The 134,549-nt window shown below is 58.1% G+C and overlaps 10 protein-coding genes across 24 annotated transcripts; 3 read left to right on the forward strand and 7 right to left on the reverse strand.

The window, feature by feature from the left end:
• Window positions 1–260: 260 nt before the first annotated feature.
• GJC1 (gap junction protein gamma 1) lies at window positions 261–25,787 on the reverse strand. Of its 4 annotated transcripts, none has more exons than XM_086766819.1 (4): window positions 25,711–25,787; window positions 6,380–6,493; window positions 4,539–4,614; window positions 261–4,405 (listed from the first exon to the last, which is right to left on the reverse strand). In XM_086766819.1, the coding sequence occupies exon 4, from the start codon at window positions 4,384–4,386 to the stop codon at window positions 3,205–3,207; it is 1,182 nt and encodes a 393-aa protein (XP_086622945.1). In that variant the 5' UTR covers window positions 4,387–4,405; window positions 4,539–4,614; window positions 6,380–6,493; window positions 25,711–25,787; the 3' UTR covers window positions 261–3,204. The 4 variants fall into 4 exon arrangements, with proteins under 4 accessions (XP_086622945.1, XP_086622944.1, XP_086622943.1 ...); XM_086766818.1 differs by lacking the exon at window positions 25,711–25,787 and adding an exon at window positions 23,765–23,899 and having other exon boundaries at window positions 4,539–4,611; XM_086766817.1 differs by lacking the exon at window positions 25,711–25,787 and adding an exon at window positions 23,765–23,899.
• Window positions 25,788–28,426: 2,639 nt separating this feature from the next.
• Window positions 28,427–50,010, reverse strand: EFTUD2 (elongation factor Tu GTP binding domain containing 2). Its single transcript, XM_086766735.1, has 28 exons — window positions 49,963–50,010; window positions 49,579–49,684; window positions 48,540–48,705; window positions 47,969–48,047; window positions 45,688–45,763; window positions 45,353–45,418; window positions 45,060–45,095; window positions 44,091–44,181; window positions 42,915–42,997; window positions 42,253–42,419; window positions 41,051–41,175; window positions 39,343–39,406; window positions 38,882–38,972; window positions 38,342–38,477; window positions 37,922–38,049; window positions 36,741–36,934; window positions 36,498–36,609; window positions 36,150–36,290; window positions 35,691–35,792; window positions 35,141–35,223; window positions 33,901–33,987; window positions 33,485–33,611; window positions 32,928–33,015; window positions 32,298–32,416; window positions 31,714–31,808; window positions 30,798–30,951; window positions 29,718–29,825; window positions 28,427–29,105 (listed from the first exon to the last, which is right to left on the reverse strand). Exons 2-28 carry the CDS (start codon window positions 49,681–49,683, stop codon window positions 29,010–29,012), a joined length of 2,919 nt encoding a protein of 972 aa, XP_086622861.1. The 5' UTR covers window position 49,684; window positions 49,963–50,010; the 3' UTR covers window positions 28,427–29,009.
• Window positions 50,011–50,380: 370 nt separating this feature from the next.
• Window positions 50,381–54,682, forward strand: DNAAF19 (dynein axonemal assembly factor 19). The gene is made up of 4 exons (XM_086766718.1): window positions 50,381–50,482; window positions 50,711–50,905; window positions 52,351–52,483; window positions 54,030–54,682. The coding sequence occupies exons 2-4, from the start codon at window positions 50,763–50,765 to the stop codon at window positions 54,498–54,500; spliced, it is 747 nt and encodes a 248-aa protein (XP_086622844.1). The 5' UTR covers window positions 50,381–50,482; window positions 50,711–50,762; the 3' UTR covers window positions 54,501–54,682.
• A 144-nt stretch (window positions 54,683–54,826) lies between these two features.
• On the forward strand, window positions 54,827–58,369 carry FAM187A (family with sequence similarity 187 member A). Its single transcript, XM_086766717.1, has one exon. The coding sequence runs from the start codon at window positions 56,357–56,359 to the stop codon at window positions 57,599–57,601; it is 1,245 nt and encodes a 414-aa protein (XP_086622843.1). The 5' UTR covers window positions 54,827–56,356; the 3' UTR covers window positions 57,602–58,369.
• A 353-nt stretch (window positions 58,370–58,722) lies between these two features.
• On the reverse strand, window positions 58,723–64,401 carry GFAP (glial fibrillary acidic protein). The gene is made up of 9 exons (XM_086766875.1): window positions 63,914–64,401; window positions 63,210–63,270; window positions 62,884–62,979; window positions 62,653–62,814; window positions 62,100–62,225; window positions 61,693–61,913; window positions 61,439–61,482; window positions 60,630–60,715; window positions 58,723–60,358 (listed from the first exon to the last, which is right to left on the reverse strand). Exons 1-9 carry the CDS (start codon window positions 64,384–64,386, stop codon window positions 60,317–60,319), a joined length of 1,311 nt encoding a protein of 436 aa, XP_086623001.1. The 5' UTR covers window positions 64,387–64,401; the 3' UTR covers window positions 58,723–60,316.
• Window positions 64,402–67,738: 3,337 nt separating this feature from the next.
• Window positions 67,739–76,562, reverse strand: KIF18B (kinesin family member 18B). The gene is made up of 14 exons (XM_086766739.1): window positions 76,440–76,562; window positions 75,867–75,971; window positions 75,482–75,592; window positions 73,981–74,178; window positions 73,601–73,777; window positions 73,140–73,214; window positions 72,908–73,020; window positions 72,463–72,586; window positions 72,083–72,198; window positions 71,117–71,331; window positions 69,822–70,356; window positions 68,968–69,063; window positions 68,717–68,808; window positions 67,739–68,418 (listed from the first exon to the last, which is right to left on the reverse strand). The coding sequence occupies exons 1-14, from the start codon at window positions 76,554–76,556 to the stop codon at window positions 68,303–68,305; spliced, it is 2,190 nt and encodes a 729-aa protein (XP_086622865.1). The 5' UTR covers window positions 76,557–76,562; the 3' UTR covers window positions 67,739–68,302.
• Window positions 76,563–81,040: 4,478 nt separating this feature from the next.
• Window positions 81,041–87,116, reverse strand: C1QL1 (complement C1q like 1). Its single transcript, XM_086766872.1, has 2 exons — window positions 86,410–87,116; window positions 81,041–81,800 (listed from the first exon to the last, which is right to left on the reverse strand). The coding sequence occupies exons 1-2, from the start codon at window positions 86,977–86,979 to the stop codon at window positions 81,621–81,623; spliced, it is 750 nt and encodes a 249-aa protein (XP_086622998.1). The 5' UTR covers window positions 86,980–87,116; the 3' UTR covers window positions 81,041–81,620.
• A 7,897-nt stretch (window positions 87,117–95,013) lies between these two features.
• DCAKD (dephospho-CoA kinase domain containing) lies at window positions 95,014–104,182 on the reverse strand. 11 transcript variants are annotated; one of them, XM_086766869.1, is made up of 6 exons: window positions 103,952–104,086; window positions 102,045–102,166; window positions 100,596–100,711; window positions 98,451–98,654; window positions 96,483–96,570; window positions 95,014–95,956 (listed from the first exon to the last, which is right to left on the reverse strand). In XM_086766869.1, the coding sequence occupies exons 3-6, from the start codon at window positions 100,705–100,707 to the stop codon at window positions 95,671–95,673; spliced, it is 690 nt and encodes a 229-aa protein (XP_086622995.1). In that variant the 5' UTR covers window positions 100,708–100,711; window positions 102,045–102,166; window positions 103,952–104,086; the 3' UTR covers window positions 95,014–95,670. The 11 variants fall into 11 exon arrangements, with proteins under 11 accessions (XP_086622995.1, XP_086622990.1, XP_086622991.1 ...); XM_086766864.1 differs by having other exon boundaries at window positions 102,041–102,166; XM_086766865.1 differs by lacking the exon at window positions 103,952–104,086 and adding an exon at window positions 103,763–103,886 and having other exon boundaries at window positions 102,041–102,166.
• Window positions 104,183–104,348: 166 nt separating this feature from the next.
• Window positions 104,349–121,331, forward strand: NMT1 (N-myristoyltransferase 1). The gene is made up of 12 exons (XM_086766860.1): window positions 104,349–104,507; window positions 110,941–111,052; window positions 112,366–112,510; window positions 114,822–114,940; window positions 115,508–115,599; window positions 116,252–116,368; window positions 116,850–117,020; window positions 117,392–117,500; window positions 118,569–118,739; window positions 119,025–119,192; window positions 119,622–119,759; window positions 121,005–121,331. Exons 1-12 carry the CDS (start codon window positions 104,380–104,382, stop codon window positions 121,023–121,025), a joined length of 1,491 nt encoding a protein of 496 aa, XP_086622986.1. The 5' UTR covers window positions 104,349–104,379; the 3' UTR covers window positions 121,026–121,331.
• A 1,249-nt stretch (window positions 121,332–122,580) lies between these two features.
• On the reverse strand, window positions 122,581–133,640 carry PLCD3 (phospholipase C delta 3). 2 transcript variants are annotated; one of them, XM_086766859.1, is made up of 16 exons: window positions 133,504–133,640; window positions 130,791–130,952; window positions 129,682–129,910; window positions 129,465–129,594; window positions 128,737–128,962; window positions 127,890–128,091; window positions 127,659–127,803; window positions 127,432–127,584; window positions 127,209–127,361; window positions 127,042–127,068; window positions 126,404–126,563; window positions 125,666–125,782; window positions 125,420–125,568; window positions 124,808–124,943; window positions 123,326–123,475; window positions 122,581–123,251 (listed from the first exon to the last, which is right to left on the reverse strand). In XM_086766859.1, exons 1-16 carry the CDS (start codon window positions 133,604–133,606, stop codon window positions 123,163–123,165), a joined length of 2,331 nt encoding a protein of 776 aa, XP_086622985.1. In that variant the 5' UTR covers window positions 133,607–133,640; the 3' UTR covers window positions 122,581–123,162. The 2 variants fall into 2 exon arrangements, with proteins under 2 accessions (XP_086622985.1, XP_086622983.1); XM_086766857.1 differs by having other exon boundaries at window positions 127,209–127,364.
• Between the last annotated feature and the right edge of the window lie 909 nt (window positions 133,641–134,549).

The following is a 134,549-nucleotide window of genomic DNA, read 5'->3' on the forward strand; positions in this document are numbered from 1 at the left end:
TTTCGTGTTTTCAGAAGCGGTACCCTTCTCAAGGTCTGACTCACAAAGTTTACAGATTTGTCTTTTTTTAACGCAATTGTTCTTGTCACTGAAGAGCAGTTCGCACACAGAAAGGCAGACTTTTATTGCACTAAACAAGGTCAAATGTATAAAAATGCCAAGCTTTGGCTCTAAGACAAATCATTTCAATATTTCTCTCCCTCACCCACGTATTCGGAGCATACTCTGTCCCCGGAAAAAAGAAGCCATCTCACTCAGACTGGAGTAATCCACTGGATTTAATATTTTTTTTTTTTCCAAACTGCATCCAAAACCAGCGAATGACAAGACAAACCCAAGTTACGTTCAATGTTTTTTGTCCCAAAGTCTCTTCCAAGCGTTCGTTTCGGAATGGCCTGCATTAAGCCAAAGCAAGAGAGCATTTTAAAGGAATGCACGTATCATTTCTTCAAAAGGAAAAACCAAGCCCGGTACTTTGAAACTGAACACAGTCACAGACAAGAACTTTTAGAGTTTGAACAGACATCCTCTACTAATAACAAACACCCAGTTTCAAAGAAAATGCGCACTTTATACACAAGCAAAATGAAAACAAAAAACCTCTGCAATAGAAACGGCTCCATTACTTTCCATTTTCAGAATGAATTCAGTGTGGGATCAGAATACTCTACACACGAATGGGAGCAGTCACTGGTGTGGACAAAAGCTCACAGGACCGACCCGAGACGGGTAACAGTTCAGATCATGAATTGGGAAAGGGCTAATCCAAACAAGGGGTGAAGCAGCTGTCAGGAACTGATTTTATTTTAAGCCATTAATGAGAAATCGCTGCAGTTTGCGTAGGGAGCGGCAAAGGGAAAGGATTTCCACTTCTTGCCATTCGGCTGGTGAAGGGCCGTTCCCAAACCACTGCAAAGGGGTAAGAACAACATAACCCTTTGGGGAGCTGAGAACAACCCAGGCAGGGTGGGGATAACATGGACTGCAGCCACGCATCCCTGCTTATCTCCAGGCTCCAAATGTCTCTCCCTTGTACTTTAAGACAACGTGTTTTTCACCCAGCTTCTCCATCACGCTCCCGGCTTTCTGCTGGCAAAGCCTCTCTGCCCATCTCCAGGCAGCATGCTTCTCTTCAGCCTCTGGTTAATTAGAGGAGCATGATTAATAAGCTCCCTCTCACCCCACACAGCAGGTCCCGTCTCACCAGCAAGCTCTCCCTGCCCGCAAGTCCACTCAAGCTTTTAAAAACTGCCATATGCTTACCGTGTTACTTAGAGACATCACCCTGAAACTTTTCTGCATAAAATTCCGAGGTTGCTCCTTTCCCGGAGCACCAGCCAGGAGTTACTGCTAAACAAAAAGCCAGAAAGCGAGACCGCTTCCAAACATCTCTGCTGGAGGTGAACGGGAGACGCTGCTGCTGACCCCACGCACAGGCTTGTGTTGGCTCTGGGCACACTTACATCGCTCTAAACCAGAGCTGAGAGGTAGCTGGGACCTACGCCTGGGCTGCCTGGGGTCCCAGAGTGAAAACAATTCAGCAAAATGCCTCTTTTCAGCAAGTGCTCGGCTAGAGGATAACAGCAAGCATGTGCTCTTATCTCCTCAGTTTAAATTCAACGTAAATCCTACGCCTAGGTGTTCTGCGGGACGGGAACGGAGTGCGGGTTTACCCGCGTCCTCCACGGAGCCTTGCTTCTTGATCCGGTTCCTGCCCGGGCTGCAACGAGGGCGCTAGGGACTGAGGTAGCCTCGAAACAGAACGGTCCTGCTTGAAACAGGCCCCAAAAACACACTGAACACACAAAAACCGAACAAAAAAATGAGCGCGGAGCAAGGTCCTGAATACATTATAAATAGTAGCAAAAAGCATACACATTTATCAGCATCTCTCAAACATTAGCGCGCGTCCTTGCCAAAAAGACTCCGCCAAAGGCAGTAAAACCGCATTCTCCTTTTTCTAATTATAAATTCAAGTTTAATGCCAAAACCACAGAATGCCAAATCTGACTGGTCTCTCGAGCAGAAACCTGAATAATACACATTGCTCTGTCTGAACTGAATTCCTCAGACATAATGGAAGGAAAATAGGTCAGGAATAAGGCAATATCGTTGATATTCGGAAAGGGCTTTGCGAAAACCTTTACAGACAGCTCGTGTGTCCTGGCCGGGGGGAGGAAGGTCCTTCCTCGAGCGTAACGCACGGAGAAACAGAATCACCATGACTCCATCTGACCAGATTACTTTGGAAAAGACAGAAATCTTACCCAGAAAGTATCGTAACGACTTCATGCCCTTGGGGAGTGGGGTGTTATGTAACCTCAGACTTCAAAACCACCCCTTTCCACAGCTATCACATAAATATGCGGAATGACTGAATCCAGTAATTTCTATTTACTTTTTTTTTGGATGTTTTACAAGAGTTGAGTTCCCTCCTGTTGCATAAAGCTTGCAGGGAGGTCTGAGCCCTCTCCGCGTTACAGCTGGCACTCTCACTTCGAAGGCAAGTCCTCTCACACGTGTGCATTCCTCCTGTAAGCAATTTTCCATAGGGCAAAAAAACTGTAGCGCATAACAGCGATAGTATGACACTTCCATTTTTAAGTAACACACCATTTTCGTAAAAGACAGAGTCAAGAGCACCATTAACAGATGTTTTCCGAATTTTTCACTGCTCTGCTGCTCAGCGGCTGGCACCCGTGGGCGGCCGGGATAACCGGAGACTCCTCTGTGCTGTTTGCATGTTCAAGGCACTTTGGAAACGCAGCATAGGAAGTTTTATGTTGAAAACAACGAAGAACCACGACGAAACCGCGACCACAGTAATAAAACTAGAAAAATGCTAACAGCTACATCTTGCTTTCTCCTCGTTAATATAAAAACGTGTAACGTCAGAGATCCAGTGTACAAATACAAAAAATTGTGCATAATAAATGTACTATAATACTGTACATACAGCATAAACCGTTCAATGAGAATGATTTAAATATACCTATTTGTCTCCTGACTCAGAAGACAGAAGAATAAAGTCCTATAATCCCAGAATATGCGTATAAACCCTTTCTGAGAGGTTGAATCACTAGCCAATGGTATCCCTGAAAATAAGCAGAGTCAAATATTTACTTAATGGAAGCCATTATTCAAGGGGCTGCTGGTTACGATGAACTAGGTGAAAAAAACCACAATACATAAACTCAGCCAACGTTAAATCCAGACAGAGTTCTTCCCATCTCCTGACTTGCTACTGGCACTGCTTTTGTTGGAGCCTGCTTTGGATTTCTTCTCTCTGGAACTGCCGGGATTGTTTTGGTTGTTGTAAGCCTGGATGGCGAGGTCCAGGTGCTCCTGAGCCACCTTAATTTCCCTCTGCAGATTTTCCAGGTCGGCAGGAATGTTTTCTTCGTTGCTTCCATACTGCTGTTCCTGAGCTATGTTGGCTTTGTTCTGTTTGTAGGCCATTTTGGCATTGGAGAGTTCAGTGTATTGCATTTGCTCCGGCTTGACGGCAATGTTATAGCCAGGAGGAGCCGACGGCGTGTTCCAAGTGAAAGGGTAGTTGTAGGTACCAGAGTCTTCCAGCTCTTTTCTCTTGTTGTTCAACGTGTCCCGGATTGTGCCAAATCCCAAATGGAGCATCTCCCAGACATTCAAAAGCAAACACATGCAGCTCACCCCGTACATTATTAGGAGGAATATGGTCTTTTCCGTCGGCCTCGAAATGAAACAATCTATTTTGTGCGGGCACGGCTTCCTGCTGCACACAAATATGGGGCTGACCTCGAACCCATACAGAAAATACTGACCCACGAGAAAGCCGATTTCAAACGTAGTCCTCGCCAGAAGCTGCAGCACATAAATCTTCATGAGCCCGTCTTCACGGATCCTCCGCCTGCCATCGTGCTTGGCTTTGGCAGGGGCCTGCTGCTCTTTATTCTCCCGTTCGCTTTCCAGCTCGATTTCGGGGTACATCATCGGGTCTTCCTCGTGGTCCTCCTCAGTTTCCTCTAAGCCACGGTGTTGTTTCCAGCGCATGGAAAAGCTTTTGCTTCTGATTCTCCTGTCGGCTTCGCTGTGTTCCACCATCCGGGCAATTTTATGAATTGCATAGCCTAAATACATCACAGACGGAGTGGCAACAAGAATGATCTGAAAGACCCAAAATCTCACATGTGAAAGGGGCGCAAAAGCATCATAACAAACATTCTCGCAGCCAGGCTGCTCCGTGTTGCAGACAAACTTGCTTTGTTCATCGTAATAAATGGATTCTCCTCCCACAGCCGTCAGGACAATTCGAAATACAATCAACACTGTCAGCCAGATTTTGCCAACAAAGGTTGAGTGATTGTGGATCTCCTCTAACAGACGGGTCAGAAAACTCCAACTCATGGTGGTCAAATAATTGTATCTAAAAAACAAACAAACCCCCCAAATATTGGTGAGTTTATCAGCTTGAGCCTAAACGGTGCAAACATGCAACCAAGAGAGTCAGGAAACTCTCACATTTTACAACCCACACACAACCGTTTGTGTACCATCACCTGCTACCGGGAAATTCCAGCTGCCAGAACTTGCTTGAAGATCCTACGTCTCCTCCGCAGGCTTTTGAGAAGTCTGCTATTAAAAAAAAGTAGCAGTTAACTGCCATTTCACAAACAGAACATGCTCCCAAAGCTACTCCGGAGCAAAAGATAAAACTGTGGCTGCTCCGTATTTCAGATGTCAATAAAAACACTTACACTTCAGGCTGGAACCCGCAAAACACAGCGGATTGAAAGCTAAGCTCCTGTGAAATTTTCTGGGCACTGCTGGCTACATCCCACCGCTGACGGTGAGATTTATTTTAACGAATTTATTTTAACTGGAGGTGGCCAGGCTCTGGTAAAGCCTGAGCTTGCCGTCTCGGCCCCAACCATAGCCCACGGAGAGAAAGAGCTCTCTCCAGAGGGCAAGGCCAGCTGTCTGGAGGCAGAAACGAATCACAGAGCCCAAACCTGAGAAACAGGCAGCCGCTGTATCGTTGACTTAATGCCAGGGCCAACTCAGTACAGGTCAGGACCTGAGCAGTGCCACCCCGCAGGCCCAGGCCAGAGACGGGGGGTGACCGAGGGAACATCAGATTTTTAACCCGATGCTCAAACTGTTCTATGAATTTGGGTTCAGTCCCTTGGGGAGGCTAAAAATCTCCCTCCTGAGGGCAGAAAATACTTTAGCATGTATCTTGCTGGGTAACTGGGAGAGTAGAGGAGAATCTACTTAAAAAAAAGTAATCTGCCAAAAATTTTAGAAGATATATTAGATAGAAATCAACATAAATTTGCAATCCTAACAGTAAAAAAAAAACAAAAAACATTTGTGGAAACTCACAGCTGGCAACGCTGTGAAGTATTAAAATGAACAAAACCTAGCAAGGTTACAAGCCCGCCTGGAGCTCTAAGTACTGAGAAGATATTGAGCACAGGAAGAACTGTTTGACGTTGGGATAGCATGGGAGATAGCACATCTTTCAGTCCTCTGACGATGTCAAATATGAGCTTGTTAAATTTCACAGACATTTTTGTATCAGAACAACATTTGGTGAAAGATCCTAAAACTAGAATTGGACAAATCTCTGGCATGCTGATCTTAGAAGTGATTTATTCTTAACCTGGAGAAATTCCAGGAGACTGGGAGAGAACTAGTATTTGCAACTAATCAACTTCTTCCACGCAACTACAGAGTTGTTCACAGGCAAAATAATTAAATTTGAGGGGATGCAATCAATATAGAATTAAAGGATACAAACGCAAACCCCCTTCTGGTGAAATTCAATGTTTCATTGAGAAGGCAAGCAGCACAGACATAATGCGGACGGCCTGTGGAGGACATTTGATTTATCACTTCATGACAGAGTGAGAAAAAAAATAGTGCAACAGAGTATTAAAAAAGCCCATATTAAGTGAATTAAAAGTAACAGAGATCTTAACAAATGTTCCCCACATCAGAACCAAGAGCAATTGCACGGAATTACAGCAAGTTCTGCGAAGGCCAGGAACAGGCCTGGCAAATCGGCTGCATTTTCCCCAGATGCGACCAGAAAATGGCTGCTGACAAAATCTGCAAACGGCACAGAAGTTTGCAGGCTGACACACAAAGATGAGAGTTAGCAGTGATGCAGAAAAAGACAGATTGCTCGAGAGGCTGAGTCCGCTGAAACAAAAGCAATGCTTTAAGCAAGCTTAATGCAAAGACACGCAGCTAAGAAAAAAAAAGAGCAGGCTTTTTTAAAGGAGAGAGCAGTGACTCTGGACATCAGTGAACACGAGCTGGTGACAGAGCAGAGATGAGGAACGCAACCCTTGGCTGTGCCACGCGCAAAAAGGAGCAAGGAGGGCGATCTTACCTCCTCGTTAGCAGGACAGCACTCAGTGCCTGTGTCTGCATCCTTCACAAGTTGCTTACACATCAGAAAGTGAATGTATCAGTCTCGAAAGCAGCTGAAGAACAGGGAAGACGCCTAAAAGTAAAAGATTTAGAGAGTTCAATTTGTTTAGCTGGGGAACCTGGGAAGAAAACGAAGGATTGCTGGTCAATCACTTAATCTAGTGCTGTCAGTTGAGCAGGCCATCAATCCAAGGCTGACCATCGAAGCTCCTCTTTCTACACAACCATGCTACCACTACGCCATAGAGAGAATTGGCTGGAAAACCAAATATTTAACAGGAAAAAACCCAGAAGGTTCCAATCCCAGTCCAGCGCCTTACTGCAGCGGGTGGCTTCACGCTCTGAACGCCCATTTCAGAGAGGCACCTGCGTACAGCTCTGCAACCCCGAGCTCCGCATCGGCGAGACGAGAGGGCGCTTCAGATACTCACACGTCTGGTATTTTCCAACAGCTCACTCAGATCAGGAGTCAAAACGGGTGTCAGATCCCGTCTGCAGGTACTCTGCGCACCTGAAGAGTCTCCAACGCGTGGAAGAGAAAAGGCACGGGAACCCCTCGTCCAGAACCGGGGATTACAGAGGTAAGAGCCACAACACCCACGCTCACGCCAAGGAGCACCCCAGCCTAGGCACCAAGCACGGACGTGTAACGGGGCACACAAGTTGGCAGCTGACTTGTGGTTATTCATCAATTAAAAATGAGGCAAAGCCCAAATGAGTTTAAGGAGGAGTTAATTTTCACTCACTGAAAATGTTAGGGCCAAACTCTTTTCTAAAACTAAACTACAGAGCAAATTTCAAATTAATTAAATATTGTTGTCAGTGTAAATTTAGAATAAAAGCAGGAATGAGCCTTTAAATTTTCAGATACTGTCAATGTTTATTCACGAGCAGTTAACAACAGAGACGTTTGGAATTGGCGCTGGTTTCAGAAAGAGAGGGAAATCTGAATCTGTACTTGTAGACAAGCAGCTAGCTCAACATCTAATGAATTCTGTCAAGGCTGAGTACTTGTCAGGCTTTTCACGGTGTGTTTTCTACCTGCAGACCGCATATCTGTGGTTGGCTTGCACCGAACCTCGCCAGCTGGGAAGAGGAGAGGTGGGGAGGCGGGGGGATCACACCTCGGCTCCTGGGGCGGTGGCGCGGAGCCCAGCGGCCGCCCAGAGCGGGAGACAGCCGGTGGGCACGGCACATCTGGCCCGCTGCAGAACTCGCTTGAGGAGAAAGACGGGGATGCACGTCCTGGATTCCACCAGTTACATAAATGAACAGTGCGACAAACCTACGTACAGACACTGACGGCGCAGACCTGTACATCCAGGTTAACTGCGGCCTTCAGATGCGGAAGACTGCGTTATGAGCCGCGCGTTCAACAACCAAGACTTCTGCGATTAGAGAGCTCTGGCCACGGAGATGCGAAGTTGCCGAAGAGCTCTGATTCTCTTCAACAAGAACGTGTCACTTATTCTAAATTTAGTTTTAGCCAGAGCAAAGCTACTGACACAAATACGGGAGAATCCACCAGCAGGCAAAGAACTGCTTTATCTTTAAGGAAACGTTTTGGTTCAAGTGAAATGACTATTTCAAAAGAGTTTCCGGCAGAATTACGGTGTTGGAAATGGTGGCATCCTTCCGTTTGGTAAGAGGAGCCGAGGTCAGAGGCCGCGTGTTTCTGCTTTCACCACACACATGGCAGTAACCTTCACCTAACCTACACTCAGCGTCTCCCGCGTTTGTTGTTCTGGCAACATTTAACTCAATAATTTTCCACCGTTTGAAACAAAAGCCTATGGACACTGACACGCATCTGAAAAAGGCAAAATGTCAGCAATTTCAGCTAATTTAAGTCATGCCAGGAAATGCATTTGAAAGAGACTTTCATTCCCTGTATTTGTCATAAGTGCATCCCAGCACTTCCAGCGGAGGCGGCTCCTAGAGCGGGCAGGGTACATGGCGCAGGTACCACAACGCTTATCTCTGACAGCACGCTGGCTCCTGCGAGGTGAAGTTTTGAAGACACTGACATCCAGAAAGAATAAAGAATTTGGAGCAGGTATATGGGGAAAAAAAAAAATCAGCTTAAGCTTAAGAGATTCATTGCAGGAAACCTCTTGAGTTACTTTAACACGGTTGTTTTTCACATGCAGACACGGACAGGGAATGGCCCCTCCTGTGTGGAGCCTCCCCTACATGTGCGTTCGAATATGAGTTAAACACGGGGTTAATTTCACCTCCTTTCAGCTTTCTCATCTAACCGTGATGGCCTCCCACCAGTCAGGGAGGGAAGAACTGCGCCTCCGAGGAGCATATTACTGTAGCAACCATAAAATCCTGCCTTCGGATGAGAAAGCTGAAGTGTGGCAGGGATGGACAGTGGGACAGGAAGGATGGAGGCAGATGGAACCGCGATTGCTCTGGTGAAATGCTCCCTGCAACGCCTCCGTGCCTCTGAGATGTACGGCAGCGCAGTGTGCAACAGGCAAGGTATAAGAACAGCCAGGTTTTAACAACAGCCTCACTCCAGGCTGTCGAATCCCAAACACATTCATGAAACATGACATCAGGATTCATTTCATTAACGACACAGAGGGATCAAGTGCAGCCTCAGCAAGTTCGCCGACGACACCAAGCTGTGTGGTGCCATGGACACGCTGGAGGGGAGGGATGCCATCCAGAGGGACCTGGACAGGCTGGAGAGGTGGGCCCGTGCCAACCTCATGGAGTTCAGCCAGGCCAAGTGCAAGGTCCTGCACATGGGTCATGGCAATCCCAGGCACAAATCCAGGCTGGGTGGGGAATGGATGGAGAGCAGCCCTGAGGAGAAGGACTTGGGGGTGCTGGTGGGAGAGAAGCTCAGCATGAGCCGGCAATGTGTGCTTGCAGCCCAGAAAGCCAATCCCATCCTGGGCTGCATCCCCAGCAGCGTGGGCAGCAGTCGAGGGAGGGGATCCTGCCCCTCTGCTCCGCTCTGGTGAGACCCCCCTGCAGCGCTGCGTCCAGCTCTGGAGCCCCCAACAGCAGAAGGACGTGGAGCTGTTGGAGAGGGTCCAGAGGAGGCCACGCAGATGCTGAGAGGGCTGGAGCAGCTCTGCTGTGAGGCCAGGCTGAGAGAGCTGGGGCTGCTCAGCCTGGAGAAGAGGAGGCTCCGGGGAGAGCTGAGAGCGGCTCCCAGTGCCCAAAGGGGGCTGCAGGGAAGGTGGGGAGAGACTCTTCAGCAGGGCCTGGTGTGACAGGACGAATGCTAAGGGTTTTAAAACTGACAAGAGGGTAGGGTTAGATTGGACATAAAGAAGAAATTTTTTACACTGAGCGTGGTAGAACACTGGCCCAGGCTGCCCAGAGAGGCGGTGGATGCCCCATCCCTGGAAACATTCCAGGCCAGGTTGGCCGGGGCTGTGAGCAACCTGATCCGGTTGGAGATGTCCCTGCTCCTGGCAGGGGGGTTGGGCTGGGTGGGCTTTGAAGGTCCCTTCCCACCCAAACCAGTCTGTGACCCTACAACTCTGGCTGGAAGGACTCCACAACCAACCTGTCCAGCACGGCCAACCGACAGCGCTGCGAAGGCAGATAGCCCAGCCCACCCCACCATCCCATCACAGCTGGAGACGCCCTCCCCTGGCAAAGCCCGCATCCGGGTACGGGCTTCAGCTCGCAGCTGAGTTTTCCCTGGATCAGAGGCAAAGTCCAGCGCGGGAGCACAATTCCCAGCCCCAAGACCCAGCTCCCAGATGGGAACAGGGAGCTGGAGCTCCTGGGTCCCACTGAATTCCAGTAGCTCACCAGCACCAACTCAGACCAGGTTTGCCTTAAACAGCACACACAGAAAAAAGATTTCATAGCTAAAAGGCAGCCAGTAAGGGGAAAGTATTTACAGGAAGAGTTTTTTCCCCTTAAAATGTTTCCTACCATGTCATGCTAATGAAATTTGATTAATTTATTAATGATATCTTTGTTTTGTTTTGTTCTAAAGCAGTTTAAAAAGACGTGTGCTGAGCAGAAAAATAATTCTGGAATAAATGCATGGCAATTCTGCTGATAATCAAAAGAGGTTTCATGCGGCATGAAAGTAAAATTGGGCCCAAGGGCTAATTAAAATAGGATTTGAATTAGGATGAATGAATAATTAGCATTATTCATTCAAATCTCATTTACATTGAAATGTAAGAAACTGCATGATTTACAGTTGTTTTTTAGGAAGCACAGAGGCTCTTTTTTTTTTTTTTTAACCTGAAAACGGAGTAAGACTTTGCTGTTCAAGAAAGAAGAAATCTGTGGGCAGACCCAGCACCGGCAAGGCACCAGCACAGCACAAATCCGCCCGAATACCGCGCTGACACCGCCCGCCCTCCCGACCCGAGCAGTGATTCCAGCGCCCATGCTCCCAACCGACGCGAGGGGAAGGATGTGGGGATCTTCCCGCGGTACGTGAATTCACTGCTACCACCTTCCATCAGCTGCGAGGGAAGCGGGTTCAATCACCACCACCTTCACCCCCGTGTTTTTAGGAAATGTTTACAACGCAGTGCAGATGGAAATGAGTAAGAAAATAAGTGTACTGAATTTTATTTTTTAATCTATATTATAGAAGATTTGGGACCGAAAAGGCTTGTGCCTTTTGGACAGCACACAGCGCTTTTTCAAGTAAACACTCTGTCATCTGGAAGTCTCGTGGCAAAAAGCAGAGGAGGGTTTTGAAAAAGCCACAGCGTCAACGTCAATTTGGAAACGATTTCTGAACGGTGCCTTCTAACCCCAGGCACGTTAATAAGGTTCTGCCGATCCCCAGACCAATACCCTCCAGTCTAAAAAACCCCTCGCTGAATTACGAGACCGCAGATCCCACGCGGGATATAAATAGAACGCTAAAATCGGGGTAAGAGGTAGAAATGTAATAAGACTCTCGTGTTGTCAAAAAAATAAAGATGTCACAAACTTATCTTTTTGAAAATCAACATACGCATACCCACCCAAGCATCCAGCTTGAAGAGAAACTGGAATTTGCAGATAGGACGCGACCCCCCGGCAGGCTTGGCGTACCCTCTAGGTAACGCACAGAAAGCCAGGCGACAATTTTAGCAACGCTCCCCCGCAGTGACACGATTCAAATGAAATCACAACACGTTTCGTGCTGGCCAGGACTCGCGGTTACTTCACCCGCAGCGAGCGCGCTCCTCCAGGCATGGGGTTTCCAGGGCAGGCACCCCAACGCAGGCACCATCCCGACTTTGGGGAGCAGCGTCCGGCGGGGCCGCCCGCGCGCTCTGGCTGGCAGCACGAGGACACGCCGAGCCGCAGGCCGGACTGGGGTTCATCCGTGAGCAGGAGCCTGCAGCGACAACCGGCCTCATCAACAACGCAGGCTGAGCTGCAGAGTCTCTCATACCTCAGGAAATTTTTGGAGAGCTGGTTTGGGGTCTGTGCCAGCCCAAGTCCCTTCGTACGTGCTCAGCACTCAGTGTCCCTTCCGAGGCGTACCAGTTTGGGACTGGTATAGCGAGCTCCCGAACTGGGCGCTCCTGCAGCGACTCAGGACAGTTGTCAGACGCCTAGCAAAGCTGAGCGAGCCGCTCACCAGACCTGTCCTACGGCTCAAGGTACCAGGGAACAGGGGCAAGCCCCAGGTGGTGCCCGGTGATGTGAAACGTAACGATGGGGAAACCAAACTGGTCGGCAGACTGCACGGCCAGGCGTGGTGTGCTGTCTGACAGCCCGCAGCAAAACGCTGACCCTTGCAGCAGCAAGCCACGGTCAGACCGACGCGGCATCGCGCCAGACTCGGGTCGTACCAGCGCCGGGACGGGAGCTGGCAGCACGAGCGAGCCCCCTCCTTCACACAGCTGGTGGGCTAGGGACAACCCAGCCAGCGCAGAGCTGCTGCAATGGAGCTAAAACCAACCTGGGAGTTAACTCTGCCCCTCTCCTCTCACCCATCTCTCTTTTCTAGTCTCACACACTTCAAAGCATCTCTCTACAATAGAGTTTAACCCTGCCAAGCCCAGGTGGTTCTGAGCAGCTCCTGTACAAACCGGCAGGTCCCTCACGACTTACCGACCCGGGCCCTGCCCTCACCCTCAGCATTGCTGCGCTTGTTCCTCCTACGAAGGACCCAGCAACGTACAGCAAAACTCTTTCCCTGGGTAATTGAGTTGGACATTGAAAACAAGGAGTTACAGGGTAGAAAAAAGGGTAATTTTTTTTTTCTTTCTGCAAAGAGGTTGAATCTGAAGCTCAAGGCATACTAGAGAAAACACCCAACACTGCTGTTTTGAGATCAAGGCCAAGCATTTAACCAAACCCTGAGCTCTGGGTCTGCCAGCCCAGGCTGTCTGCAGACAACATGGCCAGGGACTGGTATACGCACCCTTAAAACCCAAAGGTCAGGAGGGTATTCTCAAGAAAGACTGTTCCTACCAACAGGAATGACTATCAGACTGGGTGAGCATGGTCTCGGTACGGATTCAGGTCCACAAAACACTCCCAACTGTGAGCTTTCAGTTCCCTTCCTTCCACACCAGGTGCATCCCGCAGGCTTTTCCGCAAGATGATCGTACATACACAGCACTCCTCTCCCGAGCACCAAGAAGTTCTCTCTAGGAGCTGCTCCCAGACTAGATATCCACATGCTCCTCAGCTCAGGGCTACTAAACCCCGGTTCAGACACACGAAGCGTTACCACTTCCCAAAATACTTCAGAGATCAAACACAACAAATGCCGAAAAAGTCCAATGCTGCAACAGCTTCTTTGTAAGTGACAGAACCACCCGTTTCCTTCAGTCACGTATTTACATTTTGAAGATGCTTCCCCTCTAGGTCCCCTTGTACCCATACATGTTACTCTAAGAAATGTGGAATATTCTGCCAACCAGTAGGTTAAACTACTCATTCTGTCTCCCAAAGCAGGGTCAACTAGAGCAGGTTGGCGGGTCCACGTCCAGACAGGTTTTAAGTATCTCCGAGGACGGAGACCCCACCAGCTCTCTGGGCAAGCTGTTCCTACGCCTGACCACACTCACAGCAAAAGCAGTAAAAATTCTCACATTTAAGTGGAATTTCAACCGCTGTGGTTCAATCTGTGCCCATCACCTTTCCCTGGGTACCACTAAGAAGAGTCTGGGACAACAGCAGCAAAGCAATTTTTCCTGTAAGAAGGAATGTAACGGAGTGGGGACAAGTCACAGGGACTTGAAATACACTGCGCCCTAAGATTCTTCCCACTCACAGTGCGGGATCACTGCCCAAAAAAGCACGAGGTGCTGCGGCATAGTCACCCCAACACTCCCTGCGCAGTTCCACTACCATTGGCATGGCATAAACAAAATACAGCATTAAAATATTAAAAATACCATACTGTTGACTATTGCACCTGTGTTCTCAGCAGTTATTTTCATAAACACAGGCAACAGAAGGGTAAAGATGGAAAGAATGCAGTGAGGATGAGGACAAATGCCAGGTACTGTTACCAACACCACTCCAAAGTGACAGAGTGCGATGGAGATCCCGAACAGCGGAGGGAAGGAAACGGCAGGGCAGCGTCCCGCTTCGAACTCCGCAACGGCACCTGTGCGGGGCTGCAGCCGAGACAGGGAGGGGAAGAGCGGAGCCCTAGCAAAGCAAAACAACACCAGCGATTAAAGCAAACGGGAGCACAGTGCCCTACCTGACACTTCAGACGGGCGCTTCCACACCAAGACCCACAGCGCCGCAGCATGAGCGGAAGGGAAAATCGCGTTTTCCCAGGCAAGCCCGAAAGGTCTCAGGTCCAAACTGAAGAACACACAAGCACCGTTGTGTGTTACGTCCACAGCAAAGGCACCGAGGGACACGTGCTGCCGGAGAGCAGCAGCCGCTGTACGGGCTGGAGTGCTCGTGCACTTACCTGCGCCCCTCCGTCCCGCTCGCTGCGACGTCTCGGTAAGGCCATCTTCACCCACATACCGTTCCAGTCAGGCATCAGCGAGAGTTCCGTGCCTTGACGTGATCAGCGATTCCAATAACCACAACACCCCTTTAACTACTCCTGACTCCGCTGCAGCCAGCAGCACCACGGCCCCAGCGGGCTCCTCCTATCCGCTCAGAGGAACGAGTGTCACAAGAAAACGACACTCCTGAGGCAGCTGACCCAAATATCAGTCTCACAGACATTTTGGGAAAGAAGAGAGAAGCCAAAAGAGAGCAATTCTGTCAGCTCCTGTACGTCAAAGGCTCTCACTCGGCCGAGCCGGATACAACTGAACGGGGACGAACACCTAATTCACCCACCACCACATTATGACAGTCAAAAGAAGCTATGACAGCGTTTGCTTCAGAGATAAGCCTCGAAAACCAGCACGACTGGCTTGTAAATAAAAGAGATACCACATGCAGCCTGCCACAACGTCCCCAAACACCCATTCCACAACATTTAAGGACAGCAGTTGTTTCGCTGTGACCCAAATTAAGATAAAAAAGATTTTTCTTTCTCAGGGCTGTCATCTGGTCTAGCATGAAATGTTGCCTCACCCTACAACTGTCACAAATTCATCTAACGTTCTCTTCAACAGCGGCTTTCCGGCTAAGCCTTACAGAGAAGGGAGGACAGTCAGAAGGCGGACGAGGACATTGCAGCCAAGATCGCAAACCCTCACCGCCAACTGCTTTACAAGGCATCCAGCACACGGAATTGCTCTGCTGAACCCAGTCAGGACTTTCCACTTCCGGAGGGTGAGAAAGCTCTGCAGACCTCTGTGCCTGCACACAACTGCATGTCGCCGTAGGAGGAAAGCACTGGACTCGAGGTCGGTAGCCGTAACGCTCTCACCGTCGGTCACCTGTGTACAGCAATCTAGGAGGACGGTGTGGGGAACATCTACAGCCGAGGACAGAACGACAGCACCTCGCCAGAGCACCAAACCCACCCTCTGCAGCCACCCGGCCACGCGCCGTAGAGATGCTCCTTCCACAGTGCCGTGCAGAGAGCAAGGGTCCGCTGCACGAAAGCAGCAAACACCAAGTCCTAGCAGCTTTATTTTGCCAAAGATAAAATTTAAAACACAAACACGCATATAAATTCACTAAGTTAATTATTTGTTGGGAAAAAAAAAGATTCCTTCAGTGAAATAAGAAATCCAAAGTTGTCATTTTCTGAAAGACTTGAATACTTTTCTGGACCCCCTCGGAAACAGTCCTGAGGCGCTCGCTGATTGAACTCTCTCCGCTCCATCATGCCAACCAGGAGAACAGGCACACCAACTGTGTTTTTTCTTTTTGAGAACAGCCACAAATAACTTCTATTTTATGAGAGGAAGCCAGAAGCCCTCTTCCCACCAAACGTCGTGCCAGAGAAAGGCACACCTCACCAAGCACGCAGTAGCAGGGGGGTCATTTTTTGCCACCTGACTGCTTTACACAGCCATGTATTTTATCAGACTTATTTTCAACACAAATTAGCAGCAACTTTAAGGCAGATTAGCATGGAAACTGCTCAAGCCAGGCACGTGACTTGACAGGACAGCGCCAACTGGACGAGGCACAAACCGCTTTTTGGCCCTGCTAGAGATGAACACAGCACGCTGAGACTGGCACAACCGCGGGCAATGCGACAGCGCCAGGCTTCCCCCAGTTCCTTTTTTCCGAGCTTCGAAGATTTTAGGACCTCGTTTGTCACTGACTGGACTTCGTGCAGGTTCTGTACACGCTCTTGCCAGGCTCCGACCAGGAGACAGCCGGCCACCACCATTAGCAAGCCCACAGAAAAAAATCACAACTCAACACAAAGTGAGCACCGGTGTAAAGAGGATTATAAAGCACCGGCCAGGTCAGCGGTATGGCCTTAAAATACCATAGAAAAATACCTAGAACAGCAAATATTGTAAAAAACCTTACTTTTCTTAGAACTAAGAGAAAATAAGACAAGCACATCACAACAGAACCTGCACCAACAAGAGAATCTCCTTCCGCAGAGCAAGTGGCAGCCTCCGCAGTCTGGACATCCCAGTTCACTCCCACGTCTGGCCAAGCCACGCTGTAAGTTCAGATACAGGCAACTTCCCACCTGCATGACCAGAATAAAACATCCACAGGAAAATAGAAAGCGGAGACAAAAAAATATTAACAGACTAGATCACTTTAGTGCAAAAATATTCTTAACACAAGAGGCGCTTAAGCATCTGCTGTATCACATCTCGTTCACAAAAAAATGGGAGATGAGCTGCAAGCAAGGTAACTCCTAACAGGGAACCACGGATTATTTGGTGGATTCCCTCTCTACGGTAACTCACACCTACCCTGCCAAGTTCACAGAATGCTGCGGGTTGGAAGGGACCTTGGAAGATCATCCAGTTCATCCGTCCATGGGCAGGGACACCTCCAACCGGATCACGTAACCCAAAGCCCCGTCCAACCTGGCCTTGGACACTCCAAACATCTGGGCATCCACAGCTTCTCTGGGCAACCAGCACCCTCATTCTAAAACATTTCTTCCTCTTGTCCAATCTAACCCAGCCCTCTGTTAGTTTAAAACCCTTACCCCTCTCTCCCCACCTTTCCTGCAGCCCCCTTTGGGCACTGGGAGCCGCTCTCAGGTCTCCCCGGAGCCTCCTCTTCTCCAGGCTGAGCAGCCCCAGCGCTCTCAGCCTGGCCTCACAGCAGAGCTGCTCCAGCCCTCTCAGCATCTGCGTGGCCTCCTCTGCACCCTCTCCAACAGCTCCACGTCCTTCTGCTGTTGGGGGCTCCAGAGCTGGACGCAGCGCTGCAGGGGGGTCTCCCCAGAGCGGAGCAGAGGGGCAGGATCCCCTCCCTCGACCTGCTGGCCATGCTGCTGCCATCTGTCCCTACAACTACAACAGTTTCTCCCCCATCGCTCTGTTACTGTTTCAGATACCCACCTGCACCCTGAGGGACCATAGGTTCATTCCTTAACGCTACTAGAAGAGATGACAACGCCATGCAGGAAAAATTCTGTGACTCCTTCACACAGCTACTGACAGAACCAGAGATGGAGCCAGGCTCCTCGCCAGCCCCGCTCCTCCGGGACTCTCTGGGAAACTGGCTGACACTGAAGTGACCAGAGAGGAGGTTACAGAACAAGGAGCCAAAAGGAGGGGTAACGGCTGGGGGGGGACGGGGTGGCATCCACCAAAGAGGCTAACGAGCTCAGAGCCAGAACATCAGGCTGGTCACAGCCTTTCCTAAAATCACCGTGGTACACGCAGGCAAGCGTCAGGCCAGCTCTGTAAGACAAGGGTTATGAGGAAAATCCCGGCAAACGGCAGGCCTCCAAACCCAGCATCCGTACAGGACTAATCAGACAGCGTTACACAGACTGGAACCAGCGGACAATTGATATTTCAGTATAAATACATCACGGGAAAAGTCAGCGTGGCTTCTGTAAAGGGACTTCCAGCCTCACAGACCACCTCCAGACCACCTGGATTTTTAAGATCCGAGTCTCTCTCATCAAAGGTTCTTGCAGGGACACCAAAAGGCCACGGTGGAAAAGGAACTGTCCCTGCGGGGATGAACGACTGGGTGAAAGATAACAAAGAGTGGGAGTAAACGGTCATTTCCTGCAAGGAAGGGAGGTCCCAGCGGAGTTTCACAGGGAGAGAGGCTGGGACCTGCGCTGGACCAGGACATTGAGTAAAACCCAACAGTGGGGCGAGTGGGATGCGACCAAGGATCCTGGTGGCAATAGTCAAGGCAAGGCAGATAAGCAACCATGAGGAACGGCAGAAAGACGTTATGACTCTGAGTAACCTGGTAGGAAAATGGCGGATGAAATTCCACACAGATAAAGTTATGCATTACATCGGATTCAAAAAAAAAAAAAAAAATCTCGATTTCACACTGAAAAAAGACTCTGAGATGGCCTCAGCAAGCAGCAGAGATCTTGGGGCTGACAGGCCGCTCCATGAAACCTCTCGCGCAGCTCAGCACGGCCCAGAGAGCCAACAGCATTTTACCAGTGTCGGAGAAGGACGAGCGCACGAACAGCGCATGCTGCCGTGTCACTGCGAGCGCCCGCGGTCCACGCACATCCCGGCCACGGCGTACGGCTCTGGTTGTGCTCATCCACCAGCGGAAGAAGAGGCACTGGTGGCAGCCAAAAGGAAAAACAGGTTATTGAGCGGGGTAAGTCACAGCCGGGTGGTATTTGGTATTTACTCGCCGGACTAATCTCACGCCACTGGCACACTTGAAGAGCAGCAACGATTTATTTCTGTCGATAGCTCTCCAGCACAACCCTCCAGGGAACGGGATTCTGCAGACGCCTGGATCGATGAGGTTTTGCCACAGGTTGCGAAGAAAGCAAGAGCAGGCTGAGGAATACAGACGGAGCCGGGTGCTGCCACAGCGGTGGAGCCTTCAAGCCAGCTCCAGAAAGAGCGAAGACTTTACCTCAACCAGAGAATGAGGATCATTTCCACGGCTATATGGAAGCTGTGTACCTCCTCCCAAACACTTCACTTTTATTTTGGATTTTTAATATCACCAGAATCGCTGTTTCTACTAGGAAAATTCTCCTTTTAAACTACGTGTTTGCATGTCAGCTAAGTAACTCCTGCAAACTAATGTCTGCTGTAATTAAAATGTAATCATTTCTCAACTACTTAAATATCTTTACTGTGAAAATCGGGAGATTTTTGTATTTTTAGGAGGAGGTGCTGCATGCAAGACAGCACACCTGCGAGACACACATTAAGAACCTCAATTATTTTATTTGTACAACATTTAAAAATGTATTAACACCGGGGCCAGCCCCACGTGCATAATCTACCATGCAGGACCCAGCTCCCTGCAGACGTTCCGCTCACTCCAGGCCCCGGGGTTACGCGTTACTTGTCAGCTGTGTCCCTGAATCCGGAAAAGACTTCCAGGAGTTAACAAGGAGTCAGAAACTCACCCTCAAGGCAGCATGGAAACCATCTACACACAAGAAACACATCGCCCTCCCAGGCTCTCTGCTATTTTAAGCACGGGAGAGATACAGGACTTTACAGGCGATGACTCGCTGTGCACGCATCTGGCACGGCCACACCGCTCACGCGTGTCCAACGCTGGGACGTCACCGTGAGCCGGAGCTGACGTCCCCGACGCCGCAAGCATCACCGCTCATCCCGCGTGCCGCGATTCCCGGGGCGCACCCCAGCTAGAGCCGGGGTTGGACCCAGAAGTCATTTCTCCACATTCCTTCGACAGTTTACCTTCACCACAAAAGCAAAGCGGAAACGACCGGCTCCAACACGCCACGGTTTTTGGGAGGGCTTCGGGGATTTTTAGGAGAGGAAGCTGCGCACAGCTACCTACAAGGCAAATAAAACAACCCTGGAAAAGAGGATTAACGGCTGAGCGGAACACAGTACCAAAAAAAAGTAATAAAATGCCATTGTCAACCACCTCTCCAGCAACATTCGCACTGAAAAGAACAGTGGGCACAATCTGCTCCTCTCCATATGCATGTCCTCTCTTCGCACTTCAGCAGCATCTTAAACGAGGTCAGGCACACACACAATCATCGGTTCCTGACAAATTTGTTACTCAAAAGGTGGAACTAATATCCGTAAGAGCCCGAAGCTGGTATCGTGTCCTTATTTAGGCAAAAAAAGCTGGCTGACTCCAACGATTCTCATCTCAGCAAGGTAATAGGGAGAAATCCTGCACTCCGGCGTAAAAATGTAAATCCCAGGTCAGGGAGTCATTCAAGCACATGCCTGATGCAAAGCTGGGAAGAAATCCTGCTAATAACCGGGCTGCTTGCATATTTACAGCCAGGCACGGGCTTAAGTACCTGGATGATCTGGAAATACTCCATAGCCCCCGGAAAAGAGACTCAACCAGGCTGGTCTGTGAATTAATCACAGTGGTATGAACAGAACTGCTAATATTAAACCGGGGGGAGCGTACGTGTGTGTGTGCCGAAGCATCTGTTCAAGTTTAGGCATATAAAACATTTTTCAGCCCAGTGACTCCATGGGGAAATGCCTCATACATCAGCTCGTCTGACTCAATTTTTCCATCACATTTCCCTTAATACCGTTTTGTCCATAAATACACGATTTGGTTTTTTCCAAAGATAGCTTTTTATTTTTAGAGTCAGAAAACCTTGTAACTTGTGTTACCCCTTAAAGCCTTGGGTTCTTCTTTGAAATGTGATAATTATGGAATTATTAGCCAATTCTCAGGTATGAAGTTATCTACATTTGCAGAAGGAGAAGAGATCTCTTTTTGCTACAATATTTACTGTTCTCAGTATTCCCCTCACCAGAAAATGCCCTGTAACTTCGTAACTGCCCAGCCATTCGCCGCCGTTTCTCAGTTCCGCCCGTAGCGCGTCCGGGAACTTTCACCCTAAATCTTCGTTTTCCACAAAAGAAAGCTAAGTTTTTACAAATCCCAACCAGATCTTGCAGAGAGTCTGCAATGTGGGGAGAACCACGCATCACTGCCCATGCAGTGATAATGACTCATAGTTATGGCACAAGGAGGTCACAAAAGGAAATCTAACATCGCCTTCTTCCCTTCCGAGGAGCATTTTGAAGATAAATTCTCTTTCACGGCTTTTAACAGAAAGCGGACAGCCTACCAAAACCATGATGAAGGACGCCCAGTGAATAGATGATTTAGACATTTTAAAAGTATGGGGGTTTTCCAGAGGCAGAGTTCAGACACTGAGCAATACTGAACACAGCAAGTGAAATGTGATTTAACAGCATTTGACCATTACTAACCACAGCCTGAGCCAAAAACAAAAAAGCGTAGCGTGTTATTACACGGCACCAGTACAGGACAGTGGAATTCCACTCCTGCTGCTCGCGGGAAGCGCAAAGACCAGCTGGAATGATTGATAACGACGTGGGGCTCTGCAATAACATATCCATCCTCAACGCACGGCAAACGGGGCAGCAGCGCAGTCACCCTCGAGGGACTGACTGGGCCATGGTCCAGGGACCAGGATTCGGAACGCAGGGAGCGTCCCTGCGAGCTGGGCAGGGACGTAAGGAAGGACCAGGTCTCTCTATACAGGTCAGCGGTGTTAAAAAGTAAAGCAAGCATAAAAAGTAGGGAATATGAATGGAACTTTTTTCACGGGAATAATTTACCTCCCATTAAGCAGATTAAAAATAAATCTGGAGCACAAACACTCTGTTGAGTGGCAGCACAAAAAACAAAAGCTTGGAACAGGGCAGGAAGAAAGGATCACCTTCCTCCTAATGAGAGAGCAGCGCTCATCCTCTGCGGTCGCGGCCAGACAACAAAGGGGTCCATTATCCGCCCAGGGCTTTACTCCAGCTGCTCAACCATCACTCCCCTTGTCCGAGCTCGCGCCGCTATTCAGAGAATCCCGCCTGAGCAATAAGGTCAAGGCACAGACGAGGCACCTGCTGCACCTCCGCCTCGTGTTGCTGACCTTTAATAAAAAAGAGACGGTGAAAATCTGAAGTAGGGTTAAAAAGAGCCACAAAATTGCCTCCCTCTGCCCAGTCGATGCTGATAGTGAGCCTACAGACTGAGTTAAGAACTTTTTTTCCTCGCAGGTACTAATGACGGCAAGAGGAACGCTGGCAAATCCCCAAAACTCCACCTGGCGAGCACAGCCTGCCTGGGTCCCCCCGTTCCCAGCTCACACGCGCCCCACCGCGCTTCAGCAGCTCTCGGTTGGAAGCTCAAGAGGCTGTAACAAGTTCTCACCCTCCAGCATCGCGCCTTGGTCAAAAAAAGGAGCGCCAGCTGCGCTGTGAGCACCTGCTGGCTCCAGCTCCCCCAGCAGAAGGGACAGGGGGTCCGAGGCACAGGGGGTCCAGCACCCCAGTCCATACTGGGCCAAACGCAGGCGCTTGCAGGATTAAACGACGCCAGACAGTGTGCGTCCAGGTTGCTTTGGTGGTCCTGAGTGGCCGAACTACACCCAGGTACAGCCGCAGGTGCCACGAGTGCACTGGACCTCATCCTTCGCTCGGCAAAAAGTGGTGTTCTAGGAGAGTCCGGAAGGTTTTTTTGACTCACCGAAGTTGCTGGCAGTCAGTAAATCAGTAAGTCAATCCGTCTGTGCTAAAATTCATCGCAAACTCTCCATCAGCAATTAGATTTCACTATTTGTAAGAATTTTGCTCTTGCACCTCACCCTTGTCAGCTATAAAACCATAAAAAGCCAGAAAAGACCCTTTAAGTTTCACCCGTGCAACACAACTCCCAAACCAGTTCCCTTTTAAACCACAGAAAATTCTTTAGAAAAACCGTGTCTACAGTTGAAACTCTTCCCTACCTACGGAAATCTGTGCTACAGTCTTAAAATTGGTCTCAATTGGCCAGCATCATCTCACTGCCCTGCTGCACCTCTGTCCCCACAAGCGCACTCACAAACCGTCACCGAGCTCTCTTTTAACCTTCCCTTTGCTACGGGATGGACGGGGCCGCTGGAATCCCTCGCTGTCAGCACGTTTCCGACCCTTTCGGGGCCCTTCTCTGCCCCGTTTAAAGCGAGCGGTCATACCCTTGGTCTGTGACCCCGATTTCTCAGTTATTTACAGATACTTGCATCACTCACAAGTTCTCTGTGACGATTTGGATGTCCGCTTTGAAGTAACAGGCAAAAATAATCCCTAATGAAGGGCTAGGAACAGGTACCGGTGGAATCCCTCCAGAAAAGATACTTCACCACAATTCCTCGCTTACAATCACGCACTCAGACCTGTCAGCTGCTTAAGAAAAAATCCACCACCTTAATGTCGTTGCATCAATTAAAAAAATACTTAAATTAGTTTTTTTTTATAGGAAAACGTTGTCTACTGACAAGAATTCAAAGTCCACTTCATCAGTGGTAACACAAACTTGCAATTCTGGTCTTAAAAGTGCTACAGGCTGTCCCTTTGATACAGGTACAGCCAGTCATCAAGATTTTTTTAATCACTTTTCACAGTTTAAATGGATCTGAAACTTGACACAGCCAGTTTTAAAAGCCACGACAAGGATGAGAGAAGCTGGGTGATGAACCCAAGCAGTCACAACAAATAGCAGCTGAACGCATTTTCAAGGCAGTTGAAAAAAACGGAGATGGTCGTGTAAAACAAGTTTCATGTGGCCTGAAACACAAACCTCCAAACGTGTGTGTCAAAAGTGTGCTAACATGGTTTCTCGTTCTGTTTTGCCCTATCCTTTGCCATTTCAGTTCAGAAAAGCCAGTCGAATTACCGCGTTTTTCAAGAAATACACTGCAAAGGGATCGTTTTCTTACAAGGAGCCACAGAAATACTCCCAGGGCAGACACCCATGCTCAGCACAGCCGGCCCAGAGCACGCAGCCCGCTCTCAGCGCGCCATCGACCCCGCGCACCTGAGCCCCTGCTTCCAGCCCCTCATCCCCTTACCTCGCGCGCTCCTCGGCTGCTGACATGGCCAGAAAGGATCCCCGGCTGCACCGTCGCACGGGAAATTCCTGCGGTCCAGCTACCCCGGCTTTCAACCTCAGGACCGTCTACTCGTCAGGAGCTTTTGCCGCTGACCAGAGAGAGGAGAACGGCGCGCGCCGAGCAGCCCGCGCATTCGTCAGACACAGAAAATATGTAACGGTTCACCCCACCCACCGCCAAGCCCTCCAGATCCGCTTCAGTCACCCGCGCGACGCCTGAGGGAAAACAAACACCGTCCCCTCCTGCCTTTTCAGAACTTCAGAACCGCTGGGGTTAATTTTAGGATTGCTGGAAATTCAGAACTCCCAGCTGTTTGCAGCTGTATGTGGAGAATGAGGAACAGCACGCTAAGGCTCGGATTACCGGTGCGTTTGTACAGTCACTTTCTTTTAAAAATTCTTGCGTATCTCGCTTCACAGAACGGAGCTTACTTGGTTCCCCAGGAAAGCACAAGTATAACTTTAGAAGATACTTGGAAAGAATAAAAAATACAGAGCAGGGTACCTTTCATTTTCCTAACCACAAGCCTTGGCAGAAAACATCTTTCCCCTTTGAAATGACCCGCAGAAAGGCGGATTTGGTAACGGGACTGACAGCTGGTTTGCCAAACATCACCGTGAAACAGATTTCTAACAGAAAGGGACAGATCTGTTTTTCTTCCAATTACCCTTGACTTACAGTGGGCAGAAGACATGGAAATAATAACAAGAGTAATCAATTGTCTGTCAAACGCAAGGTTTTTGTTCTTCCTCTTATTTCTAAATGCTAACCACTCAGTGAAAAAGCTGGATGCGGTGTTACCAACTGTTGCTCGAGAATCCATGCTGCACATCCATGCCCTAATTAAATCTCTGGGCACTATCTCCTATTAGCAATCAATTCGACGGTGGAACCAAATTAGCAATTCCCTGGGAAGCAAGGTTGCAACGACCAGAAAGAGTCAGAACTAATTCCTCCCAGTAAAAAAGAGAACTGGCTATAAAAGGCCAGGAAAAATAACTGCACAAATGTCATTCTTGGGAAATTTTACAACAACGGGTGAAAGTCAGGCCCAACAGAGGCCAAAACTCTCACTGTTCAATACAGGGGTGGATTCCTCTCCTGGGGCTCTGCGTTCAGACCGAGCACAGCTGTGTCGGGCTACCAGCGGCACCGCACGCGTTCATCTGGCCAAGGGGAGGAAGGGGATGCCGATTTCCTAGCTCGTGTTGGTGCTACGACAGCGTCTGGTGCCGTGGACCAGGGACCTGCCAGCACCGTCCTGTCCCGTCCCAATCCTGTCCTGTCCCGTCCTGCCAGGCTGGGAGGGCTGCGAGGAGCGCTCGCCTGCGAGGCGGGTGTCTCTTAAAGTAAAGAAAAATACCTGTTACTGGAACTAGGGTCAGCACCCCAGGAAAAAGGAACCCCCCCCACCGAGGGCGGGACGGACCCCGGAGGCCGCGCGCCGCCAGCCCCCCGCTCCCCGCGGCGGGAGCTGGGACGGGGGAAGCCGCACCAGCACGCCCGTCCCCGCAGCGGGACGCGGGGCGCGGCTCCGCCCTCCAGACCCCGCCGGGAGCCTCGCGGGGACGCAGCCGGCGGCGCCAGTGCGGGTGGGGGGCGCGGGCCCGGCTCCCCCACGCGAGACGCCGGGCTCCGCCGTCGCGACCGGGCACCTCGCAACGGCGGCGGCTCTCGGCCCCTCGCTCCCCTCAGGCAGCCGGTCCGCTCAGGACCCCGCTCCCCTCAGCCCGCGGCGGCTCGGTCCCCTCAGAGCCCGCGGCTCCGCTCAGGCTCCCGCGTCCCGCTCAGCCCCGCGGCCCCCTCAGCGCTGCCCCCCCGCCCCCCCCCGCGGCTCGCTCCCCTCGGGCTCCCGCCGCCCCCCGGCCCCGCGGTCCCCCCCCGCCGCCCCCCGCCCCACTCACGCCGCCGCCCCGCGCGGCTCCAGCCCATGGTCGCGCCGGGGCCCCTCGGCCGCCCACGCGCGCGCCGCCGCGGCGGGGCCCGCCGAGCCCGGGCGGGGGGCGCGGGGCGCATGCGCAGAGCCCCCCTCCCCTCCGCGCGCCCACCCACCCACCCACCCGCGCCCGCCGCCGCGCGCACGGCGTGGGGAGGGGGCGATGCTGCGCGGGAGGCCTCGCGCGTGGGGGGCCTGGGAATTGGGGGCGGGGGGCGCGAAGCGTGGGGCTGGGAAGGGGCCCGGGCAGCTCCCGTGCGGGGCTGGGTGCGGCCACGGCCGGCGGGCGCCTGGGAGTGGGACAGGGACAGGCGGAGCGGTGGGGTGGGACGGGGGGGAGCCGGGGCCCACCCGGGACAGAGACACGGGGGGCAGGGTGGGGATGGGGACGCGGGGAAGAGGACAAGTATGGGGGCCCTGGGGGCAGGGTGGGGACAGGGACATGGGGAGCAGGACAGGGAGAGGGACACCAGGGGCAGAGTGGGGACAGTGGGAGCAGGACGGGGACACTGGGAGCCGGATGGGGACACTGGGAGCAGGATGGGGACAAGGCCACCAGGAGCAGGACAAGGATGGGGACAGGGGCAGTGGGAAGAGGATGGAAACGGGGACATAGGGAACAGGACAAGGATGGGGGCAGGATGGGGACAGGGACACGGGGAGCGCTGGGAGCAGGACGGGGACGAGGACACCAGGAACAGGGCTGCAGCCAGGGCCATCAGGAGCAGGATGGGGCTCGCCCCACTGGGAGCCGGCGGCTCAAGGCAGTGCGTCGCCCCGGGGACCCGTCGAGTCTCTGGGAATGGGGGACAAACGGGGACGACTGCGGGGCCAGCACAGCGTCACTCCTCCTGCTGGCCCGGCTGCGGATGGCTGTGTCCCAGTGCTGAGCCCTGATGAACTCGTGCCAAGGGTGGAGCCCCCCAGCACCTGCTGCCCTAGTCAGCAGCGCTGCGTGCCTCAGTTTCCCTTCGCCACTGCCCCGGGCGGGCACATCCCCTGGGATACCCTGCACCCAGAAAAGCTCCCGTGCCGGCACGGGGAAAATTCCAGCTGCTCGGAAGGGGCCAGGGGTCAGAGTCTGGCCACACACAGCCCCCATTCCTAGGGAAGAGCCGCTTCCACGGAAAATTCCCAGCCCGTGCGTGCGGGTCCGGGCTTTCGGCCGCGAGAGCTCGCACAGCCGCTCGGGCCTCGCCGCGGGTCAGCGTTTTCCAGCTGCTGGGAACAGCCTGCGTGAGAACCGGCTCCTTCCCACGCCTGCCCGGGCTGCATCCTGCCACCCCTCCCGGGGTGAAAGCCCGGGCGACGCTCCGATCCGTAGGGATCCGTCAGGCATGGCAGTTCTGCTCTCCAGAGGACAGGGGTGACCAGCGTCAATGCCCACGGGCGTACGGGTGCCTCTGGCCCCGTTATCCGGCCATGGAGAGCCCGGGGTTGAGACCAGAGCCACCCTGGGACGATGACAGATGTCCCCTTCCCAGGACAAAACACCTCACCACGATGGGACGGAGCGGCCAAGCGCTTGGCTCCGCCGCCGGGGTCGTGTCCCCCGAGCCTGGGGACGTGCAGTGCAGCAGTGAGCACGCTGCCGGCCCCGCGGGCACCGATCCGGCAGGAATTCGGGGCTTGCACAGCTCCAGGAGGTGCCGGACCTGCTCCCCAGTTTGGCGCTGGGCTCTACTGGGAGGAGAAAAGCAGCCCCGGCAAGGCTGTGGGGGTTTGGCCGGGGCATAAGGCTGGTCTCAAACCCCGCTTCCCCCCACGTGCCGAGGAGGATGGGGAGGTGCTGGGGAACCTCCCGGCAGGAAAGGCCGAGCCCGGAGATACGGCCGGAGCCCTGGCCCTCTGTGCCCCCCCGCCAGGCGGATGGGATGGGGCAGCAGGAACGGGCGATGCCGGTGTCGGGGTTTCCAAACCCCGCTGGCGAGCGGTGGCCCTGCCTTATCCCCGCTATCCTGTTTCCGCACAGACCCGGCTCGCCGCGGGGCGGCTGGACATGCTTTCCTGGGGCTGCTTCCTCTCCCCTGCGCCTACGTCAGCCCACTGCCTCCCAGTTTCCACCAGTGGCTGGGAGGTTTAGGGGGGTGCCTCTCAGCTCTGCCTTCTGCTGGCGGGGTGCTGAGTGCCCCCACGAGCCGTCTCAAGCCCCTCTGAGCACGGGGATGCTCTGGGGCCGGTTCCCAGAGGCGAATCGGGGGCTGGAGCAGGCTGCCAGGGCCAAATTCAGCGGGGAGGCGGCAGGGCGACCCCGGGCCAGGCTCAAACGGGAGGAGCAGCCGCACCAGCAGAGCGGGGCCAGGGGCTGGAGAGGGTGCAAACGCCCCCAGGAGACGTAAACCAGCCCTGCTTCCAAAGCGGACGGGGGCTGACGCCGGAGGCAGAGCGAGGAGCTGGGGCAGGGAACGCGGAACACTGAAAAAATTTGAGAGCACGAGTGGCTGATGAGATCCCCCGAAAACACAGCAGGAGCCCCAGACCTAGCGAGAAAGGCAGAAAGTCTTAGCGTGGGACAGGATGGTGAGTCACTGCTGCAGGCAGGACCAGGACGGCTGGGGACGGGGAGGCTCGGGGGTGGGACAGTGCAGAAGATGGGGGGACCTGGGGCAGCGCGTGCTCTAAACGCGGGTGAAGGCAGAGCCTCTCCCAGCACTGCCTTCTCTCGGCACAATCAGATAAAGCCCTGCCTGGAAATTTGTACTAAACGTTTAACAAGGGTTCAAAAAAGGCGTACAGAAAAGGCAAAAGCCACACCTGCCTCTCCTCCCAGGGAGGCTGGCAGAAGCGCTCCCCCTGCCCAGCGTCCCCACCTCCCTCAGCTGCCCACGGGGTGCTCTGCCCAAGGCCAAACGCCCCGGCAGGCAGGCAGGGGAGGGGCAGCAAAGCTCAAACGCTCGACGCACGTTTACGCTCGGTCCTTAGTCATCCTGACATTACACTCACGCTGCTCTGCTGCGGCCAGGGAGAACCTGCGTGCCTGGAGAGAGCCCGTCCACAGGGAAACACCTCCGCGCTGGGGGCCGCAGCAGCTGAAGACCAATAACAGAAAAAGACTCAGCGCTGCGGGCTGCTCCCTCTACGGAGCAGGGCCTCGGCGCACGGTCCACAAATGCCCAGGAAACTTCTACAGCCATGAAAGAGCGACCTGAGGAGCGCTCCTGTGCGTGCCCCGAGCGTCCAGGAGCCAGGGCTGGGCAGGCGGGAATGGGGAAGGACAGACGGCCGCTGGCGAGGACTCGGGTCAGCCCTCACGCCGCAGCAGCACGTTCACATGGGGTAGTTGAGAACGACGTCTTGCTTGGCCAGCTCCAGCAACATGGGGTCGTCGAAGAACTTGCTGATGCTCACGTCCTCGCTCAAGCCCTGCGGGGTAACGGCAAAAGCAGAGGATATTCCTCTGGCAACACAGCCATCGCGGCAGAGATCCCACAGAAAAAAAAAGATAAATTTTCAGGCTCTAGAGGAGGCAAGAGACTTTGCAAGGGATCAGGAATCACTCGGCAGCTTGAAGACATCTAAGTCTCTCAGGAAGCTGCAAATGTGTGGTTGCTGCTGCTACTGCGCGTATCTACCAGCCCACTGCCCTCCCAGAGGGGAGCCCGATTCCCTCCGCGGTCCCAGGAGCCCCAGCTCACTAAACCGGCACAGTCCATTTTCTGCAGGACAAATGGACTAACTCAGGCCACCAAGGGGTCAGGCGGGCTGGGGAGCGAGCAGGTCTCAGTGTACACCACAGGACTCTGCTTTTGGCTGGAGTCACTGTCAGACGAGTCACTCGTGGGACCATCATGGGCACTGGGACCATCACAGGCAGCATGAGGGATCAAGACTGAGGGACATCCCAAGGCACAAAGGCCATCGGTCCGCTCTGGGAACACAGAGGGGACGTGGCACGCCCAACGGACAACACTGCAACAGCTCAGCTGCTGGCGGAGACGGAGAGTGGGCCGCTGTAAGGACTACTCCCAGACGTACCTTCCTGCGCCTGGTCTTGATCATGAACTCTCTGGCCAGATGCGGGGCAGGCTGGGGCTCCAAGGGGCGGATGACGATGCTCTTGTCCAAGGGGTCACCAGGTACAATCTGAAACACAGGGCCAGGCCGTGAGAGCGATGCTAGGGGCTGGCTCAACCTCCTGGAGAGCCTGAACTGCAACGGGAAACACCCCTGGGCCCTGCGGGCACCTCCAGCCTTGGTGTGACAGCCCCAACACCCCATCTGTTCTCCTGGCACGGAAAACTGGCACATCGCCGCTGGCGATCGCGCCTGTGAGAAGTCACTAATACGGTGTTGCGAACCCAAGCCAAGAACATGTCCCACCTTCCCCACGTGCTGGTGTACTGCAAGACCTCCAAAAACCTGCTAACCAGAACCACCCACCTGGGTCCCAGTCAGCGCAACCCTCTCCAGAAATCAGGCACGCCTAATTCTCTTCAGAGCTAAGCCTCAGGCTTTTCCATCTTGACCTTTAAGCCAGCTCCTGGGGCTCAGATGGCTGCCACTGCTCCCACCCGGCTCTGCACCTCACCCTGGTAGCTCCCCCAAGACCTGAATTGTCCCAGACACAGAAGAGGCCAGAGGACAGTGTTTTATCCTAAACCCCATTTTCCACAGGTTCAAAAAGCCTCCTCTGAGAGGCAAAGCTGAAGTGTGGCAACCCATGTCCTACAGCAGCCCAAGGAGCCTGAGCGCTGCTCCAAGCCCTCTGCTCCCCAACGCTCAGAGCACCGAGTGCACCCAAACAGCCTCCCTTCTCCTGGATGAGGATGTTCTCTCTCCAGGCACTAAAGGACCCTTATGCTCAGCAAGCAGCAGCATTCAGTGCTCCCTCACTAGGGCAAAGGGTGACGTGAGTCGGAACAAAGCTGCTGGCTTCCGGCAGACACATAACAGCTAGCGTACAAAGCCTCCCCAACTCCAGATCCCTTGAGGATGTTCTCCAAAGAAGCTGCCCTGCCCTGTGTGAGCTGTGGCACCGAGCTCTACTGAGAGCACCTACCTGGTCCCTGATCCTCCCACGTCCCTCTTTCCCATCTCGCCAGGGCATGGACTCACCTGCCAGTGGTGGAAGACAGAGAGCGAGAAGGCTTGTCCCTGCGTGTGGGTCCTCAAGTCTGTCTCAAACCCAAAGGAATCAATGGCTGGGATGAAGGCTTTGATGGTGTAAAGAGGGGAGCCTGGGATTGGAGCATCTTGCGTCACATGGCCTCTGTCAACACGTCGAAAGATTAGTTGTCTTATATGGTTTGGGTCAGAAGGGACCTTAAAGATCACCCAGTTCCACCCCCCTGCCCTGGGCAGGGACACCTCCCACCAGACCAGGTCCAAAAACCCCGTCCAACCTGGCCTTGAACACTTCCCGGGATGGAGCATCCACAGCTTCTCTGGGCAACCTGGGCCGGTGTTCTACCACCCTCAGCGTAAAACATTTCTTCTTAATGTCCAATCTAACCCTACCCTCTCAGTTTAAAACTGTTACCCTTTGTCCTGTCACGACAGAGTCTCTCCCCATCTTCCCTGCAGCCCCCTTTGGGCACTGGGAGCCGCTCTCAGGTCTCCCTGGAGCCTCCTCTTCTCCAGGCTGAACAGCCCCAGCTCTCTCAGCCTGGCCTCACAGCAGAGCTGCTCCAGCCCTCTCAGCATCTGCGTGGCCTCCTCTGGACCAGCTCGAGCAGGTCCATGTCTTTGTTGCTGAACACAGTACTCCCTGTGGGGTCTCGTGTCCCTTTATACATTCTGACACTCAGGAAGAACCAGGCACAACCCAAAGGCTGTGTGTGATCCTGGACATCCTCTCCCCACACAGCGCAGGGGCTAGGATCAGTCAAAGAAGCTTTCAGCTGTCACTTCATACAGATTTCACCCCGTCCCCTCGCTTCACAAGCGGTGCTCGGGCTGCAAGCGTCTCTAGCAAGCCAGCAGTTGCTGCTTTGCAATATCCAGGTGATGGCAGCTGGTCAGAGCAGCTCACCTGCGCCTGGCCAGAACTGTGTACACTGCAGACACGCAGTCAGCAGGAGCCTGCACCTCCACGAAGTAGTACGGCTCCATCAAGCGAGGGGTGGCCTGTGGGGAGAAAGGGACACAAGCCACTGAGCTTCCAGCAGCACCAACACAATTTGGTTCGTGTAAGAGCCGGGCACTGGCATGCTCTGGTCAAACGCAGTGCCTGACTGGCAATGAAGGGGTTCAAACTGCCCCATGGCTGCCCAAACAAATGTCAAACAGACACTGAAAGGAGCTTTTCTCCTTCTGGCCATGAATCATACGCTTCCCTCTCCCCAACACCCACCCTTCCCAGCAAGCCAATCGCTAGCAAAAAGGGGAGACAGAGCAGATGCATACAAGTTTCCAGCCAGACTGGAACATGGCTGCTTGTAAAATGCGTCTGCCAGCCCACAAGGGCACTGGAAACACTAACGGATGAGTGAGTCAGTTTAAACCAGCATCCTTGGGGCAGATACTGCAGCACACGTGCAACCCGCACTCCCTGGAGCCCACAGGAGCCAGCCCAGCACGAGGTTCAGTCTTCGTCACGCACAGCACAGTCCTCACCATCAGGAAAGCGGAATAGACCACTCTCCGGGCCGTCGGGATGATCTGTCCTCCACCCCGGTGCAAGGGCTCCTGAGCGATCACTGCATCCAGGATCTTAAACTTCACGTTGCGGATCACTGAGGAAGGGCAGAAGTGACAGCAAGTGACTCGAGGGGGACATTCTCTGCCACGCCAGCACCAACCACGCATCCCCAGAGACCCTGAGCACATAGCAAACATCCAGACAAAGACCTGGAGCCACGAGTTCTCCTAAATTTAATTCCAGCAGGGAAAGCATGAGCATGTCCTGCACATCAAACAAACAATTCAGCAGCTTGTCTTGCAGGGTGCTCAATGGTCTGCACCTGAACGACACGAGGAGCATGGCCAAGGTCTGGGGGAGCCAGCTTGCCAGCTAACAGCCCCTGGTTTGTAGGCAGGCAGCAAGCGCCAGTGCCTGGGTGGCCAGCAAAAAGGGGGAGGTTCTGTTACCTCCCTTGTCACCCATCCCCAGAGCTGTCCCCAGCTGCGGCGTGAGAAAGGAACTGGCCACTGAGGCAGTTTTGCACCAGCAAAATCACTTGAATGCTTTAGAATTTAGAATTTAATCCACCTCATCAGCTCCAGTTCTCCATAGGTCCTACTTACATTCGTCACAGAGAGGCCCTTCCCTGGTCCCCCACTGAAATCCCTGCACAATGCTGTCCTTCACGGAGCCCAGCAGTGATTTGTCCACCTACAGACAGACAGACAGACAGACTGCTTCAGATACCAAATCTGCATCACGAGGCAGTAACAGACAGACCCCAGTGTTTAAAAGCCAGTTCCCAGAAGAGCAGTAACGTCCCCCTATACCCCCAACGTCCATCCCTCCCTCTCACAGCTGAGGAGCATCACCTTCAGAGTTTGGCATCTAGAGCTATATGTTAAAGGAGTCCATATTTTGGTAATCCTGAAAGGCAGGCCAATGAGTTGCCAATTTTGAGGATGTTGCCCCAAATAGCAATGCCTGAAAAATAACAGGCAATGTGCTAGCCAGTGTAGGAGTATGATGGAGGAAGCACAGCAGATCTGAAATCCAGCAAACCAGCGAGCACTCCAACAGCATTAGAACCTTGCTGCAGGTTCTGGAAGGAGCGGTCACCTCTTGGCATCACAGGACAAACGTCTCACTGAAACATAACCCCCCTGCCTCTGGTTCTCACCTCCGAGGGCAGCGTATCGTCTACTAGGATGTTCGGGCCAGTGGCGTCTGGCCCAAAGGCCCAGATGGAACGGGCAGCCAGCAAATCCCAGTCATATTTGGTCTGGAAGAATTCACCCAGCTTCTTCCTGATAGAAGAAGAATAGAAGAAACTTTAGGAAACATGTATCCGACCGGCACTCACAACATATTTACAACCCTGTTCCCTTCAGGCATAAAACGCTCTCAGCATTTTACCCAAGCAATTAATCTGCTGAGGCTGGGATGCTCACAGACTGGCAGCAGCACTGGAGCCAGGACCCCTGCCTAGAAGCTGTTGGCTGATATTCTGCACCTTGCAGACCCCAGCATTCCCTTTCCCCCCGCCCCAGTTATTTGCTTCTAGAAGGATTCCTGCTCTCCCCAGATTGGTCATACCTGTTCCACGTTATCTGGACCACTTCATTTTCAATGTCCTCCGCAAGCCCCTTCTCCAGAGGCTCAGCAATCATCGTGATCTTGTTCCTGAGAAGAGCGACAGTTGCAATTAGTCCGCAGAATGATGGAAATGGGAGTAATTGGCAGGACCTCAGGGACTGCGCACTGCCTCGAACACAGCTAGGGAGATGAAGCATCCACGTCCTTCACGGTTACTGTCTGGCTTGTAAAGACAGCCCAGGTGCTCAACAGCCGCTCTCCGAAGTCTGCACATCTCCAAAAGCAGATTGCCAAGGACAGGATTGCTCCATCCCTCCTGCCAGATGTTCAGCACTCGCCTGGGCTGCAGGAGGAAGCCCAAGGGCCAGGCATTACGCCTCTATCAGAGCCAGTGCTGCGTCCAACACGGGATGTTGCCTTGGAGAACCCCACCAAGGCGAGTGACCTGCCCCCAGAGCACGTCACTCCTCGAGTCCAACAGTTCAAAGAGTAACCCAAGACTGGAACCTTTCTGTTCCCAAAATAAGGCTGCCAGCCACGGAGAGAGGATACCAGAATAGAGGAGGGCAAGAAGACACAGAAACCATAAGGGAACACAGGAAAGCTAACTTCAGCATATGACAGATCACGATTTCCCTGAAAATTCAGGCATTACAGTGTCCCGTGCTCCTAGATTTCACCCTGGTTACTCAGTCTGTGTTCCCTCCAGGCCTCTCTCTTTCAAACATGTGGAACTCATCATGCATTGCTGGGGGAGGAAGATGGGACCAGGCTGTAAAGCTCCAGTGCATCACCAGAAAGGAAAAGAAATTCCATTTCTAAATTCAGAGTGGAGAAGAGAAGACAAAGCTTTTGCTCACGAAATGTTTGGGGAGTTACTGAAGGCAGCACTGGGCTCTTCAGCACCTGCTGTAGGATCCCAATACATCTCCTAATCCTGGAAACACCACAGAACTGCTGAGAAGGTAAGAAATTTAGCTAAAAGAAAGGGGGATGTGCACCTGTCTTTATTCCCTCCATTCTGAGAGCTCCTACACAGCACAGAAACATCCCTGGGACTCGAGCGCATTACTGAGGAGCTCAGCAGAGCTGCTGCAACAGCAGGCTGCCAACTCAGGTACGTGTCACTTGTCTGGACAACAGCACGGAAAACAGACCCCTCGGCAGGGCGGAAGCCTGATCCCCAGCAAACCCCTCCATCCGCCTGCCTCCAACGCCCAGCTCGCCCACGGGCTCTTACTTCTTGTTGGGTGTCTCAGCAAAGCACTTCAGGGAGGACGTTTCCACCACTGTCTCGCAGAACGTGACAACTGGATCGGCGACCTGGAGTAAAGACAACAGGTTTGTAAGGTTTTCAGGTACTTTTTTATTTTTAAAGAGACTGTTTGAAACCTTTGAACACCTACAAGAAAAAAAAAAACGGTTCATCTGCCAGTGTTTTAATCAACATTGCGCACAAACCACTGAGGCCTGCACAGGCAGCTTCACCAATTCCTTCATCCAAACAGGAGAAGAACATTTAAACCTAAGTCCAGGTACAAAAATTATACTCCGTTTATTTATTTGACAAATAAAATCAAATGGCTGAGGCACAGAAATAGGCTGGAAGAGGTCACACACTCCTCTCCAAGCCATTTTCAGGCTCTCAATGACACTGGTGTGACAGAGTCAGGCTGTAAGAGTTACTTTTGCACTTTTTGTACGTTCAGCTAGGTTTATTTTCCCATTCTTCTGAGACAGGGGGACAAAATCCCCTCCCCAGCTAGGAAAATCCTCTCTCATTTCCTCACCTTGATATCAATCTCTGAATACATCTTCCGCAGGTCGTGCATCACGCAATCCAGGTAAAGCTCCCCCGTCCCCAGGATCACGTGCTCCCCAGACTCTTCCACCTGAAAGAGAAAAGAGGGGTTCAACTGACAGCGTTACTGCTTCCAGGCTCTTACACAAGCCTGAGGAAGTATCAGCTTTAAATAAATTGGTTAGGAAAGCTCCCACAGCCTTTTCCAGCCGAAAGTGCTGATGTCTCTGCAGAAGGCTGCCTCTCTGGCACAGCAAGGTGTGTATTTTTCTGCTGGATTTACAGTTTTCTGCTATTTCCACATGATTTATGAGATCAACTGCAACAGCATGAAAAAAACCCACAACAAACAAAACAACCTACAGTAAACAATTATTTCTTTTGAAGCTCAGCCCACGAGGTAGCTCACTGCACGAGCTGCAAACAGCCACACATACACCAGAAATACCTTAGTAGTAAGCGAGGGGTAACTCTTGTTGACTTTGCGGAGACCATCTAACATTTTGGGGAGCTCCGAGGGGTTGACCGGCTCTACAGCTATTTTGATGACAGATGTGGTGTTGAACTTCAAAGGACGGAAGATCTGAGCCTGCGACCAGATAAGGACAAAGAGCTGAAACTCGGCGTCGTTGGACGGCCACTGGAGTTAGACACAGCATTCGAAGCTGTTCCCTTTCCCTTAGTGGCCCTTGTGCCCTGGCACCTCAGCAGACAAGGTTTTTTCAACCTCACCACTGGAGCTTTTGGGATGTGCTCCACCACTCTGACTCCCTGGAAGGCTGAGCTATGACAGTACCTCCTCATTGCCCCGAGGCTCCGTGACAGTTGCAGTCTTCACTATGGGCTGGTCTACTCCTTCTATCAGCACCCAGTTGCCAGCAGGAACCCGGTTGACCTCAATGTGGTACCTGAAAGGGAGGATAGCATCACTGCAGCGCTCGCTGCTGCCAGCCTCAGGCTCCTTGCAGCACTGTCCTCCTCCCTCTCCCTGGCAGCAACAACTCCAGGTGACTTCTCTCCCAAATGAAGCCTTCCGTACCTTGCAACCGAGATCCAGAGGCGTCCGACGGTGCAGATTTGGGAATCCTCCTCATCTTCCAGGGTGTAGTTTTCTCCGAGGACCTTCACAGGCTGCCCAGCGTGGATGGTACCACTGAGCACTCTGCCAAAGGCGTGGAACTGAACGCCGTCGTCTGTGCTGTACATTTTCGTTGTGTGACACATCAGTGGACCCTTCCCGTGAGAGAGAGGGAGCAATAAGCCTCTTTCAAAATACAGTCAAGAAACAGACACAAACCCGGCACGACTCGTGGATACAAAGGGATTAACAGGCTGGAAATTAGAAATACTTCTTTTGACTTGCAAAGTCCTTCACTTCCTTCCACTGGAAGCCTGACACCTCCTTGCTCTGTGTGAAGATCCCTGGAACAACTCCAGTGGATTTTTTTGGAGGTCTCCTCCCCCCTCTTGTGGAGCAATAAATAGTGGTTGGGACCAGGCCACGAGAAGAAATGTCATCTGCTGGCCTGCAATCCAGCTCAGGGCAGGGCACCCAACCTCCACAGATCCCAGCTTTCAGTCCTGTAAGGTCTCGCCACAACTGGTGACCTGCTGACAGTCACCACTGTACAGTTTTATGTGGGTAATCACAGCTCATTAAAACCAGCGATTCATTTTCTCTCCAGACATCAGAGCAAAAGTCACGGGCAAATTCCACACCAGCTGCTGGCCGGCGTTGGTGGCTCTAGACAACTCTGAACGACAGCTCAGTACGAGCTGTTTTGAGGAGGAAGGTTTTTGCAAGGCTCTCCTATGAAAGATGCTGACTAACTAATGCAGGGTTATTTTTATCAGTATAATTCAGATCAGTTTTCTCAGAGTTTGGAGAGAGAATCAAACTTCAAGGAAAAGGGACAAAAAGGCAGCAAAAGGACACAAAACCACCCTGCGGTTCCCACGTGCTCTGAAGCCCTGACCTAGTCCTGTTGTTCTCTGAACACTGTCAAACAATTCCCTCTCTCAAGGGCTGCCCTGGCAGGCAGCTAAAGTTTCTGAGAGTGAAGAGATTTGTTTCTGTATCGGATGAGAGGTTTCAAAATGCTGGAAGTCAAATCTGTGCAGATGGCTATCTGGGAGGCAGCTGCCCTGTCAAGGCAGTGAAAGGAGGGCATATTTGCCACGCTTTTGGGCACTCAGAGCAAAGCAGAAGAGTTTCCTTACATCAGGGTCGCATTCACTCATGGCCTCCCCTAGGTCAGAGTCGACGCCACCAGTGTAGGTATGCTCGATTTTCGTCTTGGCTCCCACCTTCGGGGAGGGGATGTGCTGCACACACATGTCCACAAAGCCTGGAAAGATAATATTTCATGAGAACACGATTAAGCAGCGTAGAGGAAAGAAACAGATGCCAATAAACAGAAGGCAAAGCGATTCTCACCGCAGCGCACCCACAGCAATGGGGAAGATGGGGGCAGTGCCTCAAGTTGTCCTCTGGGCAAACGGTTTGATATTTTATATTTGGGAGGCTGAGAAGGGATCTGAGCAAGCAAGCACCCCGTGGCTGTAATACAGCCCTAAACTCTGTTGATGTGAGACTAAGCTATCAGGAAGGTTGTGGAAGGGAAGACAAACAGCGTTTACCAGTGAATTCCCCAAAGAACTTCTTGCAGACAAGCCGCAGGAGCGGCCGAATGTTCAGTTTCAATTCCTCTTTGGTCAAGTGGATGCCAAGTTCATCCAGAGTCCTGGGCAGGGTCGTGTCCACGTCTCCCACCACCTGCAAGACAACAGGCATCACTCTCAGCTTTGCTGGGGGCGTCCAAGCCAATAACTCCCAGGCACAGCTTCACACACCAGCTGTCACTCTCAGGGCTCTTGGCCTGCTCGGGTTTAGCACGCACAGGAAAACTGTTTGGCTGGTTCAAGTTATCACTTGGCTGATATTAAAGCACACTAGAAAGAGCAATGGCAGTTCTAGGCCAATACAGGGTTCTATTTGCAACGAGCAACTGTTAAGGAGTTGCTCACCATTCCTCTGCATCCCAAAACCCAGAAATCTGAAAATCATGCTGCACAAGCGGACAGAAGAGTCCCACAGGCACCAGACGCACCACCAGCCCGTGTTCAGCCCCTGGCTGCTCCTATCCAGAACAGTGGGAAGGAGAAGGAACCACCACAAACCTGAGCCAAGATCTTGTACAGGGGCTCCAGAATGAACTCCACAAAACTGCGCTGGGAACTGCTCGTTGGGGCCTTTTTAGTGAACTTGCGGCTGTTGAGGGACAAAAGGAGAGACATGAGGAGAAGGCACTCTGCAGCTCGCAAGCACCCCTAGTGCAAACACAGCCTCTGCTCTTCCCAGGTTACCTTCTCCCTCCCAGTCTCCCTGGGAAGCAGTCACGGACACAGGAGCCCCACTTACTCTAAATGAAGGCCAGAAAAGGCTCTCTGCTCCCACTTAGGGGATTCAGGAGGACAACATGGATTCACACTAAGGCCTGACTCAACCCTTCCTAGATACTATTCCATCACAGGACAACTCAGGTTGGAAGGGATCTCCGGTGGTCATCTATTCCACGTTTTACAGGGAAAGGAGGGAAAAACCAGCAATAAACCAGTAGACATTTAAACAGGCTTCTTACGTCTTCGGGTTGAAGTAGATGTCACCCCAAAGCCGCTTTGCAAACTCTTGGTAATTGATGTCTCCTAAAGGGAAAAAGCAAATGACAAAGCCTCTCAGATGATACCGTTTCTCTCACCTTGGAAATCTTTGGGTTTTAGCTTTTAAAATAACTCTGAGGATTTGACGTAACGGACCGATGCTGGTGAGTGAACGCTTGGTCCCAGTTCTGAACAAATTATTAAGCCCTGACCTGGGGAGACCAGGCAGAGAGGTGGGCAGAAAACAGTCCACAGAGAACGACACCAGCAGCCCAGGTACACTGGGGGTTCACAGACTTGCTTCTCAGGAACATTTCAACTCTCTCAATTACACACAAGGTTAGAGCTGAGATGAGCTGGGCTGCCAGACACTGCGCAGCAGGAACCCGGTTACATCTGCTTCATTTTCCAAATGTTAACGCTACAAACTGACGCTGTAGTGCCAAGGTGCTGGGATGGCTTACACCCCATCTGCCCCGCAGGCTTATCACAAGCCTTTTCTGCCTTGCTGAACATTGCCAGGTTCTTTTCTCTTTTTCATCTGACGCACTAAGCACACAGCCAGATACCCAAGTGCTGAAGGAACAGCGTAGTGCTTGGCTGTCATGGTAGATTTACAAATAATAAGACAGCGGTGATAATTTACAGCAGTTTCCAAACAAGCTTTTGCTGTGGGCAGATGTGCAAGCATAAGAAATTTCGTGGTGGCTGTGGTTTTGACAGTTAAACTACTATAACTCACGTTAGCTGAAGTGTGGTGGCTGCACATAAAATCCCCGGTGGCCACAACTGAATATTACTGACTTCCAGTACCCATCCAGCTCGTGTCTGCCCCACACGGATGGCATCTCCCGCCGACAGTGCCTGCATCTTTATCAGTCCCCCAAAGAAGAGGTATCATCCTAGCAGGCACTGAGTTAATGCTGTGACGCCCAGGGAGCTCCTTTATTTCTCCAAACTCACGAGGACACGCGATAGTCCTGACACATCAATCCCTGACCTCTACGACTTCATCCTCCCTCAGGCTAACTTCTTTGCAAGAGCTAGGCCAGCTGCTTTACAACATCCTTCTTCCTCTGCTCACGGCTCCTACAGATCACCCCGAATTCCCCAGTGTGAGACTTCAAAAACTCTGGCTGTGCAGCTGGCTAACGCAAGCGAAAGGCCCGCTTTTACAAGTGGCAGATTGCCTTGAGCGGGCACCTGGGGAACAGAAAATTAAATCAAAGGCAGAAAAAGACAGTTTCTTAAAAAAGAAAAAGGGCAAGAGAGCAAAACCTTGTGGGCCAAGCTTGCGCCTGGCTGCAGCTGAGCCTCAGACTCTGGAGACCTTTGTGGAAAGGCAGGCAGAACTTAACCGCTTCGCTTCTGAGCTGTTGTGATACAGAGGCGAAGCACAACACACACATTTGTGTTGTGCTTGTTTTTTCTGCTTAAGGGTACGTATAAAATACTGGCCTCTGACTCAGTAAACATTTATCAAGAGAAACTATCTCGCTAAAAACAAGTTAGAACTGCATCTTCGCTTTTACCATCCAGGGCTCAGATCTGCAGCAACTCTCAACTGCTGGACATTCAAGAGCATGTATGCTGGCCACATATGTGCAGTGAAAGCCAAAAGCTTAGCCTCAGCAACAAAGGTTAGGAAATGAGATGTTGAAGTGTAGAAGGTTTCTGGATAATCCTCACCATATGTGTCTGCATAAATCTTTGCAAAAGATCCCAGCGTGAAGCAGATGCTGTACTGCGAACTGGAGAAACACACGTTCCCCAGAAGGGGAGACAGAACGAGGTTCTCGTCAGTGGAATACATGCTGAGAGGAGACAGTTTTCAGAGACAAAAAAAAAAAAAAAAGAAGAAGAAGAAAATCAATGTTATGAACCAAGGAAGACACTTAAATCCACTTCCCACACCAAACAGCAGTATGTGATAGGCAAGGAGTCTATGTTGCCAAATAGCATCTTAAAACGGGCTGCAGCACGCTTGCCATTGGAATTTCAGGCTCAGTACCATTTTATGACTGTAAACTTCAAAGTATTAATGTACAAAGAAATATTTACAGACCTAGAATTAAAATGTTTCCAGTGCTTTTTACTTTTTGCCAGGTAGTACTTTTCTTCCCCTAAAAAAAGGGCAGCAAAGTTGGTCAACCAAGTAAGGGAAAGGATAATACAAGGCAAATAATGTAGGGATTGAATTGAATCGAACCAGTTTTACTGAGTACACAAGCATGCCAGACAGGACAAGTCACCCTGCTCCCAGCTGCTTCACGCCCGTAGCAACTGAACAGACAGGCAAGTGAGCTCGTGTGCAAATTCAGCTTGGGGTCCTAGAGGCTACAGTGCAGAGGCACACAAACTGAAGGGGAGAATGCCGTTAAGAAAATCACCTGGATGCAGAACCCACAGGAACGACGCATCACTGCTGTGAAAGCTAGAGATGTCCCTCCCTGCTCTGGGCAGTGTCTTGCAAGGAGATCTGACCACAGCAACATCACAGTCTCCGTTCAGCGGTGGGACAGCGAGGTAACAAATGTTTAGGAGCTTTGAGACACCTCAGCCCACAATCTAGGACACAGCCCAGACAATCTCAGTCTATTTGAGACATTTGAGAGCACAGAAGTTCCTTGTCAAACGTCCACTTTCCCTAATTTTTAATGGGGGAAAAGACCTGATCCCATGAATCTCATCAGAATTCAAGTAGGGTTGCTCCTTCCTGTACAATTAAATACATTGGCCGAGATGAATTTCCACTGGTTCTTCCTGCCCCATTTTCTACGCTTTAACATATTAAGAGACAAACTCATGAGTTTTTAGGCACATATAGAGCTTGCAAAGAAAAGCATGTGCAATGGAACAGGGACAGCAAGGACCATCCCAAACGCCCGTACCTGATCAGACCATTAACTTCGTCTACGATATGGCGGAGTTTGTAGTAAGCATCCGTAGGGGGTAACTTCAGCTCCAGGATCAGCCGGTCTATCTTGTTGATGCACACGGTCACCGCGAGCCTTTCCTGCACCGCGTGCTTGATCAGCCTCTCTGTGTTCAGCATCACCTGCAGGGAACAACGAGCACAAACACCCCTGGCGAATGCCCTCCCCAGAATGCTATCTAGGGTGCGACAGACAAAGCAGTGACCCTTACATGCAGGGCTGCAAGTCTGCAGGAAAGCCTAAGCTCAGCTACCAGCCATCAGCTAATTTCCTAAAATTTAGAAGTAGGCGCTAACCCAACCAAATTTCTTGAATCCTACCCCTCGGACATCTCGGATATAAATAACCTGCTCAGTTTTAGCTATCATGGGCATGGAGATGCAAAGAAGTTAGATAAATCAGCCTACAGGTCACACGCATCACGTCACCCCTGGACACAGGAGCCAGAGGCTTGATGCCCTGTTTCGGCTGAAAAACACTCTCACTTCCCAAACTGTCCTCCAAAAACCCTTCATCCCAGAAAGCTGAACCCATCCCAGGCCTTTGTGCTAAGGCAGGATCAAAGGCTCCAGGGGAAGAGATTTTGAAGTTAACCCCCAGGAGAACCTGGCACTCACCCCTTCAGCTGCATCAATGAAAAGCACAACACCGTCCGAAATACGAAGGCCAGCCGTCACCTCATCAGAAAAATTGACGTGACCTTCAAAAACACAAAACAGTGGTGAGAACCAGAGTAAGCCCTGACACCAGCAGCGCAGAGGGTAGAAAGCCATCCCTCTGCCCCGGTCACTGGTATCCAGCGAGGCAGAGCACAGACGGCTTCCTCCTCAGACAGGGACCCGGGAGCAGCTGCCAGAGCTGCAGCTTTAATGCTATTTTTTGAGAATAAACAGAACAACTCATTTAACAGGCACTTTTCCTCACACTTGTTACTGTTTTTCTCACAGCTCTGTGCAAGTGCTTCAGGAAAAGAACGAAGACTACTTCTTACCAAAGAACAACAGATGCCTCTCCCTCCAGTCTCCTTCTGCGCTCTAACCTCCCTCATCTCGAGCTGTAACTCAACAGATGTGTCCCAAGACCCTCTTTCCTAAAGTCTGGCCTTGGTTTCTCACAACAAGTTGTTCCGTGATTATGTTCCCTCCACAGGAGCTCGTCAGAGGCTCGAGAGAACTCGAGGGAACTCGCCGAGTCTCACTGTGGGGCAACAGCATTTGAGAAAAGCATGGTCCCCACTGTGCGTGATACCTAGAAAATCCAGTTCTGTGCTTCTCAGACATTTGAGTGAAACGCATTTTCCATGCCATTAGCCCTCAATTAGGCCTGCTAATCAGAAACACAAGCCTGACTAAAAGCTGGCTGCACAGTCGTTACTGCTGGAAGTGATTTCAGAAGAATGAACTTAGCTAAAGGCTCAGGACTAGGCTGGACCCATCTACAAAAACCACAAAACAAAACATGAATTTCTGTCTGTGAAAGAACACTTCCCAGGGTTTCAGTGCACCCAAGCGACATTTCCAGATGAATCAGTGAGGTTTCAGGGTATAGATTCTTTCTTTGTTTTTCTGAGAGCCAACGCCACACAATCCAACGCAAAAGCTCTTTGAAGGCCCTCGTTAACCACCCCTGTACACTTTTCACTGCTCTACTCCTGTCAGTAGCACTACCCAGAGAACCAAAGCGGTTTATTAACGAGGGAGACCTTGGTTCACATGGTCGTGTATCTGCTCCACACATCAAGCTGCCTCAGCTAAGTGCATCCCAAAATGGGACTTTCAGGACCACACAATCACCTGGAGTGTCGATGATGTTGAAGAGAAAGGACTTTCCTTTGGTGTCCGGCAGAACAATAGTCACTGGTGTGCTCTTGATCCCTACTCCCCTCTGAAAGACAGGAAACCAGGATTACCCGTTAAAAGAAAAAAAAAAAACAAAAAAAAAAGATACACCACCATGTCAAGATGTAAAAGGTGACCAAAGAAAAATAAGAAAGAGGCAAACATCCGTCCAGGAGATTCTGTTACTCCCGAGGAGTAACAACCTCAGACTGCAGAGTGTCCAGCCCAACTCCTCCATCCAAACAAGTTCAGACTGGTGAGCTACCACGGCACAATTTTACATTTCAGCTGAGGAACTACAATATGCAACACTAGAGGCAGAAAATGCATGTGTGTGCTTTTGCCCTTCTGCTGCCATCAAGTTATACCTCAAAGTACAAGATTTGATCACCCAGACTATAAAGTAGAGCATCAAGATGAAGAGAAAGAAGCGCTTCATAGGATTGTTCTGGTCATGACGATATTCAGTGAGTAGGATAAAACAAGATTCCCATTCACGCCCAACCACATCGACTCAGCACCTGGCTGAGAGTTCCCATCAAAGGAAACAGAGGAGAAATAAGTTTATTTCCACCCTATCCATCACTGCTGCGAATCCCCTCCACCTCTTTCCCTCAAAGAAAACCGGAGTTATCTGTATGCTGGGATAAGTCTGGTATAGATTTTCATCAGTACACAGGTCATCATCTCAGATAAATAAAACCACACATGGAGATGAGAGTTGCAGGAAATAGAAGTTGGACCAGGGATCTTACTGAGGCAAACAAGAGGAGCAGATCATTGTATTGACAAGAAAATAATCAAAATGTGGAAGGCACAACGAGATACTCAAATAGAAGAGGAAAATGCCTACAGTAAGTAACTGTGAGTAAAGCACGAGACAACTGGATACAAATCACTGCCTGTTCTACAAGAGTCACTTACCTCCTGCTCTGTGAACAATATATCAGTGTAGCAAAGCTGCAAAGACAAAACAAGAGTCAGGATAACACATCTTTGCGTCAAATATTAAGTTTGAAGCAGGACATAATAGCTCTTTATACATGGTTAAGGTGGGAGGTAAGTTACAGAGATGGGATTAGGACTGAGAGCTCTCTGGTTTTCCAACCCTACGTTCTCACCACTAGACCACATTTTCCCCATGTAGTCACGTCCCCTCTGAGTGTAAAAGCCAACCCATGTTCCCCGGGGCAGGAACACAGCAAAAGCTCACTTACATCCTGGTCGTAGCGCTTCCGGATTTCTGGGTGCGTCTGTTCTATCAGGCAGTCAACAAAACAAGTCTGAAAAATATCAGACCACAGGAGAAAGGACGTGATTGTGTTCAGACAGATAAACACAAGTACAATCCCATCCCTCCCACAGCAGTACAGAGAAATTTGGACACTTTATTATTTCCACGTGGCTAAAAGAAAACCTACAAATAACCACAATGGCAAGAGGAACAGAAAGAGACTGCTGCTGCGGAGACCGAGGGGTCAAGAACAGCGGGAAAAGTAAGCAACAAACAGATAATTACTACTGCCCGAAACGCGCTCGATATTCACACTACCTTGCCGTGGTGAAGGTGCCCACACAGAGTCACATTCCGAATTAGCTCCGAGTTGTCCATCAGATCTGCCAGGAAACTGGAAGAACGAAACACAAAAGACTGTTGGAAGCTTCTGCTGTGTCTAAGAAAAGTAGGCGCTATTTCAGCTACGCTTTCTATCCAAGGTGCCCCCTGAATCCTCTCCAAAGTTTCATTCTGCCAATACCCTGCGGAGGAAGAATCCCACTTTCCAGATGGGGAGGACAAGAGAATTGGAGTCCTAGACAGATGGCAGTGGGTGGGAGGATATGGAGCTGGTAAAACTGCCAGCAATGGAATATTATTGAGTATTTTTCTTCTCTTCTAGTCAGTATTAGAGCAAAAGTCACATCCATATACTCAGATGATGAAATACTTCCACTCAAATAGTGGCAGGCAGACAAGTAAATCACAGAGCTGGATAACAAGCACCCCACGCAGTTTTAAGAGGCAGCCACGGGGCTCCGCAGAGCATTAATTCTGATTTTCAGGTCTTAAAACAGTCATGTTCTCCAGGACTCAAGGGAATGGAATTTACATCTTTTCAGAATCAGCAACTGAGCTGGGTAATGATGGGCCAGTCAGTTCTGCATGGATCTGGGCCAAAATATCATTGAGATCCTAAATTACCAACTCCTCTGAAAAATCATGGCAGGCTATAAAACATACCCATTACTATGGCTCTGCAGAAAATAAGTGTTGTCAAATAATCTCCTTTTTAAAAAGATTTAATTTTCACTGATGCAGTAGACTTCTTAACGCACAACATTTTGATTAAGAGCTAAAAAAATACAAAAATCAATAATAATACTGATTAAAAGCTTGCTTATTGCTCTTAAAATAAAGCTAAATGGGAAATCGATACCAAGCTTGCAGGTTTCTGGCTAAGTCCGACAGGAATTTCTCTTGGTCTCATCCTACCATTTCTATCAACGAGCAGGATGAAGAGGAACTCATCACAGAACGAGCAGAGGACGCGGGGATCAGGAGAGCGGTAGATAACGGAGAGTACAGGTCATTGACTAAGAGCAAAACGGACTGCTGTGGAAAACAAGACCCCGTAGGCGCTTTGGTTTAAATGTGGCTGTATCACAGATCTCCGATAAACGCTTACAGCTGCACGGACAGTATCGGGCACAGCCCCCAGAAGGAGCCGTTCCAAAAAGGTCCCGGGCCTCTCAGTAACCAACTGCCTGGACACGAACCCCAGGGACATTTTGCCGCCGGAAAATAACAGGATTCTCGGTGATACGCAGAGGGACTGCTCACATTGGGGTCCGCCTGGCACGCAGGGAACTGCTGCTCAGCCTGCATCTGGCTCTGGGATCTGCACTCAGAGATGACTGTCACAAACGGGAAAAAAGCTCTGCCTAGCCACGAAGTGGCGGATGGAAAGATGAGCCTAACGCGACACTCATGCAGCTCAATCTGTTCATCCTCAAATAGAAGGCAACACACAGAAACACTACACGCGCGAGGATGCAGAGCCCCTGCACCCGTCGACGAAACGTAGCCGGTGATGCTAAGATGGTATTTTTAACAGAGAAAGTAAACAACCGCTTTTATTCCTTACCAAAGTTGCGTGAGATATTTTATCTTGAATTTTACATTATTTTCGACTTTTTCCCAGGAGGTTTTCTCCCAGCTCTGGGCTGCTTTGAGGGGCACAACCAGCAGACACCATCAAGCGCAGCAGAAGCGCAGCTTCACTGCAGCGACATGCTGACCTACGCACAACTTTGCATACAACTGGCAGCACAAAAATTCCCCCTGGAAACTCCTCCAGGATCAATGGGAATTCATTTGAGACAGCAGTAAGCCAACGGACACTGGGATCAACCCAAAACATCCCAGTATGAACTGGGCCACACACTGACTGTAAAAATATTTCTTGAGCCAGTCAAGAAAACTTGCCCGCAGCAAATCCACACCACAAGGGTTTCTGACCACCAAGCTTTGTATCAGCTGTAAGATTTACATTCTATTTCAGAAGACTATGCTGCATACAGTGGAGGGAAAATATCTGTAAAACAGTGAAGTCTTGTACTTTCTTCCTCCTCGTTTTGGTTCAAGATCTGGGAAACAGCTGCCCTCAGTTCTGTTGCTGGTGTCAGTAAGAAACAAAGCCAATGCCCCCCGAAATCTGCCCCTGCCACACAGTACGCACCACTCTGCCTCCCCAGCTTTGCCTGCAAATAACAAAAAGGGAGGAAATCGCAGCTTGAGCTTGAGTACACATTTAAAACCTCTACAGGTGACTTACTCCATCTCGTAGACCGTGACCGGTAACGTCTGCTCCATCAGAGAGAATTTTTTGGTTTTCACAGGTTTAATAATAGGCTCTGAAAACAAGAGAAAGAGCAATAAAACACTGTTACCAGAGACCCTGATCGCAGCAGGCGCAGAAATGGTCACAGGGAGCAGGGACTTCTGCAGACAAAACCACAATTTTCAAGCTGACATTTCTCTTTGCTTTTTATCAAAGCAGCTGCACTAGACGATCGGCACAGGTCCCTTCCAACCGAACTACTCTACTCCTTTGCAGAAGGATCAAACGTCATGTCTTTGCATTTGCATTTCTCCTTAAACATTTTCCAGTACCTGCTGGTATCTGTTCTTCAAAAGACAGTCTGGTGTTTGTAGTAATCATGAGTGCCAAAATCTGCACACCACGGGACAAACAAGAGTCTACACACCCCTGGGGCTGCGAGGGAGTTCAAAAGGGGCATTAAAAGCGACGGGGAGAACAGAAGGGAATGTTATTTTCCCTTTTCCAAGGATCCATTAAGAGCCTTCTCCCTCCATACCCAGCTCGCTGCTTCCTCACCACTTACCAGTGAGGGGCTGCGTGTCTTCCTCCTGCACGATCGTCTCTACTTCGGGCCCGTAGATCTCCTCGGCGGTGGGATAGTATTTCTTATCCTCGTGCAGCACCACCTCCATCCCAGGGTGGTCGTCATCATGGTCCCCCATATCGTCATCGTCGTCATCATCCTCGAGCTGCAACCAACGCTCACATTTAGCTGCTGCCGGCACCAAAGTGCTCTACAAGCACCAGCCACCCCAGAAGGCACCGGCTCGGTGCCCTACGGCGCAAGAGAGCCGCGGCGCCAGCCAGGGAACTGCCAACGCAGCACCGGCACTCCCATCCTGCTGCAAAGCAGCACGCAGAGGTGTAAGGAACACTTCTTTTCCCGCTCAAGATCAACACCACCTCGAAAACGAACAGCAAGGGGACTTGCAGAGACACCTGCACAGGCAGCGACTCCCGCCCCGCGCTCACATACACAACAGAGCCACGCTCGTGCACAGCACAACAGACACCACCTCCAGACAAGGAGGTGGCTCCCTCGGTCCCCTGCCCCATCACGGCACAGCAGCCTCTGCTGCGCTCCCTGCCCTCATCGCTCTCCTCTCCTGTCTGGGAGCCTTGCTCTGCCTGCACCCCCGAGGACTGGAGCTCTCTGCAGTACTGCTGCAGCACCAGCGCGTGCTACTAACGGCCCGAAGCCCTCGCTGAACGAATACACGGCCTGCATTTCACGGAACACAAACAAAAATGCCAAACACAGTTTGAGCTACAGAAGCTCCCAGTTCTAACCACGATTCAAGCCAAAAATTTGTCTTTCCCATTATCACAGGAACAGGCCTTTAAAATCCTTCAAAAATCAAACCCACTCTGATCCTCAGGAGTCAAATTCCACCGCTGAACACAGACTCACTGCAGAACGGGAGCCCGGCACAGGAAAGAAACCACTGGCAGCTTGTGAAGAGCGTGGTGCTCAGCCCCTGCTCCCGTGGGGGGACAGGGCAGGATGAGCCCCACGCCAGGCTCCCGTGGGACGCTGCCCCTGCACCCACCCCGCCGCTCACCTCGTCCAGATCCTTGGACTCTCTGCCCAACTCATCATCGTCATCGTCCGAGTCCAGCTCCGGCCCGATGTAGTTCCCGAACTCATCGTACAGATCGGTGTCCATGCTGGGGGCGAGGAGGGGGGCGGAGGAGGGTGAGGACTCTGCCCCGAGCCACCCACAGCACCCACCGCTGCCTGCACCGGAGCTACTGAGGGTCCAGGCCCGGCCCCGGCCTGCCCACCGACCCCCAAGCCCGTCCACCCCTCCCCGGAGCCCTGCACCGCCCCGAGGGCCCTGGCCTTCCCGCCGAGCACCCTCTGCCTTCGCTGTGGCCGCCCCGGATCCCCCAGCCCCCCGGGCCCGGCCGCCCCGGGCCTACCCCGGCCGCGGCCCCGCGCTCACCCGCCGCGCTGCCCTCGCCGCCGACACCGCCGCGGAAGGCCCCCGGGCTGCCCTCGCTGCCTGTCGCGACGGAGCTCCCCGCTCCCGCAGCCAGCTCCGCGCCTGCGGGGGAAGGGCTGGACGGGCCGGGCGAGGCCGGGGAGGGGATCTCGTTAGCCGCGAGCCGGGCCTCTCGGGGCGGCGGGGCCGGTTCTGTCAGGCGCGACCTGGGCAGCCCCGCCGGGGCTTCGCGCCGCGCTGCCCTGTCGCTATGGCGACGGGAGAGGCGCCGGCGCGCGCGCGTGGCGGCGGCGGGAACTCGGGTGGGGGCGGCGGGAACTCGGGTGGGGGCGGCGGGGCCGTCGCGACAGAGCGAGGAGCCCGGCGCCGGCGGGGGGCGCGGCCCGGCAGGGCTGTCGCGACAGGAGCGGGAATCCCGGTTGCCATCCATGTGTGCGGCCCGGCGGGGCTGTCGCGACAGGAGCGGGGTCCCTGGGGCTGGTGCTGTCGCGATAGGTGCGTTGTCTCCAGGCTAGCCCGGGTAGGACTGTCACGACAGGAGTGGGGTTCGCGAGGCCGGCCCTGGCAGGACTGTCGTGATAAGAGCAGGCTTGTCACGACAGGAGTGGGGTCCTGGGGGCAACCCCAACAGGACTGTCGTGACAGGAGTGGGGTCCGAGGGGCCGGCCCTGGCAGGGCTGTCACGGCGGGAGTGGCATCCCCGTGCACGCGGGGGTGGCCCTGTCCCCCACATCTCCTGTCCCCACAGGCCTCACGTCCCCGCCCGGAGGTCCCCGAGCCCCGCGTGCCCGTGCTCCGCGATGGAGGCGGACGGAGCCCTCGACCCCGGGGCGCTGGAGCGGGAGCTGCGGGCGGCGGTGGCGGCCGACGAGAGGTGGGAGAGGGAGAACGACGCCAAGCTGCGGGCCATGCGCCAGCGCGTCCCCTCCTACGAGGAGTTCAGGTCTGAGCGGGGATGCCTGGGGCAGGGCGGGGGCGGATTTGAGTGCTTCCCTACCCCAAAGGCCTTCATCGACGGCGTCGCCAAAGCTTTGCTGGGTGCCGGGTGCTCCTGCCGCGTGGCCACCCCGACCTCACGGGTGGATTTTTGGAGCTCTTTCTTGTGGAGCTCCGATTTTGGGACCTCTCAAGAGACGCGGTCACCCAGCGGGTTTTGAGCTCAAAAAGGGGATTGAGCCAATTTTCTGTGCTTTCTGCTCCAGGTCACCGTGAGCGTGGCTCGGCAGGGCAGCAAACTTGGCTTCAGGGTTCCCAAAAAGGCCACAGCCCCGTGGCACAGAGCCCCAGTGGGGCGAAAACTCAGCCATGTTTAAGATTTCCCCCCAAAAAGAGGTTGGCATGTGTGGGGTAAGATCTCAGGTGTCACAGCCGGGAATGGCCGGCTCCAGGGCAGGTCCGGTCCCCATGTTCCTGGGCGCAGCACCCACCCTCCAAGCCCCGCTGGCCGACCCTACCCTCCCTTTCCCCCCCGCACACCCCATGGTGGTGGTGGTGCAGCAGAAGAGGGTGACACCTGTCCCCATTGCACCCCGCCCGGCATATTTCTGCTCCCAAACCCGTCACCGCTTTGTCCAAGGTGGTTTGGGAGCGGGTTTGTGGCCTGGGGGGCACAGGGATGCTCCATAGAGGCAGCACAGGGTGCTCTTGACGCCCGCTGAAGTCCTGGATCCACCTCCAGGTCTGTCTGGAGAAGTCCCTGTCCCTTGACATCCGCAGCTGGATCTGTGGGTGGATCTGTGACTTTGACCACCCTTTGGTAGACTCATATGGGACTAGGTCAAATTCCACTCATGGCTTCATCTCTGCCTGCGTTTGGTCATGCCGGCTGGTCCATGAAAGGCAGGAAAACACTTTAAAATGGCATTTTGTCCCCCAACAGGAGAGGTGCTCCAGTCCTCTCATCATCTGCGTGGCCTCCTCTGGACCCTCTCCAACAGCTCCACGTCCTTCTGCTGTTGGGGGCTCCAGAGCTGGACGCAGCGCTGCAGGGGGGTCTCACCAGAGCGGAGCAGAGGGGCAGGATCCCCTCCCTCGACTGCTGCCCACGCTGCTGGGGATGCAGCCCAGGATGCCGTTGGTTTCTGGGCTGCAAGGGCGCATTGCCGCTCATGTCCAATTTTTCCACCACCAGTGCTCCCACATCCATTTCTGCAGGGCTGCTCTCGATCCCCTCATGCCCAGCTCTGTATGCATTGGGGATTGACCCACCCCACGTACAGGACCTTGCACTTGGCCTTGTTGAACTTCATGGGCCCGCTCCTCCAGCCTGTCAAGGTCCCTCTGAGTGATACATACAGCCCAAACTCAGAAATTGCCTTGCAGAAGAAGCTCAAAGCCTCAGCGTATTTGATCTTGCTAAGTATCCCATCCCCTTCTTGTTGCCTGCAGGAACATCGTGCTGGCGTCACACCTGAAGCCCCTGGAGAAGAAGGACAAGATGGGTAAGAGGAGGAACGTGCTGTGGAATCCCTGCGCAGCCCACGCCAAGGCCCCGCAAGCCAGCGACGTGGAAATCCCCCAGGTGAGGGAGACGCGTTCGGGGACTTTGTCCGTATCTCAAAACGACTCCAGAAGAATTTGGGTATTATTTTAAAATCTGAGGGCTATTCAGAAATATCTCTGCATGTGAGCAAGCCCTCAAAGTCCCCAGGAGCGCTGGTGTTTAGGGAACCACGGGGTTCAGTCTTGGCCCCTACTTGGCTTGCACCAGCTGCTCCAAGAAGAGCCCGCTTCAACCCTGTGGGAATCTAAGACCAGCTGCACAGCGTCAGACCAGAGCTCCCAATACCCTGCTGCTAATGGTGGCCAGTAACAGATTCTTGGGGAAGAGTGCCCTCCCTCGACCGCCCTCTTCCAGCTGGCCACAGTTTAGAGACCGGGAGCCAGGATTGTGCATCTGGATCACCGCGTTTCATGGCCATCGACCGCAGATCTGTGAACGCAGCCAGTTCTTCTCCACCCTGCGGTTTAATTCTGTGCGCTATCAAAAAGTGCTGGTTTGTTCAAAACCTGCTGCCTGCTGCGTTCACTGGTGCTCCTTCGTTCCTCAGCTGTGGGAAGCACTGACCAAACGTGTTCTCCCCAGGTCAGCTGTGATTTGAGTGACTTCTGTCCTGCCCCCTCCGGCGGGCTCTGCCCACGCCGGAGAGTCCTGGTCACCGGCCGTGTGGCCAGGGCCGTTTCCCGCAGATGTTTCTCAGGGATGTTTTGAGGCTGAATTTCACTTGCTGTTTATCAGAAGATGCTTTTGCAGCTCTTCTAGGCAGCTTTGTGTTTGCTCAAACTGAGCAGCGATCTCCCCAGAGCAAATTCTGTTCCTAATCCCGTTAGCGCTTGGGCTCTGATCTCCAGGGCTTCTGCGTTTTGTGTTGAGACGCAGCCTGATGTTGCTGTGCCTTGTTCTCACTATCGCTATAAAAGCCTCAACATTTTAATCCTCCTTCAATCTGTGTGTCGGTTAAGCCAGCGCTGATGAGGTCGGCGGTTCGATTACAGATCGTGTAAAACAGGATTTCCTTTAATCTGGAGACGCCACATTGAGCCTGGCTCTCTTAGCACAAGCTCTCTGCCACAGCCCGTACGGAGGCAGTACGCTAGGAGACGGTGTGCTAGGGCCATCTGCGTAATCCCTGGGTTTTACACCTCATATCTTTTATCTCCTCACCCCCTTGATTTGCTTCACGGTGCTCAAGGTGGAGCAGAGGTTTTTGCTGGACTGCCCTGGTGTCCAGAAAATCCCTTCCCGAGCGGTGATGGTGGATCCGGACTGGGCAGGGTGTCTGGGTCTGGTTAGGGCTGGGGTTACACCACCACCGGTCTGTGTTCATCCACGCCGGGTTTCACATCTCATCCGTTCTCCCGTTACTTTCCCCCAAAGTTCTCTGGGTTCTGTGGGTCTTGAGTAACCTGATAGTTCTTTGTCTTTCTTTATATTTTGCCACTCCACAAGCTTTACGCAGCCTTTGTGATATCAGAGCCTGTACTGAAAACATCTCAACCATCCACGGGTTGGTTGTGGTGGGGATAAAACAAAACAAAAGGAACTGGGTGACTATTTTTTCCTTCAGGAACTGGATCAACTGCCCAGAACCTCTGCCGAATTTTACAGAGATTGGCGCAGATGCTTGAGAAGTGGAAAAGAAAAATACCAGCTTCTGCTTGAACTCGGAGGGAAGACCTTGAGCAGAATCTTCCAGGCTGACTTGGGCTTTGGCCTGCTGGGTGAATTCCTTACGGTGCTGGCGGAGAACGTCTGTCGTGAAGACAGAGACGCCGTTCTTGAGATCTTACAGAGCCTTCCGGACACCAAGCGCTTTGGGTTAAACGTGGATCTTCTGAGTGAGCTGGAGAAGGAGAGCAGCAGGGATTTGTTTAGGAAGCTGCAGAGCATGAGCAGGGATTATTGGACTGCTGGCCATCCCAGTGGCCCGGCCGGCGGTGAAGCAGAGACGGAAGGCCACGTTGCAGACACCAGCTTGCAGAAAGAAGCCGAGGAAAGGATAGTGATGGAGCTGATGGAATATTACCGGGTCAACTGAAGGTGCAGAAGCACCAGGGTCATGCAGAAATAGAGTGTAAAACAGGCTCAGAGCTGACTTTGGCATCAGACATTGTGTGAGACAGATAAATCGGTTCCTTGTGGAGCATTGCTGTACATTTCTCTGTCCCTGGGAGCCACCCAGAGCAAGAGTTCTGCACAAATAAAGGTTATTTACCGAGAGGGCTGTGTGTGATCGCGGGGGCAGGGTGTCCTCACAAACAGCGCTGGCAGAATCTCTTAGATGAGAGCAAGCGAGGGAAAGCAAATCTAGGCTGGGATTTTTGAAAAAGAAACCAAAACCCACATAGTCCCTTCCCTTTTTCACCCCAGTCCGTTGTCCCTGTGGGGTTTTCAGAAGTGTGATCAGTGACACCTCGTGTTTAGCCGTGCAGCCGCTGAAGGCGGGACGGGCTGATGGAGGTGGACACGCTGGGCGAGGTGGTGTGCCTGGGACTGATCCCACCCGCTGTTTTATTGTTGTGCTACCCCGGCCAGCAAGGCGTGGGGTAAACCTCCGAGATTCTGTCACCTCGTGGTCCTCTGATCTCAGACACTATCTGATTTGCTGAAATTCCGCAGAAATTGACATTTGGAAGGAACTGGCAGGCATCAGTCCAACAAAGAGATCCAGGACCGCCTAATACTGTGTCTAGATTGCGCAGCCTTTCTGTTTTGGCCGCAGACTTCAGAGAGGCCCTCATGTGGCACAGCACCTCCCCACCAAGCGCTCTTGCAGTTCTGGCCTGGGAGCATCCTCCAGCTTCTCCCAAGTGTGCTGAGGAGCCCGGTGTGCGTTACAGTGCTCAGACTCCCTTGAATTCACCTCAGAAACAACCATCGGCTTCATTTTGTTGCAAAACCCAGCCAGAGGGGCAAAAGGTAGAGTCACCCTGGCAGACCATAACCACCCCTCTCCCACCTTCTCTGATGGAACCACGAGACACCTAGTTGGTTATTCCCTGAGGCCTGGCTTTGGGGACATCTGTGTCCCTGCACGGGTGCCGCTCCTCTTGCCTTTGCGTAACACTTGCAGACCTGAGGGCTAGCAGAAAGCTGAGAGCTGAAGTCTTAAACAAAACAATGAAGACCCTGGAGTTTCCCAAGGTCAGGATGAAGGATGTTCATGCAGGAACAGCCCTGGCACAACAGTTGCAGCTCTGGTGGGAACAGCCACAGTGCTTTCAGCAGCCGCGAGGCTCAGGACTTGCACTCGCATCCCCTGTCAAGGATCGCTCGGAGAGGGGGCATCGCCAACAGTAACTGTGCGGAGGGGCTTCAGCACACGAACCCTTGGAAAGCCAACAGGGAGGATGCAGAAGTCCGCACACCATGTTTGAAACCTCTTCTGGGCTACAGAGGTCAGCTGCCGTCGCAGGAGGGTCTTCCTGGGGTTCATTTGGCTCAGAGAAATCATTAACGTTTACTGCATGTGAGTCTTTCAAGAAGATGTTGGCGGTTCCCTTCTTCCCGCCACGCTTTCCATTGGTGCATCTTCAGCTGTGCTGCACGAATGACCTGCCTGTCCGTTGTCCGGGACACTAACAACAACGCTCTGGAACAGCTGGGAGAGAGGAGAGGTTCTAGAGTGCGCGTCCTCGGAGGAGGACGGAGTCATTCCCAGCAGACGTTTGGCTGGGCTGGGATATTTCAGCCGCTGCTTGATGCCTGCTGACACAGCCTTGTGTGCTGCAGGCGGGTGGTCAGTTGCAGACCCCATCTTTGACGAGTGAGCTGGTGTGTGCGTGGTCCTCGCCCAGCGCTGGCACTGCTCACCCCGTGCGTGAGTTCCTGCTGTCCCCGCCGAGGACACGGTGCCTGGGTTGGTTCTCCTGGCTGCAGAGACCTGCCGGTGCAATGGTGGTGAGGGCGCTGGGAGCCGCCGTTCTCCTCTGCGTGGTAGATGTTCTCCACGCATTTGCAATTGAAGAGAAAGGAGATGTGTTCAAGAGGATGGCTTGTCCTGCTTTCCTGGTGTTCGACAACGCTGCTTACTTGGCTGACATGACCTTCGAGCTCCCCTGCAACTGCAAGCCTGAGGAGGTCTCTTCTGTCGTCTGGTACTTCCAGAAGAAAGCAGGCAGTCGCAAAACCACAGTCCTGACAGACTTTGCCGGCACCGTGGTTGTCGACTCGGGCCATGTCCGTGCGGGCAGTGACGTGCTGAAGCGTTTCAGTATCCGGATGTTCAGTCTCATTGTCTTCCGAGCCCAGGTGACGGACTCGGGCCACTACCTCTGTGGCACTAAGAAAGGGGACTTCTTTTACGGCTACGACGTGGATGTGCAGCCCACCAAGCACATCACGGTGGCTTTTGTCGACAAAGGTGAGCACATCCAGGACGACTTCACGGGGAACCTCTTCAGCCTCTTCACCACCTTCTGGGACTGGACCAGCTGTGACCGCTGCGGGGTGAGAGGCGAGCAGCGGCGGATTGGGCTCTGCTACGTGCGGAGTGGCCAGCTGCACCCTCGCTATCGCACCACCGTGCCCAACGTCACGTCCTGTGGCTCCAGGGCTGTCCCCACGCATTTCCAGCACATTGGCCACCTCCGGAGACCCGAGGTGGCCATCCGAAGCTGCCTGACCCCTTGCCTGGAGGAGGAGGTCCCCGAGGAAGGTGTGCAGGCCATCTCCAATGTCATCTCCAAGCTGGGTGAGAAGCCCTGGCTGCCCCGCGTCCCCACGCAGTTTCACAAGCAGCCCATTGGATCAGGCCTGATCATCGCCTGCCCGGGAGCCCGGCCTGAGCACGCTGTGGCCTGGGACAAGGACTCTGTTCGGCTCTACCGCTCCCGCTACCTCGTCGGTGTCAACAGGAGCATGCGGGTCTTCATCGACCATGGAAACCACCTGCACATCCAGCGGCTCCAGTCCAGCGACAGAGGCACCTACTTCTGCTGGCGAGAGGGCAAGATGGTGGCCGGCTTCCGGCTCAGCGTGATCTACCAGCACCGGCGCTGGCGGGCGCTCAACGACCCCGAGACAGTCTACGCGGTCAAGGCCATCGGCATGAGCTACATCCTCATCAGCATCATCTTCGTTGTCATCCACGTGTGCCGCTGCTGCCGGCGGGTGCTCAGGTACCCCGCCAGCACGTAGCACCTCCACCACCGCCCTGACGGGTGACGCTCAATGCCACCAGCGCCCACTCGTCCTCCATTTTGGGTTGAGCGTGTGGCGGTGAGCGCCGATGCGGAAACCTTCCCGTGCTGCAGATTGGCACGGCTCAGTTTCACACTGCTGCGGTTCGGCCCTGGCTCTGCAGCTGGCTTGCCACGGGGTCTGAAGCTCGGTGTGGTCCTTTTCAGAAGAACGCTTGGAGCTGTTACAGGATTTTCTGGCCAAGCTCTACAGAGCTCTTGACCCGCATCGGTGATTGATTAGAGCTGTGTTTCTAAGAGGCTGCTGAAAAGATCCACCAAACTGTTTTAATCCAATTAATTCTTGCTTTTCTTACCCTTGTATTTGACTGCTTTCCTTGCTGAGAACTTTGAGTGCCAGCGTTTCAAAACGTTCAGTGTTCCTTTGAGCTCCTTAGCTGGAGCAAACCCTTTAAAAAAATTTTTGGTTTAACGAGTTTTTCATTTTTGAAGGAAAAATAAATCTAATTAAACTGATTTTCTTCAGAAATTTCTCAGTGTTTTGGTTGTTTTTTTTTAACTCGCCTGACCTGGCACAGACTTGTGAGTCAACATTTATGCCTGACAAAATGATTACGCACGCCCTCCGAAGAGGATGGCGTCTCTGCAGGGTTTAGGTGGCCCCTTGCTTGCTCCTTGGCATGGAGCAGGACTTCCCCATGGGGCTCGTCTGCGCTCCTTTCTTCGAGGACGTGGGTTGGGGCTTTCAGCTTTCCCAAGAGAAATCCCGCTGCCCGGGAGGACAGCCCTGGGCGTCCCAGCGATGCTCACGTAGATGACGTGCAGGATCTCAGATCCACCGGCAGCACCGGCAGCTGCAGCCCATCGCAGGAGCTTCTGCGGAACCGCAGCCGGGGTTCACGTGGGGAAGGAGCTGGGTTTGGGGCTGAAGACCCCCGCGCAGATCCCTGCTTTCCCTCCCTCCCGGGAAAGGGATCTCTCCCACTCCAGCTCTAGTCTTGTGTCCCCCCGCGACTCTGAGCTGGGTTTGGGTGCCCCGAGGCCCTCACCGCCCCGGCTAATCCCAAATAACCCAGGCACCGGCTGCGGAGAGGCGGATCGCAGGCATGACCGCGGAAGCACAGCGCGTGCGTTAGCTTTATTGCTCATCTCAGCCTGCCGCAGGCATTAGCACGTTAATTCGGGAGCGACGTGGGCTGCAAAGCTCCGGCTGGAGGCTCACGGGGGACCGAGTCCCCTGGGCCACCACCATCCCCGCTGGGCCCTGGGTGCCAACCCTGGGCGGCACCGGGTGACATCTCCTGCCTTCGGAATCCCGGCCTCGCTGGAGTCGGGAGCTGCAAAGCACGCTCAGCGACTGAGCCAGGGGACGAGGGGACCAGGGGACGGGGGGGACCAGGGGACGGGGGGGACCAGGGGGATGGCCACGAAGGGCGTATGGGGTACAAGAAGAGCTGCTGGGCCGTTGCTCCTGCGTTAGGTGGCATCAGGGGAGGCTTCCCTTGTGGTCAGTGGCTAGAGCGAAGCGGGGAGACGGGGGCTGCGGGCGAGCACCTGGCTGGGCGGTGGCCCTGGGGGGACCGGTGGCATGTGCTGGTCTGGGGGGAGCAGGGGGCAGGTTGGGGGACAGGGTGACATGCAGGGGACAAGGGACTTCCTCCAACCCTGTCTTCAGTGCCTGTGTGGGGGTGGGCTTGGGCGCCGTGCGCTGGGGCAGCCCTGGTCCCTGCCCCTGCGGCTCCTCACGTGAGCCCAGGTGGGACAGGCGGGACAGGGACGCTCCGTCCTCCCGTGTCACTCCTGCGTCACCTCCCGCTGCGAGAGCACCCTGCTCCTCCTCCTCCGCACCCCCCTCCTCTCCATCTTCACCTGCATGGGGCCCCCCAAAGCGAGGGGCCAGGCGCGCAGCCGTGGGTCACCCCTCCCCACGAGCACCCCGGGACTGTTTTCCTCACCACGGCGACGGGGACACCTTGGTGGCAGGCACCCAGTCAGGGTCAGGCAGCCCCAGAGCTGTGCCAGGAGAAGCCCTTGAGGCCACCCAGCCGTGTCCACCACAGCTCCGGCCTCACAAACCACCCCGGCCACCCCAGCATCCCCAGGAACCCCTCGTTACCCCCATTTCATCACCCTGCGACACCGTCCCGACAGCACCCTGCCTCTCCATCCTCCTCTTCGTCTCCACCCTCACCTTCGTCTCCACCCTCACCTTCGTCTCCACCCGTGCCTCTTGGCTAAGCTCACCCAATGCTCGGTGACAGGGAAACGTCCCTCCCTAGCTGGTACCTTGTCCCCTGCAGCCCCCCCCCCCACCCCAAGGGTGCTCACTGGGGAGATTCGGGGTGGCCTCCCGGACCAGAGAGTGGGCAGGAGGTGGGATGCAGGGAGAGACACTCTCGGCCGCCGTCTTGTCTGACTGATGCATGGAGATCGCAACAGGATGGGCTCTGTCCCTGCGCACCGGTGAGCTGGAGACCCAGGGCGAGTGCGGGCGTGGCCCCAAAACCACCGGGAGCCCCTCTGTCCTGGCGGGGACCTTGGCTCTGCCGGCTCTCGCCCATTGGACGGGTGCCTTCCCAGCAGCCAGCCCCCGGCAGGGTGTCGGTGGTCCCGGGAGCAGGGGGAGACGTGGGAGAGGCGAGGGGTGGGTGGGCGTCGGACGGGACCTGCAGAGCTATGGCTGCAAGCATGCGGCTGCTGCGGCTCGCTCGCCCTACGCCGCCTCCTTGTGCTCCTGCTTGGACTCCTTGATCACCTGGAGGCAGAGGGAGATGGGCCGTCACCGCGGGCTCGCGCTGTCCCCCCGGCTCTGAGCAACCTTGGGGACAGGGACGGTTTTGTCTATGAGCACCACCACGGTCCAGAGCCAGCTCGCGTTGTGCCTGCAGGGCACTGGGATCACTGGCTCCCTGCCTGGGCTGAGGGATGGCGGCCCCATGTGCACGAGTGACCCCCCCTGGGGACACCCCATGGGGAGGTGGGGTGGAGGGGAGGCAGCACGGGTGACACAGATGAGGACTTCCCACCTCTCCATCTCTGGTCTCCACAGTTTTGACCACGATGCTCCTCTTGACATGGCCTTCTGACACAGATTTAGTGTCCAGGCTGGTCTCTGGGGGACATGGGCGGGACGTGGCAGTGACCCAGTGCCCCAGGTGTGGCCCCTCCATCCGTGCTCCAGTGGAGGGGCCCAAAGGGAACAGGTTGGGCTGGAAAACCCTGAACCATGGAAGACATTGGCCCTGGGGACATGACCAGCCTCAGGGACACTGCTGGCCTCAAGGCCATGGTTGGCCTTCGGGGTGCGGTTGGGCGTGTGGTTGGCTGGGCGTTGGGGATGTGGTTGGCGCTGGGGACCTGGGTGGCTTTGGGAAGTGACTGGCCTTGGGGACACAGTTGGAACTGGCATGATTGGCCTTGGAGATGTGGTTGGCCATGGGGATATGGGTGGCTTTGGGATGTGACCGGGCTTGGGGACAGGGCTGTCCTTGGGGATGCAGTTGGCACTGGAGGGACAATTGGCCTTGGAGATGTCATTGGCTTTGGGGACGTGGCTGGCAGTGGGGACATGGTGACGTGGTCAGTCAGTCTTAGGGACATCGCTGCCCTTGGGAACGTGATCAGCTTTGGGGATGTGGCCATGGCACACTCCTCCCTCCATCCCGCGAGAGCTCAGGAGTCCTGGTTCCTTGAGATTTGGAGGAAAACCTCCCGGTCCCACTGGATGGGATAGGGACGGCCAAGATGGCATCTCCTCCCAACAGAGCCCCCAGAAGCCACCCCTGCTCATGCCACCATCCCGGCTCCCCCAACCCACGTGTGGCCACGGCCTCACCTCGGATCTGCAGGTTGGAGAAGCTCTGCACAGGGATGGTGATCCTGCGGGAGTGATGGGGAGGCGCTGGGAACAGCAACACCTGCCACCCACCACCCACCAGCTCCACCCTGCCCGGGGCTGGGGCAGGAGGGCCGGAGGATGGTCCCCATGCGGGTTGGACATGCCAGAGGGACCACAAGGGCTTGGGCTTGGTGTGGGACGTGGCTGGGGAAGGGAAGGGGGGCGGGATGGAGCCCCCAGTCTGCCCTCACCTGCTCTCCTCGCCCTCCAGCAGCTTGCGGTACGTGGCGATCTCGATGTCGAGGGCCAGCTTGACGTTGAGCAGATCCTGGTACTCCTGCAGGTGCCGGCCCATCTCCTCCTTGAGGCTGCGGATGTCCTCCTCCAGCCGCACCACCGTGTCCTGGTAGCCAGCCGTCTCCAGGGCGTAGCGCTCCTCCAGCTCCCGCAGCTGCCTCTCCAGGGACTCATTCTGGGGGCCACGGGGGGACGTGACGCCCCCCCATGGTCACCTTCTCCCAGGGGCTCGCCGTGGTACCCACCCATCTCCCCTCCTTGGGGAGCAGCCATTCCCCCCGCTCCGGTTGGTGGTCCCCACCGCTGTGCCAGGGCTCCCCGAGGCCGTGTCCTCACATTGCGTCCCATGCCCGGCACCTACCGAGCCCCGCAGAGCCTCCAGGTCGCAGGTGAGGGCCTGGAGCTGGCGCCGGTACTCGTTGGCCTCCTGCTTGGCCGCGCGCAGGGCCTCCGCGTGCCGGGCGGCCGCGTCCGTCAGGTCAGCGAACTGGTGGGGGGGACACGTGCCGTGGGCTGGGACCACGCAGCAGGGATGTGTCCCGGGGGCGCACGGCACAGTGACATGACCCCGGTCTGCTCCACGGGAAGGATGTGGTGTCACGGGGACGCAGCCGGCTCCCGTGAGAGGAAGGGACAGCGCCCACGGGGGGGCACGTGGTGCTGGGGACGTGTCCCTGCTCCCGTGGCCGCGTCACTGTCAACACAACTCCTCGGACAGTGCGCCTGTGCGACTCACCGCGGGGGACAAATGCCGCGGACCAAACCAGGACACGGGACGCGGCGCCAAACCCCCCGCACCACCACTGAGAAGAACCACCCAACCCCGGGGTGCTCAACCCCAGCCCCGTGGAGGTGACATCCTGGGCGGGGACAGCCCGGCCCCCCAGCCGTTGGGCGGCCGGCTCCCGCCGCACCTTGGACTTGTACCACTCCTCGGTCTCCCGGACGTTGCTGGCGGCCATGGCCTCATACTGGCTGCGGATGTCGCGCAGGGCGGCCGTCAGGTCCGGCTTGCTGGCGTCCACCTCCACGTGCACCCGCTGCCGGGCCAGCTGCTCCTGCAGCTCCCGCAGCTCCTGGGGGCACAGCGGGGGTCAGCCCTGCCCCCCCAGCCTGGGGAACCCCCAGCCCCCGAGCGGGGTTACCTCCTCGTGGACCTTGCGGAGGAAGGTGATCTCGTCCTGCAGGGTCCCCACGCGCCGCTCCAGGTCCAGGCGAGCCAGGGCAGCAGCGTCCACGTCCTGGCACCGCGGGGGGACAGGAGGGACCGTCCCCAGGGCTGGCCGTGTGGCTACACACCCTCCTGGGCCGGCTGGTCCTGCCCGTCCCAACCCATCGCTGCTCATCCCTGCTCATTCCTGTTGCTTCCCTCCCATCCCTGCCCCATCCCTGCCCCATTCCCGCCCCATCCTGTGGGAGGCTGAGCCAGGGTTGCAGGACGGGGGGTGCAGGATCGGCCCCCTGTCCCTACCTGCCGGTACGCAGCCAGGTTGCTCTCGGCCTCCAGCCGCAGCGTCACCTCCTCCTGCAGCCTGCGCCCGAGCAGGGGCCCCAGCACTCGTTAGCACCGTTACTCATTAGGCACCATCACTCGTTAGCACACAGGCAGACCCCCCCCCCCACCCCCAGACCTACACACCCCACGCCACCAGCACCCGCACCCCGTGCCCATCCCGCCCCCCCTGCCATCGCCCCACGTTGTGCCCAGGAGTTGCCCTGGTCCCTGTTGCCACCCACGTCCCTGTCACCGCCCTGGCCCCCATCAGTACCTGGTCCCCAGCGCTACCCTGGTCCTGGTGGCCACCGTGGTCCCTGTCCCAGTGGCCACCCTGGTCCTTGGGGACAGCCAGGTCCTCGCCACCACCATGGTCCCCATCACCACCCTGCTCCCCAGGACAACCTTGATCATGATCCTGGTGGCCATCCCGGTCCCTGCTCCCACTCTGGTCCCAGTGGCCACTCTGGTCCCCGTTCCAGTGGCCACCTTGATCCTGGTAGTCACCCATTCAACCATCACCCAGTCAGCCATTCCTGTCCCGATGGCCACTCTGGTCCCTGGGGCCATCCTGCTCCTCCCGGTGGCCACTCTGGTCCTCATCCCCACCCTGCTCCCCATCATCAGCCTGGTCCTGGTGGCCACCCCCCAGGACGACCCCAAGCAGGGAGGTGTCTTACTTTTGCTGGAGGCTGCCCAGGTCCTCTGCAAGGTTGTCCCTCTCAATCTCCAGACGGGCCTTGGCGGTGGCCAGCTGCTCCACGTGGCGCCGCAGGTTGCGCAGCTCCTCCTGGTAGACGTCGGCCAGACGCGAGGGCTCCTGGTCCCGTGCTTGGTTCAGCTCCACCACCAGCACCTTGTTCTGCTGCTCCAGGAGCCGGACCTTCTCGATGTAGCTGGCGAAGCGGTCGTTGAGCTCCATCATCTCCACCTTCTCGTTGGTGCGCGTCTCCCTGAACTCCGAGTTGAGCGCCGCGGCCAGCGAGAAGTCCATCTTGCCCGACCCCAGGCGGGCACCCACGCGAGGACTCAGCTGGGTGCTGCGGGCGCGGGGGGCCCGGAGCCGGGCCGGGGGGCTGGCGGGGAGCGCCTGGTATGCCGGGGAGGCGAGGCCGAAGCGGCGCCCGTAAGAGGACAGCCGTTGGCTCTCCATGCCGAAGGGCTGGGCGCGACGTGGCCAGCCTGGGGATTTTATGGAGCCCGGGGGCCCCTGGCCCCGCAGGCCGCCCCGGCGCTGGCCGCCAGCCAGGGAGCCAGAGGGCCGGCACAAAAACCGGCCTTTGTGGCGCCCGACCGGGACGGACGCGCCCTGGCACCCAGCCCAGGCACCACGGCACGGCCCCCCCACCAGCCCCCGCCACGGGCGCTGCCAGGGGCTGGGAGGAGGCAGAGCCTTGGCCATGGGCACCCACGGGGCAGCCGGTGGGTGGGTGCTGGGTGCTACAGGCGCCACGGGCGCTGGATGCACGGCCGGGTGTGGCGTCGCAGGGCGCCCGCTGCCGGGGCCCGGGCTGTGTCTGCACCCCGGGGTCCGTCCCTGCGGCCCCCTGGGCCCAGCAGCATCTTGGGGGCGCTCGGGGCAGAGACGCACTGGGCGGGCGCAGGTGTGCATGTGCGTGGCCGCCCTCCTGTGCACACGCACCTGCACACACCCCACCACGCACACGGACCCACATGTGTGTGCACACACCCCACCACATGCACACATCTGCATGCGTGTGCACACACCCTGCCACGCACACGCACCTGCACGCGCTTTGCCAGGTGCACACGCCCCATGCACGCACCCATCCTGTGCACACAGGAGTAAGCGAGCATCCACACACGTGCACATCTACACACATGCACATGGATGCACGCAGCTACAGAAATGCACATGCGTGTCTATCCATCTCCACACACACATCCATCCCACCACGCCCATGTGCACGCACGTGCCACATGCAATACACACACGCGTGCCTACCCTTGCATATAAATGTCTACACACATATAGCATGTACAGATGCACACATGCATGCTGCCTTACCTGAACACGTGTGCATGCACACAGGGCTGCACGTGTATGCCTACCCTTCTGCGTATCAACAGTGTGCACCGCAACATGCACGGCCATCCCACTACACACATACATGCATGCACATCCACACGTGCTCACACACGCGTGTGCACGGACACACACACGCCCACGGTCCCCGCGTCCCCGCGGGATGCCCCGGCACAAGCAGCTCTGCTCCAGCCACCGAGGCCCCGCCGCCCCAGCGGGCCCAGGCGCTCTGCAGGCAGCCTGGCAGCGCGGGCAGGCTGCTAATTAAGGCAAGCGGCTAATTAAGCGGCTGAAGCCTCCAAAGTCCTTTCCACCCCAGCGGGTCTGGAAAAGCGCTGGCCGGGGCACAGGACACTGAGTCCCCTTCCCAGCCCGGAGGGGGGGTGATCCTGCTTGGCCATGTCACCGGTCACATGTGCACTGAGTGTGAGGGGTCTTTTGCCCCACGTTGGCCCACGGGGGGGGGGTGGGGGTGAGGGCCAGGACCCCCCCCCCCCCCCCCGGGTGGGGCTGGCTGCCAGGCAGCTGAAAGGGGCTTTGTGCGGGGCTGGAGCCGGAGCGGCCCAGCACAGCCGTGGGGGGCTTTGTGCCGCCCCGCGCTGCCGGGAAACGCGAGGGGACGATCCAGGGGCCGTGGTGGGCACAGGGCCACCGCCAGCCCTGTCCCCTCTGAGCCACGGCACCACGGCCAACAACTGGGGCACGGCCAGGCTTTGGGGACACCCCAGGCAGGGGACGGGGGTGTTTTAGGGACACGGGGGACATAAGGGATGTGTGCTGGCAGCAGTTTTGGGTGCCCCAAGGGGCTACTGGGACAAAGCCGGGGACGGGGGTCCCTGGGGTACTGGTGGGGATGGGGACAGGGACGGGGACAGGCTGGCAGCTAGATGGCAGCCGATGGCTGGGAAAGGCTCCCTGCCCACTCAGGGACGGGGACACGCGGCCAGGCCCCGCTGGACCACGGCCACCATCGCTGGGCCACCGCCAGCCGGGGAGGGCTGCAGCGAGGGCTGCGTCCCCACGGGTGCACGCTGCGGGGACACACAGCCACTGGTGGGGACATACCCGTGGGACCAGTGGCACCAGGGCAGCCTCTCGCTGCCATGTCCCCCTTTATTCCTCAGAAGTTCCTTGTCCCCCGGCAGCCCTGTCCCCATGCTGGGCAGCCCCGTGTCCCAGTGTCGTAGTTCAGCCCCAACGGGGACCAGACTACGCAGTCTCTCTCTCACTCCCCCCACTCTCAGAGAGAATAGGAGGAGATTTGACAAACAAAAGAAAACCAGGAAAAAAACCCAAACACGCGGGTTGAGATTGAACAAAAAGTAAATTTAACAGTAATGACAGAAGAAAACAAGAGAGTGATGGAACACAAATACAGTACAATAACTCACAACAGATCTCCACATCCAGTCTCTTCCAACTAGCAGGGGCCTCCCTTCAGCACCCTCCTCACTTATATACTGAGCACGATATCAGAGGGGATGGAATAGCCCTTTGGCTAATTTGGGTAAATTAACCCCAGCTGTTAGCTAATTAGTTAACTATCCCAGCCATAGGGGCTACCAGCTTCAGTTCTCCACCCAGCTCAGGTAAATATTAACTCTATCCTGGCCAGAACCAGGACACCCAGCCGTCCTGGGCCGGTGTCACCAGCGACGGGCAGGAGTTTCACCCACAGAAACGCCCGATTTGGGGCGCCTGCGTTCCCTGTATGTGACTCTCGGCATCCCCAGCCTGCCAGAAGAGTAACATCCCTGGGGAGAGGCGCTGTGTGACAGCGCGGGGTGACAGGGGACCTCCCCCCCATGGGCTTTCTGAAGTCCTGCGGGGTGCGCAGCCCTCATGGGGTAGGGGGGACAAAGCAGGGGCTGCGTGAGCCCCCGCGCCGCTCCCCAGAGATTTATTTTCTCCCGGCTCCTACGCAGCCGGGATCAAAGCATGGAAAGCTGTCACTCCCGGCGGCTGCGGAGAGGCAGAGCTGGGCTCTCCCCCCTCCTCCCGCCTGGCCCCCTCTTAATGAGACAAATGAAGCGGGAGCGGGCTGGAAGTTTTAATTAGAATCTTCCAGCCTTCGAGAAGACAAAGGCGAGATCTGCCACTGCCAGGCAGGAAAGTAGGGCAGGAGTTGCTGGTGACCCCCGTCCCCGCGGGACAGCAGCACGCCCGCAGCCGGGGCCACCCTCCCCGTGCCGCTCCTGCCACGCTTGGTCACCTCTGAGGGTGGCACCCAGGAGGTGGAGCGGGCAGACAGATGTGCTGTGGTGCCCAGAATGTGCTGGGATTGCGGGAAAGGGGGTCCCGGGGGCATTGGGGAAGTCGCGTCCCTCGGTAGGGATGCTCAGGGCTCCAGGGCCGGGGGTTCGCAGGGGGCTGGAGCGAGGGACGCCGGGGGAACAAGGATGTGGCGGTGGCAGGGACGGGATTTTCGCAGTGGGAAACAGCGCAGAAGCGGGCCACTCTCCCCAGCTCCAAGCAAAGCAGCAGGAGCCAGGAGGGCAGGCAGCCTCCACTGCCCCTCGCCTGCACCCTCAGACACCGCGCAAGCGGCCCAGACCACCCCCCCGGCACAGCAAAGGGGGCAAGAGGCACCCCCAGCGCTCCTACAACCACGGGAGACATGGGGCGAAGGGGGGAAGCGCGACGCAGCCCACCCCCAGGAGCAAGGGCCTTTTCCAGGCCCGCTCAGACGGGAGCCGCTACCCCAGCCCGGCTCCCTGCGCGAGGGGGAGGCGAGAAGAAACAGCCGCACGTCTCCGCTTGCCCCTCTGGTTTGGAACGAACAGATTTATTAAAAGCGCGTGTTATTTCTTAGCATCACCCATCTGTTAGCACTCGACACCCCGGCGCGGATTAGAGAGGGGCTGAGAGGGAACAGCAATAACCCATCTGCTGCAAAAATACCAGGGCTGCGCCGAGGAGGGGTAGCGGAAGGGTTTGAGGGGATGGGACAGGGGTCCTGGAGAGAGGGAGAGGGTTGGAACCTGCGTTTGGACATTGGGAGGGAGTCGGGACCTCGAGGCCATCAGCGTAACAGCTTCATCGGCTGAGGGGTGGAAGTAGAGGGGGCTCTGTGGGGTGCTACGAGCTCTTTTGTGGTCCTCTTGCTGTGCTTCCAGGTGAGAGTGCTCACAGGACGTTCTGAGGATGGAAAGAGGAGAAAAAGGGGATGAGGCAGCTCCCAGGTAAAAGCAGCAAATGCGGGTCCCCTCCTGATGAGACCCCAGCTCCCTCCTCCCTCTGCCCCTCGCCAGGCACCCACTGCCCTTCCCCGGGGCTGCGGCTGCAGCAAACCCCCAACAGCCCCTTCCACTGGCACCAAGCACCCCGATGCCAGGTATTTTCCCCCTGAACTGGGATGGGGCTGGCACAGCACCAGTTTGCTGCCTCCTCGAGGCAGGGATCGCTCCCAGCAGGCGCGGAGGGGCGCAGGGCTCACTTGGGATGCGGGAGGGCTGCGCGGATCTCTGGCTGTTCCCCGGGAGCTGGGCGATCTGGCTCTGCTGCCCGCTCAGGGACTGGGAAGCGGTGCTGCCAAAGAGAAAGGGGCCATTTTCAACCCCCGAGGCCCCCATCGTCCCCAGATGTCACAGGCGAGGGGGGAGCCGACGCAGGCAGGGATGGGGGCTCAGGCCCCAAAGGGGAGCACGGGCAGGAGCTGCCTGCACGGGGTGCCGGCGGCTGTCTCACCTCTCTGCTTGCTTCCGCTTCTGCGCAGATGGTTTGGAGATGAAGGTGGGCCTGGGGATGAGGGAACCCCTCACGGCAAAGGCCGGGGCGTTGGCTCTGCAGCCAAGGAAAAAAAGGGTTAGCGCCAGGCCCGGATCCTGACTGCCCACTCTCACGAGACTGGAAAGCAACTGCAACTGCCGTCCACCCGCCGGGAAGAGAAATCCCAGGAAACGCGCCTGGCTCTGTAGGGGAAATGATTCAAAGAGGGGAGATCCAGGCAGGAGGTGGCAGCTGCCTGGGTTCTGCAGCTCCCCAGGGTGGTTGGGCCATCCCTCGTACCCCAGTTTCCCCAGTTCCCTCTAGGAACTGTTTCCTAGAGCTCTAGGAGGAGACAGGGAGACCTAAGGGTGTCCTGCATTACCTCTGCTTTGGGATGGCCACACAAATTCACGCAGCTCTGTAAAAGCCAGAGCCTCTTTGAAGCAATTAAAAAAAAAAAAAAAAAGCAAACAAAGGAAAAAGAAAAAACCACACTGCGCAGTCCTGACCCTCACTCCAACCTCTCCCGGAGGAGAGGCAGTGCCCCACCTGCTTCCTGACCAGCACCTGGGGATCCAGAAGCCATCTGGAGGATGCTCCTCCATGGCCAAAGGGAAAAGGAGAAGGAGATTTTCTTGGAATGCTTTTTATATCTTTGCAAGCGACTCACACACAAGCTCAGCCCGCCGGCTGCCCGCCTGCAGGCCGGGTGTCTTCTGCCCAGTCTCTGCTCTTAGCAGAGCTGCAGTGATCCACCAAGGATTCACCCAGACAGCAAGACCGTGGAGGGAGGATCCCCAAAAACACGAGTATCCCATCAGGGCAGCACTCACTTGGGCACGAAGGGGCCCTCCTGCTTGTTGAGGAGTTTCTGGACGTCCTCCCAGATGGAGAATTCGGGCAGGCTGGGGGCAGCTGGCTTGGCCACGGCGGGTGAGCCGCTGTCCCTGCAGACCTCGTAAGTCACGTTCAGCTCGTGGGCAGGAGGGCTGCGGCAGTTTTGGGCAGCTGACATTGCCAGGGGCACGCAGTTTTTGGTGACTGTCACTGGGCAGATTTTGGGGGTGCAGCATGATGGCTCCAAGGAGAGAGGTGGTTTCTGGGCTTCTGCTTTAAGGCAGGGGGTGCCTGGGCTCTGTGCCGCCCTGGGAGCCCTTGCTTTTTTCCCACTTCTCTGCTGGTGTTTCTTCCACTTTTTGAGGCTGCAGGGAGTTCTCAACTGGGGAATGCTGTTCCTCTCGGAAATCCTCCTCTTTTTTATCGGGCTGGGAGCCATCAGCATGGGAGTGGAGGGCAGAGCGAGCTGCTGCAAGCACTGCAGGTCGGTGCTCACCACAGGGGCGGCGGGCACAGCGACAGACGCCTCTGCTAAAGGAGCAGAGAAGAAACAGAGTCACCTCCCTGCCTGCGGTTCCCAGGCACCCCCAAACCCCGAGGCACCCATCCCCCTCTGCCCCCCGTCACAGCTCAGTGGAGATGTGCCCAGCGAGCCCTGCAGCAGCCCTTTGCCAGCGGCTGTTTCCATCAAACCACATTAAACTCAGAGGGAAAGAGCCAGCACAAATAATCCTGCGCCTCGGCAGCCCAAAGGCACCAGACCGGGCCCAAAGCAAGTGCCCCGTAGCAATGCCCGGTCTGTCCCCAGAAAACGGGGTCTGCACAGCCCGCAGCTTCACTGTCGGGTTCCTGCACTGGCACTGAGCAGGAGGAGGAAGAGCTCAGCCTCGGTCAGATGCAGCTGGGAGGCTACAGCCAGGCTGACTTGGGCAAATCTATCATGGAGGAGTAAACAAAACAAGAAAAAATTAGGATCAGAACTGCTGCTTTGGTCTCCTGGAGCAGAAATATCACTCGCATTTAAGCTGACTTGCGCAGACACGCTCAGCTCGCCAGAGACAAGGGCTCCTCGCGGCTTCTGCCGTGCCGCAGGCGGGCAGAGATGCTGGCTAGCCTGAATCGCTGTACCACGCGAGGCTGGAGCCGCTCTCGGCGTGCCCCGCTGGCCGCCGCGTCAGGAGAAACTCATCTCTCTGCACCGTGCCCACGGCTGGGACCTGCCCCCTCCCCTCCCCACATGCCAGGAGAAAAGAGAGGGGACAGCACCGACTTCCCGAATGCACATCCTCACCGTCACAGCGCTGCGGCACCCTCTGGGCTGGGGTGCCCTCGCTGACCTCGGCGGGGCTGCTTGGAGACGTGGCTTGCTCCAGGCTCACACCAGTCTCCTGGCGGACCAGGCGCTCCAGCTCCTCAAATTCAGAGATCAGGTCGGGAGTAAGGAGGTTGGCATCCCTCAGGAGGGAATACTGCTTTCGGGCAACCCGCAGGACAGCAGCTACAAGCCTGGGACAGAGCGAGACAGACCCAAGAACCAGTGAGCAGGGGAGCTTGAGCCAGTGTCACCAGTAACAGAGGCTCAGCACCACCAGCATCACCTCTGAGACACCTCCTCGGGTAGGGCAGAGTCTGTTAGTAGAGCTTTGGGGGAGGAGAGGCAAACTTTGAAGCTGTGAGATACCCAAGCTGTAAATCTATCGCTGGAGAACCTGAGCTGCGAGTTGTGTGTGCACCTCTCAGTCACAAGGGACCAAATGGCACCCGCAGACTTTTTGCCGGGCCTCAGACCCTCGTTAGCTTGGCTGGAGGCAGACAGGGATCCAGGTACACATCAAGGCTGGCCTCCCTCAAGAGGCCTTTCTAAAGGGGTTCCTTCTGCCAAGACGCTTGGGGCAGAGACATCAGCAGATGGTGCCACAGGAGCCCTGCCAGGGCAGGGCCCGAGGGAGCCGAGGCAGGAGGAAAGACTTCACGGAGGTGATTTCAGGACTAACAATGCGCACTTAAGGCTCACACAGTTGCTGTGCCTGGAAACCTACACTGCTGGCATTTCCAGGAGTTACACCATGGGATTAGGTTCCCAGGAGCCAAATCCCTTATTTTACAGGGCAGGCAGTCATCTGCAAGCGAAGATCTGGTCCCACGTCCATCTAGACCATCCTTAGGATGGTTACAAGCCACACAGGAGGGCTGACAACCTCTTGTTTGCCTGTGGAGGACGGGAGGTGGCACATGGGGATGGCACAAGGCCACTCACGTCTCTGTCTGGCTGCCAGACAACCCCTGCAGAAGGCCGCTTGGTTTCTTCAGTTCCAGCTGGACATCTGACTGGTGGGTTGCTCTGGGGCTGCTGGGAAGCATTTCCTCTGGAGCCTGGAGCAATTACCCAAAAGCCCAGGATCAGCCCACATCTGAGCTGAGTTTGGTCCCCAAACTCCCTGTGAGCTGGGAAGTCAAGGGGTTTCACTAGCAATCCTCAGCCCAGCACACGCTGGGCCAGTACCCGACGGACTGGCTGAGCTCGTGTCCTCTCCCAGCACACCCAGCATAGCCCACGAGGCCACTTGAGCCCCTCAGCCTCTTCTGGGCCCTGCTCATCATGCCCTGCCCTCCCACGCTGCCCGCTCCTTCTCTCACCATCTCCTCCTCTGATTTCAGCTGCCGCTGAACAGGCCATCCAGCTTCCATCTCCTGCTGCCCTCCACCACTCTCCCTGTGCCCATTCAGGCCCAAGCATGTCTTCAGGATAGCTCCCTCCAACCTACAGAAGCCAGAGAAGAAGCCATTGAGCCAGAGAAGATCCTCTGGTAAAGCTGTCATCTTGCATAAGAAGTTTTGGGATGGATCAAACCAGATTTGGCCTTTGCAGCCCAGCTTCCCTTGGCGCTTGCACGCTGCGGTCGGTCAGGTTCCTAGCTACACCCGGCCGCAGCCAAGGTGACGGTGCACACCAGCAGAGCAGCTCCTCTGCCTTCTGATGGACACCTAGGCTCCGACCAGCACTAAAACCCTGCAGGCTCCTTGACACGGTGGACACCAGGAGGTGACACCAAGCTCCATCCCTCCTTCCCACCAGCCTCACCCGGGCAGCCCCACTGGACTCAAGCCGAGGGCAGCTGGCGGCGCGGGTGCCTGGTTCTCTGTCTGCCCGGCAGCGTCCTCGTAGGCGCGAAGCTTCGCCTGCAGATCTGCCACCTGCGAGGAAGGACCATCCATTGCTCAGATGGTTTCACAACCCCTGGGAGCTCCAAGGTCTGCATCCCAAGCGAACCACAGCTAAAGGCAGAGCCCTGCTCTCCCCGCCAGCATCTCACCTCCGCTTTCAGCTGCTCACAGATCACGACGTATTTACTGATGTGGCAGTCGAAGCTCAGCACGTTGCACTTCAGCTGCAGAGAGCAGGGAGAGGTTACAGAAGCTCTGGGCAGCACGTACCACCCTCCCGACGCTGGCGCAGCACGGCTGCTCAGGCTCCAGGGTCCCCAGGGAGCCCTGGGGTGGCTGCAGTGGGCATGATCTGTGCTCAGGGACCTGCTGTCCCAGTCAGGAGCCTTTCTGGGTTCTGTGCTGAGGAGCTTCAGCAGAAGACTGGGCACACAGTGTCTGCAGCTTCATCAGCTGCTTTCTGCATGGAGTGGCCCCCCCCAGAGCTGGAAAAGTCAAGCTGGAGAAGGGAGGCACCCACTCATCTACCCCACCACGCAGCAGGCTCCTTCCCACCCTTCCCCAGCAGCTCCCAAACACGCAGGTCACCGCTGCAACGCGAGGTCCTCACCGACATCTTGATCTCCTTAGCCCGGTTGGCATACTTGAGCGTGCTGTAGGTGTCCTCATAGGCCAGCGGGGAGGGACTCACAGCAGCGATCATGACGGTGCGGCAGTTGCCGCCAATAGAGTCCTTCAGCAAGCGCGTGAGCTTGCTGTCCCGGTACGGGATGTGGGTTTTCTTGCCCTGTACCAAGAGATCAAGGGTCTGCTCAGCTTTTGGCCTTTGGGTGTTCAGCCCCAAATCCTGCGTAGCAAGGGGACAGCCACACCCATCCCACAGGACCTCTTGGAGCCCAGCCCGGGCTGCCGTCCTCACCGCATTGGCAGGACCATCACTTGAGGACAGCCCTCGCATTCACCCACCGGGGACCGCGCAAACAGCGTTACCTTTGCATTGGCCAGCGCCTTGAGGACGTTGACGAGGGCCAGCAAGGAGCGGTTGATGTTGGCACCCTCCCGGAGCCGCTCTCCCCTGGTCTTGGCGATCGAAGCTCGCTCCGAGCCTGCCAGGTCGATCAAGCTCATCTTGGCCACTTGCAGTTCCTGAGTGAGGCCGCCAACACGGTCCTGCTGCTTCACACAGACCTGCAAAGACAGAGACCCGCGAGGCTGCCGCTCAACAAGGCACGTGGGGTTGTTGGTTTGAGGCAGCACCACCAGTGGGGCAAGGTTTTGATGTTTATACCAGGACAGGGAAGTGGATCACGTGGGCTGTGAGACTGGGCAGGGGGAAGAGAGGAGCCCAGCATGCCAAGAAGACATGGCGATGACACGAGTGGCAAAGTCATGGACGGGATCTCACAAAAAGTGGCAGAGCTATGGAAAATCATAATCATCCCTGCTTGGTAGGCAAGCCGGGTACAGCTGCTCAGGCCCTCGAAGGACACCACGCCAACCCAGCGCAATCTGGGAAGTGCTCACACACAGTGGTAGCAGCATCACTCCGCAACTGCCCCTTCTGCATCCCTACAGATCTCCCAGGAGAAGCAAACTCTTCCCCCACCACCCTATAACGCTCTCAGCCCCCCAGGAGCTCCCCCTGCATGGTCTGGAGGTGCTGTGGAGATGCTGGAGGCCGGTAACTGGTCCCACGTCCTCACCAGACTGTGGTTCGCCTGCTGGGAGGCAGAGCCAGCAGTGGGAAAGGCAGATTTCCAGCACAGCTAATGGATTTGCAGCAGGCAGGAGTCCAGCACCCACTGACAAGCCCAGCTGGGAAGCCGGCTAGGAAAGCATCCAGACACCTGGACTTCCCCCTGCAAGCAGCAACGGGCAAGGCACCAGGTTCAGACTGAAATTACAGTCAGAGCCCTGCGTCTCCCCACGCAGCCGTGACGGCCCTGCTAATTCGGGAAGGGCCTGGCTGGAATTGAAATCAACCGGCAGCTTGCATAGGAGAGCACTGAGAAACCAGAGGGGGCAAATTTACAGATCCCCAGGCGAGTGTCGTTCTCAGCTCAGTGTCAAGGGTGACGGGGCAGAGGAGACTGCCTGCCCGCAGCACCGGAGGGGAGGCACAAGCAGAAGGCAGTGATAATCACCCCGCTTTGCTCTGGCCCAGGTTTTAGGTGCAGCTCCTACACACCAGCTCGACAAGAGTCAAAAGCACAAAGTGAGATTTCAGCCCTCGGGAGACGTCACAGCCAGCTGGGAGTACGCGGCTGTCCAGGAGACAGCCACCAGCGTGACCAGTACCTGCTGTCCTGCTGCAGCACAGGCTAGTGGCCTGCCCAGTCCCGTACCTCTCTTTTCAGAGCCACAACCACTCCGATTTTCTCGGTGGCACACCAGGAGCAGCAGCAGGAACCCCATGATGCTGGTGCAGGCTTGGTCCCTAGCTCCCTTTTGGGCACTAATCCCGAGCGATATCACAACCACCAGCCCTCACCTGGAAGATGGCATGTGAGCGGGACGAGGTGGCGTTGGCATCAGTGGGGTGCTGCGTCCGGTTTTTGTTGCCGTTGGCCAGCATCTCCAGGAGCTGCTCCGCTGAGGCGGGCTGGGAGAGAATGGGCAGAGGGTTGGTGTCAGCGCACCCCATACACAGGCACACAGACAACCCGACACTGAGCAGCCACGGCGACTCAGGCTGGGGCATCTCACAGCTCTGCGCGGCTCGTTGCAACTTGGGGTCACGTTTGCCGCCAGCCAGGAGCCGCGCAGATGGAACCTCAGTATCGTCACACCCTTCTGCGTCCCCAGGACACGCATCCCCTTTCAGAACTGGTGCAGGCGCAGCATCACCCAGGCCTCCTGCCCATTTTTACACCCACCTGGTGGAAGGAGAGACCCTGAACCACGACTCCTTTCTCGGGATCCTCCCGGATGGGCAGAGGGCCCTTGGGCTCCAGCAGGTCGTGAATCTGCTCGTTGTACACCTGGAGCAGGGAACTCAACATGAGGCTGAGGTCTGGGTCCCCAGTGGCAAGCAGGAAGAGGAGCTTTGTAGCCCAGGGTCACACACAACCCGGTGTCCCCTCCAACCCCATCTCCAGGGCCTCGTTACACCGAGAGCGGCCAGCGGTGCTCTAAATGCAGAGGACAGCTCAGGAGGGCTTTACTGGCCACCGCTCCTCTAAAGCCGCCTCAGCCAGGAAGCACTCATTGCTGCGTGGACCGCGGCAAGGAAGAGAAAATTCCCCAGCTTCGGATGGGAGAAACCAGCAGCACCAAGATCTGGGCGAATGAGCCTGCTGCCAGTCGGGCTCTGGCGAGGCTGGGGACACGGAGCCCAGCTGGCAGCGCAGCGGGTACCCTGAGCGTGGCACTACTGGGGCTGGATCTACCCCAGATCTCAGCGATTGTGACCCGGAGGTGGGAGGGGACACAGCTCGGTCGCAGCTTACCTCCTGGTAGGAGACGAGGACCTCGCAGCTCTTCTCCTCCTTTCTGGCCTCGATCCTCTTGTACAGCTCCACCATGGTGAGGTACATGATGCCGGGGCTTTTCTCGGAGCCCAGCATGGTGTAGGTTTTTCCTGCTCCAGTTGCGCCGTAGGCAAACACTAGGAGGAGAAAGGGTGGATGGCTGAAACAATCGTTAATTAACGGAAGCAGCATAACGTCCACTCCTTGCTGGAGAGGAGAGCTTCCTGCAGCAACCCCCGCGGCAGGGGTCACTCGCAGGCTTTGCAGAGATGAGGCAAAGCTAATTACCCTCCGTGCTGGCTGCACTGCTTCAGTGCAATTTTGTTTCCTTGTTTCAGCCTCTCTAATTTAACAGACAGAGACAGAACGAGCCCCCAAACCGTCACCCGCTTGGAGGCCATGCTCAAGTCACCCCTGCACCTTTCCTTTAACAAGCCGAGCAGCCCCGTTCCCGTATTTCTCACCAGAAGGTGTTTCTTCTTCCAGACCTTGTAATTCATCTCATTTTCCCACCCCATCTTTCAACACCCTCTTTGAAGCATCACCATCAGAGCAGGACACACTAATCTGGAGAGCCTCAGCCCTTCTCCCCATTAGCAGCACTCGGCGCTTCGCCGCTCTCATTTGAGGATCCTGGAGTTATTTTACGCAGATCGAGACACGAGACGTGCCTGCCAGGTGGGCATGGTGACAGAGGCAGTCTTCAACGGCTCGCCGAGCATGCCGGAGAGCCAGGAATAGCATCCTGCGGTCCCAGTGCCCGGCCTGGTGCATGATTAGACAGGAGAGCAGTCGTCTCCCGCTCGGTGCCTGTGTCGCAGAAGTGATGTGCTCGTTAAGCTGCTCGGCTGCTGACAGCCTGAGAACGGCACGGGGGTCTGCGGCGTTCAGGCGAGGGGCTCTCAGAGCCGGCTTTCTGGAGCTGCCAGCCTGGGAGATGATCGCGAGGCACACAGCAGCACCCAAAGCACCCCAAGATGTGTCTGCTTCACCCCAGCTCCCGCCCCAAAACTCAGCGGCCTCCCAAAGCTCTGCCCATCACGGCAATTCGGGCTGGGAAGGGACGGCAAAATCAAGGTACTCTTTGCACCACAGATCCACCGGATTTTTTCCCCATACTTCCCACTCCAGGAGAGCGGAGGGCAAGCAATCCTTGTCCCTCTAAGTGCCTGGAAAGCACCATTCCAGCCTCATTTTCTACCCCAACACCCACCTCCATCCTCTACATCACGTCTCCTAGAGTGCCAAGCACCATTGCAACCCCCAGTATTGCAGAACCTGTTCTAGCCCAGGCTGGGAGAGTCTGGAGAGATCATCTGGTTCGAGCTTTCATGGGAAAGAGAGCCCAGATGAGACACCCTATCCACCCTTGAACACCTCCAGCCGTGATGGCTTCACTGCATCCCTGGAGGGGCTGTCCCAGTGAATGTTCTCACCGTACGTAATGTCCTCCGCTCTGTCCCGCTCGAGTTGTGGGGGCTAGAGCTGGACACAGCACCTTGGGTGCGGCCTGACAGGCACCGGGTGGGATGTTCACATCTACCTCAGCTAGAAATGTCGCTGTGGATGCAGCCCAAGAGCTTGCCTTTGCTGCCGCCACGGCACACTGCTGACTCCGAAATGGGTTTCGGCTCCTTGCCTACCAGGACCTGCAGGTGCCTCCCAGCAAGGCCGCTTCCCAGTCACACAGATCCCAGCCTGTACTGGGCTCCTGCGGTGCAGGACTTTGCACTCCTCTGTGTTAAACTTCACACCATTCTTCCGCACCTGCTTTTCCAGCCCAGATAGGTCTCTCCCTGCCTGCTCCACAAACCCTCTCCCACGAGAGAGGATGAGTCCCCACCTGGTCCAGCTCTGGGGACCCCGGTACAAGACAGACATGGAGCTGTCAGAGCAGGTGCAAGGGCTGGAACAGCTCTGCTGCGGAGAGGGGCTGAGAGTTGGGGTTGTTCAGCCTGGAGAACAGAAGGGAAACCCTATAGCACCCGTGAAATATTGAAGGGGGCTTACAAGAAAGATGGAGAGACTTTTTCCTTGGGCCTGTAGTGACAGGACAAGGGGTAACGGTTTTTAACTGACAAGAGGGCAGGTTTAGATGGGACATAAGGAATAAAGATTTTACGATGAGGGTGGTGAGACACTGGAACAGGTTGTCCAGAGAAGTGGCGGATGCCCCATCCCTGGAAGTGTTCAGTCAGGTTGGATGGGGCTCTGAGCAACCTGATCCAGTGAGAGATGTCCCTGCCCATGGCAGGGGTCTTGGGCTGGATGGGCTTTCAAGGTCCCTTCCAACTCCAATCATCCTGTGATTCTATAAGAGCACTTCATGTTTCGCTTTCCCTCCTTTACCTGCCAAGATCAGACAGCATTTCCACATCAGGAACATCCCTGTCCTGACCACGCTTGCAATCGCCCCGGCTTGCTGCCGCCAGCAAATATAAAGCTATTTGTTCTTGTGTTGCTGTTGTGTCCCCTCTTTCCCCAACTGCTTGAGGGCTTCTGAAACAAATCCACTCCGCTGAGACAACCTAGCCCAGGAGCGGATGGAGCAGGATCTCCTGCAAGGATCGAAGGCATTCTTACCAGAGCAGTTGTAGCCATTGAGGACACTGTCCAACATCTGGCAGGTGGTGTGCTGGAACACCTCCTCCTGCGTGGCCTCTTCTCCAAAAATCCGGTCAAAGATGAACTTCATCTCCTTGCCCTGGCTCTTGGGCCTGCAGGCAGGCGGCACGCTGGGCTCCAAGAGGAGGATGCGCTCATCGAGAACATGCAGGATGGGTTGCGTGGCCCGCTCTCGCTCGCAGGGAGCAGAGGGTCGCACACGCACCATGACGGCGATGGTGCCCTCCTCAGGTGGGGAGCTGAGCTCCATGGGGACAGGGGGGATTTGGAGTGGGGACATGGTGCTAGCTGGAGTACACGGCTCTGGACTCAAACAACGAGAGGACCTCACACACGCTGGGGGGCAGGGGGAATGGGTCAGCCGTGGGGTGGAGGGGGAGCCCGAAGCTGGGCAAGGCCTTGCACCATCACCCCGAGCCCTGCTCCCAGCCCATTGCTGACCTAACCCCTACCGGTGCCCCTACAGCTGCCCTTAAGATCCCCCACAGCCCTACACCCCCTTCAGGCCCCCACAGCCTCCCCAGCGACCCTACATACCCTTCAGGACCCTATAGCACCCACCCCAGCCCCGCACCCCCTCCAGCCCCCCACAGCCTCCCCCCCTCACCCCGCATCAGTCCCCTACAGCCCTCTCCCACAGCCCTGCCTCTCCCCGCTCAGGCCCCCCAGCCCCACCCCGCAGCCCCCTACGGCCCGCCCCCCAGCCATACCCTCCCTTCATGCCCCCACAGCCCCCTCCCACCGCCACGCCCGCCCCTTTCACGCCCTCACACCCCGCAACCCGCCCAGGGCCCTGGAGCCCCGCCCCCGCCGTGCCCCGCCCGCAGGCTCCCGCTCCGCCCCGCCCAGGGCCCCTCCTACCGCCCCCTCCCGAGCACCACGCCTCTCCCCGGCCCCTACGGCCACTCCCCAGCCGCTCCCGAGCCCCGACAGCCGCCCCCCCCGGCCCCGTCCGCCCCCCGGGCCCCGAGCCCCCCTCCCGCACCGCTGTCACCTCTCGCTCTGCGCTCTCAGCGGCACTCACCGGCCGAAACCGCCGCCTCGCGCCCTCGAACATCCCGCCAGGCCCCCGCCCTTGCTCCCTGATTGGCCGCTCCTCCCGCCTCCCCGCCCATTGGCTGGCCCACCCCGCCCACTCCGCGCGGTGGCTCACGGGAGTTGTAGTTCCGCCGTGCCCTGGCCGGCCGCCATCTTGGCCCCCCCTGCCCCATCCCCATCTCCGCCGTGGCCACCGGGCCGGGCGTGCCCCTGAGGCGGGGAGAAGCGGCGGCCCTGGCGCTGTCTGGCGGAGAGAGCCCAGCCAAGGGCCCAAGGGGGTGCTGAGGGACTCGGGGTCCCCCTCAGTGCCCGTTGGGGTGGTGGCTGAAGCCACACCAGGCCTAAATGGCAGCCTTCTCCTTCCAGCTCAGAGCTGACAGCCCCGGCCCTAACGAGCCCCCTGCCTGGCCACTGCCTGGTCCTTGTTAATTAGTGCTGAGAAACGAGCGCTGGGGACCAGCCGGGGCCTGAGGGGGCTCTGTCCCCAGGGCTGCCCACGCGTCCCCCATGGCTCCCATCCTCTGACCCCTCTGCAGCCGCACGGGAGGCGGCGGCGGGCGCAGGCACCTGCTGTCACCTCGAATTGGGCCATTCGGCCGCCGAGGCAGCGGTGACAGGTGCGTGTGCCAGAGGGTCCCCACGGCTCCACGTGGCCTGACCGTGTCCCTCTCCATCCCTGCAGGGGACACCCCACCATGGGGCCACCTGGGCTCTGGGACAGGGATGTGGTGGTGGTGGCACCCCCATGGAGCTGGCAGAGGGGGTGCCAGCGCTTGGGGACAGGGCACCCCCTCCCAGTGGGGCCAGTTTGGGGAAGCCAAGCAGGGCTCATTGCGGGGGGATGGCAGGAGGACCCCGTCCCCGGGGTGGGGGACATGGGCTCTGCCCCACGCGGGGACACAGACAGCAGACGCGGAGAGGTCACAGTTCTGCTTTACCATGGAGCCGACCCGGGGTCAGGCAGCAAGGACGGCTCCCCCCCTGCCCCGGCGCAGCCCCCAAGCACAGGGCGGGACGTGGGGGGCACCCGCATCAACATCTGCGCATCCTGTACATATATACACGCCGGCGGGGACCCCCCCGGCATCGCCCCGGGGGTAGGGAGGCAGCGGGGAGCGGGTCGACACGGGGCCAAGCGGGGCGTGCAGCCAGGGGAAGGGGTGCAGTGGGGCAGCGCAGGGGGTCCCCCAGCCCCCTGTGCCCCCCCCCAGCCCCGAATTAGCAGCCGTGGGGTGAGCTAATGGGAAAGGAGGGGTTTGGGGCAGCGTTTGGGGCCTGGATCACCACGGGGGAATGCCGTGGGGCTGGACGGCAGCGAGGGGAGGCTATAGGGCTGGACAGCCATGGGGGGATGCTGTGGGGCTGGGCGGTCACTGGGGGATGCCGTGGGGAGGCGCCGCGGGGCTTGATGTCTGCAGAGCAACACCGTGGGGCTGGACAGCAGCAGGGGGATGCCGTGGGGCTGGAGGGCCGTGGGGCAACACCGTGGGTCCAGGCTCAGTCCGAGTAGATGATGAAGCCGGAGAAGGTGCTGTACTTGTTGTTGTTGCCACCGTGGGCTTTGCCCCCGTCCAGCTTGATGAAGACCTCGTCCCCCGCGTCCAGGTGCAGGATGACGCTGTTGCTGGCGTAGTCGTAGTTCTGGTCAGCGTCCTGCGCGATGGCGCTGGCCCGCACCTGCGCAGGGGACACCCGCGTTACCCGGCTCATTACCCAAGCTCAGCCCTCGGATCCCGTGGGACGCCCAGGGTCCCAGCTCACCCGCAGCCAAGGAGACCGCCCGCAAGCTCTGCGGTAGCGTGGGGTGCCCTGGATCCCCACCCACGGGTGAACAGGTCCCGGATGGAGATGGCTTCTCCAAGCATCGCCCAGAGCCTCTCTGACCCAGCAGGCTCGGGCACGGGACCACAGCTTGGATGCAGAACCACGGCTCTGGGTTTGGATGGGGGCTCATGGGACAGACATGGGACCACAGCTCCAGGTTTGGACGCAGGACCACGGCTCACACACGGGACCCCGTTTCTGGATTTGGATGCACAATGGCAGCTCAGACACGCGACTCTGACTCCAGGTTCGGATGCAGGACTGTGGCTCAGACACGAGACCATGCCTCAGACATGGAACCACATCTCAGACACAGGACCCTGCCTCCCATGGGATTGTGCCTCCCCAGTTTGAAGGTGGGACCACAGCTCAGACATGGGACCATGGCTCTGGATTCAGACACAGGACCACGGCTCAGACACAGGACCCCATATCCAGATTTGGATGTAGGACCACCGCTCTGACATGGGACCCTGACTCCGGGTTCAGATGCAGGACCAGGGCTCAGACACGGGATCACGGCTCAGACACGGGATGGATCACGGCTCAGACACAGGATGGATCACGGCTCCCAGTTCAGAGGCAGGACCACGCCGAGTACAGAGGACCCCAGCCCCGAACCAACTTGATGAACCCGGCGCACCCCCGGACATCTTCCCATGAGCTTCATGGGGACCATGAGCGTGTGGCAAGGGCTGAGCTCAACTCCCCCCAAATTAAGGCTCGCCGCTCACCCGGATCCCAACCCGCTGCACGGCGGGATGCGCCCCTCGAGAAATATTGCCTCAGTGCCGGAGGACGAGGCTGGGAGGTGCCGGCAGAGCCGGAGGTGCCGTAACCGCCTGGAAAAGCAGCTCCGTGGCTGGAGCCTGCTGCCACTGCAGAATTATTTGAGTAATCAAATCTACGCCGGCGCCTTGCAGGGAGATCGCGTGGCGCTGGGTGACAGTGACAAGCCGGCAGGTAAAATCCCAAGTGAAATGCGAAAGCGACGCGCCGGGGAGAAGACGCTCCTAATTGCAACCGAATGGAATGGGCTTTTAATTGGCTCATGCCGGGCAGGGAGGCACCACCGAGTGGCTGCAGGGTCGCAGAGCCGGCGAGGGAAGGAGGGGTGTCCCCATGGATGCCTGTCCTTTGTTCCCAGGGGTCCCAGGGGTCCTCTCCTCCTCGGGAATGCAGCTGCGGCTTCCCACGCCCACAGGCAGCCTGTGATGGCGTGGTCAGATGCTGTTAACTCTGGAACCTACTGATGGCCCAGCGGGTGGTCCCAGAGGGCTTGCTCTCACCCACGCAGCCACGTCCCTCGTGCCATCACCGACACTGTCACCCTGTTAAAAGTCACCCTTGTCTACCCTGCCACCAGGAGGGTCCCCGTCCCCAGGGGGGGACACGGTGAACCTCAGTCGGTCACAGAGCCCCGATCTCCAGGGGATGCTGCCTCGCCTGGGGCTGTGCTGAGGAAGAGGAGAGAGGGAAGAAGCAGGGGGGAAGGTGAACTAGGAAAAGCCGTTTGGCGCCAGGCTCTGCCGCCATCGTCTCCCCCCCCACTGCAGCCAGAGCCGTCCAGTGCCATCCGTCTTCTCTCGTTAAGGAGCCGCCTCGTCACCATGCGCCCGCCAGCCCTTCACGCTAACCAGGGAAGATAAATGGCAGTGCCGGGGCCGGGCTGAGCTGCTCCTGGCATCGCGGCGGCAGAGGAGGTGGGGGCTGCCACCACGTCCCCCCCACAATGGCCTCACCCTCCTCATCCTGCTCCGTGCCTCAGTTTCCCCATGCCACAGCCAGACACAGCCCCCGGCCCCCCGTGACGCTGCTGGGGGGTGTCACCAGCCCTGGGGACACCGTGGGGTGGGAACGGTCCCCGACGTGACCGGCTGTGCCCGAGGGCCCGGGGCTGTTGGGGGGACAGGGGGCAGCAGGATGCTCCCATGTCCAGGCTGAGCTGCTCGCGGTGACACTCGGTGCCTCGGGGACACCATGTGCCACAGCCGCCGTGGCCACCACGGCCCAGGACCCCCAAGGCGTGGCAGCGGGTGTCCCCCCAGGACCCCCAAGTGCAGTGGCGGGTTCCCCCCAGGACCCCTGGGCATGGCAGCGGGTGCCCCCCAGGACCCCGGGGCAGGTCCCCGTGTCCCTGCAGACAGGGTCCTCTGGGGGCCAGCCCCAGGCCCCCACCCATGGGGACCCCCCCCGGGGTCGTGCCCCCCCCCAGGCCGTGGGACAGCCACGCACCCCTTCAGCCACACGGGGCAGCGGGGACAGCCCTCGCCCCGCCACGGGGACCCCAAAACCGCCCAGCTCCAACCCCCGCCCCGTCCGTCCATCCACCACCTCCCCCCGTCCCGCCACCCAGCTCACCTCATCTACGGGCTAATACAAATAAGAATAATTAATGCTAATTAACCACCAGAGCAGCTCCCTCACAGCGCCAGGGCTCCCCTGGCTCTCATTAACTTCAGCCCCGACACAGGGGTGATGGGCTGCACCCAAAACCAGCAGCACCCAGAGGAAAATGGAGGGTCAGAGGGGGCCCCCCAAATTATCACTCCCTTGGAGGATGCCGGGATCGACCCTTATCCACTGGGAAACCTCCCAGTCCCCCCAGTCTTGCCGGGGATGGGGTATTTTTCACAACAACCCCCTAATTAACCCCATTTTTTAATTATTTGAGGCATTTTGGGGGTACCTTTTTCAAACTCTCCCGCCGCTGCCAGCCCGCCGAAGCGCTCCCTCGCCTCCCTCGCCGCTTCGTTGTGAAGATTGGAGCAGCGATATCTCGTTAGTAATTAACAACCGGTTAATTAAGCTGCATCGTGCACCCAACTGAGCGTGGTTCCTCTCGACAAGGGGCTCCGTAGCTTCTGGAAACTCATCCAGTAGCGCCCGGGTGCGTCGATCCCGCACCGAGTCAGGGAGGCTGGAGCTTGGTGGGGGGCAGGAGGAGGTTTGGGGAGGGGGTCCCCAAAAATATTTTGAGGGAGGAAAACTGGGGTGAGGTGGTTTTTTGGGAGATTGCTCAGGCTAGAGTCACACAGATGCTGCTTGGGAGAAAGGGTCGGCAGTGCCAAGCATCAGCAGGACCCCCCAAAATTTGGGGCTGGAGCTGCTGAGGGGACAAAAAAAAAAAACCCCAATAAATGAAAATGTAAAGTGTTTGGATGGAGGAAAAATGCCGAGCGGTTTCTGTCCCTGCTGCGCTCCCGGCTCGGAGGTTTTTAGAGCTGAGGGGCGAAGCACAGTGGCCGTGCCGAGGCTCCTGCTTCCCCCCGGCTCTGGCTGGTTTTTGGGTTGGTAACTCAGTTTTGGGTGAATTTGGTGTCACACGTCCTTGGGATGGAGGCACCGCAGGGCTCGATGCCGGGAGGAAATGCTGAGAAGCGGGAGCGGGCTGGGATGACTCCTGGAAGGGACGCCGGCAGCAGTGACACCCAAGGGAACTGAGCTCGGGCGACATTTCAGGGGTCACGGCCACCTCTTGCGCCTCGAGTCATGGCTGGAGGGGGGGACACGGTGCGGGGAAAGGCGTCACCCGAAAACCGCCGGGATGGAGAGGCTGTGTTGTGGGATGGGGAGGATTTTGGAACAGATGGGGTCGGGGGGGCAAGGATGGAGCCAGCCTCGGGGTGTCCCCCCCACAGTGTCCACATGCAGCCTGGCCAGGGATGGGGACGTCTCTCCTGACATGGCAGCAGAGCTGGCTCTGGGTTAGGGGTGCAGCACCCCAAAAGCAGGGCAGGCGCTGCCCCCCTCGAGGCCACCGCAGACACTGTCCCTCCAGGGGAGCCCTGTCCCCTCCGAGGGGTCCCAGTGGGGATGTTGGCATGGCCGGGGAGCGCAGAGCACCCCAGGGACACCCCAAGGCACCCAGAGCCATGGCAGGAGACGTTTCTGGGACCAAGGAAGGGGCTGAGGGACCCTCAGGGACACGTCAGGGCAGCACGGGTATGGTGGCAGAGTGTGACCCCAGCGCTGGGAGAGGGACGGGGCACCCGGGGGATGCACCCGGAGCCCGTCATTGCCACCGGGAGAGGGACAGACCATCCTGGGGATGCACCCCTGGGATGGGAGAAGGATGGGGCACCCCAGGGGTGCACCCAGAGCCCAGCATCAGCACCGGGAGAAGGACGGAGCACGCCAGGGATGCATCTCCGGAGCGGGGAGAAGGATGTGGCACCCCCGGGGATGCACCCAGAGCCCATCACTGCTGCCAGCAGAAGGATGCGGCACCCTGGGGATGCACCCCTGGGGCTGGGAAAAAAGAGGAGGCACCCCAGGGGTGCACCCAGAGCCCGCCGCCAGCGCTGGGAGAAGCGTGCGGCATCCCGAGGGTTCATCCCCGGGGTCAGGAAAAGGATGTGGCGCACTGAGGAAGCACCCAGCGCCCCTCTCCAGTGTTTGGGGGGCAGCGACAGTTCCCGTCGCCGCGGTGGGGCCGGAAGCTGGGATGGCCAACCCTTACCTGCCCGTTCTTGCAGAGGTCGGCCCACATGCTGGTGCCGTCGCCGCCGCGCATGAGGACGTGGTAGGTGAAGAAGTAGGTGCCGGGGATGGCGCAGGTGAACTTGCCAGAAGCGGCGTCGTAGCTGTTGCCCAGGTTGGTGACCACGTCGTCGAACTTGAGGACCTCGTAGCCCTCATGGGGGTTCTTGAGGCCGGCGTAGAAGGCGACGCGCGGTACTGTGCTGTAGGTAGCCGCGCTCACCGCGCCCGTAGCCCCGGGTCCCGGTAATCCCGGGGGTCCCGGTCGTCCCGCTTCACCCCGCGCCCCCACCGGTCCCGGCGGTCCCGGTTCTCCCGGTGGTCCCGGTGGTCCCGGTTTCCCCGGTCGCCCCGGTTTGCCTTGGGGACCCTGCACCAAGGTGGAGGGCGGCGAGAGGGGGCCACGTTCGGCCGGTTGCGGCGGCGGCGGGGCGGCGGCGGGGCCGTAGGGTTCGCAGACCATCCGGCAGGTCCCCAGCATCTCGTACCGGCCGTCGGTACCGGCGGAGCTCACCAGCACCGGGATGAGCACCACCAGCACCAGCACCATCACCACCCCCGCCGCGGCCGCCAGCAAAGTTTTCCGGCCCAGGCTGAGCCGCCGCCCGGCCGGGGCGCGCTGTCGCCCGGGGGTGGGAATGGTGCCGGTTGGGGGGGTGTCGCGGCGGGGGGATGGGGGGCGGCCCGGGGGTGGCGGCGGCGGTGGCCGCTCCGCTCCGCTGCGCTCCGCCGGCTCCGGTGCGCCCCGCGCCCGCCCAGGCCACGCCCACTCGCCCGGGACACGCCCGCGGACACGCCCACCCCCGCATCGGCCGCGCCTCGGGCACGCCCACTCTCCCGCTGGGCCACGCCCCCCACCCGCTGCCCCCGCCCCCTGCAGCCCCCCCGGCGGTGCCGCCCCGCCCGCGACCCCCGGTTTCCGCGTGGGACCCCGGCCCCCCCCGGGCCCCACCGCTGGGGGCCCCGGCGTGTCCCCGTCCCCCCCGCTGCGTGGACCGTCCCCGCGTGGTCACCCCGAGCCACGCCCTGTCCCCACGGGGCCCAGGCGACGCCGCCTCCGTCCCCGAGCACTCGGCGGCCGCGTCCCCGCGGGGTCTGGAGCTCCGTCACCTCCGTGCCCGGGAGCTGGGGACACGCCGGGGACCTGTCACCTGTGTCCCCGCGGGGGTGAACCCACCCGTGACAGTCCCCAGAGCACCCCCACGGGGACCAGGGTGTCAGGGGACCCACGCTGTGGGACAGCGCAGGGGACACCCAAGTGGCCAAGCACCCGCCACCCAGGAGCACCCACCGGGGTCAACCGTGGGGTCGTGGGACAGGAAGCCACCACGGGTGGCAAAGGCCGCAGTGACAATGGGGCACCCGTGGGTGCCACCGTGGGGACGGACAGGCCACGCTGAGGGGTGACGGCTACGCAGAAAGCACCATCCCTGAGGGGCTGAGCACCCGCGGGCTCGTGACACGCGGCTGCACCCGCTCCGTCGCCTGCCATCTCCATCAGCGACAGTGGGACGCGATGGCAAGTGACAGCCGCCGCCAGCGCCGGGGGTGAGCGAAGGACGCGGGGCCGGGGTGGGGGGCGCACGCAGGCGTAGAGCAGCCCAGGGGCTGCTCCTGGTGCCACCGCCGCGGCCCTTCGGTGGCCTTGGGTGATGCTCCTGAGGTGGCACCGACCCCAGTGACACCCACGGGTGGGCTTCCCAGCAGGTGCATCCTCATCATCGCCCCCTCACCCAAAAACCCCCACCCTGGGGGTGCGTGCCCTTCCGGTGCCACGCCCGTGCAGTGTCCCCAAACCCCAGGAGACACACGGGGGACAGACCCCCGCCCCCCAACCAAAAGAGGGGGGACAGGGGACACTTGTCAGCCCATCGATCGCCCCCGCGTCCCCCGCCCCCAGCTCCCACAGAGGCTTTAATTTAATCACCGTGCAAAAATCAATTAGCCAGCTTTAAGGAGGCAATTATTCCTGGGGGCTTAACGAGGCGTGGGGGGGCGCAGATCAATTCTGGGTGGGGGTGCTGCCAGCCCCGGGTCCCCCCCATGCTGCCACCGCCATGTCACCAGCTCCTTCCCCGATTTTTTTCTCCATCGCTGTCCGTTCCTCCTCCCCACTCCTCGTTATCTTTCTTTTTTAACGAGCGCCTAAAAATACGCCTCGCCGAGGTCACGGGCTGCGTGAGTCACCCGCCAGCGCGGTGCCGCGGTGGCCCGAGTGGGCAGGGGGCTCTGCGTGGGGACGGGGTGGCCATGGTGGGGACATCCGTAGTCCTGGCCACCATGTCCTCGTGGTGGGGCCACGGGCCCAGGTCACCTCGTTGCCATGGGACATTGTGTCTCCGTGCCATGGCCACCACCCCAAGCTGCCTCACCTCCATCAGCCACCATGTCCCCACAGCATGGCCACACCCCAGGCCACCATGTCCCCATTCCAGGCCACCTCACTGCTAGGGGCCACCACGTCCCCAAGGCACGGCCTCCATCCCAGGCAACCACATCCCCATCCCAGGCCACCTCACTACCATGGGCCACCCTGTCCCCATGGCATGGCCACCGCCCCAGGCCACCATGTCCCTGTCATGGGCCACCATGTCCCCAAGGCACAGCCACCATGCCAGGCCACCATGTCCCAATCCCAGGCCACATCACCACCATAGGCCACCACGTCGCCATGGCATGGCCACCACATGCCCATCACAGGCCACCTCACCACCACGGGCCACCCTGTCCCCACAGCACGGCCACCGCCCCAGGCCACCACGTGCCCAGGCCGTGTCCCTACAGCCCAGTTGTGGAGCTGGGACGACTTCAACGCCACCCTGGGGCAGCAGCGCCTCATGGATGGGGACAACACCCCAGGTGACCCTGGCTGGAGACCCCGGGGTGCTCCCTGTCCCCGTCCCCAACCCCTGCATGGGGCGGGGGTGCAGCGCAGCCCCCCCAAGCTGGCTCCATCCACTCGGGGACGGGCGACCGGGCGGCAGCCCCCAGAGAGCCACATTTGGGAGCGCGGGAGGGGACAGGGACAAAGCCAGGAGGTGACGGTGGTGGCGGTGGTGGCTGCGGCGGTTGCGGCGGTGGCTGCGGTGATGGCTCTGCTCGACGCCAGCCGCCGCCGTTCCTCTGCAAAGGTTAAGCAAACAGCAGCTCCCGCAGAATCGATGCGCGGCCCAGCCCACGGCTGTTTGCTCTGGCAGCGTGACGCGCGAGGCGGGTGGGCGACGCCGAGGGGACACCGGTGGCTGGGGCCCCACTGGGGCACGGGTTCAGCCGAGGAGGGGGTGGCTGTGTCCCCCTCTCCACCCGCCGCTCTCTGGGGAGCTGGTGGAGGAGGATTTGGGGAGGGGTGAGGGCGGCCGGGTGGGGACGGGGGCTTTCGTGGGGGTTGGTGCTGTGCCGTGCCTCAGTTTCCCCTCCCAGGTGGGAGGGGGACACGCGTGGCCGAAGGGGGACATGGGCACTGCACCCACGTGGCATGGTGACAGCGGCCACCTGGCCCCACAGCCGCGGGGTGGCTTGGGCGGGCAGCGCCGACGGCTCAGCACTAATTGGGACTCGTTGCCAGTAATAACGAACGATCCCGATGTCGGCCCACGCTGCCGAGCCTGGGGAGGGAGCTGATGTTTGCAAGCTGCACCCAACAATTTGTCCCCTAAAATCGTGCCGTGTCCCCAGGACAGGGCCCAGGAGGGGCTGTGGGAGGGGGACACTCAGCTGTGGGCAGTGAGGGCAGGGCTGGGCCCTTGGCCCCCAGCCGGGGTGGGCAGGACACCCTGGGGCCCCCCCAGAGCCACAGGGCTGGAAGATGGCTGGGTCTCCTGAGCTTCCACCTGGGGTTCTTCTGCTGTTCCCACCACCTCAGTGGCATCCATCAATCCATCCATCCCCACATGTCCATCCATCCATCCATCCATCCATCCATCCCCACATGTCCGTCCGTCCATCCATCCATCCATCCATCCATCCATCCCCACATGTCCATCCATCCATCCATCCATCCATCATCCATCCCCACATGTCCATCCATCCATCCATCCATCATCCATCCCCACATGTCCATCCATCCATCCCCACATGTCCATCCATCCATCCATCCATCCATCCATCCCCACATGTCCATTCATCCATACAGCCAGCCAGCCAGCCATCCCCACGTGTCCGTCTGTCCATCCACCCATCCATCCATCCCCATGTGTCCATCCACCCATCCGTCCAGCCAGCCAGCCAGGTAAAGGGCAGGAGGACCAGGCTGGGACCTCCTGTCCAGGCTGTCCCCTGGTCTCAAGGGAGGACAGCACCCATCCCAGCCACGCGACCTCCACACCTCTGTCACCTCCATCCCTGAGAAAGGATGCCACCACCGCCTCGTTGGGAGGCAGAGGTCATTACAGGAGGAATTCATCACACAGATGAGGGACACACAGGGATGGGGCTGCGGGGTGCAGGCAAGGGCAAGGCAGGACCCAGCGCCTGGCTGGACGAGGGCAGAAGGTACTGCTGGCTGGTTGGCTGGATGGCTCTTTGCGGGGGATGGCTGGTGGCCAGATGGCTAGCTGGCTGGTTGGACAGATGGATGGCTTGTTGCACACTTGGCTAGAGAGTTGACCAACTGGCTGGCTGGCTAGCCACACGGCTAGGTGGCTGGTCGGCTGGCTGGCGGGTAGATGACTGATCAGCTGCTTCGCTGGCTGGCTGGCCAACCAGCTGGCTGGCTGAAGGCCAACTGGATGGCTGGTTGGCTAGCTAGCTGGTCAGTTGGCTGGCTGACTGGTTAGTTGGTAGCCAATTGGCTAGCTGGCAAGTGGCTAGCTGCTTGGCCAACTAGCTGGTTGATTGGTTCGTAGATGGCTAGCTAGTGGTCTGGCTGGCTAGATGGCTAGGTGCTGGGTTGGCTAGCCGGCTGGTTGATTGGCTAGCTGGCCAGCTGGCTGATTGACTGGTTGATTATCTGGCTGGCTAGATGGCTGGTTGGCTGGCTGGACACTTGACCAACAGGTGGTTGACTAGCTGGCTGGTTGACTGGCCAGTTGACCAACAAGCCAGTTGGCTAGCTGGCTAACTGGTTGGCCAGTTGACCAACAAGCTGTTTGGCTAGCTGGCTGGTTGGCCACCCAGTTGATCAACAAGGCAGTTGGCTAGCTGGCTGATGGGCTAGCTGGCTAACTGGATGGCAGGCTGACCAACAAGCCAGTTGGCTAGCTGGCTGGCTGGTTGGCTAGCTGGCTGGCCATTTGACTAGGTGGCTGCTGGCTGCCCAGATGACCCAGGGGCTCACTGGCTGGCCAGTAGTGGGCTGGCGGTGGTCACCGCCCCAGCCTAACGCCAGGCACTGTCCCTCGCCCGATGGGGGGGATCCCAGCTGCAGGCGGGGGCGTGAGGTGGGGGTGACACTTCCCCCCGTCCCTGTCCCCCTCACGCTGCCTGTCATTACGGACATGGCGGGGCCCGCCGCCTCCCCGCCGCGCGGCAATTAAGGGCTGCCAGCACCACTACTTAATTAGCGCCCGGCTGACGGGGCCGGCTGGCGAGCGACAGGAAACGGCAGCGGGGTCCGGCCGCGGGGCCGAGCTCGGGGCCGAGTCCCCTCAGGGGGACACGTGGTCAGGGGACACGGGGGCTTGGGCTGCTGGGACCTGCCGTGCTGTCCCCAGGGTGGCCCATGGCTGGGGGACGGGGTGTGACACAGCCGGGGGGTGTGCGGTGATGCTGGGTGACAGCCCGCAGGATGTGCAGGGGGTGGTATGTGGGGGGGTACCCTGCACAGGGATGGTGTGTGACACCCCAGGCCATGCAGTGACAGTGGCACTGGGTGACACGCCACAGGATGGCAGTGACGGTGACACTGGGTGACACGCCGCGGGATGGCAGTGACGGTGACACTCTGTGGGCCATGCAGTGATGGTGACACTGGGTGATACTCTGCGGGACAGCAGTGACGGTGACACTGGGTGACACCCCAGGCCATGCAGTGATGGTGGCACTGCGTGACACCCCAGGCCATGCAGTGACGGTGACACTGGGTGATACGTCACAGGACGGCAGTGACAGTGATACTGGGTGACATGCTGTGGGCCATGCAGTGACAGCGGCACTGCGGAACGGCAGTGACGGTGACACTGGGTGACATGCCGCGGGATGGCAGTGATGGTGGCACTCTGGGGGCCATGCAGTTTCGGTGACACTGGGTGATACACTGCGGGACAGCAGTGACGGTGACACTGGATGACACCCCAGGCCATGCAGTGATGGTGGCACTGTGTGACACCCCAGGCCATGCAGTGATGGTGACACTGGGTGATACACTGCGGGACGGCAGTGACGGTGACACTGGGTGACACGCCATGGGCAGTGTGATGACAGCGCTCTGTGACATCCCATGTGCCAGGCAGTGACGGTGACTCTGTGTGACAGCCCACGGGAGCTGCAGTGACACTGCGTGGCAGCCGGCGGCCCCGTGCTGACAGTGACACCGCAGGGCTGCACAGCAGCGCCATGTGACACGAGTGGGGCTGTGCAGTGACAGGGACACTGTGTGACACCCCGGGGGCTGTGCAGTCACGGTGACACCTGTGACACTGGGGACTGTGCAGTGACACCGTGCCACACCCCAGGGACCACGCAGGGACAGTGACACCTGTGACACTAGTGACACCGGTGCCACGCAGTGCCACTCAGCCCCCCTGCCCGTCCCCCAAGGGGTCCATCCCTCCTGGGTACTGAGGCCCCCAGTCAGCCCACGCCTGGGGACAGTCCCCACCGGGGGCCACCACCCTGTCCGTGACGGGGACCCCGCACCGCGCCCCACCGGGTGCCCTGCCGTGGGTGCTGGGGAGGGGGCGCAGCAGGGGGGCGGCCGCCCGTCCCAGCCCCGCCAGCCGCAGCGCCATCGATCCGCCCGCCAATTTGCAGCCGTTAAATATTTGGCTTGCGCACGGCGCGGGGCCGCGCTCCCAGCTCAAACAGCCGCGGCGAGCGCCCGCTCCAGACGCTGCCCGATCGATGGCGGGAGGTGCGCCGAGCTGGGCCGGCCTCAGCACGCGGGGCTGGGGGGACGTGACGGGACTGGGGGACGTGACAGGGCTGGCAGGATGTGATGGGGCCGGGGGGACGCGGCGCAGCGCCCTGGTGCCTCTGCCGGCACCCACGGGAGCCCACGCGGAGGCAGCTGATGGGGCAGCATCACGAGCGCGGGGGTCTCAGCCAGGGCGTCCCCCCCTGCAGCTGGACACACGCTGCCCTTCAGGCCCCCTCCACGGCCATCAACGGAGCTGTCGGTGCCACCCAGCAGCCCACGGCGCAGAGCCACCCGCCACCGGCCGAGGGGACGGCTGCGGGCCGAGCCGTGTGGCCACCGCCGTGGGCGCAGGGTGTGCCACCAGTTTGTCCCCACGGGGGCTTGGCTGGGGGTGGCCGCGAGTGGGACCTGCGGGTGCCAGGGTGATGCCACGCAGCACCCACGGGAGGGACATTGGCACGCACGGGAGGGACTCTGTGGCCAAACCAAACAGATGCCGGCGCCGGGGCACACAGCCCACCCAGGGGGATCGACCCCCGCCTCAGCCCGGGGTGCCAGGCACCCCCAAACTGGGCACCCTGAAGCCATGGGGAGCCCCGCGCCTCGCCGCCCCTCCGAAACCGCTCACTCCCTGGGCCCCGCTAAACTCGTTAGTGGCTGGCCAACGTCAGCAGGGCAGGAGCGCAGCGCCAAATGCGATTAGGGTGCCCGTCTCGCTCTCTCCTTTCTGCCCCTGGCCCTGCGCGGCCCCATTTATCGCGGAGGCGGCGAGGCGGGAGGCAGGCGAGCGGAGCTGATCTCGCGCGGCCCGCTCCAGCCCTGATTTATGGCTGGCTGCGAGGGACTCCCGCCATCGCCACTGCAATTAAGGGAGCATTAAAAAGCAGAGGAGGCAAAACAGCGCAGTGTTACCGCTTGCGTACGGCTCGCTCTCGGCACTGCTGGAAATGTTGGGGTACCCAGGGTGGCCCCCCCCGCTCGGGGACGCTCTCCTGTGGCTGTGGTGGGACATGGGCCCCCCAGGTGCAGGGCTGGGCTCAGAGGAGGGTGCACAGGGTGGGAAGGGTGCTCGACCCCAAAAAGGGGTGCATGGTGGCTGGGTGGGGGGCTGTGACACCCTGGGAAAGGTCCCCACGCCCAAAGGCTGGCACTGGGGACAGCAAGGACACCGGTACCGGCTCATCCCTGGCTGCCTGGCGGGTCAGAGCCCAAACAGCCCAGAGAAATCTGGCGACCACCGTGCGCAGGGGCTGGAAACACCCACTGTTCTCAAAATGTCAGGACAAGGTGGGTGGCAGCAGGCCAGGGAGGTGGCAGCAGACCACAGTGAGGCCCAGGATCATATCCCGGGATGCTGTGCCCACACGGTGGGGTGCCCGGAGCCGACACAAAGCCACGGCCCCACCGAGGAAGCTCACGGCAGAGCCCGACACTCCGAGAAGCTCCCTGGGACCGGGTCAGGGATGTGTACCGAGGAAAAAGCACGAGCGCGCTCAGCAGCTCTGCTTGCGTGCGGTGAACTTTACAGAGCGCAGCCGTGCCCCGGCATAGAAACGACCTGGGAGCGGGCCAGGAAAGAGCAACGCCGGCAGCCCGCAGGTCGCAGAGCCACGGGGAGCCGGCCGCTGTTTAGTCCTTTATTAAAACCAAAGTGAAAAGCCAGCACCCGCTTCGCCCAGGCTCGTGCTCTCCCGCGGGGAAGCCGCCGCCTAAGGAGAACTCAAACAGAAGCGAAGGAGTTTCAGGGAGGCAGGGCCTCAGCCCGCTCCGGGTACGTATCGCACCTCAGATCCAACGCCGGGGCGACCCGCAAGCGAGGATCGCAGAAATCGAGGGCGGGAGGGAGGAGATCAACCCGGGGACACCCGCTAGCAGAAACCTGCGCCCCCAGGGAAGGGATTGTCCTGAAGACATTAAAGTGCCTAAATTCACGGAAGTCCCATCATACAGACCCACTGGGGAACAACGAGAGCTTTGTCCCCTCCACAGCCCCGCAAGAGGAGCAGTCCCATCCCACTGGTGAGCAAGAACCTGAGCAGGAAAGAAAGGAGAGGTGAGATAGTGCCGGAAAAAAACCCACTACGTTCACCTTGGGAAGTCTGCAAGGAGCCGCCTCAGCCCGCTGTCTGCATTCAGCTGGCAAAGCTCATTAAGAGAGGTGGCCTTTCACTGCCCTTTTCAAACCTGGAAATTCAGGGCTCTTCCACGACAAAAAGAAAAGGTGAATTAAGAGATGAAATGCCGGAGGAGGAGGTACGCCAGCCCTCCAAGCCCGGCTATCGCCGTGCCCGCCACCAGCCGTGCCCAGAGGAAATCCAGGGAATCCTCCAGGCGGGCGTGCAGCCTCAGGACCTGCCGGCGTGTGCTCTCCCGCTCCCCGGAGTTGTCAATGACGTAACTCGCTAATTTGCGCTTCTCGTCCAGCGGCAGCTGAGAGGCGATGCGAGCTTCCGCCTCCGCCCGGGACAGCCCGTTCCTCTCCATCAGCCGAGAGAGCTGCGTCGGTGGGTCACTGCCAGGATGGGAGGGCAGCACTGAGATGCGGGTCCAGGAGGGAAGAGGGCATTTGCCTGCCTTCCCCGACACGAGGGGGAAAAGCCGGGGTAAAGTGCGGGGCAGAGATGCCCTCCGCTTCGTTTTGGATCCGGCGCAGGCATCCTGCACTCAGATCAGCAGAGCCGGCGCCCGCAGCGCTGCCCAGGCTGACCCTGCTGCGTGTTTTCGGCCTTCGCACAGCCCCTAACACCAGGGCAGTGCCCCAAGCCCTGCCCCAGCCAACGGAGCACAGGTTGTGGAAGGCCCAAAGTCAGAGATTTCGCCAGTACAACGGTGGCAAGTGTGGGGGAACCTCAGTAAGAAGCCCCTCGCACACTGGGATAAAGGAAGGCGTCGCTGGTCACGCCTACAGAAAAGCAGCGTCCCTGCAAGCCTTCGTGCCAAGGTCGAAGTGAAACCCTCCCTGGAGTGGGAGGCACGTGGCGGTCCCCTCCAGCCTCTAAGAGGGGTGGCAGCGTCCTCGTGGCTCACGTGGCACTTACCAATAAACCAAGACCGTGTATTTCATGAACTTGGTCAACCTGTTGGTCTCGAAGAGCAGAGGGATGTCGAGGATCACGTAGTGGTAGCCTGCAGAAATGACATCCCCCCCAAAAAAAGGGAACAGCGTTACTCAGATTCCCAAATCCCTCTGGCCGCACGCGCACCGCGGCCATGGCTGCTCCAGCAAAGCAAGCGGGAGAGCTCTAGAGCTCCGCGATTACAGCCGAAAGGAGAGCAGAGCCCGCTTGCCCTCCTCCTTCTCAGAGCGAGGAAATGCTTCTGTTCCAAGTTTCCAGAGGAAGAGAAAAAAAAAACCCCTAACCTGGATGATCTCAGACCAAAGGTGAAGCTGCAGAAATATAATGAGGAGCTGAAACGAGAAGCTCAAATGAAAGCGCCTGTGCCTGGCTGGCGAGAGCAGCAGTCACACCGGCGTTGCCGGCTTCTCCATGGGAGCAGTGCCCACAGCAGAATCTGCTCTCCTCTCTTTCACTTGTCCAAGACTTTGCCAGGCTGCGGTCATTCGAGCTAATGTTTCCCAGCTCAGTTTTCCTCCCTTTTTGGAAAGCTTTGACTGAACAGCTCCATTTTTCCAAGGGGAGCAAGGAAATCCTTGCAGACCTCTCATAGCTGTGACACTGAAAGGCGGGAGTGCCTCCAGGCACAGCCCCAGGGCCTGAAACCCCACCGAAACCGTCCACGTGTGGTTTAAAATCGCCATCACCACGCGGAGCGGCCGGCGGAGGAGAGCTCGTCATCCCCCCGGACTCTGCAGCCCACCCCAGGCTCTCCACGCGCCCCTGCCCTTCGCAAGCGCCAACTCCCCTGGCAGACGGCAGCGTGCGGGGACGTGGGGGTACGCCCTGTCGAGCCTGGAGGAGCAGGCGAGGGGAGGGGAAGGCTGTAAGTCAGGACTTGGTCCCCCGTGTGTCCCCTAGCTGCAGGGACACCTCCAGTTTTGCTGTGTCCCCTTTTGCTAACCCAGCCCCCCCAGCCGAGCTGGCCACGGCAAGAAAAGCCTCGACAAAGACATCATCATCCAACAAGCCACCATTTTACCAGCATCTCCGCCCAGAGAGACTTCTTGCTGCCCTACGGTTTGATCGATAAGAGCTTTCCTTACACAGCAGTCCTCAGAGACAACATCCAGCTATCCCAAATCATTAAAACCTGACTAATGAGGACAAAGAAGCCTGCTGAACACACACAGCGCTCCCGCCGAAGGGCAGGACAGCGTCCGCCTCCTGAGCCCGCAGCCCCAGGTTCAAGACTCCATCTCTGGCTCCCGGCTTTCCTGCCTGTTGCTTCCTCCGTGCTTTCTCCTCCTCCTCCTCGCCCCGCAGCGGCGCACGGCCCCTGCGGTGCCCTGGCACAGGCCTATTCAGCTGTCACAGGGCTCAGCTTTGATAAGCTCTGCAAAACCAGACTGACTCTATTAAGACATCCTTCTGTCTACACGGAGACCTCCAAAACAGCTGGTGATCTTATCTGGCATTTGATTAGACCAAGTTTGACAGCTGTATTTGTTATATTTATCAGGGGAAAAAGCAGGACTTTGGAAACCACAGCTGTCAGCCCATTTCTCACCTTATCGAGACTAAAAGGGCTCTGGCGCTTTCATTGAAGCCCAGGGCGGTTGGGGGGCAGGGCAGAATAGGTGGCCGTTTCAGAAGGTATGACATTATCCCGCACGTAATCTCAGAAGAGGCATCACAATGCTTCTCTCAGGCCCTACAGATGTACTTTAAACCACAGAAGAAGGTGGTGGTGAAGGGCAGCAGTGAAAGGCAGGAATGAATCCTCCAAACGCCACCGCGAAAGGCCACCGGCGGCAGAGCACAAAGGCCGTCACTCAACGTCGGCTCTTTTTCTCCTTCCCCATCCCTTTCTCTGCTTTAAAACCAAAGGAAGGAGGGAGAGCTCCTGCCTGAGCAGGCATCCCGGTGCGCTGGGCCACGGCCTCTTACCTAGCACAAAATACTTCAATATCTGCTTCAGCATCTCCTTCTGGATCTCCGGGTGGGTGATGGAGTTCAGCAGCTGCCGTTTTTCTGGGTGGGAGAAGATAATGTTTCCTAGAGCCTCACGATTTATCTCTCCGTTCTCCAAGAGGATCTCGGTGCCAAAGTAACGCACTATCTGCTGATAGGCCTTGAAGTGGGGCTGCACCACTGATAACATCAAACAGCCGGAGGTTAGAGCCGGTTCTATGGCACAGTCGGCATTTGCATCAGTGATCGGCCTCAAATGAGTTTTGTTCATTAAATAACCGAGCTTATTCTCCTCGGCGGGCAGCACATCTGCCTGCCGGCACACGCTGAACCCAGACCGCAGCGGCTCAGCGCTGCAGCCTGGCATGCACCTGGCATCGGTGCTGCAGGTAAGCGGCTGCAAATAAACCCTCTCAGCCCAAGGTCCCTTTGAGGGCTGACACCCAAGAGATCGAAGCATCCTGCAAACATTAATTCAGCGCCACAACCCTCCCTTCCGCGTGCTGCTGCTTGGGGTCAGAAGTCAGCAGCGCGGGCGGGAGGACTCGCTGACGGCTCCCAGCCAAGGCACGGGCAGGACCGGGGCTGAGCAGGTTCCCACTGCCCGCAGGGCGAGGAGTCGAGCGGGGAGATCCGAAAGGGACCCGGAGCAGCATCAGGGTTATTTCAGCCGAAAACTTCAGCACTAGGTGAATACAGCCTGGCTGCTACAAGTTGGCTTTGGCTGTTCCTGTGGTTTTTTACTGTCTTTCACCTCAGCCACCAGATTTTTCAGGAGGATGAACACAGAAACCTTCCAAGAGATCAATTCCCAACAGGTATTTGCAGGGACTCTGACGTTACATGAGCATATAATTTCAAAGCTGCAAAAAAATCACCAACAAAAAGGATGCAGCAATAAAACCACAATTAAAATCAAGCTGAGGCTAACCACAGAGAATGACAGGCCATATATAATGTTCTCTCCAAAATCCAGGAACATTGCCACAGGTTGTAACCTCAGGCCAATCTAATAAAAGTCTTTAAGACCAATTTCTTTCTCCCGTGGAGTTTCACACCGAGGCGGTTTCAGGGTGGGTGAAATCCATACAGTAAACAAACACATATAAAAAAGGAACTGGAGAAAAATGAAGTGATTGGTAGAAAATCAACACTGAGTATCTGTAGTGTTTTCCTATCGTCTCCGAGGGCTTTTAGCACCTCCAGCAAGTTTTCTGCACCTCAAGAGGAATTACAGTGCAATAAAATGTTAAGAGCATCCCAGCTTCCAGTGGCTACAGGGTAAGTTCTTCACCAAACAGAAAAGCGCAGGCACTTCAAAATGACACCGCCTGCACCAGCGCTCAGCTGCAGACCCGAAACCTTCCGCATACAAAATCAGCAGCCCTTCCCAGAGGGAGCGCTGCTCTCCTCGTCATTCCGGCGGCACGGCGGGATTAACATCTCGCCCTGCGCCACACAGGTAATCGGGGAGAGCGGGGTCTGCTCCAGTCCTGCTGAGGCAACAGATCTGGATTTCGGGGTCTTTTCTGTCGCCAGAACAGCGCATTTCCAGAGTAGCAAGGTGGGTGTGCTGTGCAGAAGCACGCACCAAATTCCCTCTGATCTGGGATATTTGGAGCCTCTCTTTTTGGAGAGCATTAAGGTACACGTAATTTTTGGAGCAACCTCTCAGTATTTACAGCCAAGCAACATTGAGCACGGAGGGAAATTCTCTTTTGACTGGTAGTGATCCCACCTAACGTAACCGTGTTACAGCATGGGTGTCCTGCAGCTCAGGGCGGACACCAAATCAGCCCATTTACAGAGAAATGCTTTTATTTTACCAGGAGTTCCCTTTCAAAGCTAGGAAGCATTGCGCTCCAGGAGAGGGAAACTAAGGGTAAGATCTCCCCATGGTGTTTATTAGGACATGATCTTATTTTTTTTTTCCTTTATTAAAAATATATCCCAGTTCCAATCCCTCTGACACAGCTGCTCCACGCGGCCTCATCGACTGGGGAACGGGAGGCAAACACTTCTTGAACGTACCCAGAGCACCCTCTGCCGTCTGCGCTTCCCCGCATCCGCCCCAGTTGTCAGGAGAACCTCGGAGAGAAAGATCAACTACGCAGAACTTACCCTCTCTGGCAATAACGTCGGCATCGATCACGGCACAGCCCAGTTCCCGGAGTACGGCCACCACCGTGCTCTTCCCCGACGCGATTCCACCCGAGAGCCCCACCAGGAACATCGCGCTCTGCAAAGGAAAGAAAAGAGCTTGACAACGCGCCAGGGCAGGGCTGTTCGGTTCACGCTGCGCACATCAAGTATTTATCCCAAACAGGCGACTGCATTCAAAGCTCATTTTCATACGTTCTCAGGGCGTCACTGAGGCATCAGCACGATTTTGGCACCCCTCTGAGCCAGGCAGCCCTGTTTTACAGCCTGAAGAATGGCGTGGGGTTAAACGAGGCTTCTCTGGACCCTGCTCACTCTGGGTGTGCAGCCTGAGCCAGCCCTAAGCTCCTCCAGCTGCCTTACCTGCAGCTCCATCCGACTCGTTCCCCTTTAGCATCTGCACCCACCAAGCCACAAACTCAGTACGGCGCCCTGAATCGGAGCAAATTTCTGGCAGGGCTGTCAAGGGAGCAGTGACAAAGGGGGACGGAGAAACACGAGGACTGAAAGGGAGAGCCCTGCTTGATCTCCACAGCTGGGGTGTAAGAGGAGATAAGCTACCTCTGACACAATCAGGACGCAAAGCACTCAAGCCAGCCACTAAATCACATCCCCATGCTACCTGGAAGCCAGCAGAGTCATCGGCAGCCCAACGGACACAAGAAGTCACGGCTTTGAGCAGCAAACTTGTGTCTGTTAGCTTGCAAACATGGCACTGAATGCAGAGTCTGTGCTTGCTGATGGCCTGGAGGCTGGGAGGGTGTCGGTAACCCCTCAGACAACCTGGAGCAGACGACTTCTCTTGCAGTTTCTGCACGGAGATCAATCCAAACCCTGCAACCCTCCAAATCCCGCTTGCGCCCTTTCAAAACCAGAAGGCTCAGCGACGCAGAGGCAGCTCTGGACAGGAGCCTGGGCCCCTGCGAGCAAGGTGGTATCTGCAGCCCCAGAAAGGCAACAGCCCCAGCTGGCTGAGAACAGACCCGTGTCCCCTCTCCAGCCCCCACAGACCAACACCAGCCCCAGCCACGGGCGCTCAGGGCTTTGCGCAGCCGAGTCCTGCGAATCCCCACGGACAGAGGCCCCGACTTTGCTGTCACCTTGTCCAGGGTGATGGCACCCTCACAGATGAAGAGCCTGAACCTCCCAAGCCCCAGCTTGTGGCTGTTGCCCCTCGCATCTGAGAAGAAACTGATTCCATCATCTTTGGCCAGGAGCCACAGGCTGCTGGTAGACACCCCTCAGCTTCCTCTTGCCCAGAGGAAAAGAGACCCAGCTCCCGGTGAGCCACGCACCCCAAAACCCAAATATCTCGGTAGCCATCACCTGGCTCTGGTGTCACACCTCCCTCCAGACACCACGGCCACCAGCCCCCAAAAAACTCTGCACAGACAGGAACCAGGTACCTACTGGTACCGCACCGTCCCTCACAAACAGGGATCGCACCGCTTTGCGCCCAAGGGCAGCAGTCAGGAACACAGGTCTGCAGGACGGCTGAAGGTGGGCAAAAACACAGCACTGCTGCCTTTTTGCTAGGAGGAAAAGAAAAAAAAAAAATAAATAAAAAAAGACACTTTTGTCATAACACAATCCTACAAACAGGACTCAGACCCACGGTTTGAGGGAGAGGAGGGGGTGGAGAAGTCCCGTGGCAGCTGAAGGCAATTCAGCAGAGGGAGGAACCAGGAGTCAGAGCAAAAGCCAGCAGCACCTGCCAGCAGCGTCGCCAAGCGACTTCGCTTTGTGGCTGCCGAGAGCCGACGCCAGCCCGCAGCAGCACCACGTGCTCTCTTCCCTTCCAAGACACCAAGCAAACAGATGGGGGTAACTCGAGCAACAACAAGGGGGAATTCAGAGGGAATCAGAAAGGGCACTGACAATAAACACCAGTTCTCTGCAGGAGGGTGATGGAAATCCCAGGCTCTGCTGCCAAGCGAGTACCCGGGCCCCACGGGGAGCCTTTCCCGGTGCTCCGGTGGGCTGGACGCGACGGAGTATTTATCGCAGCAGGTTAAAAGCCAGCCCTCCCCGGCAGGATTTTATCTGCCCTCTACAACAGCCTGCAAGGGCTACCGCTGCCCGAGGAGAACCAGGCCTGCGGTGCGCTGCCTCGCACTGGGAGAGGCTCCGCTCGCGTGTTTTTTATAAATACATTAAAAAAAATCTCTCCTGCCCATGTAAAGCAAATACAGGGTTTTAACCGCAGTAACCCTGAAGCTTTGGCTTCCAGCCTCAGCTGGGACTTGGTCCCAAAAAACCTTGCTATTTCTGTCCCTCGGTTACATACCTCCGCAAGCAGAAATTACTGCAGGGGCAAAAGAGCACTTGGAAGGGTTAGTGCAGCAACCGCGGCCAAACGGGGTTTGAAAACACTTCTGCCGTCACAGGGCCTGCACAGATCTGAGATCCGTGGTATGGGGTATAAATATTTAACGAGTTCGGGTCTGAACTGTGCACAAGGGTGGAGAGGCCAGCCCATTCCTGCAGATGTTACAGGCAGGAGCCAGAACCCGTTTTCCCCCAAATGCACCATTTTTTTGGATGTATTTGGCCTGCGCCAACTAAATCAAATGTGGGGAAAGCCAAAACGTGAGCCACAGAGGCTAGTCAGGCTGGAAAACTCGGCGAGTTATTCCAGCTGTGAGGAACAGCGCCCTGGGAGATGTAACCCAGAGCCCTGAGGAAAAGGCTTTTAAAACTGAGGTGCCCAAATTTTCCCCATGTCTCTATTCCTCTGGTTTTCAAGCACAAGTCCCCAGCCTCGAGCCATCCATGGGGCGAGCCGTGGGGCTGCGGACAGCGCCAAGACAAATCCTCCACCGCCATGCTACACCCAGCTCTCCTCCTGCTCCCATCCTCGGCTCTGACCGGTGCCCAGCGCACTGACAGACCTGGTGTTTGGCTTGAGGAGGCTGCAATTAAAAGGAAAAATCATAAAATACATCGTTACTTTGGTGGAGAAAAAGCTGCCACCACGAGCCTCCCCCCCGGCCTTTTGGCTGGTATCGAATCAAGCCCTGCGTGCCGAAAGTTTTCACCGGACAGGGCCCTGGCCACCCAACGGCGCTTTCCCGGTGGTCCTGAGCCCAGCCCCGGGCCGTGGCCTCCCCAAGCCCGGGGCCTCTTACACAGTTTTGAGGGGTCAGGCCGGGCTCCAGCCGCCCCGAGCGAGGGAAGGAGGGCAGTGAGGCCAGCCAGGGAGCGGAGCAGGGCCGGCCAGACCCCGGAGGGAGCGCCCGCACCGGACCGGGCCTGGCCGCCGCCCGCGGGGTGCGAGGGCCGCAGCGGGTCCCCGCACAGCGCCCTCACCCACTCACCCTCTGCCGGGCTTCAGGCGCGGCGCAGTGTCCCGCGAGCTTATTGGCTAATGGGAAGCAGGGTCCCTTTTCCAGCCAATCGGCACCGTCCTCATTCGGCTCGACCCGCCCCCTCGGGCGGGAAGCGGGTTCGGGGCGCGGATACCTCGGCCTCGGCAGGGGACTGGCGAAGGAGGGGACTGGCCGCGGCTCTCCACCACAGCGGGTGGCCCCGCACGGCTGCTCCGGTGTTAGAGAGCCCTCCCTCCCCCGGAGCCCCGCCCCAGTACACCCCCAAAGGCCGATGGGAACTGTAGTCCCAGCCCCGGAGCAGCCCGGCCTCCGCGTGCCCGCGCAGACTACTGGTCCCGGCATGCCCCGCGGCCCACTGCCCAATCGCGACGCGCTTTGTTGCGGGGGTGCGGCATGCGCCGGGGCCCCGTTTCAAGATGGCGGACGACAGTGAGACAGCAGTGAGGCGGCTACCGGTGAGGCCTCCGCGGCCGTCGGCGGACGAGAACGACCACGAGCACTGCAGCGACTGCGAGAACGAGGCGGAGCGCGGCTCCAACCGGGGGTGAGCGGCGGCCGGGGCCGCCGGCCGCGGCGGCAGCCGGGCCCATTGAGGAGGGCAGTGGCCGGGAAGTGAGCGGGGCCCCGCCCCTCGGGCGCGCTGATTGGTCACTAGGTAGCATCCCGCGCTGCGATTGGTTGAGCTGACCGTCAGTCTGGCGGGGGGGGACGGGCCCGCTCGCTCCCTTTCACGCCTGTTGTGGGAGCGTGTTCTGAAGCTAAGGAGGGTCGGGCCCGTCCGTGGCGTGGATGGGTGACGGCCTGCGCGGTGTCTGCGGGGCAGCCAGAAAGGAGCCGCGAGTGCCTTTATTTTTTGGCAGAATTGAGCCCACTTCGCAGCCCTTCTCGTCCTCGCCCTAGGGTGTGTCTCCCCATATTCCCCCTGCCCTGCAGCACAAGCCCTGTCCCCCTCCCGGCATCTGTGGCACTGTGGTGGCACCCAGGGTGGTGGGATGGTTGGGCGTGATATCCCGCTTCTGGGAGCCTGTGGCCTCCCGTGGCTGTCCGTGTGCCCTGGAAGAGGCTCAGGCCTCTGCACACGTGTCCTGTCATTATCCTAAACACAGCCCAGAGTTTTGCAAAGCTCAGCTGACGTTGTCTTGCGGTTCAAGGAGCGTAGCGTCCAGAGGTACGAAATGGTGAAATAGCAACAATTAGGCTGGGAGCGAGCGCACGCGGTGAGGCAGGTCCTTATCTAGGTAGGAAAGATCTAAAATCCCTAACGTTGTACCCACGTTACTCACTGTTTTAATTAATAAGGCGCAGAGCTGCCTCACCATGCCTGTGGTTTGCAGGAGAGGCTTCATCCTCGTTCCTGCTGCCTTTGCATGGAGCAGGGTGCATCAGTGTGTGGCCTATGCCACATCATGTGTTTCCAGAGATTTCCAGAGGTTTTGTGCCTCGTGCTTTGCACACCTGAGCCTCACCGGGCTCCTCTTCCCACTTGCCCGGTTCCCCAGCAGCTCCTTTCCCAGCCCTGCAATGTGGAGAGAGTCGGCTTGAAGAGCTCTTCTCCCTCCGTCGGCAGCTTTCCACAGGCAGTCCCGCCTGTCCGGTAACCGAAATGAATAAGAGGTCATGCAAGAAATATCACAGAGGCATTTTTTATGACAGCACAGATGCCCGTTTATATTTTATTTGCCTCCCGGGTGTGGCACCGTGTCTCGGTTTAATACATTTAGCTGTGCTTGGGGAGATTTTTCTTTTCTTTCCCTCTGACATGATTAGGTTTGTGGAAACCAGAGCCAAGCAGAGAGACACACGGTGCTTAATCACCGTTATTTCCCAGCCCAGCGGTGCAGCCTGCCCTTTGCCAGGAAAAAGTGTGTTCTTGACCCCTCTGTGTATCCCAGCATGGGCATCGTGTCTCTGGCAACCCCGAGGAGTTGAAATGCAGTTACCTGCCCCGACTAGGGCGGGTGTTGAAGTGCAGCAAGCTGACCGGGCAGCCTGGGAAATGTCCAGTAACAGATAAATTCCGTTTATTTCGTACTGTGACGTTATGCTGGGGCGTGGGAGTGTTTCTGGTCCCCCCAGTTGAACCCTGTCCGCAGAAACGAGGCAGGGGAAGTGCTTTGAGCGGCCGGGGTTTGCAGAGTCCTGCTTCTGCCCAGTTCTTGTTGGGAGTCGCTGGATCTTGGCTCTGAGATGTAAAACATAAAAATATTACTTAGCAAGAGCAATACTTCCTTTCCTTTTAAGGACAGGAAAGAGGAATTGACTTTCCTCCGCCGGAGTCCCGTGTCAGCACTGGGAAGTGGCTGCACTGTTCTCTCCTCCGTCTCAGTTGATTTCCCAAAGAAAAAAAAAATCCCACTTTTGTATTTGTCGCGCTCTCCTTTGTGTTGAGAGGGCTTCTGTCGTGTCTGTGGAGGATTTTTTGCTGTTGTAGATAAAAAAGCAGGGACACTGGCACGGGCTCTGCTCCCCGCAGGAGGTGTGAGGTGATGGGATGTCAGTTCACAGGCAGTGAGACCAAGGATTCGAGTGTCCCTGCCCCGTGAAACGGGTCCGCTCTTGGCAAAACCACCTGGGGAAAGTGGTTTTGGGTGGGAAAAGTTCAGGGAGGGTCCTGCGGCACAAGCTGAGTGGGGTGTGGGGAGAGCAAAGGACCCTGTCCTGGTGAGAGCCTGGTTTGGCAATCCCTGCCCGCAGTTACACCGTGAGAGGATGTTCCTGGGACGATCGCCGTGCTCTAACGTGCAGAGTTTGGTTTTAGGTGTTATACGGAGCGCAGTCATGGCACGCTCTGCTTCGGGACCCGTGCTCTGCCGTCTGCAGAGCCTCCCTCCTCGCTCCAGGCCCTAATGGGATTACGGCCTAAGTACCGCGCCCGATTAGCCCCAGGTTTGGCAGAAGGATTTTCCAGCACCTAAATACGGAGCAGGGATCTATTTCTCCTCTGACACCTTTCAGGCTAGGAAGCGAGGCCGTGCAGTGCGGGGATTGCAAACTGCACAAGCCTTTGTCCAAATCGACGTTTCCAGCTTGGGGTTTGAGGAAGAAGCAGCAGTATTTGGTGCTGTTTGCTGCCATAAATGTGAGAGCCTGAGTGCAGTGTTTTGATTTGCGTCATAAAAAACACTTTCTGATCGCCGCAGCATGTGCGCTACGGGAAATAACGCCCTGCCCCTGCCGTTGAATCCCCCGGGGCCGACCCAGAGCTTCCCGCCGGGCTTTGGGAGCCAAGGGAGCCACGAGGAGAAGGCCGCAGCTGGAGGTGTCCTCCCTCCTGCTTTCCTCCCCCACCTTGCCAAAATAAAGCTCTCGGATCGGGGGAATGCAGTGGGAGCGCGCACGGATCCAGGTGATTGATAAGTGGGTGCCAAGCACCAGTTTGTTACTGGTTGCGGCTAGTGTTTGCCAGCCTCCAGAGCAGCCAAGCTGGTGGAGGCCAGTCAGTCTAAGTGGATCTCGCCTCAAACAAGCCCAGCCAGTTTATTTAGGTGCTTCTAAAAATCTCCTTTTCGAGATCGCTCGGGTGATGGGTGTTACTTTCTGCGCAGCGGTTAACATGGGCTCCTTTCCCTCGGACTGGAGGAGCTGTCCCGTAGCGGGGACGGGGTTGCAGTGGTAGGAAATGGCCATGATGGCGGCAATGCCTTTGTTGGGAGAAGGGAAAAGTGTTTTTCTTCGTCAGAAAACAGACCGTTGCCGCCCCACTGGTAATTGGAAGGTGTTTCGCGCAGCGCACCCTTCTCCACCCGCTTTATCTCTCAAAGCAGCTCAGCCTGGAAAGGAGATAGAGGAGGAAAAAAGCTGTAGGATGTCGGACAGGAGCTGGCCTGGCAGTTAACCTTTCCTGGGGAGTGAAAGCAGCTTCAGCCCTCACAGCTTCTTCGGTCCTATCAGCTGCGGTCGCTGGGATTTTGGGTGGTGGAGGCTCGTCCCAGGTCACTGGTGGGATGTTGCTGTTAAACTGGGGAGTGTCCGAGGGGCTGCAGCTGCACTGGAGCATAAAGAGGAAGATAATTCCTTTCCTAAATGGAATTTAAAATAGAAAAATACCTGTAATTGTTGCTTCCTTAGGTGTGGTGAGTTGGACCTTTGAGTTTTTCGGCATTTTTCTACATGCTGGCGACTCCTCTGCTGGGCTGGTTTTCATCTCCTGGCTGGTTTTCATCTCCACCTTATGCCACCCTAATTTCTTCCAGGTCACGACGGCTTTGCTCATAAATCAGGAAGGATTTTTCTCAGCTCTTTTACCTGCGAGCCCGACGTGGGGGTGAAGTGATATTGGCTGAGCTGAACTCATTAGCAGCAAGCTGGGAGTTGGCAGCTCTGATTTATGAAGCAAAGCAACGCCGACTGAATACGCAGGGGCTGGGAGGGTTTTGTTTGTTGCCTCTGACACCCGCAGCATCCCAACGTGGAGGGGACCTGGGAAAACGCGTCCATCCCCTTTGGAAGGGATGGCTTCCAGCGTCTGCCCTTGGACATGCTCGCAAACCCCCCTCGTGCCGTGGGTTTGTGGTGTTAAAACTGGTGAGAAGTGGGTTCATTGCAGCTCCGCGGTGGACGGTTTGGCTCAGCGCAGGACCTCGGGGTGGCCGTCCCGGCTGGTTGGGGATCTGCCAGGGCTTGCTCGTGCTCCTCCGTGAGGAGTTTTAAAAAAAACCCCATCGTGCATTTGTCACCCAAATCGATAGCGGTGTCGGCACCGCTTTGCTGTAATTACTTTTGCTGTCATGTCAGAGCTCACGCGTCGCTGGGCGGAGGTAAAGCCCTTTCCTCGCGGCGGAGGAAAGGTGAGATGTCCCCTCCCAGGGGTGGTTTAGCAGCGCCGCGAGATGCTGATTGTCGCAGGGCTGCGGCTTCAGGGCTGCTCCTCTCTCTGTTCCACTGTGAGGGCTTAAAACACTTCTGGAGAAGAGGGGGGGCTTCTCATCAAGCCCCCTTTTGCCTGGCAGCTCGCCCTGCACCACTGCTTGTTCCCCATGCTGGTGAGCAAACACTTGCTGTCTCCTGGTGTTTCACCTGGGGCTCTGCTGACAGACGCGAATCTCTTTCCCCAGCAAATGCCGTCTGCAGAGCGGCTGCTGCCGTTCAGGTTTTGTCCAGAGGAAAGCCTTCCTCGGCTCAGCTCTCCATGTCCTGCCAGCCAGGCGTCGCCGCTCCACAGGGCCACGGCTGCCCTGAGCGTCGGGTTTCTGCGCCCTGAGCGTCAGCGGCCTCACCGTCTGCGGGCGTCTCTGCACCCGGCCCTCCCGGCTTCATCCCTCAAAAAAGCTTTTCTCAACCACTGTTCCCTGGTTTCAAAACTCGCTGCTCAGGCCAGGGATTTTTTTTAAACCTTATTCGCCTCCCGGCTCTCTCCTTTTCCTGGCCTTGCTGAAATAAATAGTTGGGTGCTGCTCCAACATATTTTCCGGCATATTTTTCTTTGCTTTTTCTGCTCTGCCCTCTTCACCTCTATCTTGTGTTTGGTAAAGGCGTTAAGCCGGTCTGGAATCAAGCGGCACTCGGGGAGGTTTCCAGGCTGGCCAGTGCCTTCAGTTCACCATCTGCCTCAGATCAGAGCTGTGCGGTTGTCCCTGCTCTGAAAGCAGGAATTGTTTTGGGGTGCAAGGAAGGAGACACCTCTAGGTCGTAGAGTAAAAGATATCCTGGCTTGGATCCCAAGGATGTACTGATTTGTACCAGTTTCCAGCCAGACCCGCTGTGGTGTGGGCGGTGGTGCCCGCCGGTGGTGGGCTGTGCGGTTGTAGGTGCTGTGGATGTGGTGCTTTGATGCAAAGAGCAGCTCCCGCCTGGGATTCTCCATGGCTCCATCCTCCCCGCGTTGAGCCGGACGTAGGTTTCTCAGTGAAAACAGAGGAGGAACGATGCTGTGGTTCTACTGCAAAACAGCCTTGGCAGTGCTGACGGGGACGGGGTAGACGTGAGTGACGCTGGTGGTGTAGGCACCATCTCCCCACCTTGCTTTGCAGAAGATCCCTCGTGCGTGTAGACTGCTGGCAAAGCGCCCCGGCCCGGTGTGCCCCCATCTCCCCCTCTCCTCCCTCCACTCGGTCCCGCTCCAGCCGTCTCTGGGCTTGAATTTCCACCTGAGCTGTGACCTCCTCGGAGTCTGTAACCTTGCTTTGGCAGGGAGGTGGCAGGGAGGCGCCGGGCTTGGGGAGCTCCAGCTCCTCGGCAGTAACGTCGTCTGTCCTGCGTCAGGATATCACACAGGATTCACCTGCGCCATGCCGGGAGCACGCGCCCACCCCATTTCTTGGTGTGAGGTCGCTGCCAGACTTGCCCGTCAGCACGGCTGGGCTTGGTGCGGGGTTTCACGGCTGTGGCTGTGTTGGGGTGATCATCATCTGCGTGTCTGGGGATGCCCTGCATCCCTGGAAGGAGCAGCGATGCTCAGGCGCTTCCCACCCTGCGCTCCCAAAGAGATTTGCTGCTCGGTCTGGATTTTCCAGCTCCAGTATAACAATATAATAATTTTCCAATATAACAGCCACCCGTGTCCCGAGATCATCACCTCTGCAGGGAGGGTGACGTTTTGTGCAGTGCCTCTGTGGTGCCTGCACCTGCTGCGATGCCTTGTCTCCAAGGCTGGACCAGCATTTGCTGCTCCCGCGTCCATCCTTGGGCTCAGAGAGGAGGAAAACCCCTAAACCGGGTGTTTCCACCGCTCCACGGAGTGGATTTGGGCACATGGGGCCCAGCGGGGCGATGTGACAGCACAGACGTGGTCACCTGCGGTGCAGGGCTCGCTCCCCACCGCTGAGCAAACCCGCGGGGTGGGAGGTGTTGGCGCTGGTCCCGTTTTGGGAGCTTGCTGCTGGGAGGGGTGCCGGGGAGAGGACGCACGGCTGCACCCCCCTCCTCTGGAGACTTGGGCTCAGAACAGGGACCCTGTGTTTTCTTTAGAGAGCTTCAGAAACCAGATAAATGTTTTCCAATGAAAGAAAGGCTCCAATGAGATTTCTTTTGTTCCCCAGCGGCTTGAGTCCAGCAAATGACAGCGGAGCCAAAAAGAAGAAAAAGAAACCCAAACGGAAGAAAGAGAAAGGAGGAGATCAGCCCGACCAGGCTCACGACCAGCCGGTGAAGGTGACCGACCCGTTCCCAGAGCTGCGGCCCCGCACGACAGGGAACCTCTGAACCATCCTGAACCTCTCCAGGGTAGCTTAGGGCAAGGAAAGAGTCTCCCAGTCCTGATTTTAGGCACTTGGCTTGTCAAAAAACTTCAGGTTTAGGGTAATTTCCTGGCCTGGCTCCGTGCATGGGAGTTCCCGATGCTGCAGGAGGTGATTGCTGAGTGAGCGCAGTCCTTGGCTGGACGTCGCAGCCGGTTCCTGCGCTGCGGTGAAAGGGTCAGACTGGTGCCTCTGAGTTGTTCTGCAGACACCAGCTGCACCCTCGCAGCAGGGCACTGCCACGCTGCCACCTGCCAGCTTCCTCTCCTGCCTGCAGCCAGCACGACGACAGCATTTTCCTGTTCTGGGGTGACATCTGATGTTGTTGGTTTTTGCTTGATTAACGTGAGAACAGCAGCCGGGTCAGAGCAGGGTCTGTCTCACCCCTCGTGGCTTCGCCTGATCCTGACCAGCAGCTGGTGCTTCGTGAAGGAGCACGGGACACACAAGGTTTGTCCCTCCCAGTGCTGGCAGTCAACCCTCTTGTCCCCTCTGGTCCTGTGGCGGGGAACACAGACAAAGATCTGCACATCAACAGAGGCTGTTTTCTGTCTGATGCCCGGTTCTCATCCAAATATTTCTAATATTTTGTCCTTCCGACTGTGCAGAGCATTAAACTGGGGCTTTGAGTGTTTCAAACCAGCTTCACTGGAATCGGGGAGGAGCTGGGGTTGTGAGCTCAGTGCAGAGCTGCCCACCCTGCCAAGGTCTGCCTAGGGAGGAGGAGGAGGAAAGCGTCCTTATCTAGGCTCAGCCTCTCTGCCTTGCCCAGGGTCTGCTCTGGAAGCTGCAGTTTGCAGATACGGATCCGGCTGAGATGGAGGAGGCCAAAGCAGTGAAGGAGAAAAGCCGCCGCAGAAAGCCCCAAGCACTGGGTGTGGTTTGACCCAGGGTGTCTGCACGGGTGTGAGCCAGAGCGAGGCAGCGAGGTTTGCTCTTGGGGCTCACAGCACCCTCCTTAGCTGAGCCTTAAAGCATCTTAAGGCACTTCATCTGTCCCCTTCGACCCAGGAGTGCCTAAAACTGAGTCTAGGTGTGTGGGAGGTGCCTGGTGAAAGGGTTCATCCATCTCAGAGGTTTACAAGAGGGTCTAGGCTGGAACCAAGTCTTCTTGCTCTCCTCTTCCTGGCAGGGTCAGCTCCAGGTTCCCCTAGTGAGGAGCTGAAATACAGACCTGGTGGCTCAGCTTACTCATTTTGTCTTTCCACCCTCCTTTTCTGCCCTCAGGTGAATTCTTTACCCGCTGAGAGGATCCAGGAGATTCAAAAAGCCATCGAGCTCTTCTCTGTAGGTCAGGGCCCTGCCAAAACCATGGAGGAAGCCAGCAAGAGGAGCTACCAGTTCTGGGACACGCAACCAGTGCCCAAGCTAGGTATGTACAGCCCCTTGCCATTTTCTGCTCCTTGGGAGAAGCCTTGTGCTCCCCAGGCTGCTCAAAGAAGCCTTCAGAGAAGCCCAAAGAGGCTGGTCTCTGGCCAGCAAGTGAGTCCCTGGAGGGCCTTTCAGTGCTGTCCTACCTGGGCTTCAAAGGCTTCAACGACACTTGTCCACCGTTCAGGATCGTGGGCTGAGCAACCAGCTCTGCCGGCAGAGAGCTGTGCGGGTGGCTGGGGGGTCGAGAGGGACAAGGAGCCGTTTCAGGCATCCGATTTGATGCCTCCTGCATTTTGGCATCCCTTAATCTCGGTCTTTACCCCTCAGATTGGCTCTCCCCAGCCCTCTGCCCAAGTTTTGTGTGGAGTGCTGCCAGCCTTCCTCTTGCCAAGTCTTAGGAGCTAACCAGCTCTGCCCTTTCCCAGCAAGGGGTCTGTGGTGGGGAAGGTAACTCGGGGTGAGACGGGATCAGCCGGTGATGGGAGCCGCTCAGCAAGCAGCTCTGTGTGCTGAGCTGCCACCTTGTTGGTTTGCTGGGCTCACGTCAGCTTCCGTCACGGGCAGGCACTGGGACTGTGCTGGGAGAGCCGGGAGAAGGGAGGCACAAACCTCGCAAGCATCTGCACCCCCCAGCCGCTGTGCACGTCTGAAGATGGGGAATCCTGTCTCTTTGTCCCCGCTTCCCTCTTCAAAGAGCCTGGCTGCACTCCCTAGCTCTAATTCTTGCTCCAGCTCTTTCTCCAGTTTGCTCTTGACGCTGTCAGCCTGCATCAGAAGCGATCTGCTGTCAGTAACGAGGCGTTTCTCGGCGTGACAGGAGCACTCAGCAGCTAAGCAGGTCTGGAAGGACGAGGGGCGCACTGCTGTGAGGCTGCACGGCTGGAAGGTGCTCGTTCCCGAGCTAATTGCAGCAAGCCTGCAGCGCTCCTGGGGTGCCCGGGATAGCTTCACTCAGTCCCTCCACCCCAGCACACTCCAGAAAAATCCATGCAGAGCTCAGGAGAACCAGAGAATGAGTCCAAGCCCCTCGTTTCTAGGTTTACCCAAAGCTTTTTGTGGCTTCAAATTGCCTGCTCTTCAGTAATTTTCTTCATGGGGTTGTGTCCAGCCCTGCTTGCTGCAAACGCTGCGTGCTGTGTTTCATTCCCTTTTCACGTTGTCAGCACCAGTCTGAGGCTTTCTTTGGTCTGCAAGGCTGCTGGGAGTGATGGTCTCAGCTTCATGCTGGGAAAATCCTAGTGACATGGCACAGGGTTATGAGACAGCAAAGCCTGATCCCTTTTTCCCAGAGGATCCTGGGCATCGCAAACATCATTTCTGCCTGGGGAAACGCTGCAGGAAGGGTGGGTACCTTCTGGGGCGGGAGAGGCACAAAGCAACCCGCTCCTCCATACATCACACTACTGGCTGTGCTCTGGCTGCCAGCCGCTCGCTGGGTCCCAGCACCTTGCTCGGGAGCACGCTCTGGCACGCAGCGTCGTGTACACCAGGCTGTTTAGGGTCGGGTAACAAAAGTGCTGTGGGATTTTTTGGGGCCAGATTTCACAGCAGTTCAGCACCTGCTCAGAACAGAGAGGCCAGCCAGGAGTGAGTGTTTCTGGAAGCTGCCTTGGGTGGGTGTGGTGGGGGCAGTTCTTGCTCTGGGCTTTTCTTCACCTCTCATTGCCTGGAAACCTTTTAAATCCCTTTTTAAGGGAATTCCTAATTAGTGCAGCTTGCTTCTCTTGGCAGCATTCAAGTGATGCCGCTGTGTTGACACCTCCGAGAAAGCTGGTGCTTGAACTGACATCTCTTGGCTGAATCGGGAGCTTTGGGAGTCGGTGTTTTTTCAACAAAAGTTGTCTTGTTTGCTGCAGCTCTTCTTTAAGCACAGCAGGAAGGAAACCCTGACGCTTGCCAAACGGCAGGGCCAGAGCTGGCAGGGAGAGAGCCGCTGTTTGATGGAGCGGCTCATGGGAAAGTGCTGGCCAAGACTGGAGCTGTGGGGATGGGGAGGTCTGAGGGATAGTGTGTGGACCTGGAGGACGTGGAAGCTCTGATCAGTTCGATCGCCTTCTCTCTGCTGCCTGATCAGCTTCATCGTTGCCCCTGAAAGAGGAGTTTTGGTTCTCTGCTCCCAAGTCATTGCACGCGTGGCAGGTCCCAAACCAAGTGGGTGAAGTGGCGACGCCTGGCTGCCCATGCCAGGGACCTGGGGTGGGAGATCACGGTGGGCAGGTGGAGCATGCTGGTCACCAGACTGAGGTGTGGTGGAGACATGGTCTCACAGAGCAGAAAGCATCTTCATGGTTCCCTGCGCTCTTTTCCAGGAGAAATGGTGAACACCCATGGTCCTGTTGAGCCAGACAAAGACAACATCCGTCAGGAGCCATACACCCTGCCCCAGGGCTTCACCTGGGACGCCCTGGACCTTGGGGACAGAGGCGTGGTGAGTACAGGCGGCCCATCAGACACGTGCTGGGAGGGCGTCTCTGTTGCACGGTTGGCAGTTCCGTGCTTGGACTGCCAAAGATGGCTTTGGGGATGGGAACAGGTCTTCCGCCGCACCAAGCGGTTCTCCAGCTCAGTGGTCACGCCATCTCCTTTGAGTTGGATCTGGGTCTGACTTCCCCCACCCTGCAGCTACCTCTCACCCATCCATGGTGGCCTGATTTCCTCATGGGGACAAATGAGGACTTCTCCACATGCTCTTTAAGCATAAGGATGCCTGAAGCCAGGAGTTTTCCCTTAGGAAGACCCTCCAGACCATGACCCACCTCTCTGGAGATGACCTGAGGGCCGCAGGAGTTACCTGTGCATCCTGCTGCATACCCTGCTCCGCAGTGGCACTGGTTCAGGAGCCCGGAGCCAGCAGCTCGGAGCAGGGGAATGTGCTGGCAGCAGGGACACGGCTGCACGTGGCTCCCGTTGCGGTGTTCGGGGTCCCGTCGCAGGGCAGCTGGGCTGTGTGATGGCTGGGTGACTCTCTTGACCTGCTTGGTCTCTCCTGCTGTAGCTGAAGGAGCTGTACACGCTTCTGAACGAGAACTACGTGGAGGATGATGACAACATGTTCCGCTTCGATTACTCCCCTGAGTTCCTGCTGTGGTGAGTGGCACCGCGACCGCAGAGCAGAGGGGGCTGGAGGCTGGCAAGCTTGATCCTGGTGACAGGGCTGCAGATGCCTTCGCTGATCCTGTCTCACTTCTTTCCGTCATCTCCCTTCCCTGTCTGTCACTGTGCACGTGTGCCGTGTCCCAGGCACGCTGCGAGAGGGGTCTGTGGCCCAGTCCTGCGTCTGGCTTCTTTGAGATATGGGCGCCTAAAACTGGATTGTTTTCCGTGTTGGTTTGATCCCGTGAGTGTTTGTAAAAATCCCAGTAGCTGAGGAGCTTCCCAGTGCCCTGGAGCTGTAGGATGAAGGTGGCTGCCAAGTAATTTTGTCAGCAATAGCACTTGGAGACCTGTTGCAGTGAAGCTGCTGTTTCCTCAGGGTGTTAATGAATCAGGGAACATGATTTTCCTCCCCTGTCACTAGCGAGAACTTGCCTTGGCCACGGAGTGCAGGAATTGCCCCGGATCCTGGCGGTCCTGCCTTGTCACGTCACTGTCGCCCTCTCACCCTCCCGCCTGCAGGCCCACGGCTGTGACAGGCAGTTGGAGCAGGAACGGGGCGTCCCAGGGCAGCACAGGGAGGCGGGAGCAGGTACAGGGGGTACCTTTTGTGGGATGTGACTTCTGAAATGTGTCTCATCTCCAGGGCACTGCGTCCTCCGGGCTGGTTGCCCCAGTGGCACTGTGGAGTCAGGGTTGTCTCCAGCAAGAAGCTGGTTGGATTTATCAGCGCGATTCCAGCCACTATCCACATCTATGACACGTGAGTGCTGCTCGGCTGCGTTTCTCACCCTGATGGTGTGTGGGGCTTCCCGGGAGTGTTCAGGAAGTCTGGCTGCGTTGTGCTCTCTGGCTGACTGAGCCAGACCTACGCCGTTCAGCTGTGGACGTGCTTTGCTGCTTGGAGGAGATGGGGGATGTTTACGGTGGGCAGTGAAGTTCTGTGCAAGGGCATCTTGCAGTTAGCAGCTGTGAAGTCTGTTTTCCTCAGTGAGTGAGGTCAGCTTAGAGCTCTGTTGTACAGAAATCCTCCAGAGCTGGATGAAGGCCATTTTCCTTGGGAAAACCTTGGGTAACAGCTTAAGGGAGAGTTCTCCAAACCCAGCCCTTGCCCCTTCGCCTTCCCCGAGGCTTTGACTCCTCTTTCTGTTGAAGGGGCTGGAGGTAAATTGCCCAGGCTGTTGGACCAGTCCTCCTGGGTCAGGACAGTCAGGTCTCATGCTTTGTGTTGTTTCCTTCCCAAGAGAGAAGAAGATGGTAGAGATAAACTTCCTGTGCGTCCACAAAAAGCTGCGCTCGAAACGGGTGGCTCCGGTTCTGATCCGCGAGATCACGCGGCGAGTTCATCTGGAGGGGATCTTTCAGGCTGTTTACACTGCGGGAGTGGTGCTGCCAAAGCCTGTAGGGACTTGCAGGTGAGTGTCTCCGCTTCTCCAAAGAGATTTCAGTCTGCAGACCTTCCCTGGCCGGGATCCCCTCTGTGGCGTGTGGCATGTGTGGGATTCCCCAGGACAGAAGGGATCAATTCCAGTCCAAATTTCTCCTCCTCACACCGTCCTTCCAAGATTAAGTCCAGTAGCTCTGCTTAAGCTGCTCATCCGTCACAAGACGGGAAATGTTCTGCAGCACAAGCAGTTCAGGCCACCCTTGTTTTTCTCTGCGGGAGCTGCTGGCCTCTTCACAAGCGGGCGTGATGTTCTTGCTTGCCCTCTCATGGCAGCTATGAGAACCTCGTGCTGTCCCGCTGCCCGAGAACAAGTCTCCCACCGCGAGTGTGTTTCTGCAGGTATTGGCACCGGTCCCTGAATCCTCGGAAACTCATCGAGGTCAAATTTTCCCACCTGAGCAGGAACATGACTATGCAACGTACCATGAAGCTTTACCGGTTGCCTGAGGTGGGTGCCAGCCGGGGCCGTGAGCTGCAGAGGCAGAGCTCACGAATCGCTCCTCGCTGAGCGAGGGGTGAGGCTGGGAGCTGGAGAAACAAACATCTCTGCTGAGGTCCAATCCTCCGCCTGGAGAACTGGAGTTTCTTTCGTGTAGTAAATGACTCTGTCAAGCCATTGCGCTTTATTTAATCTTTATTTATTTTTGCCTGGGTACCTGCATTTTAAGGGCAAATTCTCGCAGCTAGAGGACCCCGTGAGCTTTTGTTTCATGGTGAGTCATATCCTGTCCTCCTGGTAAAACAAGAACGCAGATATGACAGCCTTCAACTGTCCAAACACAGCCTTGGAGTGACCTTGAACTGGGTTAGTCCCTCATTCTTCAGTCAAACCGATGGGTTCTGTCACTGCGGTTGTCCTGCCGGGGAGGTTCCCCAGCTCGCTGTAGGAGAAAGGACAAACAAAGCATTAAAATTGCCACCACCTTCCCTGACCTTGTTGGCTTCCTTCTGTCGGTCAGAGCTGCTCGTTTGGGTTGGAGAGCGCTGCTGTAGAGCGGGGCAACACACGGCTCCTGTCTTCTGCCTCCCTCCTCAGCAAAGGCAACGGCTGCTGTTTTGTAGCTACCGATTTTTGGGCAGAAACCCACACCCAGAAGCAGTCTGTGCTGCTTGATCTGGGTTTTGCTGGGCAATCCCAACCCTAGACTGGAAATGGAGTCCAGCTGGAATAACATGGGGTGGTTCCTTGCAGTGCTCAGGGCATGTCTCCCAGCCCATCCCTGCTGCAAGCAGGAGCAGAGAGACCTGGAGGGAAGCAGAGATCTTGTGTCGTTAGTGGGTAGGAGGCCACTTCCAGCGGGACTTGACCCGGCACGTGGGGCTTTGGGACCGTGCTTCTCTGCGGTCTTTGTCACCGGTGTCACGGCCAGCAGGGCTGTGGGGGAGAGTGCTGGGTTGTGGAACTGAAAATGGGCTGATGTAAGCAGAGAGCGTCTCTGTGCCACTTGTTGGAGAGCATGTGGGTGATAAAAACCACCGTGCAAGCAACGCAAACCATTTGTCCCACTTTCCATAGACTCCCAAGACTCCTGGCTTGCGGCCAATGGAGCACAGAGATATCTCTGCAGTGCACAAGCTCTTGACCGAGTACCTGAAGCAGTTCCACCTGACACCCGTCATGAGCCGAGAGGAGGTGGAGCACTGGTTCTTACCTCAGGAGAACATCATCGACACCTTCGTGGTAGAGGTGAGGGGGCAGGACCAAGATGGGTGGTGTTCTCCTGGGCTTCTGCCTCCGCTGGAAAAGTGCAGCAAGCTGTGGGAGCTACTGGGGAGGTTGCTGCCCCGGGCAGTGAGGTGCTTTTCCAGGGTGGGAGGTCTAAGCTGTTGGAGGATGGTGCCTCTCCATCCCGGGCTGCCCCAGGTCTCCTCGCAGGGAGCTCACATATCACTCAGACTGGCAGAGCCCCTCTAAGGCTCCACGTGGGCTTTATCCAGGCTCTGACGTGCTGGTGTCACTTCTGGCTTCCAGAGCGCCCCAGGGGAGGTGACAGACTTCCTGAGCTTCTACACGCTGCCCTCCACCATCATGAACCACCCGACTCACAAGAGCCTGAAAGCTGCTTACTCCTTCTACAACGTTCACACCAAGACGCCTCTCATCGACCTCATGAGCGATGCTCTCATACTCGCCAAGTCGGTGAGCGATGGCAGGGCGGGGTCGCACCGCCAGGCACCGTGCAGCTCGCCGGGCACCGCGCAGCTCACCGCTCGCCCAGCCACCCTGAGGTTTATGGGCAGGGCAGGGCTTGCACCCAGGGCTGTACAAACCCAAATCCTGAAGAATCTGCCGCCCAGGAGAGGGACTCGGGTAGCCTGAACCCCCTGGCTAGCGTGGAGCGGAGCTCAGGGTCTCTGCTCGTTTCGTACAGCAAACTGTGCCGCTGTGTGTCTGTAGCGCTTGGGCTGAGGGTGGGTACGCTGATGCTGAGTTCTTCCCCATCAGCCTCGCCCCCTTCGTCTGGGGGTGCAAAGCCGGGCAGGAGAGGGGGCAGGCAGCTCAGGAGCGGGATGGACTCCCCAGCACGTGAGCAGGAGGAGCTGATGGCTCGGTATCTTGCCCCTGCAGAAAGGATTCGACGTCTTCAATGCACTGGATCTCATGGAAAACAAAACCTTCCTGGAGAAGCTGAAGTTTGGGATCGGGGACGGGAACCTGCAGTATTACCTGTACAATTGGAAGTGTCCCAGCATGGCACCGGAGAAGGTCAGTGCCTTGGGGTGGCGGGGTCCTCCAGCGCAGGGCAGGGGTCTTGTCCCCGCAGCCCCCGGGGAGCTGAGCGTGCTGTCACACGCACCTCGGCGTTCCCAGGCCAGCAGGACGCACGACGGCTCCTCTGCACTCTCCCTGCTGTGCCTGCACAGGGGACGTCCCTGGGAAAAGTGCCCTGTGAGCCTGCACGGACCCCGGGTGTCACCGTGCAGCACGCCCTGCGTGCCAGGCTGTCACGGTGGGGCGAGACAGAGGAGCCTCTCTAGAGAGAGCACACGGGCTTGGGAGCCGTTGGGCCGTTGCTGAGTGGGACCCTGTGACAGCAGGGAGCTCTGCCAGCACGGTTGCTCGTAGCGTGTGTGGACCACGGGATCTCTGGGGTGTCACCCCGTCCCCGCGGCCGGCAGCTCGCTCCCCACCCAGTGGCTCCCAGCGCTTGCAGCCACCCCCATGGACACCCCTCTGCCTGCCCTGGGCCGGTTTTAGGGAGCACTCTACCGTGCCTCCACCCTGAAGGTGTGGTTCAGCATCCGTCCGGTCCACAGCCCCCTTGGAGAGGACGGTGCTTGGGAACCAGCAGCTGCCTGACAGCAGTGCCGCAGCCTGTCTGTGCTGCGTCCCAGCAGCTAATTAGCGCCTTAACGACAGTGATGAGGCTTCGGTTCCCTTCGCAGTGTGTGCAAAGCCAGTCTGTCTGTGGGTATGAGCCCACGCGTCTTCAACCAGCCTTGCTCTGCCGCTGAGCCTTTCCAAAAGCTCCAGGAGGTTGTTGGGAGGTTTAAGCCATCCCTTTTCTCGCTGGGAGAGCTGGTGGGTTGGAGAGCCTGGTGCTGGGAGCCGCTTTCCGGCCATATCCTGCGGTGGGGCTGCCCGTGGCGGATTGAAGCCTGGGACCGGCCGCCAGCGTGGCCGGAGAGTGCCTAGCAGTGCCGGCTGAGGGCCTCATCCTGGTGTGAGGCTCTCGGGAAGCAGCTTCTCCCAAATCTGTTGTTATTTGCTTACGACCAACCTTGGCTCACAAATCAAGACTGTCGCAGACCGCCTGGCTTGTCACACCCCAGGCATTGGTCACCTCCCCGCACCGGAGCTGGGCAGGGTCCGTGCGCCCATTTGGCGGCTGCGCCCTCCCAGCCGGCACCGCGAGCGCTTGCGAGCTGCGTCCACCCGGAGCTGGGTCTGGGACAGGGATGGCTGGCGCTCGGGCACGGCCTGACCTGCCGTCTGTGTTGGCTCCCCCAGGTCGGACTGGTGTTGCAGTAGGCAAGCCCTTGGCAGGAGAGCGCGGCGCCGCCGAGCAGCCAGGCCTGCGGAGCTGCTGCCCTCCTCCTTTCCGACCCACGCCGGGAGAGGTGGAACCGAAGCAACCGCGCAGCCGCTCACCGCCTGGGTTCACCGACCGCGTCCCGCAGCGCCGGCCGCCGCTCCCCCGCTGGCGTCAGTGGTCTCCTTTGTTTTGATTTAATTGCATCCTCTTAAAGACGTGAACAAGGGAATGTAACTGCTGAAACTAGCTGGTGATTGGCGTATAATGGAGTTAACGGGTGAATAATAAAAGTCTATATTATATATATTTTAAATCTTTCCTGTTCCACATTGACACGAGTTGCATTCGTCTGCTGAAGGCCGCCTCCAAGACGCTGGACCGTGACTTCGCTCGACGGGGCCACCGGAGGTAGATGCTAGCTGTGCCGAAGGGCTTGGCGCTGTCGTGGAGTGGCGGGACGCGGTGCCTGGGCGGCCGAGCCCTCCTGCCTGCCTGGAGCGTGTTCTGAGCTCTGTCCCCTGCTTGGCTGTTTCCCCCTCTGTTAAACTGGTCCTTCCCTAGGTGCCTGGAGAGGGAGGATGGCACCGTCCCTCCCCGCGGGAGCACGTGGAATTTGTTTATAAGGGCTATTTGTGCGAGCGAGAGAGAATCGAACCCTCTGCTGAACCAAGGAGCAGCAGCGCCCGAAGGTCCGGGGGGAGCTCAGCTGCTCGCTGCTGCGGAGCTCGTCCGGCGCACCCCACTTTGCTTGGACTCCTCAGGGCCGTTCCTCTCCGCCACCCCTCGTGACGCCAGGGGGATGATCCATTGCTGCTGCCGTACCTTGGGGGCTCTCTGCTCGGCTGCTTTTCTCTGGAAATACGGATACAGACGCGAGCAACTGCCCTGTGGCACGCCATGGGCATCGCCCTGAGGCCTCAGCCTCTCCAGCCACCCGGTGCCTCCTCCAGCACGCTTGTCACCTTGCGCTACGGGAGCCCCCGGGGGGAGGGAGTTGTTTCCTTTCATGGGAACCCTTTATCCCGCTGAGATGTCTTGGGAAGCAAGCGCCCGCGCAGCCTGCCGCCTCCCGCCATGACATGAAGGTTGTCCACGAAGAGCTCCAAGGTGCTCCTGCCCTCCCAGCTGCACGCCGAGGCCGAGACCCCGACTACGCACCCCCGCGCCTGCCTGGGCCCCCCCTCACGGACCCTGCTCCCCCACGCCAGCCTGCACTGGTGGGGGATGGGGAGCCTGTCGCGTCCCCCCCAGCAGTGCCGTCACATCCCCCCTGCTCAGGGTGCTGTGTCACCTATGCAAGTACCTCCGCGTCCCCTGCTGTGCCCCCCGGGCTGGGGGAGGCTGGGCACGGGGGGCGCATGGGGGGGTGTCCAAAGGTACACGCCCTTCCCTCCAGCAGTTTTGGGGGCTGCTCCGATGAGCCTTCCCTGGCCCTCATGGGTGCAGCAGCCATGGGTGCTTGGCGGCTCCCTGGGGTGGTGCTGTGTCTGGGGGTGGGCTCAGCCCTTCTCCCACCGGCCCCCGGGAGGTGACGGGGATGCTGGGACAGGCTGTGTTAAAATAAAACCTTTATTCGACTGGCGTGACAGCGGGGTTCAGTCTGTGACCGTCGGCTGTGCTGGAGCAGGGGTGGGAACGCGGCCGGCAGCCAAGCGGCGGCCCAGCGCCATGGGTGTGATGGGGCGCGTGGTGGCGAGGTCCCCGCGGGGACGGTGGTGGCACTGTCCTTGTCCTTGCAGCCCAAAGTGGGGACCGGGACCGAGCGTGGCCCGGGGTGGTGATGTCCAGGGACTGCTCCCACCCATCCCAGCCCCCCGGGGCTGTATTGGGTGGTTTTGGTGGCCCGGCCACCCCGTCCTGCTTGTCACAGCGTCCCAGTCCCCTCGGGGACACAGCCAGGGCCAGGAGGAGCAGGACGCGTGCCCAGCAGATGAGGTGGCACTGTGGGACGTGGCGGGGTTCCCCAGCCCTGGGGGTCCCCCAGCTGTCACCGCAGCCAGGCGAGCGCTGTCCCCAGGCTGTTCCTGCACGGGGAGCAGGGTGGCTCTGACGCAGGAGGGTGCCCACCCCGCCGAGGAGCGCGTTGTCCCCCGCGCGGGACGCGATGGCCCTGCCGCCGGGACCGCGGCCACCTCACAGGCGCTCACACCGGACGTGCACAAAGAGCGTGGCGGGGGACAGGGCCGCCCCATCCCTGGAGAGCAGGTGGATGTGCCGATACCCTGGGGACAGGGACAGGGGCTGAGCGGGTGGCGGGGGCCCGTCCTCGTCCCCAGGGGGGTGGGCACCCACCCACCTTCCCGCATGCTGGCCAGGGGCAGGGTGAACTGGCCCACGAAGTCGTTGCAGGAGGTGCTGTCGTAGTCCTCCACCACGAAGCGCACCAACGCCAGCTCGGGCGCCCGCAGCTGGAAGCTCAGCGTCTCCTCCCAGCGCGGGTTGAAGCCTACGGCACCGGGACGGGGGGTGGGCGCTGCCACCGGGGCCGGCGGGGCCATCCGCCACCCCCGGTGTGGGGACCAGCCCAGTCCTCCGCCGCGCTCGCCCCTGCGCCGACGTAGCTGCCGTCCTGCGCTGGGGTATGTGGGGACTGGGGGTGGCACTGGGTCTGGGCTGGGTTATACTGGGGGAATGGGGATCGTGGTGGGTCTGGGCTGGGATATACTGAGGGAATGGGGATTGTGGTGGGGTGGGACTGGGCTATACTGGGAGAATGGGGGTCATACTGAGGTCGAGCTGGGCTATACTGGGACAACAGGGGTAACACTGGGGTCAGGTTGCGCTATGCTGTGGGAATGGGGGTCATACTGGGACTGTGATGGGGTATACTGGGGAAAGGGGGTGACACTGGGGTGGGGCTAGGCTGTACTGGGGGAAACAGAGGTCATCTGGGACTGTGATGGGCTGTACTGGGGAAATGGTGGTCATACTGCAGTCAGGCTGGGCTATACTGGGACAATGGGGGTGACATTGTGGCCAGGCTGGGCTATATTGGGGTAATGGGGTCACACTGGGACCATGATGGGGTATACTGGGGGAATGGGTGTCATACTGGGGCTGTGATTCCATATACTGGGGAATGCAGATCATACTGGGGCTGGGCTGATCTATACTGGGGGAATGGGGGTCATATTGGGGCTATGACGGGGTTTACTGGGGGAGTGGGGGGGTTCATACTGGGGCTGGACTGGAGTATACTGGGGGGAATGGAGGTCAGACTGGGCCTGCACTGGGTATACTGGAGGGCAGGAGGGACCAGCACCAGGGGGCACTGGGCCATGCGGGGGCCCTGCCGCTGGGGGGGATCGGGCTGTGCTGGGGATGGGGCACTGCAGGACTGGGGTGCACTGGGGGGAGCTGGGATACCCCAGGCACTGGCTCGACTGGGGGTGGCGTGGGGTGCAGGGGGCAGCAGGTGCCCAGGGTGTTGGGTGCCCGAGGGCTCTGCCACCCCCGAGGATCAGGGTGCCCTGGGGTGTCTCCAGGGGACCGGGTGCCCTCGGGTCTCCCTGGGGATCAGGGTGGCCCGGGGTGTCCCCAAGGATCAGGGTGCCCTGAGGACCAGGTGCCCCAGGGTGCCCCAGGGGACGGGGTGCCCTCAGACGTCCCCAGGCATCAGGGTGCCCTTGGGTGTCCCCAGGGATCTGGGTGCCCCGGGGATCAGGGTGCCCTGGGGCACCCATGGAGATGGAGTCCCCTGGGGAGTCCCTGGGATTCGGTGCCCTAGGGTGTCCCCGGGGACCGGTGGCCGTGCTGCGGTGGCCCGGCGGGCACTCACCGTTGTTGAGCTTGTGGTGGGTCTGCCGCTTGCTGCAGTCGCCCGGGGCGCCGTGGATCTCCACCCGCACGAAGGGGTCCACGATGGAGCTCCCCTTCTCCCGGTTCAGCTTGGGCAGCTGCTGCGCCGTGATCACCTGGGGACGGGGGGGCTGGTGGCACGGGGCGCCGCGGGGTGGCGGGGCCCGGGAGAAGGGACATGGGTGGCACTTGGCTGGGTGCGGGGACAGGGTTGGTGTCCCCAGGAGAAGGGATGTGGGTGGCACTTGGTTGGGTGTGGGGACAGGGTTGGCGTCCCCAGCAGCAGGGACGTGGGTGGCACTTGTCCAGGCATGGGGACGGGATCAGTGTCATCCAGGAGCAGGGACATGGGTGGTACCCAAACAGATGTGAGGACGGGGTCAGCGTCCCCTGGAGAGGAGATATGGGTGGCACCCAGGTGGGTGTGGGGTGGGTGGCACCCAGGAGAAGGTGTGCCAAGTGGCACCTGGCTGGACATGGTGTTGCTGTCCCCTGGGAAAAGGGACACGGGTGGCACGTGGCCAGGCACGGGGATGTCACGGATGTCACCCGGCAGGGACGCGTGGGGCCCGGGGGAGCGGGGTGCCCTCACCCTGACGTGCAGCGCGAGGCGGCCGGGCCCCTCCCCGGGGGGGCAGCGCAGGCAGGGGGGCTTCAGCACGTAACCACAGCACCCGTTGCCCAGGAAGCGCCCGGCGTTCAGGTCCATCTCGTAGCCCGGCGTCTGGAAGTTGAGGGCCACTGTGGGGACGGGGGAACGGGGTGTCAGGGGGGTGACGGCACCAATGGGGAGGGTGCCAGGTGGCGGGGTGTCCCCCGGGGGCTGGGGGGGACTCACCCAGCTGGCAGCCGGCGTTCCACATCTCCTGGGGGTTGTAGTTGGAGGAGTTCATCTTCAGCCCCAGCGGGTAGACGCGGCTCAGCTGGCGGCTGTGGTACCGGACCAGCGCCGGGCCTGGAGGGGACACGGCTGAGCAGGGCCGCTGTGCCCACGGGTGCCAGGCGCACCCCTCGGGGCTGGCACGGGGTCACCCTTGTGCCCGGGGACAGGGATGGAGCCCGCTCGGCTGGGAGGGTCCAGAGCCCAAAAGGGACCTGGGGTTCAGACCCCAAGCCTGGAGCTTGACCCTGCAGCTTGACCTTGACCCCTGACCCCAGACCCTGACCCTGGACCTTGATCCTGACCCTGACCTCAGATCCTGACCCTGGACCTCAGACACTGAACCCAGTCCCCAGATCTTGACCCCAGACCTCAGGTCCTTGGACCTTGACCCAGACCTTAATCCCAGCCCCAGACCCTGTCCCTGGACGCAGATGCCACACCCCAAACCCCGACCCCAGACCCTGATCCTGGGCTTGTGACCCTCGTCCCAGCGTCTGGCCCCAGACCCTGACACCAGACTCAAGTCCCACCAGGCCAGAGCAGCCCGGCAAGGGCCAGCGTGTCCCCAGCCGTCACCCATGGAGCCACCCTGGTGACTGGGCCCATCTGTCTCAGGCCCTTCCTTCATCCCAGTGCGGTCAGGAGCATGAAGCCACCCTGTCCCCATCCCCGTCCGCATCCTGTCCCCCTCACCCGCCTCCTTGATGAGCTTCCGAGCCTTCCTCTCGCTGAAGGAGGACATCTCGCAGGGCCGGGGGTGGCGCAGGGCGTGGGCCAGGCCGGGGAAGGGGACAGCCTGGCAGTACACCACCACGGCCGACAGCTCTGGGGCCACCTGCAACGCGTCCTTGGCCTGTGGGAGCCACCATGGTGTCAGGGCCACCCCAGCTCTGGTGGTCACCTGCCTGCCTGAGGGTTTGCCTGAGAGCCCCGTCACCATGGAGACCCCAAAGCAATGGAGAACCAGAGGCAATGGAGGCGCCCCCCCGAGTGATGGAGACCGCAAGCAGGTGCAGACCCTGAGGTGATGAAGACCCCAAGATGTTAGAAACTCCATGGTGATGAAGATCTCAAGGTGATGGAGAACTTGAGGTGATGAAACCCTCAAAGCAATGGAGACTCCAAGGGGATGGAGAATCCTCCCCCCGCAAGGCAATGGAGACCTTGAGGTGATGAAGACCCCAGAAACAGAGCACCCAGCCCAACAGGGCAAGAGGGAGGCACAGCCGAGGAGTCCCCAAGCTCAGTCCCCTCTGCCGGGCGCTGACAGCAGCTCTCCACCCCCACGGTACCCGACCCCTCAGCCCACCCAGCTCCATCGCACCACCCACCTGCAGAGGTTGGACCTCCTGCAGCGACTGGAAGAGGAGAGAGCGGGGCCGTGTCGGTGGATGCTGGGACACCACGGTCCCCTGGCACCACTGGGACATGACGGTCCCTCCAGCACCACCAGGACACCGTGGTCGCCCGGTGCCGTAGCCCTGGGAGAGCCCCCTACCCGCCGTCTGCTTCTCTCCTGCACCTTCTCCTCCTCTTCCTCTTCTTCCTCCTCCTCTTCCTCCTCCTCGGGGTCCAGGGGGGAGGTGACACCCCTGGGTTCACACCACAGCTCAGGCAGCTTCTTGCCCTTCACCAGGACCTTCCCCTTCAGCTGCTGCAGAAGGAAGGGCCGAGCTCAGGGCTCCGAGGGGACATGGGGACGCTGGGGCGGGTGGCCTTACCTCCGGGGACGGGAGGTCCCGGGGGTCCTGCCCCTCCAGCGGCTGCGTCAGCAGCATGTCCCCCAGGATGGCCTTCATGTGCCAGGCCATGGTGGCCTGCTGCTCCAGCCCGCAGTGGTTCTCCAGGGACAGGATGACGGGGTAGGGCGATTGCTGGGGACGGGGACGGGGAGCGCTCAGGACCCGGCACCCAGCACCCGTCCCAGGGCCGCCAGCAGCCAGCTGACCTTGAAGGCGTAGTCGCGGATGCTCTCGATGACGTCGCGGAAGAGGATTTTGGAGGTGAGTGTGTGGCCATGGTAGACGACGGGTTCCCCGTCGGAGCCCTCCCAGCAGTCCAGCTCCACGCAACGGCACCCCGCCATCAGCGCCCTGCCACCGCGCCGTCAATGGGTGAGTCCCCGCGTCGCCTGGCGCGCTCCAACCGCTGGAGCGGGCGAGCACGGAGGGGCACCCACCTGACGTAGGCTTCGGTGCTGCTGGTGCCGCCGATCTGGGTGCGGGTCAGGTAGGTGTTGTGGGAGGAGGAGATGAAGTAGTGGCAGAGGGGCTGGCCCATGTCCTGGTGCACCCGGGTGTGCTCCTGGTTGAGGATGTCACCGGCGGCAGAGAGGAGGTACATGGTGAAGCCGTCCAGCGTCATCAGGTCCTGCTGCCTGGCTGCGGGACACGGCAGCGGGTGTCGCATGGGGGCGGCGCGCTGCCGGCAGGGTGGCACCCCGGGGACTGTCCCCACCCGGATGTCCCGTCTCCCGGCAGTGCCGTGTTCACCCCAGACCCGGCACTGCAGCGCCCAGGGGACATGCAAGTCTCCTTGAGTGTCTCATCTCCACCCTGATGTCCCACATCCTCCCAGTGCCACGTTGACCCTGGACCTGCCACGGTGGCACCCGTGAGGTGTGGAGGTCCCCTGTCCTCCCAGTGCCACGTTCACCATGGACGTGGCGTGGTGGGACCCGGGGACATGGAGGCCCCCTGGCAGCGTCACGCTCGTGCCAGGGCTGGCACTGCGTCACCCAGGCGGCACAGAGGTCCACCCGCTGTCCATCCCCACGCTCATGTCCCCTGTCCATCCCCACCCTCAGGTCCCCTGTCCCCCTGACCAGCGAGGCCACTCGCTGGGCCACTGGCACCGGATGCCACCCCAGGGAAGGGACACAAGGACACTCACCCAAACCTTGGAGGCCCCCGTGGGGGTGACACCACCCAGCAGAGCCCCCATCTGTGACGTCCCATGGCTCTGGCAGGGCCCATCCAGCCATCCCACCACCACCCATGAACCGAGCTGGCCGTCCTCAGCCCTACCCTGCTCGTTGAGCTCGTAGGCGCGGATGATGGAGCGGGCCTGGTGCAGGCTGGCGTCCTCGCCCTGGTCCCGCAGGAAGTCCCGCAGCTCCTCGGCCGACAGGACGCAGTCCTCACCCGAGTAACGCCCGAAAAGCTCCTCCAGCTCCGGCCGCCGCAGCAGCCGCCGGCAAAACTCCTCCATTTCCCGGCCCTCCAGCCGCTCGTCGCCGGAGCGGTCACACTCCTGACGGGACAGCAGCCCAACCTCGGGGATCGTCCCCTGCCCACGGGGAGGGGGCACGGCCACCCCCTGCCTTGTCCTGCCCCTCCCTTGGGGTTGGCAGCACGTGTGATGAGTTTGGGGGGGCTCAGCTACTGGCACGAGGGCCTGGGGTTGGGTCGTGCCTCGAGGGGGTGCAGGAGCTCTGACCCCCCAGTCTGAGATGGAGCAGAGCAGAGAGCCATGCCTCAGTTTCCCCAGGTGGAACGGGACCTCCGGAGAGGCCCATGGGGACAGCATCCCATGGGAGGGCGGGGGGGTGGAAGTCACCCCTTGAGGACCCGCAGAGCAGGGGGGGACATCCCACCCTGTCGTGAGCAGGAGCTCGTGGTGGGACCCAACCATTGGTGGTGGTGAGCAGCGTTGGGTGTAATGAGTGTGACAGTTCTCTGCGCTGCGGAAGGCAGGGACGGAGCCAGCGTCCCCTCCTGGGGACAGCGGGTGACGGGGGTGCAGGACAGAGTACCTTGAAGAGCTTGTAGGCGTAGACGTCGTCCATGTCGATGTTGATCATCCTCAGCATGCTCCTCACCTCCCGGAAGGACATCCTGTTGTCCTTGTTCCTGTCTGCTCGCTGCAGGACGCCGTGGATCCAGCTGCGCCAGGCTAAGGAAACTACCTGGCGTCCCCCCGCCGCCACCCCCAGCCCATCCCCCAGCCCCCGCAGCCCCCACTAAGGATACTGGTCAAGCTTTTCGGGCTGGCTCATGGCTTCCAGCCGTCCCATCAGCTTGGTGAGACCTTGCACCCAGTGGCGGGCGTCCTCCTCGCCCCGCGCGGCCAGGTCGAGGTTCTTGCGCTTGCCCTTGAAGACCAGGGTGAAGCAGTGCCGCTCGGGGAAGGCGGCACCGTACTTGCGCAGGCCCTCGGAGCGGTGTCCCTCGCGCACGCCCTCCACGTGCGCCACCGAGACTGCGGGGACACGCGTGGTGACGGGGACGGCGGCGGCCCCTCGGCCTTTCCCCCACCCATCAGCGTCCCGCGGGACATCCCGGCCGCTGAGGGATGCCCAGGCCACCCCGCTTGTCCCCTTTGGGCCCCAGGGCCTCGGGTGCTGCTGACGCCGCAGCCGGGCTTAACTCGCTAATCCGGGGCGAGAGGGGGCCGGGGTGGGGGATGGAGCTGGGCTGCAGCACTGCCAGCTCCGGGCACCCGTTCCAGCCGAGAGGGTGGAAAGGGACGAGCGGTACTGGGGAGCGGGGACAGAGCCCGGCCGCGATGGAGACGGAACCGCCTGCCAGTCCTGGGGGGGACGGGGAAGGGTGTGGGCTCTGGGGGCTCGGCCTGGGGTGTGCTGGGAGGCACTGGGTGTACTGGGAAGCACTGGGACACGCTGGGTGCAGTGGGTTGGGATCCGAGTCCTGGGTTGGGGTCTGGGTCCTGGGCAGGGGTCTGGGTCCTGGGTGGGGGTCTGGGACCCAGGGGTGGTCTGAGTTCTGGGTGGGGATCTGGGTACAGGTTTTGGGTCAGGGTCCCATCGGGGGGTCCTGGGTGGGGCTCTGGGTCCTGGACTGGAATCTGGGTGCCAGGCTGGGGTCTGGGTCTTGGGTGGGGGCCTGGGTCCCAGGCTAAGGTTGCAGGTCCCGGATTGGAGTCTGGGTCCTGGGGTGGGGTCTGTGTCCCAGGTGGGGGTCCTGGGTGGGGGTCCGGGTCCCAGCTCATGCCCAGCTCCTCACGGGTAGGTTTGGGGCACTGCCCAGGTCCCTGCCCCTCCCTGCAGCTCGAGGCCGCGCAGGACATGGCCCAGGGTCCCCGAGCCCCCGGCGGGACGGTCCCCAGCGCTGGCACTCACAGCTCTGCGGGGAGCGGGCGCGCCCGAAGCCCCTCTCGAAGCAGACGGTCGCCCCGTCCTCCTGCAGGCGGAAGAGTCGCTCCCTGGGGACCCCCCGGGACTTGATCTTGCGGAGCAGGGAGCCCCGCAGCATCCGCTGGATGTCCTCGTCCTCCGTCAGGCCTGCGGGGGACCGGCCCGTGGGCACCCTGCGCGTGCTGGGGGGCACTGGAGGCTCTGGGGGGGTGCGAGGAGTACTGGGTGGGAGTTGGGGGGGGAGCTCGGTGCACATCTGTGTGCACACGTGCGTGTGTACACCCCCGCACATCCCATGGGATGGGATGGGATGGGATGGGATGGGATGGGATGGGAAGACAGGACAGGATGGGACAAATGGGGACAGGACAGACATGATGCAATGGGAAAGGATGGGACGGGACGGGACAGGACGGGATGGGGTGGGACAGGATGGGATAGGATGGGATGGGATGGGATGGGATGGGGTGGGATGGGATGGGATGGGATGGGACGGGATGGGATGGGGTGGGACAGGACGGGATGGGATGGGGTGGGACAGGACGGGATGGGATGGGATGGGATGGGATGGGATGGGATGGGATGGGATGGGATGGGATGGGATGGGATGGGATGGGGTGAGGTGGGGTGGGGTGGGACGGGATGGGATAGGATGGGATGGGATGGGATGGGATGGGATGGGATGGGGTGGGACGGGATGGGATGGGGTGTGGTGGGACAGGACGGGATGGGACGGGATGGGGCAGACAGGACAGGCCACTGCCGTCGGGCCCCTCTGGGGCACTGTGAGCAGGCCGGGGGGCACAGGGCTCGGCAGCGCGGTGGCAGAGCCCTGCTCACACAGCACAGCCCAGCTGCTAAATCCCAGCAAAGCCGCCCGGGAGGCCAGGGGAGTGCCAGGACGGTGCTGGCAGCGGAGGTCAGGCCAGGAACGACGACGAGGTGGCCTCAGGGGACTTGCGGGCTCATGCCCAGCCTCACGGTGGGGCCGGGCCGGGCCGTTTCCGTCTGTTCTCCAAAAGGCAGTGATTTCCCCCCTTTTTGTTCTGGCAGCCACTCCCTGAGAACAGCCCCCGCGCCCGCGCCCCCGCTCCGGCCAGAGACGCTGCTCCCGGGCAGGGAAACGGCAGGTTTGGGGCTGAGCAGGGACATCCCGAACCGGCCACGGCCACAGGGACGCGGCCACCTCCTGTGCAGCCACATCCCACCCACCTTCGGAGGGCAGGTACGGACACACGGATGCATGGGTGCACATGGGTACATGCACACACGGATGGTCAGGCACATAGAGAAGCACAGGGATGCATGGACACAGGGACATATGGATGCACGGGTACTTCAACGTATGGATGCATGGATACACAGATGCAGGAATGTACGGATACATGGATGCAGGGACACATTGCTGCAAGGATGCACAGACATACAGGTGTCTGGATGCATGGACACACAGACACATGGATGTACAGATGCTCCAATACACAGGCACAAGGATTCATGGACACAGGGATGCAAGGATGTATGGATGCGTAGACACACGGATGCAAGGACAGATGGACGTGTGGACATACGGATGCACGAACACATGGATGTGGATATACAGATGCAGGGATGTATGGCTATGGAAATGCAGGGACAGATGGATGCACGGATGGAAGGACACACAGACCCTGGATACACGGATGCACAAGTATATGGGTGCGCAAACGCGTGGATGCGGGGACACGCAGGCACAGGATCACACAGAGCTGCAGCAGACCGACAGCCGCGTGGAGCCGTGCAGCTCCGGGTATGCGGCTGCGCGCCCAAAGCCACGCGTGGGCCAGCACAGTGGCAGGAGCAGAGCCCTCCCTCCGCGGCACGGGGCCAGCTCCTGCCCTGCCCGCTGCCCCCACGCAGGATGGGGCCCGGCCACCCCGCCGGGCGCACCCTGCCCCGTCCAGGCACCCGCTCCTCCCGCCCATGCCCCACGGGCGGCTCTGCCCCGAGACGCTGCGGGGTCAGCGGGGCCACGAGCCCACAGCGCTGCGGGGAAACTGAGGCAGGGCGTTAGGTGAGGGCCCCAGGGAGCTGGAGCTGAGCCTGGGGACAACAAATGCCCTGAGCGCGAGGGGTCCTGTCACCCGTGGTGTGGCTGAACCCTGCTGCCCCCCAGCATCTGGGGCAGTACATTTGGGGCTGCCTTGGGGACCTCTCCTGGCCATGGAGACCTCATCCACTTTGGGAACCACCCTTGGCATGGGGCCCCTCCAGACCACAGGGACCCGTCCCTGCTATGGGGACCCTCCCAGCCGTGAGGACCTCATCCAGCCCTGGGGACATTTTCCTGCACGGGGACCCTGGCTGTCTTGGGGACCCATCCCTGCCATAGGGGACCTCGTCCACTTTGGGGACACCTCCTGCCATGGGGATCTTCCTGGCCAGGGGGACCCATCCCTGCTGTGGGGGACCCCATTCACCTCGGGGACACCCCCTGCCATGGGGTCCCCCTCCACTTTGGGGAGCCTTTTGCCACGGGGACCCTCCGGGCCATGGGGTCTCCTCTCTACCATGGGGACCCCGCCACTACGAGGACCCTCCCAGCCCCGGGGACCACCCCGCTCCAGGCACAGCCCCACCCTCCCCCACCCCAGATGGCGGAGTTCGTGCCCGGTCCTCTCGTCCCACCCCCCCCGCCGGGACCGGTCCCGCCGCTCACCCATTTTCTTCAAGGCTCTGCCGGGACGGCGGGGGCCAGCGGAGCCGGTTGACGGGGAGCGGGGCTGCTGGGCGGGGGGGCAAGCCCACCTGCCGCAGATCATGGTGCCCCGGTACCCCCGGTATCCCCGGTACCCCCGCTACTCCCGATGCCCCCGGTGCCCCTGACCGGTGCAGCCGGGCTGGGCGGTGGCGGCTGGGGCTGAGCTAGGGCTGGGCGGCCCCGCCGGGACCGGGGCCGGGCGGGGGGGAGGTACCGGGAGGAGCCGCATTCCAGCCGGGCGGCGTTAACCGTTTGTGCCGGTCTCGGGCCGCAGCGGGACGGGCCGGGCTCCGGGGGGCACCCGGGGAACCCCCTCCGCCAGCCTGGGGACGGGGGGCCAGGGGACCCCCTCCGCCAGCCTGGGGACGGGGGGCCAGGGGACCCCCTCTGCCATCACAGCTGGGGACAGGGTGACCCACGGGACCCCCTCCACCAACCTGGGGACAAGGGGACCCACGGGACCCCCTTTGCCATCACATCTAGGGACAGCGGAGACCCATGGGACCGCCTCCCCCCCCCCAGCCTGGGGACAGGGTGACCCACAGGACCCTTTCTGCTGTAACACGTGGGAACAGCAGGGACTCACGGGACCCCCTCTGCCGCCACATCTGGGGACACGGGACCTGTTCCACCATCACATCTGGGGACAGTGGGGACCCATTGGAGCCCCTCTGCCATCACATCTGGGGACAGCAGTGACACACGGGATCCCCTCTGCCAGCCTGGGGACAAGGGAGACCCACGGGACCCCCTCTGCCATCACACGTAGGGACACGGTGACCCGCTGGACCCCATCCGCCATCGCACCCTGGGACCCAGCCCTGCCACGCCCGCTCCGTCCCCACCCTGGGCACTGGGTGGCAGCGGGGCTGGGAGGCCGCAGGCGGCCGGTGTGACCCCCCCGAGTGACCGTCCCCGTGGGTGGGACAGCAGCAGGGTGCGGGGGCCGGCAGCAGTGGGCAGAGAGGAGGGCACTGCCCGTGTGTGTAAATCCGTGTGTGTGC

This window comes from Chlamydotis macqueenii, chromosome 25 (genome assembly GCF_036417535.1).
Source record: "Chlamydotis macqueenii isolate bChlMac1 chromosome 25, bChlMac1.mat, whole genome shotgun sequence".
Lineage (NCBI taxonomy): Eukaryota > Metazoa > Chordata > Aves > Otidiformes > Otididae > Chlamydotis > Chlamydotis macqueenii.

Bases quoted from the DNA above. Each gene is read 5' to 3' on its own strand.
- GJC1 (XM_086766819.1), bottom strand. From the start codon at position 4,386: ATGAGTTGGAGTTTTCTGACCCGTCTGTTAGAGGAGATCCACAATCAC.
- EFTUD2 (XM_086766735.1), bottom strand. From the start codon at position 49,683: ATGGACACCGATCTGTACGATGAGTTCGGGAACTACATCGGGCCGGAG. The intron at 48,706-49,578 runs GTGAGCGGCGGG...CGTTGGTTGCAG, and splicing joins AGTCCAAGGATCTGGACGAG to CTCGAGGATGATGACGACGA. The intron at 29,826-30,797 runs GTGAGTCCATGC...CCTGTGTTTCAG, and splicing joins CTGTCTTCCACCACTGGCAG to ATTGTACCTGGTGACCCCTT.
- DNAAF19 (XM_086766718.1), top strand. From the start codon at position 50,763: ATGGAGGCGGACGGAGCCCTCGACCCCGGGGCGCTGGAGCGGGAGCTG. The intron at 50,906-52,350 runs GTCTGAGCGGGG...TGTTGCCTGCAG, and splicing joins CCCTCCTACGAGGAGTTCAG to GAACATCGTGCTGGCGTCAC. The intron at 52,484-54,029 runs GTGAGGGAGACG...TTTTTCCTTCAG, and splicing joins GCGACGTGGAAATCCCCCAG to GAACTGGATCAACTGCCCAG.
- FAM187A (XM_086766717.1), top strand. From the start codon at position 56,357: ATGGTGGTGAGGGCGCTGGGAGCCGCCGTTCTCCTCTGCGTGGTAGAT.
- GFAP (XM_086766875.1), bottom strand. From the start codon at position 64,386: ATGGAGAGCCAACGGCTGTCCTCTTACGGGCGCCGCTTCGGCCTCGCC. The intron at 60,716-61,438 runs GTGAGGCCGTGG...CATGTCCCCCAG, and splicing joins CTCCAACCTGCAGATCCGAG to AGACCAGCCTGGACACTAAA. The intron at 60,359-60,629 runs GTGGGAAGTCCT...CTCTGCCTCCAG, and splicing joins TGGAGACCAGAGATGGAGAG to GTGATCAAGGAGTCCAAGCA.
- KIF18B (XM_086766739.1), bottom strand. From the start codon at position 76,556: ATGCTGGGCTCCGAGAAAAGCCCCGGCATCATGTACCTCACCATGGTG. The intron at 69,064-69,821 runs GTGAGTGCTGCC...CCTTGGCTGCAG, and splicing joins GAGGGCCCCTTCGTGCCCAA to AGCCAACGCCCCGGCCTTTG. The intron at 68,809-68,967 runs GTGAGACAGCCG...TCTCTTTGGCAG, and splicing joins AAGCGGAAGCAAGCAGAGAG to CACCGCTTCCCAGTCCCTGA.
- C1QL1 (XM_086766872.1), bottom strand. From the start codon at position 86,979: ATGGTGCTGGTGCTGGTGGTGCTCATCCCGGTGCTGGTGAGCTCCGCC. The intron at 81,801-86,409 runs GTAAGGGTTGGC...TCCCCTGCGCAG, and splicing joins ACCTCTGCAAGAACGGGCAG to GTGCGGGCCAGCGCCATCGC.
- DCAKD (XM_086766863.1), bottom strand. The intron at 96,571-98,450 runs GTAAGAGGCCGT...TCATTTCTGCAG, and splicing joins ATTGAAGTATTTTGTGCTAG to GCTACCACTACGTGATCCTC. The intron at 95,957-96,482 runs GTAAGTGCCACG...CCATCCTGGCAG, and splicing joins TACACGGTCTTGGTTTATTG to TGACCCACCGACGCAGCTCT.
- NMT1 (XM_086766860.1), top strand. From the start codon at position 104,380: ATGGCGGACGACAGTGAGACAGCAGTGAGGCGGCTACCGGTGAGGCCT. The intron at 117,501-118,568 runs GTGGGTGCCAGC...CACTTTCCATAG, and splicing joins AGCTTTACCGGTTGCCTGAG to ACTCCCAAGACTCCTGGCTT. The intron at 118,740-119,024 runs GTGAGGGGGCAG...TCTGGCTTCCAG, and splicing joins TCGACACCTTCGTGGTAGAG to AGCGCCCCAGGGGAGGTGAC.
- PLCD3 (XM_086766857.1), bottom strand. From the start codon at position 133,606: ATGATCTGCGGCAGGTGGGCTTGCCCCCCCGCCCAGCAGCCCCGCTCC. The intron at 129,911-130,790 runs GTGAGTGCCAGC...GTGTCCCCGCAG, and splicing joins CGCCCGCTCCCCGCAGAGCT to TCTCGGTGGCGCACGTGGAG. The intron at 125,569-125,665 runs GTGAGTCCCCCC...CCGTCCCCACAG, and splicing joins GAACGCCGGCTGCCAGCTGG to TGGCCCTCAACTTCCAGACG.